This window comes from Coregonus clupeaformis, chromosome 12 (assembly GCF_020615455.1).
Source record: "Coregonus clupeaformis isolate EN_2021a chromosome 12, ASM2061545v1, whole genome shotgun sequence".
Classification (NCBI taxonomy): domain Eukaryota; kingdom Metazoa; phylum Chordata; class Actinopteri; order Salmoniformes; family Salmonidae; genus Coregonus; species Coregonus clupeaformis.
The window spans coordinates 46,529,659-46,634,225 of NC_059203.1; the positions used below are offsets into that span (position 1 = coordinate 46,529,659).

Below are 104,567 nucleotides of genomic sequence, written 5' to 3' on the forward strand. Positions count from 1 at the left end.
GCATGTTATCATCTTTGCAGTTTAGATTGTAAATAGTGTTAACTCAGTTAATTATGCTCTGTTAATGTAAACATTCAGTTACATTGTCATTCTGTCCTTCATTCAAGAAAATCCTTTTTGCTGGGAACCAAATTATTCACACACAGTCTACTCTAGTAATCCTTAAATATTTTTAAGTACTTGATGGTTAAATGCTTTGTCCAGCACACTCAGAAAATCCTACAATGGAGTCCTAATTTGTGGGATTCTTTATTAAAAGACACTTGATGCAAATTCTTGTTGGATACCAGGATCAACTATGCTGGACTTTGTCATGTCCTTAGTGGTGGCTGTTCAGGCTTATCTGGTTTGGCTGTTAGGAACATCTTATCCAGAGTATTAATGTTCATTGGGTTCTTAAATAAATCCCAGGTTACACAAACCACCTTGTCATTATTTTATAACTGCATGTTAGATTTTTATGAGACTGAGAACAAACAACCATTTAAAACAATGTATTTCTTGTGAGAAAATATTGTTTTAGACAGATTGTAGATCTTGTGGTACAATTCAAATTACAAGATCCAGAAGTCCTCTGTACCACCTAATACACCGCCTAGTAGGCTGGTGCACTTTCATGCCGAAACTACAGGGTTTTGTGCCAACTGACCACTAGGGAACATAATCTGATATCTCAATAAGTATTGTCACTGATACAAATAGCTACAGAGCTTCATACATAAATCTTTTTCCATATTTATTTTTAAATAACACTTTCAAATTGTCACACGATATAAATTACAATCTAATATTTAGAATTTTTGCATTCCTTAAATTACTTAGTGTATTATAAACACATACATTTACATATATACAGAATGTGCATATGCTTCTACACATGCACATAACCAAGTTATTTATATCACATTTTTCATACCTATGGCTTCAGAGCTCATATATTCTATAAACCTTTAACTAACAGATTGTGCTTTTCAAGTCATTGGAGGGTTTGCAAATAATATTTTGCCAAGTTATTGACCTTGTTAAAAAAGTGGTTGCAGTGACCGCTGACATGACTGGTGAAACAGCATCTCCATTGTCCTGACTAGACATTCAAAAGTCCTCATGTTCCATCAGATAGCTACAACAAGCACACCATTTTCATTTCATATAAAAAAGAAAAAAAATAGCCTCACAATGTGTAAAAATATGTATAAGCATGGTATTTCAATGACAAATACAATCTGAATATGCTTTGAATCTAGCAAATCCCTTAAGGATAAATATACAATGTATTTATTTGATGTCTTGATTCACTTGGCCTAAAACAACCTTCATAATATTACTAGACTCATTGCAAAGTCATTAAAAACTAATCACAATGAATAATCACATTTTATCATGTCTTTTAGGAACTCCTCTCACATTTCCCAAATGATAATGTTCACCCTAAGAGGTGAGAGTCAACCAGACCATCATTTAGGTATATCAAACCACTCAAATTCCATGTCCACCTTCTGGTGAATGACTGAAGCTAGGGTCGTTATTTTCTCACCCAAGCTCTTTGTTATTGGTCTGATCCCTCCTAACCATACAGATTGTGGTGGATTTGCAGACTGACAAAATCCTTCATATGAAATTGGAGGGGTTGAAACTGAGGTTCCCCTTGACGTGGTTCATAACGTGGTTCAGGTGTATCATGGCACGGTCGTATGCCGTGTGTACAGACTTGCGGACGCTGGGCTTCTTGCCCTCCATCAGGCGCAGTTTGTCCACCGTGTCATCCATCCCCATTGGCAGCAACTTGTCCCGTGGCAGCCATTGCCTGAAAGGCAGCAAGAGGGTTCAACAGAAAGACAAAAACATACAATAGGAGGGGAGAAAAAGTGTACCCAAAAGCGCTTTAGACCAGCTTTATTTTCCCGGATAGTCACCTGTTAAAGTGTCCTAGGGTAAGGAATGTTTTTGGGATACAATAGGAGGAATCAAAACACACATCAACTATCCAGTAAGTACCTTAGATAATTCATGTGAATTATCATTCAGCAGAACGCTCATCTTTACTTTCTTACCAGGTCCTTTTGGTGTCAAAGAACAGCACGAGGTAGTGCCTCTCCCCTGTCGCTTTCTGCCTCCGCTCCCCCAGTTTGAGCACGTCCCCAGGAGGCACGGGGATGGGGATGCCGTTGTGAAGAAGCCCTTCCTGAGGCATGTCAGGGTCAACAACCTGGGGAAATCCATTGGTAGTTTATGTATCCTGTTACTCTCTGTGCTACAACGACTGGTAAAGTCAAATTCAACTACATCTAAAAGAAGGTAACTTGTCAACCATTACATGTGCCAACCCAAAAACTCTTGAAAATCAAGCCAAGCCTCTATTGCAGTGCCTTCTGAAAGTGTTCACACCCCTTGACTTTTTCCACATTTTGTTGTGTGACAAAGTAGGATTAAAATGTATTTAATTGTCATATTTTGACAACGATCTACACAAAATACTCTAATGTCAGAGTGGAAGAAAAATGTACAGTGTCTGTTGGAAGCAGACCAGGTTTTCCACTAGGACTTTGCCTGTTCTTAGTTCTATTCCTTTTATTTTTATCCTAAAAAAACTCCCTTGTCCTTGCTGATGACAAGCATATCCATAACAAGATGGAGCCACCACCATGCTTGGAGCCACCACCATGCTTGAAAATATGGAGAGTGGAACTCATTGATGTGTTGTGTTGGATTTGCCCCAAACATAATGCTTTCTATTCAGGACAAAAGGTTAATGTCTTTGCCACATTTCTGGCAGTATTACTTCAGTGCCTTATTGCAAACAGGATGTTTTGGAAGATTTTTATTCTGTATTCTGTCCTTTTCACTCCGTCAGTTAGGTTAGTATTGTGGAGTAACTACAATCTTTGAGCCATCCTCAGTTTTCCGATCACAGACATTTAATAACTCTGTAACTGCTTTAAAATCACCATGGTGAAATCACTGAGCGTTTTCCTTCCTCTCCGTCAATTGAATTCAGAAGGACGCCTGTATCTTTGTAGTGACTGGGTGTATTGATACACCATCCAAAGTGTAATTAATAACTTCACCATGCTCAAAGGGATATTCAATGTCTACTTTTTTTTTTTTTACCCATCTACCAATAGGTGCCCTTCTTCGCGAGCCGTTGAAAAAACCTCCCTGGTCTTTGTAGTTTAATCTGTGCTTCAAATTCACTGCTTGAGAGAACTAAAATGTAAATGTAAACTTACAGATAATTGTAATGTGGGGGGTACAGAGACGGGGTAGTCATTCAAAAATCCTGTTAAAACACCATTATTGCACAAAGTGAGTCCATGCAACTTCGGAATGTATTCAGGCCCCTTGACTTTTTCCACATTCTGTTGAGTTACAGCCTTATTAAAATGGATTAAATATTATTTATTTCTCAGCCATCTACACACAATAACCCATAATGACAAAGCGAAAACAATTTTTTTGAAATTTCTGCAAATGTATTAAAAATAAAAAACATAAATACCTTATTCATATAAGTATTCAGACCCTTTGCTATGAGACAGTGACAGTGAATGTCAGAGCAAAAACCAAGCCATGAGGTCGAGGGAATTGTCCAAAGAGCTCCGAGACAGGATTGTGTCGAGGCACAGATCTGGGGAAGGGTACCAAAACATTTCTCCAGCATTGAAGGTCCCCAAGAACACAGTGGCCTCCATCATTCTTAAATGGAAGAAGTTTGGAACGACCAAGAATCTTCATAGAGCTGGCCGCCCTGCCAAACTGAGCAATCGGGGGAGAAGGGCCTTGGTCAGGGAGGTGATCAAGAACCCGATGATCACTCTGACAGAGCTCCAGAGTTCCTCTGTGGAGATGGGAGAACCTTCCAGAAGGACAACCATCTCTGCAGCACTCCACCAATCAGACCTTTATGGCCACCCCTCATTAAAAAGGTACATGACAGCCCGCTTGGAGTTTGCCAAAAGGCACCTAAAGACTCTCAGACCATGAGAAACAAGATTCTCTGGTCTGATGAAACCAAGATTGAACTCTTTGGCCTGAATGACAAGCGTAACTTCTGGAGGTAACATGGCACCATCCGTACGGTGAAGCATGGTGGTGGCAGCATCATGCTGTGGGGATGTGTTTCAGCGGCAGGGACTGAGAGACTAGTAAGGATCGAGGAAAAGATTAACAGCGCAAAGTACAGAGAGATCCTTAATGAAAACCTGCTCCAGAGCGCTCAGGACCTCAGACTGGGGTGAAGGTTCACCTTCCAACAGGACAACGACCCTAAGCACACAGCCAAGACAACACAGGAGTGGCTTCGGGACAAGTCTCTGAAGGTCCTTGAGTGGCCCAGCCAGAGCCCGAACTTGAGAGGATCTGCAGAGAAGAACAGGAGAAACTCCCCAAATACAGGTGTGCCAAGCTTGTAGCGTCATACCCAAGAAGACTCGAGGCTGTAATCGCTGCCAAATGTGCTTCAACCAAGTATTGAGTAAAGGGTCTGAATACTTATGTAAAATGTGATAGTTTTTTATTTTTTATAAATTTGCAAACATTTAGAGAAAATTGTTTTTGCTTTGTCATTATGAGGTAGTGTGTGTAGATTGATGAGGGAAAAAACTATTTAATCCATTTTAGAATAAGCCTGTAACGTAACAAAATGTCGAAAAAGTATTGTTAAGCACATTTTTACTCCTTTAATTATTTAGGCTTGCCTTAACAAAGGGGTTGAATACGGCAGGTAGCTTAGTGGTTAAGAGCGTTGTGCCAGTAACCGAAAGGTCGCTGGTTCTAATCCCCGAGCCGACTAGGTGAAAAATCTGTCGATGTGCCCTTGAGCAAGGCACTTAACCCTAATTGCTCCTGTAAGTCGCTCTGGATAAGAGCGTCTGCTAAATGACTAAAATGTAAAATGTTATTGACTCAAGACATGTCAGCTTTTCATTTTTTATTAATTTGTAAAAAATTCTCTAAACATAATTCCACTTTGACATTATGGGATATTGTGTGTAGATCAGTGACATTAAATGTAAATGTAATACATTATTAATTGAGTCTGTAACACAACAATATGTGGAAAAAGTCAAGAGGTGTGAATACTTCTGAAGGCACTGTATGTACATGCAATGAATGAGTGACAGAACTCATGTTCTCTCACCATTGCTGGGTATGATGGATATCCACGACACTTAGCCCAGACCAGGTCCAGTGGTGTGAGCTCTGTCTCACTATCAAAGGGCAAAAGCATACTCCTCCCTGAGGACAAAGACGTGGGATGTTTAACTCAAATTGAAATGGAACAATTATTTTATATAATGAATTCTATAATTTTATAGAATTTTCTCAAATGTAGTCAGGTCCAAAATTATTGGCATCCTTGATAAAGATGAGCAAAAAAGACTAAAATAAATAATACAAATACAATTTTTGGAAAATGATATTATTTTATACTAATAATACGATTGCTCAGAGAAAGAGATTTTGTTTAACAAGTAATACAATTTTTTTTTTTTTTAAGATAGGGGTCAAAATTGGCACCCGTTTTCAATACTCTGCAAAACTCCCCTTGCGAGGTCTTTCATACAGAATCATTCCAAATCCTTGATCCTTTTTATTTCTACTCCTGAGTGGCGCAGTGGTCTAAGGCACTGCATCGCAGTGCTAACTGTGCTACTAGAGATCCTGGTTCGAATCCAGGCTCTGTCGCAGCCGGCCGCGACCGGGAGACTCATGGGCGGCGCACAATTGGCCCAGCGTCGTCCAGGGTAGGGGAGGGAATGGCCGGCAGGGATGTAGCTCAGTTGATAGAGCATGGCGTTTGCAACGCCAGGGTTGTGGGTTCGTTTCCCATGGGGGGCCAGTATAAAAATAAAAAAAATGTATTCACTAACTGTAAGTCGCTCTGGATAAGAGCGTCTGCTAAATGACTAAAATGTAAATGTAAATGTAATTTTGTGGTCAATTGGCCATTTCTTTGTGGAATTTGATGTGTACTAGGGGTTATTGTCTTGCTGGAAGGTCCACTTGCTGCTAAGTTTTAGCCTCCTGGCAGAGGCAACAAGGTTTTTTCTGGCAACCCTTCCAAAGAGCCTATTGATATGGAAGTGGCGTCTAATGCTAGATTTGGCGACCAAGTATATTTCTCCAACTGTGGCCCTTGCACGTTTCTTTGCCTCGCGAACCATCTTCCACACTGCGCGGGTACAAGATACATACATGTCCAATATCAGGCAAGTTTATCACTGTTCCAGTGGTTTTAAACTTCTTAAAGTAGAACTGCACTTCCTGATTTGGCCTCGTTTTTCATCAATGCTCATTATGAAATGCCAGTGGCCATTACTGAAAGCGATCGAGAATTGTCTTCGGGTTGTGGTTTCATGTGGGTGTTTCTTGGGTGTGCCTTTGCCATTCAATCACAACAAACATGGGCTAATTCAGTTATATGTGTGGGCTAAAGTAGAGAGGAAGAGGCGAATAGAAAGTAAAGCCGGCGCTGACCTTGTGTTTAGTCAAGCTGACAGCAGCTAGTTAGCATAGCTTGGGGGATAGCTAGCATTGGCTGTAATACCTTTCCTGGCCATCTGATTGTTGAACAACTTTTACGGAAGCCCATTTTCACTAGTGTAGCTATTTCCTGATCAATATGTGCATTAGAGCTTTAGAGATCCAACCCGAGCCCGACAGGCCCCAACATTATGCATCGGGTTAGGGCCGGGTAAGTGCTGTTTTTTTTCATCAATAACTTGGGTACGGGCAAGGCATCACTAAATTGATCAAATAACAATTTGAAGCTGAGCCATTTGCTCGTGCTCTGACTAAGATCATAACACGGTGTCAGAAGTATATAAGACAGGAGAGATGGAGAGATGTTCCTTGAGTTTTGTCAGAGTTTAGAATGACGATAAGTAGCTACAGCTAACTACTCTCTCATCTCTTCATTGAGCAGAGCAGCCCAAGCAAAAAAATTGCTATGGATACTCAGACTCTGAGCACCATGAGCAGAGCGCATTGCACGCAGGGAGCGAGTGACAGACAGCGAGGAGCAGCTAATGGATTTACTTACGGAGGAAGTTATTTCTGATTTCGGGCTTAAATTTGGCAGAAGTAATCGGGCCTGGGTAGGGTAGGGCCTAAACGTTGCGGGCATGGTTGGGCATGAGCATTGCACATCAACCTACTGCCAAAGATACACGTGTTGTCTGGAGAATTTGTTTTGCATGGCCTGGTGCCTGCTCATTTTCGACCATTCAATTGGTCTGCCTAAAATGAGGTCTCCACCCGCCCAGGGCACCGGGCCATGCAAAGCGAACTCGCCTAGACTTTCCCAGAAAACACGGTGCCGCCACCGTCTTTATAGGCAAAAGGGGCATGAATTGTTGACATAATTGTAATCCAAACCAAACCCTCAACTAAATCATGATGCAGTCACTTACCAAACTCAGTTTTGGACGAGACCAACATTATGACCAAAATTATCCTATTTAAACATTGTACTCAATTTTGAAACTATAATAAATGTTTTTGACTCATATAGATCAAACATAGGCCATTTTCAAAAGGAGAAGTTGGTTGTCAAGGGCAGGTATGATTGTTTTTTTGCAATTTTTTTGTAACCATTGCCTGATTTATGAAGGCCAACCAACATGGTGATGGTTGTACATGCGTGTTACCTCATTTTTATAACCCAGTGAAACAGGAAGCCATGGAAGGCCACAATACAGTTCCTTAAATTGAGATTAAATAAACAAAAGTAGAATGTTAATGCATTTTTAATTTTGTTTGTTTTTATTTATAACACTCTTTAGTGGTGGCAATCATTTTGAACCCTATCTTTTTGAGAGAAAAAAAAATATTATTTGTTAACCTCTTTCTCTGAGCAATTGTATTAGTATAAAATAATATAATAATTTAAAAAATTGAGCATACAATATAGTTTGGTATTTGTATTCTTTATTTTATACAGTCTTTTTTGCTCATCTTTATCAAGGGTGCCAATAATCTTTGACCCGACTGTATATTGTATACATCCATATTCATGAAATTATAGCTATTATGTCTGCCCTAAGGTATGTGGTGCCTGGACACACTCACCTGAGCCTCCATTCTGCCTCTCGGGGACTTTAGCCAGAGCTGGTTTACCACGGCTGCGTTTGGGTAGCAGGGGGGCACTACATCCATAGACAGAACAAAGGGAAGATCCATGTTATTTCTGAATATATTCCACCTTGAAAATCAGAACACATTTCAGATGTATCAGGTGTTTAGAGGGATTCTCACCTGTGTTTTTGGTCATTGGATGGTAGGTCTGAGGAGTCATCTTTGTGCTTTCCTAGCCCATTTGTCAAGCCTAGTAGAATACACATTCTGTTAATTGATATCTTCGTCATTATCTACCCTCTCTTCCCTTATGCAACTCATAAATAAAGGGTAAATAATTGTTTTCCTTTATAACAAGTAATAACTTGTTAATACAATCACATAGAGCTTGAATGAAATGACAGAGCAAATGTAAATTAAATGTTTTGTACCGTCCTCTTTGACGAGGTGGAGGGGCTTTTCTCCCTCGCTGTCAGAGCTGGACCCTCTGGACCTCAGGTTGTGGGATGACGGTGAGGAGTGTGTGGGCGGAGGGGCGGGGTTGGAGAGGGTGGTCACACTGGGAGGTTTTGGAATGGTGGGGGTATGGTCCAAGCCATTGGTTTTACCCTCAGTGGTCCCTCCGTTCTGTAACTGAGCCGCCTTGTTCTTTGCGAGTCTTGCTCCATTTTTAGCTTTCTTGAACAGAACGGATGTACGACGGCCAACTCCAACCAAAGGACAGGCGTTATTGGGAGGACTGGGAGTCTCCAAAGGAGAGACCTCTTGAGAAGCCTCCTCCTGTTTGCACGGTGTCGGTGTCTCCCCAACTTCAGCATCATCATCACTCCGCCCGTTGCCCCCACTACGGGAGGATCTCTGGCGCTTGTAGGAGCGCCCTGGTGACCTTCGCCCTGTGGTCACTAGGCCCAGAAAGGGTGGTTCAGGTGGGGCATCGCCTGGCAGGGGGGATGACACTGGGCATGAAGGCTCTAGTGTTGGTGGAGAGTCAGCTACAAGAAGGAAACATGCATTTATCACTTTGTTAAAGCTCAGACACACCGGTAGGATTGTCAAATGTTTGCCTGCCGACAGTACTTAGCACCTCTGAACAGTGTCGGCTGTCAATCTCTTTTGTGTTCACACAGCAAAGTCATTACATTTACATTTTAGTCATTTAGCAGATCCTCTTATCCAGAGCGACTTACAGTTAGTGAGTGCATACATATTTATTTACTTTCATACATTGGAAGTCATCAGCCACTCAGCCTTGTTAAAATACTCCAAACCAGAAGGTGACAGTAGCGTTGCTTGGCAATGCATATCCGTGTTTATTGCTTATGGTCTAGATTCCAAGCCATCTCTGCTAATGTTGCTATTTTGTAGAAAGCCCTTGTTGATACTAGCCAGATGGCCACAGCTAGATAACTACCTAGCAAGATGACGAATAAATAATTTAATTCTCTCTCCATAATCCCATGCTGCCAGTGTCAGCCCATAGTCAATGTTTAGTTAGCTAGCTAACGTTAGAATATTCACTAGCACAGCATAGCTAGCTAGATAAGGACACTGCACTAACTCGGCAGCTAACACAGGCAGCTGTTTCATGTAAAATAGCTAATCAATTGTGATTTAACTATAATGTCAATACTAGGTGCAGTGGTTAACTAGCTTGGAGGAAGTATTTAGTGTTGTGTGCATTGTGTCTGTGCACTTAGCTAGCTACCATCCCATGGCCTATATTGCATATGAAGTGTGTATGGAGAAATGACCTAATTTATCATTATATATATTTTTGCCTCCCCCCACGTGGGAGTTTGTGCTCTCTGATTGGCTCAAAATGGTTGGCCACTGACGAGCATTGCTATTCTACAAGTAGAATCGGTAGGTTCGTCGCTACCGGATCCGCACGCAGCAGGTACCGCTTTTTTTCTAGCAAGAGAACGAATGGCCTCCCGCTGTGATAAGTACCTATTGGCAGTCTATCGGCAGTGAGATTCTCTGTGTGTTTCATGCTTTAGGGCAGAGGTTCCCATACTTTTCACTCAGGCCCCACTTCCAGCATTGGGGAACATCCCGCAACCCCCTGCGCGCTCGCGCCACATCTATTTCTGTGGGCACAAGCACTGTTCATGACACAAACTGTTCACACCCCTCTTGTTGGCGAAGACAAAATGTTGCAGGTTTAAAGCTTATTTCCTGCAATTCTACACATTTTGTCATGGGGTGCAGAGAAAATGTTGCCATTTTAAAGCAAATGTTCTTGCAATTCTATAAATTTTTCCATGTCTAATGTTTATTCATGTGATATTTGAGTGACTAAAACATTACAACAAAATCTATGTGCTAAAAAACGTTAGCTGACTTGGGCTAGTTGATCTGGACATTTGACAAGTTATAACTGACTGACATGACAAGAGTAACTGATGATGTACTACCCAATTTAGAAATTGCACCTTGGGGGGAGACCCCCGCGCCCCCCCAGCCTAGCAGGCGCGCACCACAGTTTGGGAACCCTTGCTTTAGGGTAATAAAATCAGAATTGCACAACAACAAATCAATAATTAGACTAACACATTCATTCTAGAAAGATTAGTAGAGTTGGAAAGCAATAATGAAAGTAAATCCCTTCTCTTACCTGTCTCCGGGGTAGAGGCTGATGTTAAAGGACCGTTCTCCACATTGCCTTTCTCTCCCTTTTCTTCTTCCCCCTCTTCCTCGACTTCGACTTCTTCTTCTTTCCCGTTGAGCGACTGTGAGCGCTGCTGCTTGTGCCTGACCGTGTTGATCTCTCTGCGCAACAGCCGGATGCGTTTGGTTCTCCCGCCACTGGAGTGCATGGACGTCACCATGTCCAACTTATCCAGCAGGACCTTCAGCTGCTCCTCTGTGGATAGGTGGAGCCTGTTGTCTGGGTCCAGGAGAGAGTCCACTGTAGAGAAAGGAAGGAAAAGAGACAGAGGATAAAGAAGAGGGTTATGATTGTGAAGCTTTTTTCTCTGAACGCCATTCCACGACCAACCCAACCCGTGAGCTATGCTCACCGTCCTCCCAGGTGCATTGGTAGAAGCCGTGCATGTTGGGAAAGTCTGGGAGGTGCATGCCCGTGCTGGGATCCAACCCGATGCTCTGGGCCTGTCTGTGGGCATGGCGGAGGACGGCCCCTCCCACCTCCCGCAGGTGCAGGGCAGCTCGGTGGAACGCAGTCTCCTTTGAGTTGTACCTCAGGCAGTTGGACACCATGAGGTTGAAGTCGCCCTCCAGGTCTGCAATGGAGCAGTAAGCATGGGCCTCCAGTTTGGCACGCATGCTGGACAAGTCCATGGGCTTGGAGATGAACTCCAGATAGTCCGGGACCTTCAATTAAAAACATACAAATTAACAAACTATTCAAGAAAGAAGCAGGTGAGAAAAGCATTGCTAGAGGCTGAATTGTAAAGCAATGCAAAAAAATACAAATTTATCTAACTCTACTAACCTCTGCTAGATTCACAGGCTGAGAGAAGATCTGTGCCGTGTCCTTCTCCTGAAGCTGGTCCAGGGTGGAACGCAGCAGTATTAACGCAGGGGTCAACTTCAGCTCCAGAGCAGCCTGATGAAGTTTCATCTGGAGGGAGAATGAAAGAGGGAGGGGGAGAGAAAGAGGGAATATGAAAGGGTGCAGAGTAATTTAAGGAAAGCAATAAGACAGATACAGTGATTGTAGAAATGCATTATTTTCATACGTTATATGCAAATGGTAACTCATGATTATGTAAAATAATAATAATAATAATCATCATGGCCTCTCCCAACTGACACAGTACCTGCTCTCTCTTTAGTCTCTCTCTCTTGCGGATGAGTTCCACCAGAAGTCGGGCTCTCTCCAGGTCCTGCCGCAACTTCTGCCAGTACCGTAGCTCCTCCCTCGCCGCAGTAAGCTTCTCATCAGGCTCCCTCTGAACACATGCACACACACAATTTACATTTCACTATCAACATGAGCTCTATAATTGACATTAAGTCTTTCCCTCCCCGTGTTTTCCTGACCTGCTCAGCAGTCTTGTGAGCCTGCAGATGCGAGTGCAGGCGCCGGATGAGAGGCATGCCATTTCGGGACTGACGTTTCAGCAGCCAGTAGTTGTGAAGCCTCTGCATGAACTGGTTCTTCCTCTGGACAGCAACCCCAATGCAAATCTTGTTCAGCCTGTTTATGACATTGCAATAACTGTTATTCATATTCTGGCATCCTCCCACTGTATAGATAGTGTATTAATAGTTAGTATAAGGCAGCTGTACTGTTCCATTAAACATATTAGGCTATAGAAATGTGCTCTCTAAACTGAAGAATACTCAAAGCAAATATACCGGTAGTAAGAAGACAAAGAGAATAATGCTACTGGGAGTGGTGGGTCAGTAGAGGGGTGTGGGAGGTCTGACCTGTGAGAAGGGATCTGAGGCACCAGCAGCACAGGCACAGCAGCGCGGCGGGTCGTCTGACCCTTCTTCTTCTTCTGGCCCTTGGGAGTCTTTTTACTGGGCAGTGCTGGGGGGCTCTGAGTGTATGACCTTTGACCTCTGTTCCCCCTTCCTCCCACCAGCCTCCCCTCCACATCAGCTGACCCATCTCGCCTTGAGCCGACCGGGGAGTGATTCTCACAGAAGGCCGTTTTCTTTACAGAGAAGGTGGTTCCGTTGACCCCAGTCTCTCGAACCGGGTCAATCTTCATGAAGAGGCCAGCCTTCTGGGCACAGGTGACATGGAAGGCCCGGTAGCAGTTGGCCTTGTGGCACTGGATGGACGCGCCCCAGCCTTTCTGCTTGCACAGGTGGCAGGTGAGCTTCCAGCGGGCTGGGGGGATGTTGTTCACCCCCTCTACGGGCTCCAGGAACACTGTGTTGGCAAAGCACACCTCTGGGATCCATATGGCACAGACTACATGGGCCCAGCGTCCATCACTAGTCTGTTTGAAGGCACCTCCCCGGTTGGGGCAGAGCACACAGTCCACGGGGCGCGAGGGGGACTGCAGACAGCAGCGGCACAGCCACTGGCCCTCAGGGATGTACGGCACGCCGTAACACTCCTGGTGGACGGCAAGGTTGCAGATGTCACAGAACAGGATGACGTTGCTGTTGAGACACTCGTCGTCCAGGCACACGCAGCAGAAGGCGTCCTCGTCGATGGCACTCTGGGACAGGGCCTGGCTCCGTGACTCCAGGATGGACTCCCTCTCCAGACGGTCGATCAGCAGCTCAAAGGTGTCTGGGGAGATGGAGGCGTGGCCATCAGACACCCTCTTCTGGTTGACCATCTCCAGCCAGGCCAGGTCCTCCTCGTCCATGTCGTACTCTGCCTCACAGTCCTGCTCCTCTCCTGACTTCTCTATAAACCGGTAGTAGGCCGCAGGGAGGGGAGGTGCGTCTGAAGGACACAGGGAGTCAAGCACGCGGAAGGTGGGCTCAGGGAGAGGGCTTTGGTGAGAAGGGTGCTGGGAGGGATTGGTTTGGCTTTGCATGTGCTGCTGACTGCCAGAACGTCGGCTCAGGTGAGATGAGGTTTTGCTTTCCCTCCTGCGGCCCTTTGGGTTGGGAGGTTTACGCCCTGGTCTGGCTCTGCTCTGGGTCTGTTCGCTGTTCTCTTTGTTACTGTTGCACTCAACAATGTCCTGAGCCATCATCTCATCCTCTGTGATGACTGGCAGAGGGTCAGTGATGTTGATCCTGTGAAGCCTTCCATCCAGGTCCACCTCCACCATCTTCTGGGCCTGAGCATAGGTCAAAGTCTCTCTAGATGGAGATAGTTGCAGTCTATAGGGGGAAGGCGGCCGCGGCTGAACACTGGAGACCCTGCCCCTTCCCCTTCCCCGGCCCCTGCCCATCTCAAGGCCAACTTCTCCTGCACTGCATCCCCTCCTCCGCAGCCTCCTCATGGGGGCTTGCACTAGTTTCCTTGAATGGAGAGGGTGAGGACGGAGTTATGCAAAAGAAGGACAAAAAAAACAAATCTGTTGTTAAATTCTGAATTGCACAGTAAGTCAAGAGGAACTAATTAGAAGGTAGCCTACATTTGAAATGTCATGAATGATGATTACATAGCAAATTAGGATAGAGAGACTATAACTTAAATGTATCTGCGATAAGGAAAACAACACACCAGAGTAGATTTCAAACAGTTAAACACCAATTTATCAACATACAGTAGCTAATGCACTCGCCAGTGCCAGCCTGCTGCAAGTTTGTGCAAGAGAGACTCACAGGAACATACGTGTGCATTACATTTTCTGGACAAAATAGGGAAATTCCACGTTCCGGATCTGTACTATACAGATATACATAATTATGGATATGAATGTCATTCTATTCATGGTGATGCATCTTAAATAGGTACACAAAGGTAGAAATAAATAAATCTCAGTATGAAAATGTATGCACTTACTAACTGTAAGTCGCTCTGGATAAGAGCGTCTGCTAAATGACTAAAATGTAAAATGTAAATATGCAATATCCTCATTTGCATATTTGGGTATTATTCTACACATTGGCTCCTATTTTAATGAGCTCCACCATCAAACAAGACCAAATTTGGTTGGTCCAGACCAAATCTGAACCAATCATAGACCAATCTATGTTTCACAAGTTTGGACATCATAGTACAGCACAGAAAAGTACAGTAGAGTATAGTCAAGTAGAGTTTAGTTCAGTACCGTACAGGAGAGTTCAGTACAGTAGAGTTCATTACAGTAGAGTTCAGTACAGTACAGTACCGTACAGTAGAGTTCAGTACAGTACAGTTCAGTAGAGTACCATACAGTACAGTACAGTTCAGTAGAGTACCATACAGTACAGTACAGTAGAGTTCAGTAGAGTACCATACAGTACAGTAGAGTTCAGTAGAGTACCATACAGTACAGTACAGTAGAGTTCAGTAGAGTACCATACAGTACAGTACAGTTCAGTAGAGTACCATACAGTACAGTACAGTAGAGTTCAGTACAGTAGAGTTCAGTAGAGTACCATACAGTACAGTACAGTTCAGTAGAGTACCATACAGTACAGTACAGTAGAGTTCAGTAGAGTACCATACAGTAGAGTTCAGTAGAGTACCATACAGTACAGTACAGTTCAGTAGAGTACCATACAGTACAGTACAGTAGAGTTCAGTAGAGTACCATACAGTAGAGTTCAGTAGAGTACCATACAGTACAGTAGAGTTCAGTAGAGTACCATACAGTAGAGTTCAGTAGAGTTCCGTACAGTAAAGTATAGTTCAGTACAATACATTATAGTGTAACCTACTCATGCTTGTGTGCTCTACTATGTACTGTACAGAACTCTACTCCACTCGATTCTACTGTGCAGTACAGGACTGTACTCTTCTTTTCTTTACTGTACTGTGCTCTACTATACTGTACTGTCCAAACTTGTGAAAACTAGACGTCTATGTTTGGACCAAATCTGAACCAATCATTGACGTCTATGTTTGGGCCAAATCAAGGCCGGTCCAGATGTCTGTGGACGTTGAAATCAAGGCAGGTCCAAACCGGACCAAAAAAAACGTCTGTGGACATTGAAATCAAGTTCAGGGCGGATTGACCAAATTTCAACTACTTTTTAACGTCCATGGACATCCGGTGGCAGTCGGTGCTCAGTGGGTGAGAGGGCTGGTTACAGTAAAATGGAAAGAAGGGGCTAATGGGGTAGGTGTCAGTAAAAGTAATGTATGTGAATGAGTGAGTGGGTGGTTGTCCAGACTTTTCACACTCTTGCTTTGACCACCAGAAGACAGAAACAGAAAGAAAACAGTTATCAGCTGAACATAACAGTACGCCAGTGGAAGGGAGGACAGTAGCAGGTCACCCAACTGTGTTGTGTGACAACTATGATTTCCCATAGTTCTGTTAACGATTTTTGGGGAAATTCTGTTACCGATTTAGTAATAGAATTTAGAGTTTAAATCACTTACTAATTCATAAGCAAAATTGGGATCAGTAAAAACACTAACTAACTGATTGGTTACTTCTGTGAATGTTCTTTATCCTCCGTCCTCATGAGAAATTATCTTAAAGATATGTGGGTTTTTGGAAATGTAATTTCAAGGCATTGTTTCTTCAATTTACAGAAGGCAAAAAAATTTATCCTAATCTAAATATAACTGTTGATATTAGTTGGCAAGGGTCTTTACTTCAACATTATTGTGTTTTGATGCATTTCTAATACCTTTTAAGACTTTTTCTGGCAGATGTTTTCTAAGAAATCAAATGCTTTCATTATTCCATTATTATTTTTTGGATTGAAAATGGTTGAACAATGTAGTGCCTTCAGAAAGTATTAATACCCCTTGACTTATTCCACATTTTGTTGTGTTACAGCCTGAATTAAAAAAATGGATTAAATATACACTGCTCAAAAAAATAAAGGGAACACTTAAACAACACAATGTAACACCAAGTCAATCACACTTCTGTGAAATCAAACTGTCCACTTAGGAAGCAACACTGATTGACAATAAATTTCACATGCTGTTGTGCAAATGGAATAGACAACAGGTGGAAATTATAGGCAATTAGCAAGACACCCCCAATAAAGGAGTGGTTCTGCAGGTGGTGACCACAGACCACTTCTCAGTTCCTATGCTTCCTGGCTGATGTTTTGGTCACTTTTGAATGCTGGCGGTGCTTTCACTCTAGTGGTAGCATGAGACGGAGTCTACAACCCACACAAGTGGCTCAGGTAGTGCAGCTCATCCAGGATGGCACATCAATGCGAGCTGTGGCAAGAAGGTTTGCCGTGTCTGTCAGCGTAGTGTCCAGAGCATGGAGGCGCTACCAGGAGACAGGCCAGTACATCAGGAGACGTGGAGGAGGCCGTAGGAGGGCAACAACCCAGCAGCAGGACCGCTACCTCCGCCTTTGTGCAAGGAGGAGCAGGAGGAGCACTGCCAGAGCCCTGCAAAATGACCTCCAGCAGGCCACAAATGTACATGTGTCTGCTCAAACGGTCAGAAACAGACTCCATGAGGGTGGTATGAGGGCCCAACGTCCACAGGTGGGGGTTGTGCTTACAGCCCAACACCGTGCAGGACGTTTGGCATTTGCCAGAGAACACCAAGATTGGCAAATTTGCCACTGGCGCCCTGTGCTCTTCACAGATGAAAGCAGGTTCACACTGAGCACGTGACAGACGTGACAGAGTCTGGAGACGCCGTGGAGAACGTTCTGCTGCCTGCAACATCCTCCAGCATGACCGGTTTGGCGGTGGGTCAGTCATGGTGTGGGGTGGCATTCCTTTGGGGGGCCGCACAGCCCTCCATGTGCTCGCCAGAGGTAGCCTGACTGCCATTAGGTACCGAGATGAGATCCTCAGACCCCTTGTGAGACCATATGCTGGTGCGGTTGGCCCTGGGTTCCTCCTAATGCAAGACAATGCTAGACCTCATGTGGCTGAAGTGTGTCAGCAGTTCCTGCAAGAGGAAGGCATTGATGCTATGGACTGGCCCGCCCGTTCCCCAGACCTGAATCCAATTGAGCACATCTGGGACATCATGTCTCGCTCCATCCACCAACGCCACGTTGCACCACAGACTGTCCAGGAGTTGGCGGATGCTTTAGTCCAGGTCTGGGAGGAGATCCCTCAGGAGACCATACGCCACCTCATCAGGAGCATGCCCAGGCGTTGTAGGGAGGTCATAAAGGCACGTGGAGGCCACAAACACTACTGAGCCTCATTTTGACTTGTTTTAAGGACATTACATCAAAGTTGGATCAGCCTGTAGTGTGGTTTTCCACTTTAATTTTGAGTGTGACTCCAAATCCAGACCTCCATGGGTTGATAAATTTGATTTCCATTGATAATTTTTGTGTGATTTTGTTGTCAGCACATTCAACTATGTAAAGAAAAAAGTATTAAATAAGATTATTTCATTCATTCAGATCTAGGATGTTTTATTTTAGTGTTCCCTTTATTTTTTTGAGCAGTGTAATTTCTCACCAATCTACACACAATACCCCATAATGACAAAATGAAAACTTCAAATTTATTGAAAATGAAATATACTGAACAAAAATATAAAACGCAACATGCAACAATTTCAACGATTTTAGTGAGTTACAGTTCATAAGGAAATCAGTCAATTGAAATACATTCATTAGGCCCTAATACAGTTGAAGTCAGAAGTTTACATACACTTTAGCCAAATACATTTAACCTCAGTTTTTCACAATTCCTGACATTTAATCCTGGTAAAAATTCCATGTTTTAGGTCAGTTAGGATCAACACTTTATTTTAAGAATGTGAAATGTCAGAATAATAGTAGAGAGAATTATATAATTCAGCTTTTATTTCTTTCATCACATTCCCAGTGGGTCAAACATTTATATACACTCAATTAGTATTTGGTAGCATTGTCTTTAAATTGTTTAACTTGGGTCAAACGTTTCAGGTAGCCTTCCACAAGCTTCCCACAATAAGTTGGGTGAATTTTGGCCCATTCCTCCTGACAGAGCTGGTGTAACTGAGTCAGGTTTGTAGGCCTCCTTGCTCGCACACGCTTTTTCAGTTCTGCCCACACATTTTCTATAGGGTTGAGGTCAGGGCTTTGTGATGGCCACTCCAATACCTTGACTTTGTTGTCCTTAAGCCATTTTTCCACAACTTTGGAAGTATGCTTGGGGTCATTGTCCATTTGGAAGACCCATTTGCGACCAAGCTTTAACTTCCTGACTGTTGTCTTGAGATGTTGCTTCAATATATCCACATAATTTTCTCCTTCCTCGTGATGCCATCTATTTTGTGAAGTGCACCAGTCCCTCCTGCAGCAAAGCACCCGCACAGCATGATGCTGCCACCCCCGTGCTTCACGGTTGGGATGGTGTTCTTCGGCTTGCAAGCTACCCCCTTTTTCCTCCAAACATAACAATTGTCATTATGGCCAAACAGTTCTATTTTTGTTTCATCAGACCAGAGGAGATTTCTCAAAAAAGTACGATCTTTGTCCCCATGTGCAGTTGCAAACCGTAGTCTGGCTTTTCTATGGCGGTTTTGGAGCAGTGGTTTCTTCCTTGCTGAGTGGCTTTTCAGGTTATGTCGATATAGGACTCGTTTTACTGTGGATATACAGTGGGGAGAACAAGTATTTGATACACTGCCGATTTTGCAGGTTTTCCTACTTACAAAGCATGTAGAGGTCTGTAATTTTTATCATAGGTACACTTAGACTGTGAGAGACGGAATGTAAAACAAAAATCCAGAAAATCACATTGTATGATTTTTAAGTAATTAATTTGCATTTTATTGCATGACATAAGTATTTGATCACCTACCAACCAGTAAGAATTCCGTCTCTCACAGACCTGTTAGTTTTTCTTTAAGAAGCCCTCCTGTTCTCCACTCATTACCTGTATTAACTGCACCTGTTTGAACTCGTTACCTGTATAAAAGACACCTGTCCACACACTCAATCAAACAGACTCCAACCTCTCCACAATGGCCAAGACCAGAGAGCTGTGTAAGGACATCAGGGATAAAATTGTAGACCTGCACAAGGCTGGGATGGGCTACAGGACAATAGGCAAGCAGCTTGGTCAGAAGGCAACAACTGTTGGCGCAATTATTCGAAAATGGAAGAAGTTCAAGATGACGGCCAATCACCCTAGGTCTGGGGCTCCATGCAAGATCTCACCTCGTGGGGCATCAATGATCATGAGGAAGGTGAGGGATCAGCCCAGAACTACACGGCAGGACCTGGTCAATGATCTGAAGAGAGTTGGGACCACAGTCTCAAAGAAAACCATTAGTAACACACTACGCCGTCATGGATTAAAATCCTGCAGCGCACGCAAGGTCCCCTTGCTCAAGCCAGCGCATGTCCAGGCCCGTCTGAAGTTTGCCAATGACCATCTGGATGATCCAGAGAGGAATGGGAGAAGGTCATGTGGTCTGATGAGACAAAAATAGAGCTTTTTGGTCTAAACTCCACTCGCCGTGTTTGCAGGAAGAAGAAGGATGAGTACAACCCCAAGAACACCATCCCAACCGTGAAGCATGGAGGTGGAAACATCATTCTTTGGGGATGCTTTTCTGCAAAGGGGACAGGACGACTGCACCGTATTGAGGGGAGGATGGATGGGGCCATGTATCGCGAGATCTTGGCCAACAACCTCCTTCCCTCAGTAAGAGCATTGAAGATGGGTCGTGGCTGGGTCTTCCAGCATGACAACGACCCGAAACACACAGCCAGGGCAACTAAGGAGTGGCTCCGTAAGAAGCATCTCAAGGTCCTGGAGTGGCCTAGCCAGTCTCAGACCTGAACCCAATAGAAAATCTTTGGAGGGAGCTGAAAGTCCGTGATCGCCCAGCGACAGCCCCCGAAACCTGAAGGATCTGGAGAAGGTCTGTATGGAGGAGTGGGCCAAAATCCCTGCTGCAGTGTGTGCAAACCTGGTCAAGACCTACAGGAAACGTATGATCTCTGTAATTGTAAACAAAGGTTTCTGTACCAAATATTAAGTTCTGCTTTTCTGATGTATCAAATACTTATGTCATGCAATAAAATGAAAATTAATTACTTAAAAATCATACAATGTGATTTTCTGGATTTTTGTTTTAGATTCCGTCTCTCACAGTTGAAGTGTACCTATGATAAAAATTACAGACCTCTACATGCTTTGTAAGTCGGAAAACCTGCAAAATCGGCAGTGTATCAAATACTTGTTCTCCCCACTGTAGATAATTTTGTACCCGTTTCCTACAGCATCTTCACAAGGTCCTTTGCTGTTGTTCTGGGATTGATTTGCACTTTTCGCACCAAAGTACGTTCATCTCTAGGAGACAGAACGCGTCTCCTTCCTGAGCGGTATGACGGCTGCGTGGTCCCATGGTGTTTATACTTGCGTACTATTGTTTGTACAGATGAACGTGGTACCTTCAGGCGTTTGGAAATTGCTCCCAAGGATGAACCAGACTTGATTTTCCCATGATGTCAAGCAAAGAGGCACTGAGTTTGAAGGTAGGCCTTGAAATACATCCATAGGTACACCTCCAATTGACTCAAATGATGTCAATTAGCCAGAAGCTTCTAAAGCCATGACATCATTTTCTGGAATTTTCCAAGCTGTTTAAAGGCACAGTCAACTTAATGTATGTAAACTTCTGACCCACTGGAATTGTGATACAGTGAATTATAAGTGAAATAATCTGTCTGTAAGCAATTGTTGTAAAAGTTACTGGTGTCATGCACAAAGTAGATGTCCTAACCGACTTGCCAAAACTATAGTTTGTTAACAAGAAATTTGTGCAGTGGTTGAAAAACAAGTTTTAATGACTCCAACCTAAGTGTATGTAAACTTCCGACTTCAACTGTATTTGGATTTCACGTCTGGGCAGGGGCGCAGCCATGGAAGGGCCTGGAGAGCCAGGCCTAGCCAATCAGAATGAGTTTTTCCCCACAAAAGGGCGTTATTACAGACATAAATACTGCTCAGTTTCATCAACTGTCCTGGTGGCTGGTCTCAGACGATCCCGCAGGTGAAGAAGCCGGATGTGGAGGTCCTGGGCTGGCTACACGTGGTCTGCGGTTGTGAGGCCGGTTGGGCGTACGGCCAAATTCTCTAAAACGACAATGGAGGCGACTTATGGCTGAGAAATAAACATTAAATTCACTGGCAACAACTCTAGCGGACATTCCTGCAGTCAGCATGCCAATTGCACGCTCCCTCAAAACCTGAGACATCTGTGGCATTGTGTTGTGTGACAAAACTGCACATTTTTAGAGTGGCCTTTTATTGTCCACAGCACAAGGTGCACCTGTGTAATGATCATGCTGTTTAATCAGCTTCTCGATATGCCACACACGTCAGGTGGATGGATTATCTTGGCAAAGGAGAAATGCTCACTAAAAGGGATGTAAACAAATGTGTGCACAAAATTGGAGGGAAATAAGCTTTTTGTGCATACGGAACATTTCTGGGATATTTTACTTCAGCTCATGAAACCAACACTTTACACATTGCGTTTATATTTTCATTCAGTGTACAAAAATATTTAATTTACATAAGTACTCACGCCCCTGAGTCAATACTTTGTAGAAGCACCTTTGACAACGATTACACCTGTGAGGCTTTCTGGGTAAGTCTAAGAGATTTCCACATCTGGATTGTGCAACATTTGTCCATTATTCTTTTCAAAATTCTTCAAGCTCTGTCAAATTGGTTATTGATCATTGCTAGACAACCATTTTCAGGTCTTGCCATAGATTTAAGTAGATTTAAGTCAAACCTGTAACTTGGCACACTCACAGTCTTCTTGTTAAGCAACTCCAGTGTAGATTTGGCCTTGTGTTTTAGGTTATTGTCCTGCTGAAAGGTGAATTCATCTCCCAGTGTCTGGTGGAAAGCAGACTGAACCAGGTTTTCCTCTAGGATTTTGCCTGTGCTTATTAGTTCCATTCCGTTTCTTTCTTTATCCTGAAAAACTCCACAGTCCTTAACGTTTACAAGCATACCCATAACATGATGTAGCCACCACTATGCTTGAAAATATGGAGAGTGGTACTCAGTAATGTGTTGTATTTGATTTGCCCCAAAACATTACACTGTATTCAGCACAAAAAGTAAATTGCTTTGCCACATTATTTGCAGTATTACTTTGGTGCCTTGTTGCAAACAGGATGCATGTTTTGGAATATTTGTATTCTGTACATCCTTCTTTTCACTCTGTCAGTTAGGTTAGTATTGTGGAGTAAATACAATGTTGTTGATCCATCAGTTTTCTGAGCCATTAAACTCTAACTGTTTTAAAGTCACCATTCGCCTTATGGTGAAATCCTGAGTGGCATCCTTCCTCTCCGGCAGCTGAGTTAGGAAGGACGCCTGGATCTTTGTAGTGACTGGGTGTATTGATACACCACCCAAAGTGTAATTAATACCTTCACCATGCTCAAAGGGATATTCAATGTCTGCTTTTTTATTTTTACCCATCTACCAATAGGTGCCCTCCTTTGCGAGGCATTGGATTCACTGCTAGACTGAGGGACCTTACAGATAATTGAATGTGTGGGGTACAGAGATGAGGTAGTCATTCAAAAAATAATGTTAAACTCTATTAGTGAGTCCATGCAACTTATTATGTGACTTGTTAAGCACATTTTTACTCCTTCACTTATTTAGGCTTGCCATAACAAAGGGGTTGAATACTTTTTGATTCAAGACATTTCAGCTTTTCATTTTTTATTAATTTGTTTAAAAAAAAAAACGAAAAACATAATTCCACTTTTACATTATGGGGTATTGTGTTTAGCCCAGTCACAAAACATCTACAATTCAGGCTGTAACAACAAAATGTGGAAAAAGTCAAGGGGTGTGAATACTTTCTGAAGGCACTGTATATATGCCTTAAATTCTTTAAAAAATATGGACTCTTAGCTTTCATTTGACATGCCCCTATGAACTTCACATGTTCGTGCTCCTGGGACCTTTTACACGGAAATGACCAATAGCCACACAGCTGAAGAGACATTGGACCTACTTATTTTACTACTGATCTGCAATCTTAAACAAATTATCACATTGTGTTTTTCTGATATGAGATTAATCTAAAAGCAATTTGGTAGCTATTACAGTCACTGAGGTTTTATTACGGTACTAGTTTCTCTAAACTGCACAAATAACATTACACCCTAGTTGCATCTCGGCATCCAATCACTGCTCGAGAACATTCCACACATCTATTTGTAACCAATCAACTGCTCGTTTCTTCTATTTTTCGCTCTACATAGTTGGGTTGCGGGGCTCTAAAACCAAACCGACTGTCAGCCATTTTATCCATACAACAACATTTGTGGTCACTATTATTGTGAAATGATTAGCAACCTATAAAAGTGGCAACAACATAACCGTGTCACTATAGCTGGGTTAACACTGTGCACAATTACAAGTATCATGTCGGGCTGCCGCAATAAAACGTTGGCTAACGTTTTAACTAGCTAACGTTACTATTTGATAGTTAGCTTGTACAGGGCACATTTAGCTCGACATGACGAGCGCCATATCTTATGAAGCAAAAACAAACAAGTCAGCCAAAATGTCGGAAGTGTTTACCTTGTTTAACGTGATCCTATGATATGCGCGGGCCAGAAAAAGATAACGTTACCTAGCTAATGTTGAAATACGACCGAAACGGACATGCTATGCCAACATTGCTAGCCGGTAATTTCAGGGGCGACAGCGTCATCTTCAGCACTTCAGTCCTCCATGGTGACTTCGGACATATGCACATACTCGACCTGCTTACATATCTGTGATTTAGACGTTTTCAACTTCAAATAACTACACTAAATGGTACAGAAAATAATGTAAGAAGTGTCAGGTTGGTGTAGCTAGCTAGCTACCTTGGGATGTAGCTAGATATTCAGTCAAGATGGCTTGAAAAATACGCCCCTTGGAGAAAAAAAAACTAGCACAGCCTATTTTTGCCGCGTACACTGAGCGCATTCGATTATGATTGGCCAACACAGAAAACCCATTGCATCGAGTTGTAAAGGGAGAACACAGTATCGCAAAGCGTTGAGAAAAACTACCCGACCTCTCTTTTGCGCGCCTTGCCTTCATTATCGACGGACAACAGTATTTGACACCTGTTATGTTCAGTGCAGTCCACACACAGTGCTGCTTAGAAGTTGTATTCCTTTTGATATATACAGTTGAAGTCGGAAGTTTACATACACTTAGGTTGGAGTCATTAAAACTTGTTTTTCAACCACTCCACAATTTTCTTGTTAACAAACTATAGTTTTGGTAAGTTTGGTAAATCTACTTTGTGCATGACACAAGTCATTTTTCCAACAATTGTTTACAGACAGATTATTTCACTTATAATTCACTGTATCCGAATTCAAGTGGGTCAGAAGTTTACATACACTAAGTGGACTGTGCCTTTAAACAGCTTGGAAAATTCCAGAAAATGATGTCATGGCTTTAGAAGCTTCTAATAGGCTAATTGACATAATTTGAGTCAATTGGAGGTGTACCTGTGGATGTATTTCAAGGCCTACCTTCAAACTCAGTGCCTCTTTGCTTGACATCATGGGAAAATCAAAAGAAATCAGCCAAGACCTCAGAAAATTTTTTGTAGACCTCCACAAGTCTGGTTCATCCTTGGGAGCAATTTCCAAACGCCTGAAGGTACTACGTTCATCTGTACACACAATAGTACGCAAGTATAAACTCCATGGGACCACGCAGCCGTCATACCGCTCAGGACGGAGACACGTTCTGTCTCCTAGAGATGAACGTACTTTGGTGCGAAAAGTGCAAATCAATCCCAGAACAACAGCAAAGGATCTTGTGAAGATGTTGGAGGAAACAGGTACAAAAGTATCTATATCCACAGTAAAACAAGTCCTATATCGACATAACCTGAAAGGCTGCTCAGCAAGGAAGAAGCCACTGCTCCAAAACCGGCATAAAAAAGCCAGACTACGGTTTGCAACTGCACATGGGGACAAAGATCATACTTTTTGGAGAAATGTCCTCTGGTCTGATGAAACAAAAATAGAACTGTTTGGCCATAATGACCATCGTTATGTTTGGAGGAAAAAGGGGGCTGCTTGCAAGCCGAAGAACACCATCCCAACCGTGAAGTATGGGGGTGGCAGCATCATGCTGTGGGGGTGCTTTGCTGCAGGAGGGACTGGTGCACTTCACAAAATAGATGGCATCATGAGGAAGGAAAATTATGTGGATATATTGAAGCAACATCTCAAGACATCAGTCAGGAAGTTAAAGCTTGGTCGCACATGGGTCTTCCAAATGGACAATGACCCCAAGCATACTTCCAAGGTTGTGGCAAAATGGCTTAAGGACAACAAAGTCAAGGTATTGGAGTGGCCATCACAAAGCCCTGACCTCCTATAGAAAATGTGTGGGCAGAACTGAAAAAGCGTGTGTGAGCAAGGAGGCCTACAAACCTGACTCAGTTACACCAGCTCTGTCAGGAGGAATGGGCCAAAATTCACCCAACTTATTGTTGGAAGCTTGTGGAAGGCTACCCGAAACCTTAGACCCAAGTTAAACAATTTAAAGACAATGCTACCAAATACTAATTGAGTGTATGTAAACTTCTGACCCACTGGGAATGTGATGAAAGAAATAAAATCTGAAATAAATCACTCTCTCTACTATTATTCTGACATTTCACATTCTTAAAATAAAGTGGGGATCCTAACTGACCTAAGACAGGGAATTCTTACTAGGATTAAATGTCAGAAATTGTGAAAAACTGAGTTTAAATGTATTTGGCTAAGGTGTATGTTAACTTCATACTTCAACTGTATGGTTAAATAGGTGAACAAGGTGCACAATGTAGGCTATGCCTATTTCTAGGCTATTTCTGCATAGTTTCTCAACTTGTCACAATATATTCCATATATATATAAATAGATATAGATTTCATAAAGGGGGGAATATCTGCAGGCAAGAGTTTGAAATGTAAGAATAAAAGCGACATGCAACTGAACCAGCCAGCTCCCTACACTGTTTATACTATAAACATTCCCACCCCCTTTCGTTTGTCAACTTAACAAAAAAAAACATGCGCCCATTCCCACCACCAAATAAAATATATCTAAATACGAGTTATGAGATAGTAAGGTAAAATATGAGATTGTAAGTCATTATAATGAGATAGTAAGTCATAATTATAAAATATGTAAATCATAATGATGAGATAGTAAGTCATAATTATGAGATAGCAAGTCTGGATCATGGACATTGAATAGTCCTGCAGGTCCAATCCCGTTAAAGTGGCAATCTTGGAGTCAAACAATAGCAAGGCAACTCCCCGCAACCTTATTTGGTAAACAGCTGAGGAATGGGGCAGGAGAAATGTAACCACTTTCAAACAAATAGATGCAATGACGCTCACATATGGATGCAAGGACTGACCATCCATGAGATCAAAATGATAGTTTTAACCATGTTTTGAAGCTATACTGTGTGTGTTTACAATTACATTGTTTACGAACAATGGAGTAAATCAAGCTTATATTTGGGGTTCTGATTGATGGACCGTTGCTCATGAGGCCTTTCTAAGTTACATTCTTCAAGAATCAATGGCTATATATTAAAGTCCAAAAATTGATGTACCAATCCCAGATTGCCGCTTTAATGGATTGAATTGAATTAATGAATTAATTCAATCTGATGTCAACCAGATGTCATCAAACAGGCATCAACTCAAATCAACAAAACTATCCAATCCTCTCTCTCTCTCTCTCTCTCTCTCTCTCTCTCTCTCTCTCTCTCTCTCTCACACACACACACACTCACACACACACACACACAATGTGTGATTGACTATAGGATATACAGTGCCTACGGAAAGTATTCAGACCCCTTGACTTTTCCACATTTTGTTACGTTACAGCCTTATTCTGATTTTTTTATATATTTTTTTATCCTCAGCAATCTACACATAATACCCCATAATGACAAAGTGAAAACAGGTTTTAGAATAATAAAAAAAGAAATACCTCATTTACAAGTATTCAGACTCTTTGCTATGAGACTCGAAATTGAGCTCAAGTGCATCCTGTTTCCTTGATCATCCTTGAGATGTTTCTACAACTTGATGGGAGTCCACCTGTGATAAATTCAATTGATTGGACATTATTTAGAAAGGCACACACCTGTCTATATAAGGCCCAACAGTTGACAGTGCATGTCAGAGCAAAAACCAAGCCATGAGGTTGAAGGAATTGTCCGTAGAGCTCCGAGACAGGACTGTGTCGAGGCACAGATCTGGGGAAGGGTACCAAAACATTTCTGCAGCATTGAAGGTCCCCAAGAACACAGTGGCCTCCATCATTCTTAAATGGAAGAAGTTTCTAACCACCAAGACTCTTCTTAGAGCTGGCCACCCAGCCAAACTGAGCAATCGGGGGAGAAGGGCCTTGGTCAGGGAGGTGACCAAGAACCCGATGGTCACTCTGACAGAGCTCTAGAGTTCCTCTGTGGAGATGGGAGAACCTTCCAGAAGGACAACCATCTCTGCAGCACTTCATCAATCAGGCCTTTATGGTAGAGTGGCCAGATGGGAGCCACTCCTCAGTAAAAGGCACATGACAGCCCGCTTGGAGTTTGCCAAAAGGCACCTAAAGACTCTCAGACCATGAGAAACAAGATTCTCTGGTCTGATGAAACCAAGATTGAACTCTTTGGCCTGAATGCCAAGTGTCACGTCTGGAGGAAACCTGTCACCATCCCTACGGTGAAGCATGGTGGTGGCAGCATCTTGCTGTGGGGATGTTTTTCAGCGGTAGGGACTGGGAGACTAGTCGAGGCAAAGATGAACGGAGCAAAGTACAGAGAGATCCTTGATGAAAACCTTCTCCAGAGCGCTCGGGACCTCAGACTGGGGCGAAGGTTCACCTTCCAACAGGACAATTACCCTAAGCCCACAGCCAAGACAACGCAGGAGTGGCTTCAGGACAATTCTCTGAATGTCCTTGAGTGGCCCAGCCAGAGGCCGGACTTGAACCCGGTCTAACATCTCTGGAGAGACCTGAAAATAGCTGTGCAGCAACGCTCCCCATCCAACCTGACAGAGCTTGAGTGGATCTGCAGAGAAGAATGGGAGAAACTCCCCAAATACAGGTGTGCCAAGCTTGTAGTGTCATACCCAAGAAGACTCGAGGCTGTAATCGCTGCCAAAGGTGCTTCAACAAAGTACTGAGTAAAGGGTCTGAATACTTATGTAAATATGATATTTCAGTTTTGTGTTTTTAATAAATGTGAGAATATTTTTTAAACCTGTATTTGCTTTGTCATTATGGGGTATTGTGTGTAGATTGATGAGGAAAAAAATTCAATTTTATCAATTTTAGAATAAGGCTGTAACTTTCCAAATGCACTGTACATAAGGTTATCCTTGTAAATTGAGGAGGGCCTGATGCAAAGTTCACATTGGATTCATGTGATAGACATCACCTAAACGTATCTTATAATGACTTACTATCTCATAATTTTGACTTACTATCTCATAATTATGACTTACTATCTGATAACTTATAGTCAGATTTACTTTTTTTGGTGTCAGGAATGAACTTCCATACTATACTCACCAGCTGGTCTAAAGCCTAGAGCCTTGCTCTGTAAGAAGGTGTAAATCTGAGGTTAACTTCAAACCAGCAAGCAATTGAGCAGATAACATTGGTTATATGATTTCCAATTGTCCAGAATGTTCTAAATTAAAACAGCCTGTAATACAGGCTTGAATATGGGTAATCCTGTTTTTGAATCTTCCAAACATATTGTTAAGTGGCACAGTCACGGGGGACAAACTCATTCTCCACCCACAAAAAGTCCATTGGCTGTTTTAGCAGCTCTGTTGTGTTGGGATGAATATTTCTCATCATCATTTGCCCTAGTTCATCAGGATCAGTCTATAGCTGGAAGCCTCAACACAGCCGACTCACTTTACAGCTAACAATCTTGTCAGGTATGGAGATCTCTTTCATTTGTGTATTGTCATAGATGTAATATATCCATGCTTCATATCTACGGCATTTTTAGTTCGCTGTTCAATTTGAGTACTACGTTTGTTTTTTTGTTCTCTGAATGTAATAGTTTGTGAAATCACGTTGATACTACTACATCATTAGGATCCGAGGTGAAACCATGAGGGTGCTGTTGGGTGTCATCATGTGCACCGTGGTGCTTCCACTGTCCCTAAGGATCTGTGCTGCGGGTAATACGCTGTTTAATGTACATCTCACTGTGCTTAGAAACCCAGTTAGTGCTTTGTCTGTTTGTCTGTCACTAAAACAAGCAAAACTGTGTAAAACAGGAATCTTGACGTGCATGTGATTCACCAGAACCTGGTCCCGATGCTGTTATTGTCAAGCCAAACAATCTGGCCTCAAAGCAATGCTCAATCATTAATGACCACTAATGAGGTCGAGAATAAAATAGAGGATTTGTTTGGTATGACAATAAGTGACTAGAAGTTGGCATCAGGGGCAGACATAGCAATTTGGGGGCCCATTTCAAATTCTGTTGAGGGGCCCCCTAACACCCAAAGGAGACATTTCCCCCATACATTTACTCCTTGATTATTATTATTATTATCCCACAATTGAAATGTTTATGCATAGGCCTTATAAATCTGTTGAATTAGTGACTAACTGACATTTGTGTAAATCAGTCAGTGGGCAGCTGACGTACCATTTCATTTGAAACCTATGAAACATAGCTAAGTCCACCTCTGATTGGCATGATAACAGAAACAGACCGTCACTCAGGCTAGATTCACGAGAAAACATGAGAAAATGTAAAAAGACTGTAACCGGTCGATGCACTTGTGTGGTGGCAGTGTGGCAGTGTATATGCTTATTTTGGTGCCAGACTCCTCATGTTCTCTCTGCTTGACCTGGTAGAGTTTCTTAGGGCTTGACGAGTTATCAATGAGGAGACTGTCAGCTGGGCATGGCATCAAAGAGAGGGGCCGCATCCTGTCTGGCATACACACATCACTCTGATAGAAAAAGAAGCGAGCCAGCTGACACGCTCACAAAAATGGTCATAAATCAATTCAATGCAACAAACAAGGAGCCTTGTGTTTAAGTGTAGCCTAAAAGTGACAGGGCCCATGAAGAGCTTGTATGGGTGTCACATTTTGAATAGGAGGAGCTGATGTGTGTCAGGATCGCCCTATGGTATTGAGGGAGCCCTGAGGCCTTAGCCTGAATCAAGGCTTTTGATACTCTTTGACTGCCCTCCCACCCCACAGTGCCATGGCTTTGTGATTGCTTGAAATAACTCACAAACTGGATTATGGCTGTAAATAGATCTTGGGGGTTTTGAACACTGTCAAGAGGGAAAGGAGAGTGGCCAGCTCTCTGGGATGCCGGAAACCAGTTGTGATGACTAAGAAGGCATCAATGCACCCCCAACTGGCAAGTGTCTTCACTGACATTTTTAACCTCTCCCTGACCGAGTCTGTAATACCTACATGTTTCAAGCAGACCACCATAGTCCCTGTGCCCAAGAAAGCAAAGGTAACCTGCCTAAATGACTACCGCCCCGTAGCACGCACATCGGTAGCCATGAAGTGCTTTGAAAGGCTGGTCATGGCTCACATCAAACCATCATCCCGGAAACCCTAGACCCACTCTAATTTGCATACCGCACCAACAGATCCACAGATAACGCAATCTCAATCGCAATCCACACTGCCCTTCCCCACCTGGACAAAAGGAACACCTATGTGAGAATGCTGTTCATTGACTACAGCTCAGCGTTCAACACCATAGTGCCTACAAAGCTCATCACTGAGATAAGGACCCTGGGACTAAACACCTCCCTCTGCAACTGGATCCTGGACTTCCTGACGGGCCGACCCCAGGTGGTAAGGGTAGGCAACAACACATCTGCCACGCTGATCCTCAACACTGGGGCACCTCAGGGGTGAGTGCTTAGTCCCCTTCTGTACTCTCTGTTCACCCACGACTGCGTGGCCAAGCATGACTCCAACACCTGATCACCGGCTCCTTAACAGCTTCTACCCCTAAGCCATAAGAGTGCTGAACAATTAATGAAATGGCCACCCAGACTATTCACATTGACAGCCCCCCCCACTCGCTGTTTATTATCTATGCATAGTCACTTTACCCCTACCTACATGTACAAATTACCTCGACTAACCTGTACCCCCGCACATTGACTCAGTACCGGTACCCCCTGTATATAGCCTCGTTATTGTTATTTTATTGTGTTACTTTTTATTTATTAAATATTTTCTTAACTCTATTTCTTGAACTGCATTGTTGGTTAAGGGCTTGTAAGTAAGCATTTTACGGTAAGGTCTACACCTGTTGTGTTCGGCGCATGTGACAAATACAATTTGATTTGATTTGATTTACCTCTCACTATCTGCAAAGGGGTCACTGACTCAGGGTATGAGGGCTAAAGATGGCCACAGCACAAAGAGCTCTTTGAATCCGCCTGCTGAATTTGTAAGGCACTCCAATTGCACTCCAAATGAAAGAAAAACATTTGTGACTCAGTGATGTTGAGCCAGTGGGACCAGAAAGACGCTTTGGCAATGCTTCAATGCCGATGAAGGTCTGCCGGTGCCCTTTCCTCTCTCTGTTTAGTGTGTCAGCATGTACGTTGTTGTCCTCGTGTATATGCCTTTATTCAGTTGAAATGACATATTGATGCATTGATGTACTTAGAAAGCACTCACAATGCTCCGCTGTTGGAGATGCTGTGAATCATAATTGATTTACCTAAGGATGTCATTGGCCATGTTCAAATGCAACTTCAATTAGTTTATCTTCCTCTTTGATTTGGATGTGGGTGAATCAAGATAACCTCTATATCTCACTAATATCTATATTCCTCTAGCAATGCGACCAGACTTGACAATCACTACAATAAAGGTAATTAAAGAGTGCATGTTTCTGTCACTCTACTTTATTCGCTGCAACCATTTTCTACTCAATTACAAACCATTTGCTGCTGTATAAATATGACTGATGATGATTCAGAAGTCGGAATGGTTCTTCTGTGCCTCATCCTTCAGCAAGATCCATACACCATATCCAAAGGCTCTCAGCTGGAAGGTTACTGCATGGACCTGCTGTCTGAGCTGGCAAAGAAACTGGACTTTAAATACAACGTGCACCTGGTGAAAGATGGGTCCTATGGCAGGCAAGATGAGAGTGGGGCCTGGAATGGGATGATTGGAGAGGTGGTGAGAAAGGTGAGGAAAGCTAACATTTTCATAGACAAGTGATTACAGTGCTGAACAACTGCTCACATGTCTGCTTAAGATGAATAATGTCCATTCTAATGTGACTATAACCATGTGGGAAGTTATTAATCCAGATAAAAAGCAAATGTAAAATATAAATATATATTCGTATCCCTGTAGGAGGCAGACCTGGCGATTGCTCCTCTGACCCTCACTGCTGCCCGGGAGAAGGCTGTGGGGATGACCAAACCCTTCATGGAGACAGGCATCAGTATTCTCCTGAGGAAAGACATCTCAGTAGAGGCTGGCTTCTTTGACTTCCTGATCCCCTTCTCAGTAGAGACCTGGGTGGGGATCCTCGCTGCATACCTGGGGACCGCTATCTCCATCTATGTAGTAGCCAGGTGAATTATGTTGTGATAAAGTTTCATCAGAAAATACATTTATCATGTACTAAGCCTGGAGGGAGCCTTTTACAAGTAGAATTGAAAGACTGTTAAACAAACCTTTTCAAACACAGACTCAGCCCATGTGAGTGGAGTCAACCCCAGACTGAGGAGAACAGCTTCACTGTCAGCCACAGTCTGTGGTACACCGCTGGAGCCCTCACTCTACAGGGTAACTAACAGGGATTTAACCAGGCATTTCAACCAATAGCTTACCCACACCAATACAACAACACGAGAGCTGTGTATGGTCTGTGTAGTTTGGTGTTCTGATTTGGTATTGTTTCTTCTTATTCTCAGGTGCCGGTCCACACCCCAAAGCATTATCAGGACGCATAATTTGCTGCAGCTGGTGGTTGTTTAGTCTGGTCCTGTTGGCCTGTTATTTCTCCAACCTCAGCACCTCTCAGGGCTCAGACTCCAATCAACTGATGGTGAAAGGGTTTGAGGACTTGGCCAACCAGCAAGGGATTGAGTATGGGACCCTGTCTGGCTCCTCCACACTTGCTTTCTTCAAGGTGAGGCCAGTGCACCCTGCCACACCCCATTCCCTCCTATCCCCCTCTTTTTCCCTTCGCTCTTTGCCCTCAAATGATTAGGCTCACGTGTCAGTGTCTCAGTTCTGTCAGTTCTCTCAGCAGCATACTGACTTTCTCTTCCTCTCTGTCCATGGTTTTCTTTTCCAACGTGTAGAACTCTAATAACCCAACCTACCGCAGGATCTATGAGCACATGGAGAGAGCCAAGAGTTTTGTGTCATCAATGGATGAGGGTGTTCGCCGGGCAAAGGAGGGCAACTTTGCCTTCATTGGAGAGTCTGTGTTACTGGACTTGGTGGTGGCTCGTCACTGTGAGCTGGTCCGTGTTCATGAGGTCATCGGCATGAGAGGGTACAGCATCGCAGGCACCCTGGGTGAGCCACAAATCTAGGGAGTGAGATGTCATATGGCAACACATATTGACTGAAACCTCTGAACTGTATTTATACGTGATAATGTTCTTACACTCGCCACATTCATGCGACACAAATACTTTCTCTAACAAGCCAGCTGATGTGCAAATGGTACTGTTTGTGTCATCCAGGCTCTCCCATGCTGAAGAATCTCAGTGTGGCCATCCTGGAGCTGAGTGAGGCAGGGGAGTTGGCTTACCTGCGCAGTAAATGGTGGGCCAGCAGTTGCATGGCAGACCCAGCCAAGGTTTCCCCTCTGCAGCCCCACAGCCTGAAGGGCATGTTCCTGGTGCTGGCCCTGGGCCTGGGGCTGGGGGTGCTGCTGGCTGTCCTGGAGCTCACCGCCAAGTCCCGGAGCAATGCTGCGGAGCAGAGGGTGAGCGACACATACGCACGCACTCACACAGTCTAACACTTAGACTTTCACTGCTGGTTTAATTAAGAGTGGTGGATTGTCTGGTCAAGATTGCTCTACATATCGCTCCAATTTGCTCCCCACAGAAATCATATTGCACAGTGTTGTCTGATGAACTGAGTCAGCGCTTGAGGACCACCACCACCAACAAGAAGAGAAACCAGGAAACTGCAGACAAAGACAAAGCATGAGTAGAAATGATAGTAGAGACACTATTATATATGGCCTAACAAAGCAAATGTCACTATGCAGGTCTTGACATGAGTTTGGTTCTAGATACGTTTTTGAACCACAAAGAAACACTGTGTATCAGAAATGCTTACAGACTATTTCCAGGCTGTTATATGATATTTGTTAATTAACAGAGTAATAAATAACATACTAAAGAGGTGGAGTAAATTAACAATACTACAGTATTATGTTTAAGATATTTTATTGAGAAAAACAACATGTATATTTACTGTTACAAATTATTTCATGTGTACTGATTTAGAAAGATTTAAGAGCGGTGCAAAAATAGAAATTAAACATGAAGGTCCAAGTCAAGTCATCTGTAAATTATGAAAAATAATCAGTTTCAAAGAGTTTACATTTCAGTACTTTTGATCAGCACAAATACTGAGAGCAATATATTACTGTTATTAATTAAATTATGCAGTTATTCATTTTAAAGTAGATTAGACATTTACATATTATTGATACTAAGAATATTTAACTGTTTTTGTACAATTGGCAGCACACATTTTGCACATTCCTTTCAAAACTATAAAACCGTAAGTTCACTTAAATAAATGTTTTTGTTATTATAGAACTCAACACATAAAAAAGCATTATGTAATAGAATGATGTTGATGTAAAAGTTAGAGCACATCTTTCAATAAAACCAGTCTAATAATGAATGTATGTTCCATTCTGAACGATTCACTTTGGTATTACGTTCTATTTACAATAAATGCACCATGATGCAAAATCACAATACCCACATCAACAAAAAAAATAGTGATTACCTTATACTAATAAACTTGTTCGGTCTCAAATGTGGAGATGACATAATTTGTACATACATCTAGATACATACAAGGTAATGAGATATGTTTACAAGTGTATTTCCTACTCCCATGCTTATTCCAATTGGCTGCTCACTGCTGTGGTCCTTGTAGTGTCTGATTACTATAGCGTAGAGTAATCTGGAAATAAAACACAGCAAACTAAATTGTCATTATTATAATTCCAGGGTCATCAATCAACAAAATATTTTGTAATGTCGATGATCTGAGCATACAGGTACACATACTTTGTGACTCAAAAAACAATGCGTCTTTAACATTGGCATGCTCTCTAGCTGGGATATAATAATATAATAATATATCGTATAATAAGAGTCACTTTTACCGTGAAAAAAGAGTGGGGATTTACAGCGGATCTCCTTCATCTTCTGGTCAAAGAGGGCATTCATCTCTCTCTGCAGGGTGCCCACTTCCCTCTGCCCACCGACTGGCACGCGCGAGGGCAGGAGCTCCAGACTCAGACTGTCTATACTGCCACCACTGCTGGAGTCACTGTCAGACAGGTAGAGGCCGTTGGGTATGGGCTTGTGGCCATAGCTGCAATGGTTCTGGGGGGGAGGAGGGGAAGGAGTCTGAGGCTGCCAGTGCACAGCAGCCCTGCGGTTAACTACCGGGGTGATGGGGGAGGCATGCTGCTTTCGTGGAACACTGCGAGAGCGGGCCTTTGTCCGTGACGTGTTGGAGGGGAGTTGGCTGGCTGGGGTCTCCAGGGTCCGTCTAACTCTGACAGGGGAGGATGGTGGGTGTCGGATCCGGAGAATGACCCCAGGATCAGGCTGGGGCTGGGCCTGGGCCTGGGCCAGGGCCTGGGGTAGGGACTGGGGCTGGGCCTGGGGATGGAGCTGGGGTTGGGGCTGATTCAGATGTTCTGATACAGTTTGGGGTGCAGGCTTACTGTTAAGCTTTGTCAGTGGTTCTCCTGCTATGTCCTCAATCTCAGGTGGGTCTGGCCACTCAGGCTCAAATGACTGACCTGGGTTGTCCTTGCCCGGCCAGTGTGCATGGAAAGACTGAACCTGGTCTTCCAGATCTGGCCAGGCTGCCTGAAACGACTGCATTTGGCTCTCTGGTTCTGGACTCTGTGGCTGAGACGACTGAAACACATCCTCCAGGTCTGGGCTTGTTGCTGTGATGCACGGGATGGATGCCCCAGAGTTGGAGATGGTGGAGGACATGCGGACGAGGATGCCCTTCCTTTTCCCCTCCTTCCTTTTCCCCTCCTTCTTTTTCTCCTCCTTTGGAGGAGCACCCTGGATTTCCTCCTCCAGAATTTGCACCCTGTGCGCTCGCTTCAGTGGTTCGCTCTGAGTCCCTCTATGGTAGTCTATGCCTGCAGGCGTCAGTAACATGCTGCCGTTCCCGCTGCTCTCCTGGGAGTAGGAGTCCAGGTCCTTGCGGTACCGCTGACGGACGTCCTCTGATGAGTAAGTGGAGAGGTGCATAGAGACCGTCTTTGGCTCCTTGCCTGACCCTTTCTTCGTAGCTTTTTTCAAAAAACCCTTTACAGCATTACTTGGCTTAACCTATGTGACAGAAAACAAGTGTTGAATTCAAGAGAAAGTGAGTTGTGAATTGACTCAATGTTAAAGAAAATCTAAACCTTACTCTTCAACTACAGCAATACAGGTAAAGCAAAACTTCAACTCAGTGCTTAGGCCTACCTTTCCTGTGATGTCATTTACAGCAACATGAACAAAGATGGAGGCCTCCTCCATGCCCTCAAGATAGACATGGCGATAACCTTACATTAAAAAAAAAAGATTATAAGGTAAAATCAACCAGTTATCACATGAATCCCAAAATCACATGCGTTTTGTTTTTACAGAGCAATCCATGATAATGGCACACTTGTTATGATGACGATCCAAATGTCTTCTCTCTGATGAAGAAGTAGAGACCTGGTTAATCCCTCCAGCTACCTTACCTGGCATCATGCTGACGAACGCTATGGTCCTCTGTCCAATGAAGTTTTGTCCTATCGGATCATGGTCCCACACCTGGAAACGCACCAGTGCAATCTGGGTCATATGTAGGGTGAAGACCAGGCTCTCCTCCCACATGGGGTTGAAGCCTACAATGGCACAGAGAAGGAAGACTATTAACTTCAATTGCATTTCCACAACCTTTCAGTGCTTTTCATTCAACCGAAGCTTAACAGAATATCAAAATGCGTAGTTGAATGAGCACCTTGTTAAAAAAAAAAAAGGAAACTAAATAGCTGAGGTCAATGCTCACCATTATCATCCACCACCCTTGTCTGCTGCTTACAGCAATCAATAGGCAGACCGATGATCTCCACCTCTACAAAAGGATCAATAATCTACAAAAACAACAAATAAGACACATTCACATACAACGCACAAGTGACAAGACAAATAGCCTTGTAGTCTCCTCACATAAAAGAGGCCAATTGAGGTTGTCTGATATGTCTCACCTCCCCTCTATCCCCCAGCATTGAGTCTTTAGGTTTTGGCAGCTGCTGCCCACTGATGATCTTCAGTACCAATTGAGTCTTCTTCTGTCCTGGCAGAGGGTCCTCCAGCGTATGGTTAAAGAAACCTGGGCAACACAGAGGGCAACATTCAGCCAGCAAACTCTTAGTCCGAGAAACAACTACTGTGCATTTATAGTGTTTAATTGTATAATCAGTTTGCTCATGTCTGCATTTTGGCTTCAACTACAGTTACCCTTGTTTTCTAATAGTACCCACCTTTATTCATGCACCTGGGCTTCAGTAAGTATCCACAGTTGCCATTGGTTGAGAACTTGGCTCTGTTCAGTTCAAGCATGCGGCCCTCTGTTTGGTAATTCAGTGCAACTGAAAAGATAAGACAAGATAAGAAATACATTTTAGAGTACGACCACTGTTCTGAATCAGACTGAAGTTGAGATATTTGCCTCTAGACTGTCTTGTTTTTCTCTATAAGCAAAGCAAAGCAAAGCACCCTTAAGGTATTGTATGAGCAGGGTCTCTTACCCATATGGCATCCTGCGTTCCAGAAGGGCTGTGGGTTGAAGTTGCTAGAGTCCACACGGTAGTTGGAGGGGTAAACACGTAGTAGCTGTCTCTGGTTGAATCGCACCAACTGAGCTGGCTTCAGAGCCATGATCTGGTTCACAATGCTCTCATTGAGGGAAGACACTTGCCAACTGGTCATATAAGCTGCCAACCAGAAAACACATAGGTTCAAACACACTGACAACCAAGAGGTAGAATGACTCCCATGCTGAAAGAACTTGTGATATTGTTGAATTAAGCAGAAATTACTTTGTTTGAACGTGGATACTACCTTGTGTTTCAATGTCATGGACCCGGACAGACTTGGTGTACTTGACGAGGTCAGACAGGGCTCGGGATAACCTCATCGTCTTCCCTTTCCTGTGGGTGAATAGGGGATGGGCAGAGATAAGTGGATGCATGGATCAATGTTTAAAAGTTCAAGTAAATGGTTTGATAACAGTATGTCATGTTTGAATGGCTTTACTTGTTGTGGTACACAATTTGTGTTTTGTCTCTCATGATGGGGTTCTCTTGGTCCGCATGGTCTAAATTAAGCATTAGCTTCTTTTTCTTCTTCTTTTTCCTCTAAATACAAGACATGAACAGTCAGCATTTAGTGCAACAAGGGTCTTCCAGATGGGGACATTTCTATTATAACCAGAGTATGGAAAGATGTTAGAGCAGTAGAACATGTCTCTCAAAGCAATACACTGCACTGTCAGGGAAATCACACAGAAAAGCTGATGCAGGCCTATGATGACAATGACTAGTTTCACACACTAGTGTTGGTAAAGGGGGTGGTGAAGGGAGTTTGTGATTTGCATTTGTGCTGGTGAGGTACAGTGAGGGAAAAAAGTATTTGATCCCCTGCTGATTTTGTACGTTTGCCCACTGACAAATAAATGATCAGTCTATAATTTTAATGGTAGGTTTATTTGAACAGTGAGAGACAGAATAACAACAAAAAAATCCAGAAAAACGCATGTCAAAAATGTTATAAATTGATTTGCATTTTAATGAGGGAAATAAGTATTTGACCCCCTCTCAATCAGAAAGATTTTTGGCTCCCAGGTGTCTTTTATACAGGTAACGAGCTGAGATTAGGAGCACACTCTTAAACAGAAGTAATCAATCAATCAGATTCCAAACTCTCCACCATGGCCAAGACCAAAGAGCTCTCCAAGGATGTCAGGGACAAGATTGTAGACCTACACAGGGCTGGAATGAGCTACAAGACCATCGCCAAGCAGCTTGGTGAGAAGGTGACAACAGTTGGTGCGATTATTCGCAAATGGAAGAAACACAAAATAACTGTCAATCTCCCTCGGCCTGGGGCTCCATGCAAGATCTCACCTCATGGAGTTGCAATGATCATGAGAACGGAGAGGAATCAGCCCAGAACTACACGGGAGGATCTTGTCAATGATCTCAAGGCAGCTGGGACCATAGTCACCAAGAAAACAATTGGTAACACACTACGCCGTGAAGGACTGAAATCATGCAGCGCCCGCAAGAAAGCACATATACAGGGCCGTCTGAAGTTTGCCAATGAACATCTGAATGATTCAGAGGAGAACCGGGTGAAAGTGTTGTGGTCAGATGAGACCAAAATCGAGCTCTTTGGCATCAACTCAACTCGCCGTGTTTGGAGGAGGAGGAATGCTGCCTATGACCCCAAGAACACCATCCCCACCGTCAAACATGGAGGTGGAAACATTATGCTTTGGGGGTGTTTTTCTGCTAAGGGGACAGGACAACTTCACCGCATCAAAGGGACGATGGACGGGGCCATGTACCGTCAAATCTTGGGTGTGAACCTCCTTCCCTCAGCCAGGGCATTGAAAATGGGTCGTGGATGGGTATTCCAGCATGACATTGACCCAAAACACACGGCCAAGGCAACAAAGGAGTGGGTCAAGAAGAAGCACATTAAGGTCCTGGAGTGGCCTAGCCAGTCTCCAGACCTTAATCTCATAGAAAATCTGTGGAGGGAGCTGAAGGTTCGAGTTGCCAAACGTAAGCCTCGAAACCTTATTGACTTGGAGAAGATCTGCAAAGAGGAGTGGAACAAAATCCCTCCTGAGATGTGTGCAATCCTGGTGGCCAACTACAAGAGACGTCTGACCTCTGTGATTGCCAACAAGGGCTTTGCCACCAAGTACTATGTTTTGCAGAGGGGTCAAATACTTATTTCCCTCATTAAAATGCAAATCAATTTATAACATTTTTGACATGCGTTTTTCTGGATTTTTTTGTTGTTATTCTGTCTCTCAATGTTCAAATAAACCTACCATTAAAATTATAGACTGATCATGTCTTTGTCAGTGGGCAAACGTACAAAATCAGCAGGGGATCAAATACTTTTTTCCCTCACTGTAAGACTAATTTGCATGGCGGAAGGAATGGTGAAGTGGAGCGATGTTCATTTGCATAAGCATGATTGGAAAGCGTGGTGAGGCGAAGACCGGGTTAGGACGTAGTATGAGAGAATAGGCTGACCTTGCGTCTGAAGCTGCCCATGATAGACCTGCGTTTCTTGGGTTTGGATTCATCTGCAGTGCCAGCAGCGTTCCCCTTAAATAGTCAAACATATTCAAGACTCTAGACTCCATGCATACACAATCAATCAGCCAACTAGCTATCTCACTGTCTGATGGAAATCCTAATGGCTTTGGCATCATCTTATGACAAAGCACCTGATAAAATCATGAGGTATGCTTTTCTTTGTTCTCTGAAGTCAGCAAAAAAGTACAGCAATCAGATATTTGTAACTAGGTAAACTGAAACACATGAAATTCACATAACATCCACTGTCAAACAGCCATGACTTGAAATAGTTTTCAGATATCCCCAAAGAATAAGGGCACTAGGCTTACAGGAATGAGACACTCATTGATGCCACACATTTGGGTATTATGCCACCTAGAGGGGCTTTAGGAACATGACAAATGACCTGGGATAGTTTTACTCATTGACACATTTATATTTTACCCTCAGTCTATTTTAGCTAAACGGTAGTAATGTCCTTACATCTGTGTTTATCTGGCTGTCATCTTCATCCTCCTCTTCCTCTTCCTCACTGTCTTCATCCGACACATCCCCCTCCTCTGCATCATCGTCAATGTTCGCTGGAAGCTTCTTTCCCTGAGGAATAACAACCAGTCTGTTTATTACATTAATATTTTCACAGAAGGTGTTCTGTAATGTTGTTTTATTTGGGTAAAGTTTTATGATTTGGAAATCGCCACTATGGAAATGACTGACTGCTACTATTGGTTGCACAGCACATTGATAAAGAAATATGGCTTTACCTTGACTAGAACTTTCCCTTTCAGGAGCTCTGGGGAGGGCAGCTTTCTGAATTCATTCACATTGACCGTAGACAGGTCCACCTTATCCTGGAGCACCTCCATCAGATACTCAGCCATCTTCTTCTGCTGGGGAACTGTGCAATGGTTCTCTATGGATAGGATCACTGGGTACCTGGGGATGTATGGCATAACATATTGGAATGTGTGTTGCCCATGAATGGTTTTCTATTGCTATCTATACCTGGGCAGGACATTGTGACAAAATAAAGGTACTCACTGATTCTTTGTGAAGGCATATTTGTTAATGGTTTCAATGACGTCTTTGAAGAGGATCTTGGACGTCAGGGTGTAGCCATGATGGACGATAGGTTCCCCGTCTGGTCCATCCCAGCAGTCCACTGAGAGACAGAGAAAGAGTGAGTGAGTGAGTGATGAGGATGGTAAGTACTGTTATACAACGGGTGGGTCTAATCCTGGATGCTGATTGGTTAAAACCGCATTCCAGCCGGTGTCTATTTAACTAATAAGGCCCGAGGGGGTGTGGTATATGGGCAATTTACCATGGCTAAGGGCTGTATCCAGGCACTTCGCGTTGCGTCGTGCGTACGAACAGCCCTTAGCCGTGGTATATTGGCCATACACCACAAACCCCCGAGGTGCCTTATTGCTATTAGAAACTGGCTAACAATGTAATTAGAGCAGTACAAATATATGTTTTGTCATACCCGTGGTATATGGTCTGTTATACAACGGTGGGTCTAATCCTGGATGCTAATTGGTTAAAACCACATTCCAGCCGGTGTCTATTCCACAAGTTACCACTAGCTAAACTATGACGTTGAAATGCCTATTTACTCTGTCCATTCTCACTGCGCAATCCACTGTCTCATCAGCCCAGCCAGGCAATTTATAAACTTGTTCTCCACTATAAAAAGCATTTAGACATTATCTCCCATTTCTTTTAGACTAGCATTTGATTTTCAACAGCGGAGATTTGTATAAACCTTGGTGTCTGTCTCTGACATTTGCAGCATTGTTTCAATATTGAAATTCGATCTCCAGCTGTCCCATTATAATGAACATGTCGGGAGTCGGGACGAGACAGACAGGCAGCTTTTCTCAGCCAGTTGAAATCATAAATCAGCTGGCATCAATTTTATGGATACAAAGAATGTCAATAGAAAACAGGTAAAATGAAACGAAATGCAGCTAGTTTGCTGTCATTCCATTTTCAGTTTTAAGTGATTGTGTTAGCTGTGTAGTTGGCTATCTCTTCTGAACAGTGGCCTGGCGAGAGAGCAAATGTTCTGTGCCAGGCGAAATCGCAAATCATTAGTTCATTGCTATGGATGTATCCCCCCCAAAATCACTAGAAAACAGCTTAAACCAACGTAAATTCAGCTACTTTGCTACTATTATGGCTACACTGTTTGACGTGACTGTGTTAGCCAAAGTTTGCTAGCTAGCGAGCAAGGGATAAGAACGTTGTGGTCCTCTGTAGCTCAACTGGTAGAGCACGGCGCTTGTAACGCCAAGGTAGTGGGTTCGATCCCCGGGACCACCCATACACAAAAATGTATGCACGCATGACTGTAAGTTGCTTTGGATAAAAGCGTCTGCTAAATGGCATATTATTATTATTATTATTTTATCATGGCAACGTAACATTTAGAACGAACGACTGGGTCGCGTCCATAGATTTAGAACAAAAAGACTTAACGACTAGGTCGCGTCTCTGACAACCGAACCGATAGAACGACCGACCAGCCGGCTTGGATAGCAACCCTAGATTTGTGTTGGGACTATATCTCATGGAAGGATGAAATAGTAAGATTAAATTCATCAAAACAACGTTTTTAATGAAAATATGTTAATCTATATTTGAATATGTTGGTAACCCGTTGTATAAAAGTGATAATGCCCTCGTCTCGGGCCTAACAACACCCGTGCCAACATATCCTCCAAACACCGGCTTGCTTCTTCTTCTTCTTCAGTGGGGTTTATCGGCGATTGGCATCCAACGTTATGGTGCATTACCGCAACCTACTGTACTGGAGTGTGGGCCAGAGACAGGGAGAAACAAAATCCTACCTGCCAGCCCCGTAACAAAATATTTGAGACTATATCTAATGATGTTCTACTCAACATACTCCTTAAAATAATGTCCAGTATCCCCTTCTCCCTCATACTAGATCTCAGCCTCTCTCTTTCCCTCTGATACTGCCCACACTGTAGCAATACATGCTCCACGGTCTGTTTCCTGACAATAATCACACTTTCCTGTTGGATGCTTTCCTATCACATTTAAGGTCTTCTTCAACCGGCTGTGTCCCACCCTTAATCTTGTAAAAATAGCCTCCTCTCTTCTGTCCCTTCCTGCGTCCTCCCCTCCCTGACTTTCCTCTGTACTTGAAATAAATGCCTTCCCTTATTATCTCTATTCCACTGCTCCTGCCATCTCTGCACCATCACTGGTGCACCATCCATTTCAGGCTTTTTGCCTTGCTCATTTTAACTACAACCTCAACATCCCCACTACTAAGTGCTTGTTTAGCCAGTCCATCAACTGCCTCATTCCCCTCCACCCCCACATGGGCTGGGACCTAAGTAAATCTTAACTGTATACCCATCTGTCTAACCCTGCCATGGGTTTGTAGCACCTCATAAAGCAGGTATTTTCTGCTACATGAGCTATAGAACTGGAGCCTCATCAACACTGCACATTAATCAGAGCAAATAACTACTCTGTCTGGCTTGACTTCCTCCACCCACTGCAAGGCCAACAGTATGGCCATCAGCTCCGCCGTATATACAGCCAGATGATCTGTAATACGTTTCCTGACTGCCACCCCACATTCCTGCACTACAAATGCTGACCCAGTACGTCCTGTCCTTGGATCTTTTGAACCATCCGTGTAAATGGCCACAAAATCCTGATACACAGTATCCAGACGTCTCTTAAACAAATCAGCAAACACCGGGTTCTCTGGCATTATCACTTAAGTATTTGTATTTGTATTTATTATGGATCCCCATTAGCTGCTGCCAAGGCAGAAGCTACTCTTCCTGGGGTCCAGCAAAATGAAGGCAGTTATACATTTTAAAAAAACATTACAATACATTCATAACAGATTTCACAGCACACTAAATGTGTGCCCTCAGGCCCCTACTCCACCACTACCACATATCTACAACACAAAATCCATGTGTACGTGTGTGTATAGAGCGTATGTTATCATGTGTGTGTATGCATGTGTCTGTGCCTATGTTTGTGTTGCTTCACAGTCCCAGCTGTTCCAAAAGGTGTATTTTTAACTGTTTTTTAAATCTGATTCTACTGCTTGCATCAGTTACCTGATGTGGAATAGAGTTCCATGTAGTCATGGCTCTATGTAGTACTGTGCACCTCCCATAGTCTGTTCTGGACTTGGGGACTGTGAAGAGACCTCTGGTGGCATGTCTTGTGGGGTATGAATGGGTGTCTGAGCTGTGTGCCAGTCGTTCAAACAGACAGCTCGGTGCTTTCAACATGTCAACACCTCTCACAAGCACAAGCAGTTATGAAGTCAATCTCTCCTCCACTTTGAGCCAGGAGAGATTTACATGCATATTATTAATGATTGCTCTCTGTGTACATCCAAGGGCCAGTAGCCGTGCTGCCCTGTTTTGAGCCAATTGCAATTTTCCTAAGTCCCTCTTTGTGGCACCTGACCACACGACTGAACAGTAGTCCAGGTGCGATAAAACTAAAGCCTGTAGGACCTGCCTTGTTGATAGTGCTGTTAAGAAGGTATAGCAGCGCTTTATTATGGACAGACTTCTCCCCATCTTAGCTACTGTTGTATCAATATGTTTTGACCATAACAGTTTACAATCCAGGGTTACTCCAAGCAGTTTAGTCACTTCAACTTGCTCAATCTCCACATTATTTATTACAGGATTTAATTGAGGTTTGGAGTTTAGTGAATGATTTGTTCCAAATACAATGCTTTTAGTTTTAGAAATATTTAGGACTAATTTATTCCTTGCCACCCACTCTGAAACTAACTGCAACTCTTTGTTAAGTGTTGCAGTCATTTCAGTCGTTGTAGTAGCTGACATGTATAGTGTTGAGTCATCCACATACATAGACACTCTGGCTTTACTCAAAGCCAGTGGCATGTCATTAGTAAAGATTGAAAAAAGTAATGGGCCTAGACAGCTGCCCTGGGGAATTCCTGATTCTACCTGGATTATGTTGGAGAGGCTTCCATTAAAGAACACCCTCTGTGTTCTGTTAGACAGGTGACTCTGTATCCACAATATAGCAGGTGGAGTGAAGCCATAACACATACGTTTTTCCAGCAGCAGACTATGATCGATAACGTCAAAAGCCACACTGAAGTCTAACAAAACAGCCCCCACAATCTTTTTATCATCAATTTCTCTCAGCCAATCATCAGTCATTTGTGTAAGTGATGTGCTTGTTGAATGTCCTTCTCTATAAGCATGCTGAAAGTTTGTTGTCAATTTCTTTACTGTAAAATAGCATTGTATCTGGTCAAACACCATTTTTTCCAATAGTTTACTAAGGGTTGGTAACAGGCTAATTGGTCGGCTATTTGAGCCAGTAAAGGGGGCTTTGCTATTCTTAGGTAGCGGAATTACATTTGCTTCCCTCCAAGCCTGGGGGCACACACATTCTAGTAGGCTTAAATTGAAAATATGGCAAATAGGAGTGCCAATATCGTCCACTATTATCCTCAATAATATTCCATCCAAGTTGTCAGACCCCAGTGGCAGGTCATTGTTGATAGACAACAATACTTTTATCACCTCTTCCACACTCACTTTACGGAATTCAAAATTACAACGTTTGTCTTTCATAATTTGGTCAGATATACTTGGATGTGTAGTGTCACAATTGTTGCTGGCATGTCATGCCTAAGATTGCTAATCTTGCCAATTAAAAAATAATTAAAGTAGTTGGCAATATCAGTTGGTTTTGTGATGAATGAGCCATCTGATTCAATGAATGATGGAGCTGAGTTTGCCTTTTTTCCCTAAATGTAATTTAAGGTGCTCCAAAGCTTTTTACTATCATTCTTTATGTCACTTATCTTTGTTTCATAGTGTACTTTCTTCTTCTTTTTATTCAGTTTAGTCACATGATTTCTCAATTTGCAATATGTTTGCCAATCGGTTGTGCAGCCAGACTTATTTGCCATCCCTCTCAACCATACAATTATGTAACAGTTTTTACAGTCTTTTTCTTAATGGGGGAATGCTTATTATTAGTAACTGAAATAAGCAATTTCATAATTGTGTCAAGTGCAGTGTCTGTTTGCTCCTCATTACACACCACGTACCAACATATATTCTTTACATCAACAACATAGGAATCACTACAAAACATATTGTATGACCTCTTATACACAATATTAGGCCCAGCCTTTGGAACTTTGATTTTCCTAGATATGGCTACTATATCCAATGGATTTGGATACTGTTTTCAAACAAATCTCTGCAGCATTAGTAAAGATATGATCAATACATGTTGATGATTTAATTCCTGTACTGTTTGTAACTACCCTGGTAGGTTGACTGATAACCTGAACCAGGTTGCAGGCACTGGTTACAGTTTGAGTACAGCATTGAGTACAGCAAGTAGGAGTACAGCATTGCAATGTTTTGGGTAGGGAGGCAGTTGAAGGGTCATTATAGTGTCTAAGCTTACCTTCCACACAGCGACAGCCAGCCTGGAGCACATAGGCATACATGTCTACCCTGGACTCAGACAGAAGCTGGTCCCCTGTCAGGTAGGTGTTGTGGGACGAGGCTATGAAGTAGTTACACAGGGGCTGGGTCATGTCCTGGTGCACATGATGGTGGTCTGGGTTAAAGATGTCTCCTGCAGGACTTCGCATGTAATTGGTGAAACCTGAGGGAAGAAATGGGATATGTGACTTTTCTGTAATTTACATACTGTTACTGTACTTGGAGATACACCATGTCTGTTCATGTGTCTTTGGCTATTTCTGTGGGCTGTGATTCTTAAATTACACGCGCTTGTGTCATGAAAACTACTTTAATGTAAAATCCTTACCATCGATGCCCAGAACCATATTCTGTAGGTTTTGAGAACATGGCTCAAACTGGCTGACTATCTCCAGACAATATTCTCTGGTTACACCCGCCATCTACCAAACAGAAACATTGTGATGAAAAATGAGCAATAATGATTAAATAATTTTAAAAATACCGTTACATTCTGCTTTTAATTCAGTTTTACCTTCTGTTCATTTTCCATGAAATGGACCAGGTCATTTAGGTCCATGAACTCTTTGTTATTACTGTAGGAGAGCATGATGAGATAGAGGCCTCTGCGTGTAGACATCATCTTATAGAAGGTACAGAATTCTTCAAAAGCTAACGAACCCTGGTTGTCATCTGTGTCTGCTTTCTGAGGATGGAAAGAAAATATTTAGGGTTAGGGTTAAGGTTAGGGTGAGTGTTAACCACTTAGAAAAGAGGGTTCCTCAAGGGTTCTTTGGGAAGGGTGATGGTTCTATTTGAAACCATAATGACTCAAAGAACCCTTCGAACCCTTCAATGGTTCTTTGCAGTTCAGAAAATGGTTCTTTCCTCTTTTAGTGATAATTAAAATGTAGGGGCGGCAGCTCATTCAAACATTTTGTGGCGTGGTTTGCTCGCAGCTCTTTTTGTGCAGCAATGAGTGAGAGTGTCATTACAGTGTATCTAATCTGTTGTGTTATGCGATTACATGTTAAATATGACTATGGCCAGTGACGGTGTCTTGTGAAAGACTCACATATGGCCTTGCATCATTTGAGAACTGTTGTCTAAATCAAGGGTTTCTTAATTCTCTCCTCCGGGACCCGCAGCTGTTCCAGAGGTAGCACACCTGATTCAACTTGTCAATTAACACAATAATAAAACCTAAGGAGTTTAAAAAATATATAATATGGCTAACCAGACAAAATAATCCTGTATGCTTAGATGGGGAAAAGATTCATCTAAAATGATCTTGTTACAAATACAAAATACCCGACCGACCAAAAAATAAAATACAAAATACAAGATCTAGATAGATAAAATACAGGTATTTTAGGTATTTTGTATTTTGAAAATACAAAATACATTTGCAAGTAGACGCCTTAACTACAACAACATTCTCGGTAACGGGAATAAAAAAACTTTTGACTGTGATGTATACTGCTAAAAATTTATTTTTATAGAAAAGTATTTTGTATTTTTAAAATACAAATTACAGCTCTCGAAAGTATCTTGTTACAAAATACATTGGATTGTAGTTCAGGCCAGTGTAACAAAAATTACAAAATACTGAAAAGTAATTCAAAAGTAATTCAATACGTATTTCAAATACAACATAAATACTGCCCGTCTCTGCCTGTATGGTTCTTCAAAAGGTTATTTGTAGAACCTTTGAGATTAAGAAAGGGTTTTTATAGAATCATTCTCCACAAAGGATCTATAAAGAACCATTCAAAAGGGTTCTATACAGCACCAAAAAGGGTTGCAACGATAGCAGAACCCTTTTTGGTGCAATATCCATGGGTTACACCTCAGTCACTCTGTCATTGACATGGGTTACACCTCAGTCACTCTGTCGCATCGTTGCCATTGTTAGGAACGTTCTACAGATGCCGCAGCCATATTGGTGCCCAAAAGTCCAGTGATGCCCACTCATTCTGAACTGGGCCTAATGACTGTTTAGTCTAAATTACACTATAGTGGCCTGGAAATACGATGACATTACTAAAGTAGGCAAATATATAGTAGGAATCAACTTTGTCATGATTATCATGTTGTCAAATTTACTTTAGACAGAAGGCAAAGTTGTTATTAGCTAGCAAAGTTTGTCAAAAATAGCTAGCAATGCTAAAGTTAGCTTGCTAAAATTGTACTGCATCTAAAGTCAATCTGGTGACATCACAATAATGACAAAAGGATTTCCAACTACATTAAACCAAAAATATAAACGCAACATGCAACAATTTCAAAGATGTTACTGAGTTACAGTTCATGTAAGGAAATCAGTCAACTGAAATAAATTCATTAGGCCCTAATCTATGGATTTCACATGACTGGGAATACAGATATGCATCTGTTGGTCACAGATACCCCCCCAAAAAAGGTAGGGCCGTGGATCAGAAAACCGTATCAGTATCTGGTGTGACCACCATTTGCCTCATGCAGCGCGACACATCTCCTTCACATAGAGTTGATCAGGCTGTTGATTGTGGCTTGTGATATGTTGTCCCGCTCCTCTTCAATAGCACTGCGAAGTTGCTGTGCGCCGATTCAGAGCACCCCAAACATGTCTGGTGAGTATGCAGGCCATGGAAGAACTGGGACATTTTCAGCTTCCAGGAATTGTGTACAGATCCTTGCGACACGGGGCCATGCATTATCATTCTGAAATATGAGGTGATGGCGGCAGATGAATGGCACGACAATGGGCGTCAGGATCTCGTCACAGTATCTCTGTGCATTCAAATTGCCATTCATAAAATGCAATTGTGTTTGTTGTCCGTAGCTTATGCCTGCCCATACCATTACCACACCGGCAACAAGGGGCACTCTGTTTCAACGTTGACATCAGCAAACCGCTCGCCCCCACGACACCATACACGCTGTCTGACATCTTCCCAGTACAGTTGAAACCGGGATCCATCCGCAAAGAGCACAGCGTGCCTGAGACGGTTTCTGACAGTTAGTGCAGAAATTCTTGAGTTGTGCAAACCCACAGTTTCATCAGCTGTCCGGGTGGCCGGTCTCAGACGATCTTTCAGGTGAAGAAGCCGGATGTTGAGGTCCTGGGCTGCCATGGTCACACATGGTCTGTGGTTGTGAGGCTGGTTGGACGTACTGCCAATTTCTCTAAAACAACATTCGAGGCTGCTTATGGTAGAGGAATGAACATTCAATTATCTGGCAATAGCTCTTGTAGACATTCCTGCAGTCAGCATGCCAATTGCACACTCCCTCAAAACTTGAGACATCTGTGGCATTGTGTTTTGTGACAAAACTGTACATTTTAGAGTGGCCTTTTTTTGTCCCCAGCACAAAGAGCACCTGTGTAATGATCATGCCGTTTAATCAGCTTCTTGATATGTCACACCTGTCAGGTGGATGGATAATCTTGGGAAAGGAGAAATGCTCACTAACAGGGTGTAATCACCTTTGTGCACAAATTTGAGCGAAATAAGCATTTTGTGCGTATGGAAAATAACAGGATTTTATTTTTCAGCTCAGGAAACATGGGACCAACACTTTACATGTTGCGTTTATATTTTTGTTCTGTATAATTACTTGGCCCTTTAGGAATGTCATTGTATTTCCAAGCCACTGATAGATTGAGATAAATACACAGAACAAATCCTTCTTGCACAGCCACAAAACAAAACTGTGTTTGACATGAGGGGTTAAGAAAGATAGAAGACAGGTAATGCAATGTGAATTACTGGAGCATAGTGTGAACACATACAGCAGGCTAATACAACCATAGCCATCTGTTCTGTTCAACGGTGACCATATGGCCTGGTCTTCCTGTAGCGTGCTTCTCACGTACAGCGACCAACCTGCACTCTCTCAAGGTACGGCTAGGAAATCCTGAGACAAGACAACACATCCTAAGCTAGGATTGGAGATCAAGTTGTTAGGCCATGATCTTTGACCCCTAAAACCCCTCTGGAAGAGTCTTGTCACAGTGAAACCCTGTTGCTGGCTTCTAAAGCAGCCTAGGGTTAAGTCCTCTCACCTTTCAGACAGAACTATGGGATAGCTACAGTATATCTTCAGGCTCTGATCAGTCCCTACACCCAAACGAGGGCATTGCGTTCATCCACCTCTGGCCTGCTGGCTCCCCTACCTCTGCGGAAGCACAGTTCCCGCTCAGCCCAGTCAAAACTGTTCGCTGCTCTGGCACCCCAATGGTGGAACAAGCTCCCTCACGACGCCAGGACAGCGGAGTCACTCACCACCTTCCGGGGACATTTGAAACCCCACCTCTTTAAGGAATACCTGGGATAGGATAAAGTAATCCTTCTACCCCCCTTACCCCACCCCCACCCCCAAAAAAAAAAAAACATTGTAAAGTGGTTATCCCACTGGCTATAAGGTGAATGCACCAATTTGTGAGTCACTCTGGATAAGAGTGTCTGCTAAATGACGTAAATGTAAATGTAAATGTATATACAACACTATACATTGTGTGCCAAACCATGTAAGGACACCTGAAATGCAAGCTCTTGCGAACTAGTTCATAATTGATGCTGGGTTTTGTTTTATATATGTTTACCCACATGATACATATAATGACCTTCTGTAAAACTACTTTTAAAAGATGACCATTTCTTGTTATTGTATTCTAGGATGTAATGAGAAACATTGAGATACAAGAACATCAACCTGCACTCCAGATCTAGGAACGTCTGAATATGATCTTACCTTAAACATCTCTCTGACTTTCTGCCTGGGCAGGTTCACGTTGAGTTTGTGGAGTAACTGAAGAACCTCTCCCAGGCTCAAATTACCATCCCCATTTTTGTCTGCCTCTGAGAAGGTCTGCTGTAACCATGTGGAATAAGAGTTAAGGATGAGACACGGAGACCAGTGACCAATGACATTTCTTTTAGTGTGTATCAAAATACATCCTATGTGACAAGACATCACTGGAATTGCGTGTATTGCTACACATAATTTTACACAAACGTTGGAAAGTATCATATCCTAATTGAATCAAATGCCCACAGGCTGATGATATTCAGGTCCTATTCTATCAGTCAAATGGATGTATTCTATGCTCTTATAGGATAGTCTATGTTCTATCTTCATAAATCGGTTAAAAGGACCCTATGAGTGATATGCTCCATAGCGACAGAGTAAAGGATATTGGTCCCTTTTGCGTTGTCTCTTTGCCAGACTGTCCTCGTCACTGATGCCAGCCATGAGGTATTTCAGGCCAGTAATCCAGGTCCGGGCCTCATCTCCGTTAGTGGAGACCAGGTCAAGAGACTCCACGTGGTCACCATGGTAAATACTGAAGCAGCAGTTGGGGTCGAAGCAACTGTCTGCATAGCGCTGGAAGATCTCAGACTTCTTGCCCTCACACACCTCGTGGATGGAGTCAATGGTTACTGGAGAGAATCAACATGAAAACGAATAAGAATGTATTCTAGCAGTCAATCAGCTGTAATAACCAGTTAATTTTTCAGAAATCTCATAGCTATTTCACATGAGTTATAAGGTGGTAATACACACATGCAGTGTGCACATTTGTACATTATGTTCAAATATCTAATGGAATAGGGCTGGTAAACTGTTGAATGTAGACCAAGTAAAAATGTAAGAGTATTCCTCATGGTACCAGTATAAAACCCTGTCTGAAACATTCCTTGTCTGACTCACTTTTAGCCTTATCGTGCTTCCTGGAGGGCCTCCAGCGGATGCAGGACTTGTGTTCATCCAGGTAGAAGAACCTGACCAGCCCCTTCTTCTTCCCTTTCAGTTTGGTCATCTGGGTGCCAGTCTGCATGGTGCACATACACCTCTCCACTGCAGACAGGCCACAGGGAGGGAGGAAGGCACACACACACTGGGTCATCAGATGGCCTCTGTACTCATACGGTACAGGGCATCCTGACCATGTACTGTTCTTGTGTGCCCTAAAACTGTAGCATTTGGGCCCATATAGAGTAAGTAAGTAGCCTTGCACGAGCCTTGGCTTGTGCGAGCCGGAATGGCTCATAGGAGTCGGAGATTATATCCTGTTTCTGTAGCGTGAGGCAGCTTGATGTACAAGTACACCCCCTGTATAGAACGCTAGTCCATTTGGGCCCATTTATTAATTGTTTACTGGGACAACAAAGACACATCCTAGTGCAGGGTTCTTCAATTCCGCTCCTGGAGGGCTGAAACACTTCTGTTTTTTATTTCTACCTGGTAGTTAATTGCACTCACCTGGTGTCCCAGGTCTGAATTAGCCCCTGATTAGAAGGAGAGGATGAAAAACAGAGGTGTTTCGGCCCTCCAGGACCGGAATTGAAGAACCCTGTCCTAGTGCATTGCAAGACTTGTCATGAGCATGTGTAGCCTCATATGTCCTACAGTACTGAATTATCTTTCAATCAACAGGTGACATTACAAATGTTATTTCACAACACTGGGGAAGCCCCCCATATAATCCCTTTCAGATTAATTGAGGAGAATAGCATGGTTCAAGCAGAGATTTACCAACTAGCAGTTGATTATTAGATTAGCTGACAACATAGATAAATACTTAATCCTTGCAATATCTGTAGTGTAGAATATTACGCTCTTATACTGACTAATTGATAGTGCATACTGTAGGCCTATCTACAGTTGACTCTGTCTTTCTAATTGAGCTGGCTCCCATTCTCTTAGGACCCCCTGTCCCATGACATGTTTGAATGGCATGTATGTTTGTATGGTATTTTTGAGCATGACAGTAAGAGCAGGTAACCTTCTTCGGTAATCTGGAGTAGAGAGAGGGACACGTGATGCCCACTAGTCTGCATCACTCAGTCTAATCTCTAGGGATTGTGTGGAGTCCATATACCCATCATCTACTCATGTTACCTGCGTACATGTTACCGGAATTTTCACTCTCTTATGGTGGGAAAGGTTTAGGAGGCAATTGCAGGTGTTATAAAATATGCTACCTTATTTCGTACATTTTGTTCAAATTTAGTGGCTAATGATTTACAGCTGTGTATCCTCCCCAAATAATAAGTAATTAAATAATTTGAGGGAAGACAAAATATATGTCAAATATCATATCTCCATCAGTCGCTTACCATATTGACCCAGTCTCCATTTGGGTTGTGCTACAATGCTTCCACCAATCCAGAAGAACTCCTCTGCCAGTCTGGAGATGGAGGTTTTCTGCCACAGCTTTGGGGATGTCATGATGGATGGGGTGGGGGACCTGCTGGAGGACCTGCCGAAGGGGGAGGAGGCCCTTCTCTCTGGGCTCAGAGAGGACAGAGAGGGTGAGAACAGTCCAGGAGACAAGGAAGCAATGGATGGAGAGGCACTCTTTACTAGAGACGAGGTAGCCATCACTGGGGTAGAGGTGAGGCTCAGTCTTGGAGATATCGCTGCCATCGGTGGGGTGGTGGTGAGACTCAGTCTTGGAGATGGAGCTGCCATTGGTGGGGTGTCGATGGGGTTTAGTCCTGGAGATAAATTGACATTTAGTCCTGGAGATAGCGGTGCCATGGCTGAGTTGACGTTCATTCCTGCACCGCTCATTTAGCTACACACCTGCCTCCCGCTCATGTCCTCTACCCAGTGTCTGTCACCCTCACACAGCCTTCCTCTCTCCAGTTGGACTGTGGTTCAAACCAAAACTAATATCCTGAAGACAAATCAAACTCCCTACCATAATCCAGGAAGTATATCCATTTTCAGATTTTTATTTTATCACGCAGAGTTAAAAACCTTGTCATGTTCCACCACCTCAGTTTGTATGTGTGTCTCCAGAAGAACTAGCCATAGGACAGGGAGTGAAAGCCCCTGATTACTCCCATTCATTTCCATTCTTCACCAAACATTCCAAAGCAGAGGTCCCAGTGTGGCAGACACTGTACACACAAGTGTGTTTTGCACTGTGGCAGCAGGAGGAGAAGTGTGCAACACGTGTCAACCACTAAATCTTCCTCAAGCTGTAATCCTGGGTTAAGGGAGGACAGCCTTCGCAGAGGGATTTTCACGCAAAATGTAAGCTCTTAAAGAAAGGGAAAGAGGTGGGATGGGAAAGGGATGTTCGCTCAGTAGCACAAAAGGGAAGTCCCATCAAGTAGATGAATGCAGAGTATCCAAGACACTCCCAGATAGGAATGGGATGTTAGTATTTGTTGCGTGACTCTGAGTGTAGGCTGCAGTCAAACAAATTAGATTAGCTCTCCCCTTCTCAGCAGACTGTGGGCACTTCCTTCATTAGACAATTACCCTCTTTGCAATCAGCATGTAATAACACTAACATGAAAAGTGATCTGCACACTTTTGTGAGTTAGCTCTGCTGTGTATTTTTGGTGTCTGTATTATGAAAAACACACTTGCCTATCAGAGATAACGAAGTATTTAATTTAATTAACAGGTGCAATCGTCAGTATAATGGTAAAAAGTATTGACTCGGCAGGACTAAGGAGGAGGGTATTATGTTCTGCACACTGATTGGCTTATGTTTGTTTTTCTATGTGTGTTTTTGTCTGAGCATCAAAGAAGTTACAAATTGTGCCTTTGAATTATCTCTGTTTCTTAGATATGAATACATAATGTTGGACTATAAATTGTGCCATCCTGTATTTCACTTATACTTCTACTGCTAAAATGTTTATGCCATTTACTTTATGATTGTATTCTTATCTTTTCGTATTTATTATTGTTGTTGCTTTGTCGAGAAGGAACCTGCAAGTAAGCATTTAGCTGGAAGATGTATACCATGCGTATCCCGTACAATGCATTCAGAAAGTATTCATACCCCTTAACTTTTTCCACATTTTGTTGTGTTACAGCCTGAATTTAAAATGGATTAAATTTAGATTTTTTTTCACTGACCTACACACAATACCCCATAATGTCAAAGTGGAATTATGTTTTTAGAAATGTTTACAAATTAAGAAAAAATGTATTGAGTCAATAAGTATTCAATCCGTTTGTTATGGCAAGCCTAAATAAGTTCAGGAGTAAAAATGTGCTTAACAAGTCACATAATAAGTTGCATGGACTCACTCTGTGTGCAATAATAGTGTTTAACATGACTTTTGAATGACTACCTCATTTCTGTACCCCACACATACAATTATCTTTAAGGTCCCTCAGTCTAGCAGTGAATTTGAAACACAGATTCAACCACAAAAGACCAGGGAGGTTTTCCAATGCTTTGCAAAGAAGGGCACCTACTGGTAGATGGGCAAAAATTAAAAAGGCAGACATTGAATATCCCTTTGAGCATGGTGAAGTTATCAAGTACATTTTGGATGGTGTATCAATACACCCAGTCACTACAAAGATACAGGCGTCCTTCCTAACTCAGTTGCCAGAGAGGAAGTAAAACTGTTCAGAGATTTCACCATGAGGCCAATGGTGACTTTACAACAGTTACAGAGTTTAATGGCTGTGATAGGAGAAAACTGTGGATGGATCAACATTGTAGTTACTACACAATACTAACCTAATTGACAGAGGGAAAAGAAGGAAGTCTGTACAGAATAAACATATTCCAAAACATGCATCCTGTTTGCAACAAGCCACTAAAGTAATAAAATATGTGGCCAAAGCAATTAACTTTTTGTCCTGAATACAAAGTGTTATGTTTGGGGCAAATCCAATACAGCACATTATTGAGTACCACTCTCCATATTTTCAAGCATAGTGGTGGCTGCATCATGTTATGGGTATGCTTGTAATTGTTAAGGACTGGGGAGTTTTTCAGGATACAAAATAAACGGAATGGAGCTAAGCACTGGCAATATCCTAGAGGAAAACCTAGTTCAGTCTGTTTTCCACCAAACACTGGGAGATGAATTCACCTTTCAGCAGGAGGACAATAACCTTAAACACAAGGCCAAATCTACACTGAAGTTGCTTACCAAGAAGACAGTGAATGTTCCTGAGCGGCCAAGTTACAGTTTTGACTTAAATCTGCTTGAAAATCTATGGCAAGACTTGAAAATGGTTGTCTAGCAATGATCAACAACCAATTTGACAGAGCTTGAAGAATTTTGAAATGAATCATGGGCAAGTTTTGTGCAATCCATGTGTGCAAAGCTCTTAGAGACTTACCCAGAAAGACTCACAGCTGTAATCGCTGCCAAAGGTGATTCTAACATGTATTGATTCAGGGGTGTGAATACTTATGTCAATGAGATATTTCTCTATTTCGTTTTCAAAAAACATGTTTTCACTTTGTTATTATGGAGTATTGTGTGTAGATGGTTGAGAATATATCCCTGTGAATTCAGGCTGTAAAACAACAATGTGGAATAAGTCAAGGGATATTAATACTTTCTGAAGGCACTAATACAACTAATACAACTTGAAACTTGATAATGGTGTTACACTTTGTGTAACTCATTGACTGTAATAAAACATAAAACACCCTCATGAATATGGTTGATTTGATTTTAATGGGTAACACAGTTTTTCCAAAGAAAAAATAAACATTGAAACAAGCGGCAAAAACAAACCTCACTTCCAAACCAAAACTACATTAAAGAGCATAAACACAATGTATATTGCTAGTACATTGTACCCAACAGGTATTCAGTGGGAGATAATACAAGTAACTGATACATAAAACATAAAAGTATTTTATTCTACAATACATAAGATGGCACCTAGGAAATAATATTCTAATAGGAGCTTTAGCATTGTCTGATAAGTTGGATAAAGCAGTTGATGGTGAGATATCGTCTTCAGGTAAAATTATTGGTCTGGGTTTTGGTAGACACCTTACAATACATCAAATAAGATAACCATAATCCATTCTATTAAATGCCCATTGATTTCAGATGATATCGAAGGAAACAATAATGAAACTATAATATCAACATTTCAAATATAGAGTTTCTATTGGTTTCAAGTAAGAGCCAAAATAATATTCATATGCAATTTAAGTGTGAAGCAAGCAAACGTATTGACAAATATCTTATTTACAATATCATCCTTAAACATTGTATTTACATAAGAGGTCATTGAATGAAAGTGTTGTTCAATTCTATGTTCATGTTCATTTGTGAGTTGAAAAACATGAGGGAGTTAAATGCACAACGCAATTTTCTTTTTAAAAAGTGCAATTCCTTTCGTAAAGTACAAAAATATATATCCATATTTTGTATATATATGTAGAACTGTTGTTCATTGAAACTGCACATGTTGCTTTTTCAAAGAGCCCTAAAACCAGTAACAAGAAATTAATGTTTATAGTTGACAAGCAGCAAATTATTTCGGAATATAAATTATTTTACAGTACTGAAATACCTCAATTCACCAAAGAGAAAGCTATATCAAAGGTGTTTAATGTGGGTAACATTAGATTTACGGGGCAGAACTCCATTCTAGCATGGGCAAGCACATTTAAACATTTGTCACATGGTTTGGTTTCATACACAATATACTGTATCTCAAAAAACAATTTTCAAAAAGACTAATTAAGTTGTGTAAGGAATAAGAATGGTAAAAAGTAGCACTTTCATAAAAGATTTAAGATGAGAACAAAAGGTGGGTGGAACTGATTCCAGGCCACATAATCCCCAATACTTCAGGCTTTAAATACAAGAACACAAATACACACGGTAGAGAAGCTGGCACATACATGTATATGTTCGAATGTGAATGTGTAAATATGTATGTATGTGAGCGTTGCCTGTAGGATAGCAGTATTGATGATGCAACATTTCCTGTACATCCTCAAAAAAAAGAAGAAAACATTTGATTTAAGCAAACTGATTGATTGAAAAAAGTAAATAGTGGTATACTGGTGTCCATTGTTTCCAGTGGCTTTGTAATACCTTAAAGTGTACCGAGATTCTGTGGCACTAGCAAGAGTTACATCTGCTACTGTCATTTCATGAAAACAATCACTTCTCTTTTCCCTATATATTCAAGTAACACTATGTAGCTATATTTGTACATTTTAAATAGCTTATACCAAAATAAAATCCTTGAACAGCTTCAGGGATCTGACTGAGGGCTCTAAAGTCACTTGTGAGGTGTCTTCAATTGAGTTTTTCTCTTCTGTAGGCTGTACAACATGCGTATTCATGCGTCTATCCAGTTCATCTTATGAAGTTCATATATTATTATAATAATGTATATTTCTATCATATCAGTAACCAGAATATTTATTTTTCATTCTATGAAAACCTCTTGCCTTCGCTCCTACAAACATCTTTCATTTGGTGAATTTCGTTTCCTTAACAAGAGGCGCAGTGCAGTCTGTATCCACCCTCTTGCATTACGTCTCCAACTACACACTGTCTACTGCATGCATCTTTAGGATCCATTTGGAAGTTGTGTCTGTCTGTGTGTCTCTGGGTTAGTGTGTTGGGGTGTCATGGGGGTGTCCTGTGGGCCTCCCAGCTGAGCCTGCAGGTCCTTGACCACCCTCTCCAGGCTCTGCCGCGCCTCCCTCTCCTGCTGCAGCTCCTCTCTCAGCTGCTCTCGGTCCGCATCCGCCTGCTGCAGCTGAACCTGCAGCTCCTCAATCTGAAAAGGAACATACACATCAGTCAGGAAGCACATACAGTGACTCAACTGTTCTTCATTTTGTATGTGTGTGTGTGATTCTTTCTGTGTGATAACCTATGTATGCAGGCTATATTATAAGGATCTTGGTCTTACTTGTGTGGAGTACTTGGCTCGCAGGCGTTCAGCCTCACAGCCTTTGTCGCAGACTCGTATTTGTCTCTCTCTCTCCAGCTCTCTTTTCAGATGGCCACGGGACTCGTCCGCCTCCCTCATCTTCCTGTCCCACTCCATGCGCAGGCGTTCTATCTCTTTCCTCAGGTTGCGCTTGGCCTCGATGGCCTCTCGAAGACGGCCCTTCTTGGACACCCTCACAAAATCCAGCTCCTGTGGGTGAAAAAAATTGTTAATAATCTGTTGTGTCCTAAAGATTGTGTCATAAAAAACACATTGTACACATAAAGAAACAGATTACATTTTTGTGCCAAAAGGCGGCCATTTTGGATCTTGAGTGGGAGGTTTACCTGCTGAAGACCGCGTTTGGCCTGCAGCGCTGCCCCCAGTTTCTCCTCCTGCTTCACTCTCATCTTAACAATCTCCTGCAGGAACTTCTCCCTGGCATCCTTGGAGTCCAAACCGCCATACAGGGTCTGTCTCAGTGTGTCCAGCTCTGGGCATGGAGGTGCCCCTGGTAATACCAGCCGGACTGGGCCCTCCAGGGGCCTCATGGTGGTCTGGGGGGTCAGGGTCCAGGACACACTGGAGCAGGCAGAGGGAGGGGATGCCAAGGAGGGGACCGATGGTGGGTCTGAAAGACAGAAAAATAAAACAGTATGTTCATAGGGTGAAGCCTAAAAAAGTATTGGAACAGCAGTGACATCTACTGCTGAGTAAAATCCTGTGAATTGAGACAGCTCTGTGTGCTCTGTGCTGCACAGACCAGCCACTAGATGGCACCCCCTCACAGGGATCAGGCAAACTAACCATAGCCTACTTCTTGCTGCCATATAAGCTCGGGTTAGGTTGGCTGTCCTTGAGTGTTGGGAGTAATCTTTGTCCTAGTGTCCTATTTCTCTTACAGAATGTCTGAACAACAGTGTGTCATACTCACAGTCATCACAGTCATCCACCTCAATCTCCCCGTCAGTCTCCATGTCCTCCACACCGTTGGCTGTGTTGCTGTTGATATGGACAGGTCTGGGCCCAGGCTGTGAGTCTCCACACTGTGGGGCTGGTCTGGAGCTGATGTGCTGGTCTCCCCTGCCTGGAGCCTGGCTGTGGCCCACTGTGGCCTGCTCCTCTCTCTGGTAGGTCAACGGAGCTGGGGCAGACGTGTCCACGTTTTTGTGGTTTGATCTGTTATGACAAGAAAATACAAGTTACCTCATTTAGTTCAACAATATATAGTAAGACATCATAGCAACGGATGAAAATGTGGTTATTGGTCATTGTTATATTATAATTCCTTAGGAATGTTACCTCAATGGGTTAAAGACTGACAATCCTTTACTGTGGTGTGGTGAAATTGATGAGTGAAACTATGACAGCATGACAGTCTCTGACTCACATCTCATTGTGACTGGTAAACTTCTGCTTCTCAGCAGATGGACTTCTGGGGGACCAGGGGCGGAAGGCTGATGGCCTCTGTTTCAGCTGGACCGGTTTCAGATCCTAGAAAGAGATAGAATTCATACATTATAATACAGTTATGAAACAGGGAATTCGAAAAACATCCCTGGAAAGGTACAGTGTAATCATATTGCATAAGGTAGACTGGTTTGTAAAGAGACTATTGTCAACGTAATTAACTGACTGAATTACAGGGCTCATATGTATAAGGTAACACAGTCATTTAGACAATGACTCTCTGTATAGGATTGCCCTGATCCTTAACCTTACAGCAAATCACATTAATCACAATCAATAGAGAACATGAGCTACAAACCTTGTTCCCTGACTTTGATCGAGATTGTAGCCAATCGGGTTGCTTCTCTTTGTCAGCTGATGGAGAGTGTACTTTCTCCAGTTTGAACTTCTTGGCTGGAACTGGGCTGTGAGACTATAGGTAGAAGAGAAAGATATATACGAAAGAGACTATTAATGATCAACATCTGAATCTACTGGAGTAGTCTGTAACACACTTATATTCCATAGATCATTTAAATATTTTTACACAACATCCCCTTCAGAGGTGTTTGATACCGTAATTGGAATCATCCAACTAGAGGTGAATGTCAGAGAAACAACCATGTGTCCAAATACTGTCATCCATCTAAAATCAGCTAGTGGCCCTAATCCAGTGTGTGAGGGCAGTATAGTGTGGGGGACAGTAGACGTTTCTATGAGAGTGAGGTCTGGCTGTGAGCTGGGGGCTCTGTTTGTGTGCGTCTAGGCTCTGGGGCTGGGGACGAGAGGCGCCATCAGGTGCAGTGGAGCTACTCTCTGTTCTGTGTGGGAGAGAGGGCTGAGAGAGCAGAGAGTAGTGGTTCTGGAATCTGATGGACAACTGGAGTGAAACGTTCTGCCGGTGCTGCTGCGCCTCAGCACGGATCGTGGACTCACGCAATGTTTCCCGATTCGCTCTGTTGAGCAAGATTACATTAACATCTTTATGCATTTGAGTCATTTAGCAGATTCTTATCCAGAGCGAGTGCATACATTTTCAGATTAAGACATGACTAGCTAACCTAACATCTCATTTTCTCTCTCTGTCTCTCACTGAGCAATTGAGACTCACACATAGTGGAAGGTTTGGCCATGTAAAAGTGGTCCAGGAAGTGGCGGTGTTATGTGTGTGTGCAGCTCTCCAGGCTTCGGTAGTGAGACGGAGTAATCTAGCCCCTGCCCTCAGGTCTGCACTTGTCAGGATGAGGATATGTTTACCTAGGCAGTGAGAGAGGCCTGCCCGGACCTGTGAGTTATCATACCGCTATGACATTCTCCCTCAAAGAATCCACAATGAATCCTCTTTTCAATGGATGATTCAACTGAAATCATTACTGAATATACTGTGGATGTATCATTTACATTTTTGCCATTTCGCAGACACTCTTATTCAGAGCGACTTAGAGGAGCAATTAGGATGAAGTGCCTTGCTCAAGGGCACGTCGACAGATTTCTCACTTATTCAGCTCGGGCATTTGAACCAGTGACCTTTCGGTTACTGGCCCAACACTCTTAAACGCTAGGCTACCTGCCACCCCATAAAAATAACACAAAAGTATATACTACACAGGCGTTTGGTACTGACTGACAGCTTTGGTGTAAATGAATCCTGTCCCACAGTTCTGATGAGCTTAGAAGCAGTGTGTGGTTCTGGCAATGTAACCCAAGGGGAGGGTGTCAGTCAGGCAGGTCTCACACTGCATTGCCTGCCTCAGTCTACTGTACGATGGCGCTCAGACTAAAACATGCTACACAACCCTGTCATTTCTGCTGTGCCTCTGGCCCATAAAGCTATAATCATACAGCAGTTGTGTTATCACAAGGCATAGGGCATGACTGTGGTTGTCTGGACACTCATCTCATGTCTCCCTCCCTGACTCACACATCTGTCTCCTCTCTAAGTGTCTAACCACACACACACTGAGGCAGCAGACACTGAGGTTAGTGCTCAGGGACATTTACCCAGACCTCCAGCTGACCACGATGACTCGACCCCTCACCTGCCTCACTCAAGGCCAGTGTTTTTCTAAAAAGCGGAGAGTGGTCAAAACCGGAGTCTGTAATTACTGCCATTGCTGTTGTTTTCCCAACAAAGTCTGTCTGTCTGGTACTATTCCTACCCTGAGGTTTGCAGCTCCAGGAAAACGTTGAGCCCTAGACATAACAGAGTTAGAAAACAGACCCTCCCAGACACCACAAGGGACCTGCTGGCTAAATCTGACATTGATCTCACATGAGAGGAGCCACACAGGCTTTACTCAGCACCACATCACAGCCATAACAAGGCCACACAGACACAGCGTCAGAGACATAACACTCTCCTCATACATCCTCCTGGCCTGGCTGCACACCACATGCCATGACTACATTACCCTCACCGGACTCCTCAATGCAATCCTGGCCTAAACTACCCAACATGGCCCCTCTTAGGATGGAGTGAGTGAAGGGAGAGAGAGAAGGAGAGAAATAAGGAGGGAGAGAAAAGGGAGGGGGAGACTTCCTCGCAGGAGTTTGCTTTGGCCAGGGCCCCTGTGGGAACGGAGTGGTGAGTGCGAGGGAGGGGACGGGCTGGGAGGGGGGGAGTGGGACCACAGAGGAAGCACTGAGCTGGAGGAATGTATACTTGATGGCCAAGTACAGCCTCCTCTTAAAGAGTCCATTCAAGCAATGTCCTTTTCAACTGTAGGACATTTCTTTGAGGAGCCATAATGGGGGGACCATTTCAAAGTAAACCTGTAGGCTAAACAGGGGCTAACAGTGCCCAGGGCAAAGCAGACATGCTTTGTCTGGAAATGACGGTCATTTAATAGTGTGGTAATACAGTGATAAGCTCATGCTGAGCAAATATCCACATGGCAAATCCTCCTAACAGCGCTTTAACTGTCAACACAACATAACCATCATGTATTCCAAGTGGACTATCTGACCGTTAGAATAGTTAGAATGGTATTTCGCCAATAGATGCCAATTGGAGCGTGATAGAAGATGGAAATGTTGTTTTACTTAATTTGACATGGATCTAATAATAAGCAATGACTGATTGACTGAGTGTATTGATCCAACTACAGGCCCAATCAACAAATTATTTTAGCTTGGAAGTATTATGGTAAAATGCAAACTGCTGGGTGAGAACTGCAAAATGCTATGGCAACTCTAATATACAGTGCATTCGGAAAGCATTCAGACCCCTTGACTTTGTCCACATTTTGTTATGTTACAGCCTTATTCTAAAATGGATTAAATTGTTAAATAACTGAAATATCACATTTACATAAGTATTCAGACCCTTTACTCAGTACTTTGTTGAAACACCTTTGGCAGCGATTACAGCATCGAGTCTTCTTGGGTATGACGCTACAAGCTTGGCACACCTGTATTTGTTTCTCCCATTCTTCTCTGCAGATCCTCTCAAGCTCTGTCAGGTTGAATGGGAGCGTCACTGCACAGCTATTTTCAGGTCTCTCCAGAGATGTTCGATCGGGTTCAAGTCCGGGCTCTGGATGGGCCACTCAAAGACATTCAGAGACTTGTCCCGAAGCCACTCCTGCGTTGTCTTGGCTGTGTGCTTAGGGTCATTGTCCTGTTGGAAGGTGAACCTTCGCCCTAGTCTGAGGTCCTGAGCGCTCTGGAGCAGGTTTTCATTAAGGATCTCTCTGTACTTTGCTCCGTTCATCTTTCCCTCCATCCTGACTAGTCTCCCAGTCCCTGCCGCTGAAAAACATCCCCACAGCATGATGCTGCCACCACCATGCTTCACCACAGGGATGGTGCCAGGTTTCCTACAGACGTGATGCTTGGAATTCAGGCCAAAGAGTTCAATCTTGGTTTCATCAGTCCAAAGAATCTTGTTTCTCATAGTCTGAGAGTCCTTTAGGTGCCTTTTGGCAAACTCCAAGTGGGCTGTCATGTGCCTTTTACTGAAGAGTGGCTTCCGTCTGGCCACTCTACAATAAAGACCTGATTGGTGGAGTGCTGCAGAGATGGTTGTCCTTCTGGAAGGTTCTCCCATCTCCACAGAGGAACTCTGGCGCTCTGTCACAGTGACCATCAGGTTCTTGGTCACCTCCCTGACCAATTGCTCAGTTTGGCTGGGCGGCCAGCTCTAGGAAGAGTCTTGGGGAACTTCAATGCTGCAGAAATGTTTTGTTACCCTTCTCCAGATCTGTGCCTCGACACAATCCTGTCTCGGAGCTCTATGGCCAATTCCTTTGACCTCATGGCTTGGTTTTTGCTCTGACACGCACTGTCAACTGTGGGACCTTATATAGACATGTGTATACCTTTCCAAATCATGTCCAATCAATTGAATTGATTGGTGGACTCCAATCAAGTTGTAGAAACATCTCAAGGATGATCAATGGAAACAGGATGCACCTCAAAAGGGTCTGAATACTAAATACATGTGCAAAACATTATAAAAACCTGTTTTCGTTTTGTCATTATGGGGTATTGTGTTATTTTAGAATAAGGCTGGAATGTAATAAAATGTGGAAAAGGTCAAGGGGTCTGAAAACTTTCTGAATGCACTGTATATCTAGGTTAAATTTAAAGTACAATGTGGGTACGATCAATTTAATTTAATCAGTCCCAGCTGCTCGTTGTTTGAATGTTTCATGTCTGTCACGCTATTGGCTGTGAAAGCAGTGATAAAACTTCTAATCCTTTAGCATTTGCTGATGCACAAACTAAAATCTCAAATGGAATTATCTAAAAACAAAACACAGGAGTGCACTCAGTCAGGCCAAAAATAGTTTCCCCAGCTGAACTTCCCCGGGCTTCCGTCACACAATACCACAGCATGCTGCATGATCGCATTGCATTAAATACACAGCAACAAGACACAACAGTTTCGCATTTCAGACTCCTTTCCCCTACTAAACCCCTCACTGTAATCCCTAGATCTGAGTGTGCTTAGAAGGGCTCTGTCTCGCTCAAGGGCACACCAACTGGCAGAGCTCACCCGGGAAACAGCCTTAGTGGGACGTATGAGAGTGGGCAGAAGCAGAGATCTGTATATAATAACCAGATGCTCCACCCTAACAATGGGAGTCGTTGTCCCAAAGGCGGGAAGGCAGGCGACAAGCTTGGGTCCTAAATAAACCCATAGAAACGCATTGGGTTTATTTTCCTCTGTAGCTCAGCTGGTAGAGCACGGCGCTTGTAACGCCAAGGTAGTGGGTTCGATCCCCGGGACCACCCATACACAAAAATGTATGCACGCATGACTGTAAGTCGCTTTGGATAAAAGCGTCTGCTAAATGGCATATTATTATTATTATTATTATTCAACAGATTTTGGCGAGAGTGAAACCTCTCGCGTCGCCCCTTCCTCTCTGGCAGAGAGGTCTGAGCCAGGGCTGGGGTGGGTTGGGGTGTGAGGGGGAAGCCTATAGGTCTATAGGCCTCTTTTCAGTGCTCATGGTATGTCCGTGTAGGAAGGACGGTCCCATGATTTAGCTTAAGCCTGGTGGTCACCTCCTAAATGACAGCTGGGCTGGGTTTAGCTGATTGGTGTCAGACGTACATGTGCATGCACCATGCCTAAATACAATGCACAATGCTACCAAACTTCTGAGTGTCTAGACTTCAGAATCCTCCCTTATCATTCAGCGCTGTCTAGGCTACTTCCCTTTCTAATTCACATTGTCTGAGCTAAAGTGGGGCAGCAAAGCAACCTTGATTGGATTGTCCTAATTGTCTTTGGGATTGAGACTCAGATAGGTCTGAGCTGAAGACTGGACAGACTGAGACCTGGTCTGTTCATTACATATGGCTACTCTCCTGGGGTCCACACAAAACATGAAACATGACAAAATACAGAACATGAATAGACAAGAACAGCTCAAGGACTGAACTACACAAATGTTAAAACAACAGAACCAAAATAGGTCCTACTGACACAACACTGAGAGAAATAGAGACCCATTACTCTAGGCCTACATCCAAATACATTCATAAATAACATTTCCATGTAGAGCAGGAGTGAGCCGGACAACAGTGGACTCCTCTAATGTCCCAGGCAGGCAACAGACAGCGTAACTAGGAGGAAGCAAATCCAATACAGGTCAAATATAGCAACCAAAACAACATCACATGTCTGTACCCGCTTTCTCATTATGTCTAAAACAGCTGGTCTCCTAGATAGAACAGAGGAGGGGGATTTCACTAAAGGAAGCGGGCTGGTTAGTTATTCCAAGAGCTGTAGGCCTTATCCAAACATGGCTAAAAATGACATGACAAAGATATCCCCACAGATGACATGTTATTAGTATGAGCATGTTTGGTATGGTTCTGAGTCCCAGATATCTTTGGACATGAAACGTGTTCCGTGAGTGGTGTATATTTAGACAGACATAGTGTCAAATTCACAGAATGCCTGTCGGAGCAGCCCATATGGACTGTGTCTGTCGCATTGGAAAATTAAACAGTGCATTATTGGTTTTATGTGCTAGAACATACAGTACTGTGCTTGTGTGCAATTGAGATACCACACACACACACACACACACACACACACACACACACACACACACACGCCCACACACACACACACACACACACACACACGCCCACACACACACACACACACACACACATACACACGCCCACACACATGCATTTATGCTTCTATTCACATTTAGCACACTTATAATGCAGGAACAGCTGCAGTGCTAACCAGGAAGCCAAAGGGGATGATGGTTGGTTAACAAGAGGAAGAAAGATGACCAACCCTTTATAACATTCCTTTATAATACGGCATTAAGGCTCTCATAGGGCAAAATGCACACTGTCAATGTAAACCTACTGAAAATGATGCATTGATGTTAGGATTCAGTTAGGATTCAACCCATTCTACACACAAACGACAATTTCTTAAAGAGCTACCGGCACGTTTATACCTACTTTGCAGATGATTGTAATATCAGTCCAATATATCAAATTGTATTTTATGCATATGATTCACAGTCCGGATTAGTGAGCTCTTCTACCTATGACAATAATGCACATTCAGTCAGAGCAATATCTTTTCCATTGATGAGAATAATTCCACCCAGTTCCAGTGAGAAACTAGGCTAAATAATGCACACAAAGAACCCATCATCCCCCCCATCCCCTAACGTGTCCTGCCTGAGAACCTGCATTTCCACAGATTAGTCAATCTGGCCATTCAACATGAAAGACTGTCTGCTCTTCTGTAGTAGCAGTAAGGACACAGCCACCATCAAGAGACAGTAAATCCAGTGTTGGACTGCCTGAGTTTTAATCCCACAGATTAGTACTAATACCAAGGCAAAGAAGGCCGAAACACGATTAAAAACGCATATTCTGACCAATGGGTAAAATAAATACTCCTCTAAGAAAACCAATGGTCCAAACCTAATTTCTCTATCATAATCCGTTCAAAGGTTATTGGAGTTTTTACCCTTGCAGGATGTCCAAAATTAGGGTGAATAATTCAATGGAGGCCAGAGAAAAATCTGGTCAAAAATCTGGAAAATAGCATTTAGTCAGCTAGGCTGGAGGCTGTGCGAGGATTAAGATTAAGGCTAACTGACCGTTGAACTCGTCATCTTTCTTCTCGAATCCGGAGGACATAAAACATGACATGTAGTATTTTCATATTTTAGAATACCCTTTTCATATTAATGCGAAATCCATTTTCTTTTTTGAAGATTTCTCACAAAAACAAGCGTATCTCTGTGAAATGTGAATGGAGCACTGAGCGTACCGGCAGCTTTTTATTTTCAAATCCTTTTACGTTTAATTCAGTTCGTGTCATGTTAATTTCTCTTTTTGCGCACCGTGGAAACAGACTACCACCACAACATGCGAGCTCGGTGCTTATTATCAGATGTAATAGGTTACGAAACCAAACTTTTTGGATATAATGTTAATGATATGTTAGAGAAAGACCCCACTGAACGATTCAGAACATGAATAATGATATTTGTCTTGGTAAACTGTATTTAAAACATAAGGAAGAGAAATATCATCACCAAAGCGCATTTTCACCCACTCTGGGCAGAGTGGGTGGACACCCTACTGAATAACCTCTCCGCAACCCAAATAGTTACAGCTAGAATACACAGACCATTATATCACACACCAGGTACCAGGCAATTCCATTAGGAAGTTAGAACTCTCCCAAACAGAGCAGCTACACCATCTATACACTACAGTACAGTGTTTCAAGTGGAGGGCTGGATGATTGATGATAGGGAGACTGCTACTTAGTGAAATGGGGATTGGCCCTCTGTTGTCTGAGTGATTGACAGGCCAAATGGACAGGCACAGAGTTAAGTGTGATAATGACACCCCTGTCTGACATCATCTGGCTGTTGGACTGAGGTGCTGGGTTTTGCACTCACTCAAAATGAACTAAACCTCACTCTGACAACAATGAAAAGGGATGGAGACGTTATGTTGTGAGTGTCGAGTATGCCTCCTTTTTTCTTACATTTTTCTTGCAGAATTTTTCAGCACTCTTGTGTCAAGTCCCCACTATGTGAATGTTATGTGAGGAGAAAGAGTCAACATGGGAAGCAACCTGCTTCCCAGAATCCATTGTGTCTGAAAGAGTCTGAAGGATTGCTTGTGCCATACCCTCAGTCTCTATTTATCCTGCCATAATCTGGCTGTCTCCCCACCCAGCCGCCCATCGATCAGTCTAGAAAGTAGACTCCAGAGCACTCTGCACAGATAGGTCCTGCAACTGGCCAACTGACTGCTGGTGCCATCTATTCGATTTTTCTTGCACACATGTCCAAAACGTTCTATGCCATTTTATAGTAAATCATCATTGTTACTGTCATCTAGCAAGTAGCTGCAATTCATCAAATGCCTGGATTAGAAATGGCCAAGAAATGAAATCAACAAAATACAAATAGCCAACAGTGGTGAAACATGAGCTAGAGAAGGTAGAGAGAACAGTACTTGGGCAGCTGACCTGAGGTTAGTCCTGAGCTGGTAAACTGAGCCCCATGACCACATGGTCCCTGGCAGGCCAATGGGGAGCTGGGCAGGTGGCAGGTTTATTTGGGAGGAGGAAAAAGAGGATGAATGCCAGGGAGAGGTTAAGAGGTACGAGGGGGCGGGACAGGCCGGGGGATGGGGTTGAGGGGGTCATAAAAACTGTGTAAGAGGGTGGGGTGAAGTTAGGGTCACTGCTCAGGGTCCCATATGATGTAATTTCACTGACCCAGTGTCTGCACTGGGAACTGGGCTTGAGGTAATTGGCTGAACCAAGGTGATAAATCCTATAGAAATGTATAGACGACATTCCGGCTATTCTGTCCCAGTGCAGGCTCCCCAACGGGTCCAAATACATTATATGCACTCAAGTGATGCTGGAAAAAAATTGATAGTTACATATCGGGATATTATTTATGACGATATATCGTATCGTTTTGACAATATCGCAATATTATTTTTGCGCTAGTTGGCTGTACCTGCACCAAAACTCCAGTATTTTTCCTTCATAGCTTGTTCTCCATCTTTTTAAATAAAGAGCCAATTTGTTTTCAGCACTTTTATTACCATGACTGATCAAAACTTGTTTTCTCATCGAATCGCAATAAAATCACATTATTAAATCACAATACATATAGAATCGTGATAATCGCAATACATATCGTATCAGCCAGAAGTATCATAATAATATACTTTCGTGAGGTCCCTGGCAATTCCCTGCCCTAATGCACTCCAATGAGTTCTTAGTCTCTGATATTGTGGCTTTAGAAGACGGGGCTGTATTTGTGTGATTGGAGATAGAAATGTGAGGGGGACTTGGAAAACAGGATCGGAATTGCTTTATTATTTTGTGCTTTGAGTACAACCTCTTAACCTCTTAATCATTGTTCGAAGAAAACAAACAAAAGTGTGGAAGGGGTGCTAATGGCTCCATGCAGAATGACAGGAAACATTCTAAATGTGAAGGTCTCCACTTAGAGGACTAAGGAGCCTCAGCATGTGGCTGTGAGGCTGAGGGGAAATTAAGAGTGCCAGGAAAAAAATACTACTCCAAAATCACTGGGTTTATGTGTGTGTGTGTGCTACCAAGTAACTGCTGACCAATTTTCCAAAATATATTAAGGTTTCTAGTCTGTGTATGTCCTTCTCATTTATGCTCGACTTGCAGGTTGACTTAAATGTAACAGGGTGAACACAGTGCTGCTTTGTGTGTACAGTAACATTCGAAAGAGATCAAATAGCATTTCACTTGTTTCCACTTGCTCAAGGAAATAGGGATAAAAACCACCCACAACATCCGTTCCTCAGATGGCACATTCCATACTTACACATTTGGCTTGTCTCCCTCCTCCCCCCGTTAACAGGAAGGCAAGATCTGCTTACAAGAAATTTGGGTGAGAGGGACTGGTCTCGGAGCCTCCATAAAATAAATACGAGTGTTCTAAAATGGAATGCTAGGGGAAGGGGTGGGGGTGGGGGGGGGGGGGGGTTGGACGGACCACAGCATCGCTCAATTCATAGTAATGCTCTGTCTGCTTCATGACCCTGAAAATACTTGGAAATGTCTTTTTCCTGGATCATTTTATTACACTCTTCGGAATCTGGGGCCAGTGTTTTTCTCCATAGCAACCACAAAACAGTGGAGCACAGCTAAGCTCTGACTTAACAAACAGAACTTTACAAAATACCCATTTCAATGCCAGGGTTTTCCCCAAGCAGAGCAGCAAGCACTCCCAGACCCTGAATGAAGACAGTTTTAAAACAGGGACTGTATGATTGCAGAAACCATGAATCGAGACACATGTTGAAATAAACACATGCACATGTGTGCACTCGTACGTACTGTATAGGAGATGGGGGGGGTAAATGTCATCATATTTTTCCTGTGAGCCTCAGGTGCGTGATGTGATGTGGTGCGGTCTGTATTCAATCTGTATACCTGTATTGAGGCCAACAGCACTGAACAGTAGGTTGGGGAGGGTCGGGGCAGGAGGCAGCAGCTGGTCACTACAGCTGACCCTAGGGAACCCGGTCACTCAGACAGGCTAGCTGGAGCTTAGAGCTGCCCGGAGAACAGACAGACAGGCCAGTACAGTCGTTATATAAATGTCTCCTGTCTCTCTCAGCTCAGCTCTGAGCCGTAAGGACACTGGCGTTTTGTGGCCTAATGCTGCCTGCGACCCAGCAAGGGGATTACAGGCAACCAGCCAGGCAGGCACAGGCCTGAGGAGAGGCCACGGTGTAAGTATGTAATCGCTCCACGGCCTCCCCGGGTCCTGGCCCCAAACTCTCTCCCAGCAAATCCACTCTGACCTGGTGGCTGAGCTCTGACCAGTGATCATAGACGGCTGCCAAGAGCCTGCAGACTCTATCACTACACAGCTACTAGAGCTCTCACTGGTGTTAAGTACAAGGTAGAGGAAGAGAGACTGCTAGGTTTATTCTGTCTGTGATTTCTAAAAACACCCAGTATACAATCTAGACCATTTATTGGATAGAAAAATGATCTATATATTTTTTACTGCAAATTGAAATCTACCTTTCCGAAATCTCTTAAGCCTTGCAAAAGTATTCATCCCCCTTGGCGTTTTTCCTATTTTGTTGCATTACAACCTGTAATTTAAATTGATTTTTATTTGGATTTCATGTAATGGACATACACAAAATAGTCCAAATTGGTGAAGTGAAATGAAAAAAATACCTTGTTTCAAAAAATGAAATAACGGAAAAGTGGTGCGTGCATATGTATTCACCCCCTTTGCTATGAAGCCCCTAAATAGGATCTAGTGCAACCAATTACCTTCAGAAGTCACATAATTAGTTAAATAAAGTCCACCTGTGTCAAATCTAAGTGTCACATGATCTGTCACAAGATATCAGTATATATACACCTGTTCTGAAAGGCCCCAGAGTCTGCAACACCACTAAGCAAGGGGCACCACCAAGCAAGCGGCACCATGAAGACCAAGGAGCTCTCCAAACAGGACAGGGACAAAGTTGTGGAGAAGTACAGATCAGGGTTGGGTTATAAAAATATATCAGAAACTTTAAACATCTCTGGGAGCACCATTAAATCCATTATAAAAAAAATTGAAAGAATATGGCACCACAACAAACCTGCCAAGAGAGGGCCACCCACCAAACCTCACGGACCAGGCAAGGAGGGCATTAATCAGAGAGGCAACCAAGAGACCAAAGATAACCCTGAAGGAGCTGCAAAGCTCCACAGTGGAGATTGGAGTATCTGTCCATAGGACTACTTTAAGCCGTACACTGCACAGAGCTGGGCTTTACGGAAGAGTGGCCAGAAAAAAGCCATCGCTTAAAGAAAAAAATAAGCAAACACGTTTGGTGTTCGCCAAAAGGCATGTGGGAGACTCCCCAAACATATGGAAGAAGGTACTCTGGTCAGATGAGACTAAAATTGAGCTTTTTGGCCATCAAGGAAAACGCTGTGTCTGGCGCAAACCTAACACCCCAAGAACACCATCCCCACAGTGAAGCATGGTGATGGCAACATCATGCTGTGGGGATGTTTTTCATCGGCAGGGACTGGTAAACTGGTCAGAATTGAAGGAATGATGGATGGCGCTAAATACAGGGAAATTCTTGAGGGAAACCTGTTTCAGTCTTCCAGAGATTTGAGACTGGGAAGGAGGTTCACCTTCCAGCAGGACAATGACCCTAAGCATACTGCTAAAGCAACACTCGAGTGGTTTAAGGGGAAACATTTAAATGTCTTGGAATGGCCTAGTCAATGCCCAGACCTCAATCCAATTGAGAATCTGTGGTACGACTTAAAGATTGCTGTACACCAGCGGAACCCATCCAAACTTGAAGGAGCTGGAGCTGGAGCAGTTTTGCCTTAAAAAATTGGCAAAAATCCCAGTGGCTAGATGTGCCAAGCTTATAGCGATATACCCCAAGAGACTTGCAGCTGTAATTGCTGCAAAAGGTGGCTCTACAAAGTATTGACTTTGGGGGGGGTGAATAGTTATGCACGCTCAAGTTTTCTGTTTTTTTGTCTTATTTCTTGTTTGTTTCACAATAGAAAATATTTTGCATCTTCAAAGTGGTAAGTATGTTGTGTAAATGAAATGATACAAACCCCCAAAAAATCAATTTTAATTCCAGGTTGTAAGGCAACAAAATAGGAAAAATGCCAAGGCGGGTGAATACTTTCGCAAGCCACTGTATGCCCTGTATAGGAGGCGTTTTTGAAAACTGCTGTAAAGGACTGGAGAGTTTCTGTGCTGTCAGCCATGAATCATACTCATCATTTAGCAAGCCAGCCAGCCAGCAGAGGATTTAATGCGCTGAATGCTGATTGAAGAGCAGTCAGCCTCCGTGTTCTTCTTGTCTTGACTGGTTAAGGCTGTTCCCTATGACAACAGGACAGGTCTACTACACTGTAACCCAAGACTGTAGTATGCTGGGCTGGGATTTTCAGCTGCTGCCTGGGCTGTAGGAGCAGCTGTGAGGCAGTTCATCTGTGTGTAGTGTGGGTCACTCACATAGTATCAAACAAAATTATACTTTATTTGTTGCATGTAAGGCTATTGCGAAAGGGCATGGTAAGCTTTCTCTTTCTTTCTGTCTGTCTGTCTATGTCTGTCTCTCTAGTAGCGAGCAGAGAGGAGTATACCACAGGGAGGGGAGGCCCAGCACAGGAACTCAATAATAACTTTCAGCAGTCTAGCCAGAAGGCTGGAGGCCCAGACTGTGGCTGTTCCCTCTTGCTCCTCTCCCTCCTTCCGCTGGACCCCACGCTCCTCCCTTCCACCCCCCTCCTCCTGGCCTGTGTCTGCTCCACAGGACTGATGCATTCTGCAGACAGGCCAGCGCTCTTAAAGAGACACAGGCCACATTTTTCTCCCCTGAATCACTGCAGTGGATGCAACCACTAACTCAGAGCAGAGACCATTATTTCCAGCCTCTCACTAGAGGATCTTTTCTTTTCTTTTCTCTCAATCTTTTTCTTGGAACTCAAGAGATCTCAACATCGACACAAAAAGTGAGGGAGAAACAGACTGAAATATGTTAAGAGGCTCTCAGTGAATCTCAGGCAGAATTATTTCACTGCAGCAGTTTGTGAGGGACCCTTTGATGCTTTTCTTTAAAAAGCAGAAGGGCTTGTCGAGTGCAATCACCAGTCTTGGCCATGTATTTGATGCCATTATTATGATAATCATTAGATACAATCCAATAAACCTCATCAGACGGACCTCAAAGAGCAACTGCTGCCACCCTGGCGTTGGCTATAAGAGATAGATCTGCCCTCTCATGAATAAACACAGATTACATTACTGCTGCCGGCTATACAGGAAGAGCAGAATGTATATCTTATTAAATGCAGTTACAGTCCACCAGACAAAGTTGCAGTCTGCATTAGATGACTTCTCGGGTCCAAAAAGTTGGACCCGGACCCGAAGACAATCATACCCGGACCCGAACGGACCTGATAATTTTTTTTAAAGGGGGACCCAGACACGAACGGACCCAAGAACAATCAGACCCGAACCCGAATGAAACCAATGACATCCAGACCTAAACCAGACCCGATTGTACCCGAGTTGCTCTTCTGGTTAACGAATAGGTCTTTATATGTTGGCTAGGCCTTCTATAAGTCAACAAATTCACCTTATTAGCGTAAAATAAATATGCTCTAGGCTATGCCGAGCCGTGGTCAGGTCCATTCGGGTCCACTCGTGTCTATCAGCTATAGTTACATAGACCTGATGACAATCAAACAGGACCCAACCCGGACCCGAGGGAAATGTTTGACCCTGCTCGGGTCCCAGGTCGGGTCTCGGATATTCGGGTTCGGGTGGACCCGTGAAGACCTCTACTACGCATCCAAAGTGATGTGGTGAAGGTCTGGTCACCACAGACCTGCCAGGAAATGCATCACTGCAGTACAGACAGGAGACACACCCCACTCATCAAACACACCCTATGCCTCAAATAGGTATGGTAGAACTTAGGTTTGAATGAGTTAAAAAAGAAACAAATCAGTTTTATAAGCCACCTGTGTAAACCAGAGCACTACATGTGTTGTATAAACAGTGCGACTCCGTGGAGTGTTGTACAGTGGCTTGCGAAAGTATTCACCCCCCTTGGCATTTTTCCTATTTTGTTGCCCTACAACCTGGAATTAAAATTGATTTTGTGAGCGACCCACACTACACACAATAGATGAACTGCCTCACAGCTGCTCCTACAGCCCAGGCAGCAGCTGAAAATCCCAGCCCAGCATACTACAGTCTTGGCTTACAGTGTAGTAGACCTGTCCTGTTGTCATAGGGAACAGCCTTAACCAGTCAAGACAAGAAGAACACGGAGGCTGACTGCTCTTCAATCAGCATTCAGCGCATTAAATCCTCTGCTGGCTGGCTGGCTTGCTAAATGATGAGTATGATTCATGGCTGACAGCACAGAAACACTCCGGTCCTTTACAGCAGTTTTCAAAAACGCCTCCTATACAGGGCATACAGTGGCTTGCGAAAGTATTCACCCACCTTGGCATTTTTCCTATATTGTTGCCTTACAACCTGGAATTAAAACGGATTTTTTGGGGGTTTGTATAATTTCATTTACACAACATGCCTACCACTTTGAAGATGCAAAATATTGTTTATTGTGAAACAAACAAGAAATAAGACAAAAAAAACAGAAAACTTGAGCGTGCATAACTATTCACCCCCCCCAAAGTCAATACTTTGTAGAGCCACTGTTTGCAGCAATTACAGCTGCAAGTCTCTTGGGGTATGTCGCTATAAGCTTGGCACATCTAGCCACTGGGATTTTTGCCAATTTTTCAAGGCAAAACTGCTCCAGCTCCTTCAAGTTGGATGGGTTCCGCTGGTGTACAGCAATCTTTAAGTCATACCACAGATTCTCAATTGGATTGAGGTCTGGGCTTTGACTAGGCCATTCCAAGACATTTAAATGTTTCCCCTTAAACCACTCAAGTGTTGCTTTAGCAGTATGCTTAGGGTCATTGTCCTGCTGGAAGGTGAACCTCCTTCCCAGTCTCAAATCTCTGGAAGACTGAAACAGGTTTCCCTCAAGAATTTCTCTGTATTTAGTGCCATCCATCATTCCTTCAATTCTGACCAGTTTCCCAGTCCCTGCCTATGAAAAACATCACCACAGCATGATGCTGCCACCACCATGCTTCACTGTGGGGATGGTGTTCTCGGGGTGATGAGAGGTGTTAGGTTTGGGCCAGACATAGCGTTTTCCTTGATGGCCAAAAAGCTCAATTTTAGTCTCATCTGACCAGAGTACCTTCTTCCATATGTTTGGGGAGTCTCCCACATGCCTTTTGGTGAACACCAAACGTGTTTGCTTATTTTTTTCTTTAAGCAATGAATTTTTTCTGGCCACTCTTCCGTAAAGCCCAACTCTGTGGAGTGTACGGCTTAAAGTGGTCCTATGGACAGATACTCCAATCGCTGTAGAGCTTTGCAGCTCCTTCAGGGTTATCTTTGGTCTCTTTGTTGCCTCTCTGATTAATGCCCTCCTTGCCTGGTCTGTGAGTTTTGGTGGGTGGCCCTCTCTTGGCAGGTTTGTTGTGGTGCCATATTCTTTAAATTTTTTAATAATGGATTTAATGGTGCTCTATTTATTTGTTAGAATTTTTTGAAACAAGTTTTATTTTTAATTTCACTTCACCAATTTCGACTATTTTGTGTATTACATGAAATCCAAATAAAAATCCATTTAAATTACAGGTTGTAATGCAATAAAATAGGAAAAACGCCAAGGGGGATGAATAATTTTGCAAGGCACTGTATGTAGAGCTGTAAACGATCAAACATTTAATGGGGTTGAGTGATACAGAAACCTACAAAGGTGTGCCTGCCAAACACACTTTCATTATTTTGCTGTCAGCACTTTTTATTTCTGGATAATGCAAACTGTGTGGGAAGCCAAGGGTCTGGAAACTCAACACATGACTGACAACCTGCCTACTAACTAATTCAAATAACATCAATGTCAATTTTCCTGTGAGGTGGACTTTCTGGAAGACATACACTACCGTTCAAAAGTTTGGGGTCACTTAGAAATGTCCTTGTTTTCGAAAGAAAAGCAATTTCCGGGATGCTGACCTTCTAGGCAGAGTTGCAAAGAAAAAGCCATATCTCAGACTGGCCAATAAAAAGAAAAGATTAAGATGGGCAGTCTGAGATATGGCTTTTTCTTTGCAACTCTGCCTAGATGGTCAGCATCCTGGAGTCGCCTCTTCACTGTTGACGTTGAGATTGGTGTTTTGCGGGTACTATTTAATGAAGCTGCCAGTTGAGGACCTGTGAGGCGTCTGTTTCTCAAACTAGACACTCTAATGTATTTGTCCTCTTGCTCAGTTGTGCACCGGGGCCTCCCACTCCTCTTTCTATTCTGGTTAGAGCCAGTTTGCGCTGTTCTGTGTAGTGAGTAGTACACAGCGTTGTACGAGATCTTCAGTTGCTTGGCAATTTCTCGCATGGAATAGCCTTCATTTCTCAGAACAAGAATAGACTGACAAGTTTCAGAAGAAAGTTATTTGTTTCTGCCCATTTTGAGCCTGTAATCGAACCCAAAATTGCTGACGCTCCAGATACTCAACTAGTCTCAAGAAGGCCAGTTTTATTGCTTCTTTAATCAGCACAACAGTTTCAGCTGTGCTAACATAATTGCAAAAGGGTTTTCTAATGATCAATTAGCCTTTTAAAATGATAAACATGGATTAGCAAACACAACTTGCCATTGGAAAACAGGACTGATGGTTGATGATAATGGGCCTATGTACGCCTATGTAGATATTCCATTAAAAATCAGCCATTTCCAGCTACAATAGCCATTTACAACATTAACAATGTCTACACTGTATTTCTGATCAATTTTATGTTATTTTAATGGACAAAAAAAACGATTTTCTTTCGAAAGCAAGGACATTTCTAAGTGACCCCAAACTTTTGAATGGTAGCGTAAATCTGGAAATACAGGAAACCTCATCACCATCACCTTTTTTACTAGAACAGCAGAAAGAACCAACATCCTGATATGAACTGAATATGTTGTGCTTCGATATAAGCCACATGTCTTGGCAAGGGCCAAGGGGTAAACACATCTGATTTCGACTTCAGGCTCTTAAAGCAGGAAAAGAGACATTCAGGAGCACATAACTGAGAATCTCAAGAGTGCCCTCATCTCAGAAAAATATCCATGAGAGAATCTCACTAACCCGTTTTCACGTTCAACAATGCTGTGATTTCATCTCAGTCTGATGTTTAAAGAAAACAGCTGGACTTCTATTAGATTGTCTCTATGATAAAGATGACTAGACCAGGAGGCCATAGTCTGTTGAAACAAAGCTGTCCGTTCATTACCCAATGGAGTACAGAGAGCTTTGCGAAGGTGACACATACCCAAACAACACTAAGCCATTGACTCACCAGTGTTTACGGATCCACATAATTCTGCACCATCTGTGATACTCAGGGCTGGTGCTCTGCCTGATTTAACAAGCTAATAGCAACAGCACAATGACAAACAACACACATAGCTAAAACCTTAAGCACTACAGCACTAATAAAACAAAGTCTCTCAGGTAGAACAACATTTGGCTAAAACATTGACAGCAACAACGAAAGACTCTCCTCTCATTGACATTTACACTCCAACTGACTGCAGAACCAGTTGCCACCTCCCTTCACCTTTCCACAAGGAATTTAGGAAAGGAATAGAAAAAAGGCAATGAACTTCTGACCTGTCATACAGACTATGGAGGAAGCTCTGAAGCTTGGGGGCAACTAGAGTCCACCATCCACTCTGTCTCTCTTCCCCTCCATGTCTCACCCTGCCGTCCTATAAAACCTGCTCCCCATTTTATGGCTGCCAGATGGTAGGGAGGCCTTCTTGCCTCTGGACTTGCCTCTCCAGTCTAGTAAAACCAGTTGACCTCGGCAACATAAAAACAGGCATTTATGAAAAGGGCTTGGAACAAAACACACAAACATCCTGCCGCTGAAACAATCAACGCCATTTAGTCTCCCAGAAAGAGGCACAGAGGTGAAAATCTGCCTCTCACACATAAACACTGACGGTATATGTTTTCCACCAGATGTAGAGGCTACACCCAGGTACGGCTTTATATGTGAGAGGTTTTATTTGCGTGCCTTGGGTGAGAATACAAGTCCTTGGCAGGCTCTAAAGTTCTCCCTGAGAAACAGAGAAACAAAACAAACGCGGTAGTCTATATTCAGGTTGGAGCTGAAATCCAACAGTCCAGCTCATAGTTCACTACATTCTGTTCCAGTGCTGAGATCACCTCTCTAACAAACACACTTCATTCCCATCCACGAGATCCACCTGGGCTAGAGGGATTTAAATGAGCACTCTGGATGAAATGTAGCACATTTCAGCTCTCTTAACACTGTTTTATAAGCAGGTCATTTGGTAAAGTAAAGTTTTGGTCAAACGTTTTACAAAATTGAATTAAAAATGGCAAACAACTATAGAGGAAGTCGACTAAACCATTCCAACGTTTCTGCAACTACCTCCCCCTAACAAGCAAGGTTTGAAATATGTTCTTGTGGCTTTGAGTCAGTGACTCTTATCACCAAGTGAAATTTTAAATTGCATGATACAACTGAATTCCCATCCCAGGTTAGAGTGTTCAATTTAGTGTAGTATGAGAGGGTTAAAAGGGCACAGATGCCTCTATATAAAAAGGCAGGTTCAATCAATGGCTTCCTTTTACTGCTAATCAATTGAAGTGATTATCTGCTCTTCCAATAACAACTGCTTTCCCCCTCCTCACCTCAGATGCCCCTCCTTCTCTCTCCTTTATTTGTTCTAGCAGTTGCAAACTAACATTTATGTCCTGCAATTCAACCTGACCTCCAGGCAACCCATGGTCCTGCCCCTGCCATGGCTGCCTAAGCCATTAGAGCTAGATGTGACTTCAGGCTATTAGTGTGATAAAAGTTTACTGTCTCTCCAGCCACTCTACAAGGCTGCTGTTAAAACGCCTGCTGGATTCTCAACTAGTCTATGGGACCGCTCTCTCACACTACTAGCCCAAAGACAGCCAGATATATAGTTTGTTGGGGTGGCATTTGGTCAAGACACACATACTTTAAATGAGTACAATTGTGGTCATTTCAAAACAAAAGATTATGCTGATTGCACTTAAACTGTTATTATAATTTTTTTATTTGCATTGGGGTCACAAACGCTCAAGTACCTCCTATTAAATGAAAAATAACAAAAATAATAAAAGAAAAGTGGTAAAAACACAAACATAACACAAATGGCTGTGGCTCTAGTCTAGCGTGAGTTTGACTGTATCTTGGCGTTGCTGTGTATGTATAAAGGGGGACTGGGGTGGGGGTATGTGCTGTGGTGCTGTGTTTCTCTTGTACTGTCTGAGTTGTGGGCAGCCAGACTATATAACTGCAACCTCAGCACTTCTCTCCATATTCTCCAGTTTCAAGCCAAGCGAGAGAACAAAGGCAGTGAGCTAAACGGCTGCAGAGGGAATGTGGACAGACAGACAGACAGACAGACAGAACGCCAGCGAGACAGACAGAACGCCAGAGAGACAGACAGAGGCATATAGAAGAGAAGTGCCTTCACTTCTCTTGCCTTCAATAACGAGCGCTGCCTGGTACAGTCAGTCTATGACAGAGTCCTCCTCGCTGTCGGACAACGGAAATAAAACCCATGCATCCGTTTTCCAGTAAGACTTCAGTTCTGCTCTGGCTGCTGGAGCTCACTGCTTACCATTTTTCAACAAGATAAAAGGAAACCATAGCATACCGGGAATTGTCACAGACACATTTTTTGATACTGCAAATGACCTTGAACATAATTATATTGGTACTAAAACATTCACTCGAGACTTATCTTTTTCATAATAATTTAGAAAACGTACATTGAAAGTCTCTAATTGTGCTGTTTGAGACTTGCCTTAGTTAGAAAGGCTGTTTTGGGCAGCTGTTGGTAGATTTAATATGTGCTTGTGTCCGTGCTGGTCTATGCCAGCCCTGCCCCATCAAGGCCCAACCCAGTACATCATGTGTTTCCACTTTACCGATAGGGTGGAAATGACCTCAGCGCTGTAAAAGATGACAGGGGCGCTAGCACTGCTCACCAGATGTGAGGAGAAAGAGAGAGGAGGAAGGAGAGAGAAAACCATTCGCCTGAAGAATTTACTGCAAACCCCTGAGGAGCCCTGTGATTGAGGGTTCAAGTCCAGTTCCAGAGGTTTCTGGTCTATCTCAGCAGCACTCAGCCACAGGGAAGACAGCCTGCTAGCCTGCTGAGGTACACACACACACTCACTCACACAGATACACACACACACACACTTACTCACAGACACACAACCAAAAATCCCACTGTCACTCCATCCGCACTCCACTGCACCTGCCAGACACACAAAAGCCACTTCCTCCCACTGTGTCCGGCCAAGGTCCTTTATCCCATTTATTGCAGCCTGCACCACAACAAAAGAAGAGAAATTAGGGAGCTGGGCTGATGATAGGGTGACTAATCCCATTGGAGAGACTCATTCTATCAACAGCCTGTACAGTTAAGCAGCTGAATGGCTTGAATTAAATATGGACATGCAGAGATGGGAGTCTTGGTGGAGATGGGCCCCAACAAGGCCCTGTCATAGCTCTGGAATAATCCATACATTCCATTTGGGACACAGACTGACCTACTCTATTGTTGTCTCTGTCATGGGTATTTTCACTACTGTAACTGTATATCATTGTATTAACATTTTCCCCAACCTTTATCAGTGAAATCTGAACGTTCCTTAACATAAAGGTAACCTATCTCTCACTTAATCCCTATTCCATCTGCTTATTCACTTTCTCCCTCTCAGGAGATCTTCATTCATCTTCTCCATTGCCAAATGGCACATTACATCCAGAATGGTCAGGTCACTGCACCTTCAATAGCAGTTGGATACTCTGTCTCTTCTCCTCACTACGCAGCAGATTAAGCTGTTGGTTCCAAAAGGAGAGGTGATTACCCAGTTTATATGATGATCATCTGAAAAGCAGCTTGGGGTTTTTTAAAATGATGTTTAAGTTAACCTCTCCCCTGACACTGTCCCATTCCCTGCCTTAAGACACTGGGCTTATAAGAGACTCCACACTGGGCATATAATAGACTCCTCATTATGGGATAAAGGGCAAGCCTGAATCCAAGCTCTATTTCAGGCTGAGCCAGTCTGTGTCTCCCTGCCGTGCCTGGCCAGGCCCAGTGACCTGCTTGAAATAAAGCCAGCCATACGCCCGTCAACGCCACCGGCTCACACAGCCCCACTGGGCAGACCAGACAGAGGAGGGCAGCTCCAGCTAAGGGCCCCACCCTGGTAGGGCCACCGCCTCATCTCAGGCCCCTGCAGAGGGAGGAAGCTCTCTCTCGCTCTCTCTGAGCCTATAGTATCCCCCATCTGTGCGCCTATCTCTCTAACTGCGAGCGCCGCCATGCCAGGGAGGGAGCGAGGGAGTGTGTGGGGGGATTAAAGGAGAGAGACAGAGCACTGCTCCGGTGAGTAATCGGAAATGGCATGTCTTCAACGACACATCATGGCTTTTGAATAAGGGCACTTCCTGTGAGAGACAGTAGAAACAAAAGAGAGAGAAAGGTCCGACTGAGCAGATGCTTTAAGGGTAAAGGGCACAGTAACGGGGGTGACCATGACGGACCCAAAGGGCCTGTAATACTGAATAAACGAGTCTACCTCAGACCAGTACAGACCAGTAGAATAGAGACAGCTGTGCTAAATTCATTTGATATGGGGAGCCTGCCTGCCTGCCGACAGCACTGCGCTGCCCCGGCACTGTAACTGACCATAGACAATAGCCGCTCTGCGGATCCCAAAGCTGTGGCCCAGACAAAACTAGCACAGGGGGAGATACTAGATAGCCTAGCCATGTTGTGAGGTGGTTAATAGGACTGGTTTTCTATTAGTTTGCTGGCAGGGTGGATGAGCAAAGACACCACAGTATAAGATATCAAAAGCACTGCCTTCAAGGCAGAGCAGATACACAAGATGGTAGCCTGTCCTGGTAGGATATAACAGAGTAGAAAGGGAGAGAAAAGGAGTATCCCACTCCTTCATTCAGCTAGCGGGGAGATGGAGGCAGGCTACTGGGTCATCCTGACATCACCATCACCCTTTCTCTTCATTTGCAGAGGGACAGGCAGGACGATGGTGTTGGGCTCTCATCCCTCCTAAGTGAAACACTCACTGCTCACCGGCCTGTGTAGTCCAGACTGAGAAGCTTTGCGGGATAGGGTAGAGAAGGTGCTTTCTATGTTCTCTAGGGTAAAAGAGGAGTTGTGGGGAGGAGGAGGAGTTCTGTGCTGTAGGGAGAAGGAGAAGGTGGGAGGTCTGTGTAAGGAGGTTCACTGTATGTGTTGTAGGAGGAGGATGTGTGTATTCTATAGGGAAGAGGAAGATGTCTCTGTGGTGCAGGGTGGAGGAGGGTAGCCTACAGTCTCTCTGCTCTGCTGTGAGTAAGTCTATGTGGGGAGGTCTGCCTGCATGCCTGTCTGACTGTTTGTGCTGTGCTCTGCAGCTCAGCTCTGGCAAACTTTTCTCAGCCCACCAGCCAGAGAGAGAGAGTATGAAGTTCTTATTTAGCACAGGAAGAGCAGCTCTGCTTAGCAACCACATCGGCCCTCCAATCAGAGGCCTACTGTATGGAGGAGACACCAGCCTGTGTGTGTGTGTGTGTGTGTTCTGTGAGAACTCTGAATGCTGCACTCAGTTATAAAACAACATTTCACGCAAACCAGGCTTTCTAACTTAGTGATTTCTGCTATAACGTTGGCTGCTACCAGATGCATTCCTCTCCGTCACGGTCTGTTTGAATTCTGAACCGAACACACAGTGAGATCAACGTTAATCTGTGTCAATTAATCCTAAAATAAATTATGTATATCCTGGAGAGCAGTGGTAAATCCTTAAAACATTCACTACTTTTGCTTTCAGAATCCAATTACTGTAGCGTAGCCTACAATTGACACCAGCTATAACTGGAATGATTGCATGATTCGTGAGCTATTATCCATCAAACCAGAGGCATGTACAAGATTTGGAACAAATGCTGTCTGAACATTGTGCAATCTGTTTGGTTTAGCTGCGTGAGCTAATCCTCCTGATAGCTTTGGAGGTGGTTGGTGGGTGGAGTGTAGGCGAGAGCAGAACGCCGATTTGTCATATGGCACCAGCAGGCCCTGCCTTTGCTCTGTTCTGACTGGAGCTACATTAGCACAGCTCCTATGTGGTCGGACAGATCCAAAACGCAGACCAGTACTGCGGGTCAGCTCAAAGTCAGGCAAACCAAGATGGATATAATAAGTGAAAAATGTATTCTGCTGTCTGTGGCTTCAAAAAATGTAATCACTTTGAATCATCCTAATATGACTAAGCCTGTGTGTGTCGCTGCAGCAAGCCAGTGCGGAAGACATGTTCTTATATTTCTGATTCCTGTTCTCTAATAAGCAAATAAGCAAAATTCCAGACAGAGTTAGCAGCAGTAACTATTACAGAACATGTTAGTGGATCAGGGACAGACAGGAGGGAAGTGGAACGGTACAGTTTCCCCAAAACCCATCCAGGCATCTGTTCTCAGCATGACTACAGTCACAGTTACTGTTAATCTACTCCTCCTCTACACCTCCTCCATACCTTCTCTTCCACCCTAATCTCCTTCTTCTCTGACTGACTAGCACACCACCTTTAGAGAACTTACACTGCATTAAAAAACCCTGTCTCATCTATTTTTCATAGTATATGAAAAGTGGGAATAATGCTGTGAGCTCTGCTTGTCGCTATAGTTTCAGGTTAGTGTGCATGCTTTTGCAGCAGACTGACCAGTCAGTGGCGACTGGCTGCCCAACATGGAACAGGATGCCATTGGCACAGACAGACACAGCAAAGCGCTCAGTCATAGGTTCTCTTTCAATTATTCGTTTAGACATCTCACGTGTGGGGTTCGCTAAAGACCGCCTACTCTCGGAAGTACCTATCAAAAGCGTCTGTTGGAGACAGACAGGTAGAATGGCGAATGAGGTGAGCCCCTCACCTACCTTAAAAGGAGCACTCTCCCGCCCTCTGGTTATTCTCGCTTCTCTTCCTCACGAAGAGCATTTATCTAGATCTTCTAGATCCCTGTTTTCCTGCTTAACTGCTCACAAGTGAACCGAGATGGATATCGCAGGTCTTCCGACCCTGTCGAGAGGTTGAGTACTAACCGGAAAGGTTTTTGTTTCGTGTAGAAGTTCCTTTTCTACTTATCAGTCTCCGTTGGTAGTTAGCGTCACGGCTAGCTATTGAGACTCAGTTAGCCCACTCTGCAAGGCTAACTTGGATAGCTCGCTGAGAGGCAAGCTAACCTCACTAGCATACCCTACCTGCAACACGGTAGCATTGATAGCTCCCGTCTCTCGTCTAGTTTAACCTACATTTGCCCGTTGTGTTAACTAGACCGACCGTCCCAGCCTTCACAACGCCGTTGGTCACGAGAGCACTCTATCTGAAGGCTAACTCTGCCCCCACGCGGTTTCCGTCAGCTAGCACTGAGCTAGCCACGGAACACCTTCAACACGAGCTGCTAGCTAGCTAACGCCCCACTAGCCTCATGGCTATAGTGTTATATGGTGCTCATTATGGCTAGCTGTTAGCCGCAAGGCTTCTAACTAGCTAGCTTAGTACGCCGTTTACATAAGCAACTATTTTCTAGATACCAGCCGCAAGGTACTAGCTAGCTTGCGCCGTCTACAAGTTGTTCTTATGACACAGGCGTTGCTCTGTCCCCCTAGCAAGCCTTGTTCCTGACAATAGCCACTGCTATTCCATCCCAAGACAAGCCTAGCACTCAAATTCCATGATTGCGGAGAAAGATTTCCACCCTCTATGCATCAATTGCTTGGGTAAGGAACATGCCCAAGAGATCTTCAAGGACCCTGAGTCCTGTGAGCACTGCAGACTGCTGACGAGGGCAGGTCTGATGAGAGGAGGCTTAAACATGCTTTTATCTCGATAGCCCCTCTTGCCTTCGAGCCAACAGCAACAGCTGAGGTTCAGCTCTCTGCCACCAAGCCCAGTTGGGGCGAGGTCATGGATAGCCTCGACTCCCTCGCCTCATTGTCTGATGACGTAGTATCAGGGGAAGGTGAGTTAGGGGATATCCTCGAGATAGTCCGCATCTCCTGCGCTGATGACCCCATTCTCCCGCCCTCTCAGGCCCGCAGACCTAACGGCCCTGAGAGCAGTGGATGTGCCCCTCCTCCAGTGGAGTTTGGGCTCCTTCATGTCGGCAATGAGAGCCCCTTCTCCTGTAGGGGCTCATGGCCTGTTAAGGGATCTATACGATGGGAAGAGACTCCCGTCCCATACCCGATAAGGGAACTGCTCCCCACAGTACCAGCTTGCCCCAGGGAAGTGTTTGTTGCAAGGGGTACCCTAAGCCTGGCTTACCACCTCAAAAGTGGACCTCATTGATGCCCCAGTGACACCCAAGGAGTTGTTCGGGCCCACTGTCGCCGCCATGCGGCAGAAGTGTGACATGCGCAAAAAGAAGGTGAGGCCTTCAACTTCTGCCTGCGCCGCAGACCCGGGCCCCATGGCAGCCTGTTGGTTACTGCATCTCACCCCAGTCTTACAGCTGGGAAGGAGCAACAAGCTGGCCTTGGGGGACAGAGGTCCCCAGCGACACAGCAGTCTGCCAAAACACAGGCTCCTGAACCAACCAAACTTGTAGAGAAGCAGTCTTACGCTGCAGCCGCAGCAAGGATCCACCCCTCTAACCCTCCTAAGGGAGGTAAGAAGGGTCGGCCAGCCTAGGGCGGAGCCCTGGCAGGGTCTACGGCTCTCTGCCCTACCCCTCTGTCTTCGGGTTTAACAGTTTCTACTCCTTCCCTTCTCTGAGTTTCGCAGAAGTGGGAAGGCAGGGCTGCATAAAGTTCAAAACCCTATTCTCTGTGCAGCAGCTCACTTGTGTGACCGTTCTCACATGAGAAAATGGAGGAGACTCACTTTGCTCTCCTGTTCTATGGGAGGACAGGTTTCCAGGGCTCACTGGGAAACCCCCTTAGCCCTTTTTAAGATTCTGAGGGGCGTTTTTTCTCTCTACGCTCTTACATAAAAAGGTGCTTCCACAGAGGGTTCTACATGGAACTCAAAATAGTTCTACCTGGAACACCTTTTTTTAAAGAGTGTAAATGGCAGAGACCACTTGGCTCTGTTATGGAGAACTCTCTCCGTTGACCTAGAGATCAGTCAGAGCCCCAGACAGGCGTCAGAGCCCCAGACAGCTATCTGCTACTCCCCAATCCACAAAGTCTCGGCTTTTCATCATCCCGTTTTTTTTAGAAGGGCTAGAAGGGCCTTCTCCTACAGAGGAGTTTACCTCTTGAGGACTGTTTCATTAAACTGAGATTGTGTACGCCTTGAATTGGGCATCACCTCACTTTGTTATGAGTTTTTGTTGGTTATTCAAAAATAATAATTGGAAGATAACTTAAGGTTACTTGCGTAACCCCGGTTCTCTGATATTATGAGTGAGATATCTCACCGCATTCCCCTGCTCGCAAGAGCGTGAGGAAGAGAAGCATGCTCCTTTTAAAGGGAGGTGAGGGTCTTACCTCATTCGCCACTCTACCTGTCTGTCTCCAACCTTTTACCCACGCACAACCCAAATAAACAAGACATTAAGTAAGGGGAATAGCTGCTCTTCACAGCCTCTGAAAGGCAGGGCTCTGGAACAAAGGAGGGGGCATGTCTTTAGCACCCATCACAGAACTCCAGCTAACGCCCTTTTAACATGGGGTCAGCCCCTGGAGAATAGAGGGCAAGACCCCGGTGAGCTCCTCACACCCCACTTTCTGACACACTGCCCCCCACTCGCCTTCAATCACAGAAGATATGACATGATGCACTTCTCTGGGGAGCTGGTGGTCAGTGGGCCATATTTTCAAAAAAGGATTTAGAGAAGAGGCAAATTAACAGAGCTCCAAACAATGAATTCTACCAACACTCTGGACTGGATGTATTATCCACTGAATTATGTGTCTGTTTAGGGACTAGGCTATGGTTTAGGTTGGACTGGAGGCAGGGTTGGAGATACTGAGTCTGGGTCTGACTTGGCTATTCCGTTTAGGGGAGGTGCTGGTCAGTGAGGAGGTGTGTCGGGTCAGTGGTGGTCAGATGGGGCTGACCAGGGGCCGGGCCAGGGGCTGGGGGGATGCACCATGTGTGCTCTCAGGGCTTTCCAGAGGTCAGCAGACAGATGGGAATGGAAATGAGCTGGCAGTGAGCTCATTTTAAACTTCCAGCCCAGCTGATCCAGGCATAACACATAACCCACTTACACGCACATACTGCACACACACTCATATTAACCCCCTCACACACACATGAATACACCGGTCCCCGATTCAAATGTTTAAGATGAGAGTGCATTGGTCCGCGGGAGCCCAAACCGATCCAAATGAAGCATGCATTGGTAAAAAAATTAAAATTCAAGGGCCTCCCGAGTGGCGCAGCGGTCTAAGGCATTGCAGTGCTTGAGGCGTCACTACAGACCCAGGTTCGATCCCAGGCTGTGTTACAGCCGGCCGTGACTGGGAGACTCATGAGGTGGCGCACAATTGGCCCAGGGTTAGGGGAGGGTTTGGCCGGCAGGGATGTCCTTGTCCCATTGTGCTCTAGCGACTCCTTGTGGCGGACCGGGTGCCTGCAAGCTGACTTCAGTCGCCAGTTGTACGGTGTTTCCTCTGACACATTGGTGTGGCTGGCTTCTGGGTTATGCGAGCAGTGTGTCAAGAAGCAGTTCAGGTTCGTGTTTTGGAGGATGCATGGCTCTCGACCTTCGCCTCTCCCGAGTCCGTACGGGAGTTGCAGCGATGGGACAAGACTGTAACTACCAATTGGTAAAAAAAAGTAATAATCATAAACGATTCAAGCGTTACAAATCGCCGGTTCACTACTGTTTTTTCCCTCATATTTCCTTTTCTGCCTTATTCCAAAAAAATACCTCTTATCTGTTGTGACTGAAATGATGTGTCCTCTCCTTCAGCCTATCAAACTTTTATACATGTAACTGCATATGACATTGATCTACATGTCAGATAACTGTGTGCACAGTGCGGGAGAAGCAGCTGCTTGTGCCAACGAGACCTACCCTTTTCCTGTTCTAATATTCGTAGGCTATATCTGCGCGGCACCTTCAGATGTTTGTAAAATGGCTTTCACAACATTAAATGATAGGCTTTATTAATTGAGGGACAACCAATGTAATTTGCTGGGTCATTGTTACCAAATGCGCTGTAGAAAATTTAGTTTTACAGGCAGAGCTTTGTAGGCTACCGGAATGGACAAAACTCACATCTTGCTGATTGCACATCTAACTGCTGATTGGGGCTTTTGGATTGCCAGGTTCACCATATGAAATATTTTTGGTAGTTCTGGTTTAAACAGTCAGTGCATTTAGTAATTTTTACATGAATAGGGTAAAGTTGTAATTTCATAACAAGGACAGCAATCATTTTTGCAAGCCTCACAGGTTGGAACGGGAGAAGAGAGCAGCTCTCCTCCATAAAGTTCCAAACGGTTAAAACCATTCGCTTTTGGGACAGGGGTGAAATCCAAAATGGTGTTATATTAATTGGCTATGTATGTCATAGCTAATTTCTAACGATAAATATTGACATATTACTAGCTCAAAACATTTTAATCTCCTATATGACAAGTGAATCAGTGGGTGATGAGGATTTCAGATAAAGTGACCATGCAAAAACATAAATTGCCCCCCCTAATCTGATAATGGTAAATGCTCAGTCTGCCCTATGGCTCAGCCCATACACTACATCATTCATTCACACACACACACACACACACACACACACACACACACACACACACACACACACACACACACACACACACACACACACACACACAGGGCCACTCAGCTCAGAGAAGTCAGTTCAGACAGATCCAGCTCAGCTGCACTAATCAAATGGAATCACACCGAATCGTTTCAAACTAAAAGTATCGTTCCTGTATCGTATCGGAGTCCATGTATCTAGATGCGTATCGAATCGTGCTTGTTAGGAGAGACGCACATCCCTAGTAAACAAAGACACGCTCATACACACATCACCAAACAGACACACTGTCTCGCTAGCCATGAGCTGCACACACCCACACAAAAGCACACAGATACAACACACAGCGTTCCTCTCCACCAAGTGACTACTCAGTAGATTGGTTTGGTCCCAGGTTTGAGGCTAATTTGATGTGAGCAGAAAAATGGGATGAGAAATGGCATAAATTGGCCTCACATGAAGAGGTTTAATTTGATTAAGTAAGGACTACATGGGTCTCCAGAGTCCACTTCCTCTCTCCACTCAGTCACAAGATGAATGCTATTGCCCTTACCTCTTAAACATATACTGAGAAATATTGGAAAATGATAGGGAAGAAAATCATGATTTTTGTAATTCCTCACAAAACCCTACTTTATGTACTTTTCTTACCAAACAGAAGAACAGGCAGAATTATATTTTGTATATTGACAATATTTGGTGTATCATATAGGTTTATATTGTATTCTGGTATACTAACTCTCATTATTTGGTGTATCATATAGGTTAATATTGTATTCTGGTGTACTAACACTCATTATTTGGTGTATCATATAGGTTTATATTGTATTCTGGTGTACTAACTCTCATTACTTATTTCCTGTATGATGGAGACTGGTGGACTATGTTTTTGTTTTGTTTGCATGGTTGGTAATGTAGTTGGGAATAACGTTTGTTATTTGTATTTATTTATTTGCTGTGTCTCTCTGTCCTTTATCAGACAGCCATCTGGCCAGTGGACTGGACACAAGGACATCTGATTGAATGCTGTGAATACAGTGGGGGTGGGTGGGGTCACTCTCTGTGGATAGAGGTCAGGTGTCACGGCCCTTTGACAACACATGTCAAGGCCCTGCCCCACTGGGCCCGCATCTTCTCAATCAGCGCCTACAGCCTCTTCTCTTCCAATCTGCCCCCAGCTGTACACTAGGCAACGGCTTAATGACCAAATGCAGGATTTGATTCAAAACAGACACAATGGTCCTCTGGTGTCATGCCCCTCTGATCCCTATCTGCTTTGTACCCGAACAATGTTATTCAACTAAATATAATGCCGTCTTTAGCTATGTAGAAACCCTGTTCAATTTTCCACAATACTTGAATGAAATAATTTGATTAAATATTATCTCACTATACTTTATTTTTAGTCAAAGAAAATACTCAAAAATAGCAAAAAGGTGATTCTCAACTGAGCCTAGTTTACAGAGCTACATGTACAGTAGTGTAACTGAAGGCCAAGACAGACAGACAGACAGACAGACACAGACAGACAGTGGATCCTGGACTGATTGATAAAAAAAACGACATTAGTGTTGGTCTGAGGCAGGTTAATAATATTGAGTTCTTGTTTCATCACTAGCACAGAGGCTGCTGCTGCCTATTGAAATCACTGGCCACATTAAGAAATGGAACACTAGTCACTTTAATAATGTTTACATATCTTGCACTACTCATCTCATATGTATATACTGCATTCTATTCTATAATAGTCTACTGTATCTTAGTCCATGCCGCTCTGTCATTGCTTGTCCATATACGGGCTCCCGAGTGGCGCAGTGGTCAAAGGGACTGCATCTCAGTGCTTGAGGTGTCACTACAGACCCCCTGGTTCGATTCCAGGCTGTATCACAACCGGCCGTGATTGGGAGTCCAATAGGGCGGTGCACAATTTGACCGGTGTAGGCCGTCATTGTAAATAAGAATTTGTTCTTAACTGACTTGCCTAGTTAAATAAAGGGATATTTTTCTTAAATGTCCTTAATAGTTTTGTGTGTATTGGGTATATGTTGGGAAATTGTTAGATATTACTTGTTAGATATTACTGCACTGTCGGAGCTAGAAGCACAAGCATTTCGCTACACCCGCAATAACATCTGCTAAACCCGTGTATGTGACAAATAACATTTGATTTGATTTGATTATTGTAAAAATGTACCTGGTCAATGACCACCCGTAGGTGATCGTTGAGAGCCCAACAATACAGGAAATGCTGAGGTCTTGTATAGCAGACCTAAAAATGCTTAGTCCTGGCTGGTTCCACCCCTCCCGGTAGATCAGGGCATCATAAGCTACCTTGTGTTCATACAAACAAGTGATAACGTTACTCCTTTCTGCTGATAAAATTGTCTATCGCTACACCCGCTATAACATCTGCTAAACACGCGTATGTGACAATGTAAATAAATTTTGATTTGATTTGATTTGATTTGGGTAAGCGAGCCAAGGCTGGCTGCTGGCCGCTGTCCGGCCTCTCACCAGCTTCCCGTCAGAGTGATGTATGGGAGCTCTGGTGTGCTGTTCCCTAAGGACTAGGCCTGACTGTCTGCTAACTGGGACACTACTGACAGTGAACCATGGCAGGCAGGCAGACAGACACACACACATACACCACTCCCCCACCCCACCCCACGCCCCCTGATGATGCCTGCCTGCCTCAGCTCTGTCTGTATATATTTCATTAGACACTCAAAGGCTGTCAGCAGAGACCTCAAAGCTTTGGAAAATATGAAACACACTGACCATATATCATGACATGATGACTACAGTTGGGAGACCAGCTATAAGCCACAGGTGGTGGAGTTTTTGCCTCAGACAAATTTTTTTTATTTAGTTCCGAGACTGTGGTCTAGTTTTGTTTGTCCATTTCTTAAGTCGAAATGACACAGATTAGGTTCATTTATTATTAAATGGGCATTTCCTGTGAAATTTCGGGAACTTTAGAGGGAACAATGTTACTGGGTCTCAAAATATCAATTTTACAAGCAACTTGTAAATTAAGAATTTATGGAGAAAAAGAATGGAGGAAAACGTACACATGGAATCTGCAATGCAATGTAGTTTGTTAGGAACTAACTCAGGGTATTTTTGATTGGAGCCATAACAGAAGGGATGAGTATAGTGGATCTCTCTTTTCTCAACAACAAAAGGTCCTTACATCTCTTTGTAGCTAATCATTAATTAAATAATACATTGCAAACTGTCTCTGAGATACCTTGTCTGAACAGCCACCATCCCAATTGAACTGCATCAATATTCAACCAAGGCTCTCTTGGTCGAGGAAGACCTCCATTCATTTATAACTGCACAATAAAAATGCCACAATTTCGTGAGTAGCACTGATAGTGAAATTGAAAGTCACTGGGAGGGAGATTTACGAGAAATGGCCAGTCTCCTGTTCAGAGTGGAGTTGTTACACCATGGTGATACATAGTGTCCAGTCATTAGCAGAGTCCCACTCAACAGCTGCTGTGAGCTGAGGGAAACAGCCACCATGTCTCCCCGTCCCTTTGTCCACTCCAAACGTCTGTGACCCTCGCGTGGAGCCAGGCAGAGGCAGAACAGACCGAAGGCAAGTGGTCACCCTGAAAACCTTCCACCACCACTCCCCACTCAATGTGCCACACACACACACACACACACACACACACACACACACACACACACACACACACCACAGGGGGCTGGTGACACAGAATGAATGGAAAGGTATCTAACACCACAAAAACATGGTTTTCACATGTTTGATACCATTCCATTCACTCTATACCAGCCATTATGAAGAGCCCGTCCTGCTATATCTCCACCCACCAGTCTCCTCTGACACACACACTATGCTGTTCAACACAGCCCTTTCTCACACACATCTTGATAACCCAAAGCTCATTAAAATCTTATAACCTAACCCCAAAAATGGATTCCCCAGCCCCCCTCCCCACTTGGAGTAATAAAATATATAATTGAGGCTCCATTTGTCATATGAAGATGCCCTTGAGCTACCCTGGGGGGTTCTCGACCGGTTAACTCCCCCAAGGGGAGTGGATTGGAGGGCCACTCAGGGGTGTGATAGTTTGAGGTTCTGTTGTTTTTAATGTTCCATTTTAAAACAAATCTTTTAAATGTGAATGTGAATTTAAACCAATATACCTGCATGTGCAAAAAGACAGACAGGAAAAAATGGGAAATAAATAATGTGTGTGTGTGTGTGTGTATATATATATATATATATATATATATATATATATGTGTGTGTGTGTGGGGGGGTGTGGGGGGGTGGGTGTATGTCCAATAGAACAGGGCCATTATTTAAATCATGGAAACACTGCCAATAACGAATGAATAATAACACAGGTTATTAGGTTATTACAATCAAATGAAATTTCAGTCATCAAATACGTTTAGGCACTTTTACACACACTTTAATAAACTTGATCAGACTTACCCTGCATGATTTGTTTGAGAACTTGTTCACGTTGTCAAATGTGCCTTTGATTTCATTCAGGTGCTGCTCCAGGAGAGCCTTCTCTTCTTTCCCTGTATAGTCCGGGTCCAGGAGAACATAGGCCCGCCAGTTAGCTGAGTCGAACCCCCAGTGAACTGTCCGGTTCTCTAGTCTTTTGTGACTATGGACCACAAACTTGTGAGTGGGGTACATGAGTCTGCAGTCCATGCATTGGATACAGGCAGCATTGGGACTGGTATACAGTTCTGGGACAAATAACCCCTTACACCTACCAAAACATTCGTGGTATACTTTGAAGCTTTTTTCCGTCCTCTCCAACTCTAGGGAGCCAGACAGCTCCTTGTTGCTGTGAGGAGGGTAGGAACCACCGTAAACAAGGGCATTGCAGAGGCGCTCAGCATCCGTCTGGGTGATCAGTCCGCATGATGGGGCAGAGAAGGGTAGGATGCCCACTACTTTGAGGATCTCCAGCTGGTCCGCCGTGCACCGGGAGCAGTAGATGTGCAGGTCGTCGCACACCGAGTTGATCTGCTGAAGCGAGAAATCTCGCAGGACACTGTTGAGAATCTGCGGCAGACACAGCCGTTTTTCGCCGCCTACCACGAAACACGAAATTGGCTCGCGCTCCAGGACAGTTTCTGACCTTTCGGTGGTGTGGTCGGATGGAATGAACAACGGCCCCGACATAACTGGTGGTGTCTGGACAGGCATGGCAAGCATCAGTTCAGTTGTCTTTCCATCTTTGTTGAACAGAATTTCCTGGTGCCACCGAGCGGAGAAAGCCGCCGGTCCACCAAGAGAGCTCATGGAACTCAAATGAAACTGCTTCAGAGTTTGCTGAAGTCCGGGATGAGGCTGAAAGCTTGATGGAGCCTCCATGTTTTTGCCACTATAGAGAAGTGAGTTCAAACGTAGGCGACCTATTTTAATCAGATGTCTTCAAAATCCAGCAAAAGACTCAGTAAATCCACTGCGGCGCATTTCCATGTCACTAGAGAAGGTTACCACCGGGGCGATATCCATTTAAAAAGGAGGATAAGACACTATTGAGTTCAAATACCCTGAAACAAATTATTCCAGTCCACAGATACGTAAAGTAAATCTTTCGGACCACTCACAAAAAGAGCGTCAAAATGAAACAAATGTTATCTTCTCCACTGCAGTCTAGTCCGCACGATGTGATCCTCAAATATGGCTAGTCTGCGCAGTCTGGCGCTCTCGCTCGAATGTGTGAAGTGAGTTAGCTGTACCCTCTCTCTCGCTCTCTCTCTCTCGCTCTCTCTCTCTCTCGCTCTCTCTCTCTCTCGCTCTCTCTCTCTCTCTCTCTCTCTCTCTCTCTCTCTCGCTCTCTCTCTCTCTCTCTCTCTCTCTCTCTCTCTCTCTCTCTCTCTCTCTCTCTCTCTCTCTCTCGCTCTCTCTCTCTCTCTCGCTCTCTCTCTCTCTCGCTCTCTCTCTCTCTCGCTCTCTCTCTCTCTCGCTCTCTCTCTCTCTCTGTTTGTTTGTGTCTGGTTCAGTCATTGAATCCCGGCCAGGAATGTGACTGACTCGCCGGGCTGGCTGTTCCCTCAAAGAGTTGTTCCTCCCCCTGCTACCATGGCAGCTGCAGCAGCAGCCACAAAAACATAGTAGCCTAGAGCATACAGTTTAGAAAATCTATGATCCCTCTGAAAGCCTCTGAAATGGACTGGAGAGGAAGGGTGGAGTCTGACCACAATGGGAAAAATACATTCATCTAATTTGTAACTACCAAAACTAGATCCACGGAGCCTTTATAACGCTGTGCTGATGAGACAAGGCTGCAACAATGCATGTAACACTTTTATTGATTCCAAATGGCAGTGGATTAATTCATAAATCCAGGCCTATAACAATAACTTTATTAGGCCAATGAGTAGCCTAAACAGATCCCTTTCCTCTGCAGTGCTAAACAAAGAATACATTTAGTTATCAAACCCTAATTCCCAACATAATACTTCACACGAAATAAATTCAAAAATGGCCTACATTTTAGTGTTTTTACAAATGTAAATAGTCACATTAGGCAACATTATTTCAATTGGGTAATTTAGTAGCTTACAGAGACCTGCAATTACAACATATCGTAGCCGGTAACACTTAAAAATAACTTTCCTGAATATGTCTTTATGAATGCTTAGAAATGTTTATAATATGCCATTTAGCAGACGCTTTTAACCAAAGCGACTTACAGTCATGCGTGCATACGTTTTTTTTGTGTATGGGTGGTCCCGGGGATCGAACCCACTACACTGGCGTTACAAGCGCCGTGCTCTACCAGCTGAGCTACAGAAGACCACCATTTATAAAGGTTTTTTAAATTACTATATATGTTCAATGCTTATGCTGAATCGTAATTCTTATAGGCTGATGCTTAGGCCTATACATGCTTATAAATGTTAATAGGCCTACATGTTTACAAATAATGAAATTCTTATTTATTAATTTCATGAAAGTAATTATAAAGTGTTACCCAAATATTTATATGGTCAGCTGTCAAAAGTGTTTAATAGTCTGCTATTTAATAGGCAAAACGACATAACAGAATATATTGAATATTACATTATTAATTTGCAGTTATAGCCATGAAAAGTAGGACATCATGGTTTGGAAAAAAAGTATGTAATATTGTTGACAGAGCATCAAGTTAGTGTGTACTATACAGTTGAAGTCGGAAGTTTACATACATCTTAGCCAAATACATTTAAACTCAGTTTTTCACAATTCCTGACATTTCATCTTAGTAAAAATTCCCTGTTTTAGGTCAGTTAGGATTACCACTTTATTTTAAGAATAATAGTAGAGATAATTATTTATTTCATATTTTATTTATTTTATCCAGTCCCCCCAGTGGGTCAGAAGTTTACATACACTCAATTAGTATTTGGTAGCATTGCCTTAAAATTGTTTAACTTGGGTTAAACATTTTGGGTAGCCTTCCACAAGCTTCCCACAATAAATTGGGTGAATTTTGGCCCATTCCTCCTGACAGAGCTGGTGTAACTGAGTCAGGTTTGTAGGCCTCCTTGCTCGCACACGCTTTTTCAGTTCAGCCCACACATTTTCTATAGGATAGAGGTCAGGGCTTTGTAATGGCCACTCCAATACCTTGACTTTGTTGTCCTTAAGCCATTTTGCCACAACCTTGGAAGTATGCTTGGGGTCATTGTCCATTTGGAAGACCCATTTGCGACCAAGCTTTAACTTCCTGACTGAGGTCTTGAGATGTTGCTTCAATACATCCACATAATTCCAAACATAACGATGGTCATTATGGCCAAACAGTTCTATTTTTGTTTCATCAGACCAGAGGACATTTCTCCAAAAAGTACGATCTTTGTCCCCATGTGCAGTTGCAAACCGTAGTCTTGCTTTTTTATGCCGGTTTTGGAGCAGTGGCTTCTTCCTTGCTGAGCGGCCTTTCAGGTTATGTCGATATAGGACTCGTTTTACTGTGGATATAGATACTGTTTCCTCCAGCATCTTCACAAGGTCCTTTGCTGTTGTTCTGGGATTGATTTGCACTTTTCGCATCAAAGTATGTTCATCTCTAGGAGACAGAACGCGTCTCCTTCCTGAGCGGTATGACGGCTGCGTGGTCCCATGGTGTTTATACTTGCGTACTATTGTTTGTACAGATGAACGTGGTACCTTCAGGCATTTGGAAATTGCTCCCAAGGATGAACCAGACTTGTGGAGGTCTACAATTTTTTTTCTGAGGTCTTGGCTGATTTCTTTGGATTTTCCCATGATGTCAAGCAAAGAGGCACTGAGTTTGAAGGTAGGCCTGGAAATACATCCAAGGGTACACCTCCAATTGACTCAAATGATGTCAATTAGCCTATCAGAAGCTTCTAAAGCCATGACATCATTTTCTGGAATTTTCCAAGCTGTTTAAAGGCACACTTCTGACCCACTGGAATTGTGATACAGTGAATTCTAAGTGAAATAATCTGTCTGTAAACAATTGTTGGAAAAATTACTTGTGTCATGCACAAAGTAGATGTCCTAACCGACTTGCCAAAACTATAGTTTGTTAACAAGACATTTGTGGAGTGGATGAAAAACGACTTTTAATGACTCCAACAAAGGTGTATGTAAACTTCCGACTTCAACTGTATATAGGCTTATGTAGCAGTCTTACGTTCTACTAAAGGCAAGGTTAATGTGAACCCCTACAAATCAGTAGGAAGCTACGATGAGCGTCAAATGCTAAACTCGTTGGCGTAGAAAATATCTCTTTCACTTCAGATAAGATTTGCATTACCAGGGCCATGTTCAGTAGCCAAACGTTGTTGAACGTTGCAGATAGAAATTCCACGATGTGATTCCTTATTATACATGTTTGTTCCTCATAGCATATTTATATCTGACCGTTCCAAAAACGCAACGTTTTTTTTCCTTTGTGACTTTCTCTATACAGGCTATATCCAGGGCCCAGAGTTCTCTCTGGTCTGGTTACATGGTCAGGAATAAACTACCAGCCCTTCACTTTCCATTGACTCATTTTGAGGCGGTTTTGTACCACTAGAGGGTGCTAAGATATCAGTTAATAAGAGATGGAAAAGTAGGACACCAAAATAATTGTATGGCAATATAAAAAATGACACGACAGGAGGCCAAAGAACATTCTAGGTGACATATTGTTTGTTTACACATGCAACATATGAATTAATGTGAGATGTTCGAGCTTCAAATATTTAATGTTCAGTGTAAGATTGTTGATCCATCTCTGATCCATACATGACGAAGCAAACAATTCAGTTATTCAACTTTATTTACATTTACATTTTAGTCATTTAGCAGACGCTCTTATCCAGAGCGACTTACACTGGCCCCCCGTGGGAATCGAACCCACAACCCTGGCGTTGCAAACGCCATGCTCTATCAATTGAGCTACATCCCTGCCGGCCATTCCCTCCCCTACCCTGGACGACGCTGGGCCAATTGTGCGCCGCCCATGAGTCTCCCGGTCGCGGCCGGCTGCGATAGAGCCTGGATTTGAACCAGGATCTTTAGTGGCACAGCTAGCACTGCGATGCAGTGCCTTAGACCACTGCGCCACTCAGGAGCTATTTCTCATAAATCCAAAAATAATCAGTGTATGTGACAATAAAATTGTAAATAAAAAAATAAAAAATTACAAAGCAAATGATATTTGTAAGTAGAGACATTGATATGTAACTTTTTTTTTTTTTTACAGACATATAGACAATTACCCCAATACCTGTCATTGCTTATCTTCAATTAGTGTCAAGACAGAAAAAAGCACAAACCACTTATACAGACCAAATCAAATCAAATCAAATCAAATTGTATTGGTCACATGCGCCGAATACAACAGGTGCAGACATTACAGTGAAATGCTTACTTACAGCCCTTAACCAACAGCGCATTTATTTTAAACAAAAAAAGTAAAAATAAAACAACAACAACAAAAGTGTTGAGAAAAAAAAGAGCAGAAGTAAAATAAAGTGACAGTAGGGAGGCTATATATACAGGGGGGTACCGTTGCAGAGTCAATGTGCGGGGGCACCGGCTAGTTGAGGTAGTTGAGGTAATATGTACATGTGGGTAGAGTTAAAGTGACTATGCATAAATACTTAACAGAGTAGCAGCAGCGTAAAAAGGATGGGGTGGGGGGGCAGTGAAAATAGTCCGGGTAGCCATGATTAGCTGTTCAGGAGTCTTATGGCTTGGGGGTAGAAGCTGTTGAGAAGTCTTTTGGACCTAGAGGTAGTTGTCCCTGGGAGGGGTGCGTCACTTGAGTGGGTTGAGTTACTGACGTGATCTTCCTGTCTGGGTTGGCGCCCCCCCCTTGGTTTGTGCTGTGGTGGAGACCTCTGTGGGCTATACTCGGCCTTGTCTCAGGATTGTAAGTTGGTGGTTGGGGATATCCCTCTAGTGGTGCGGGGGCTGTGCTTTGGCGGAGTGGGTGGGGTTATATCCTTCCTGTTTGGCCCTGTCCGGGGTTTCTTCGGATGGGGCCACAGTGTCTCCGGACCGCTCCTGTCTCAGCCTCCAGTATTTATGCTGCAGTAGTTTATGTGTCGGGGGCTGGGGTTAGTTGGTTATACCTGGAGTACTTCTCCTGTCTTATCCAGTGTCCTGTGTGAATTTAAGTATGCTCTCTCTAATTCTCTCGTTCTCTCTTTCTCTCTGAGAACCTGAGCCCTAGGACCATACGTCAGGACTACCGGGCATGATGACACCTTGCTGTCCCCAGTCCGCCTGGCCTTGCTGCTATTCCAGTTTCAACTGTTCTGCCTGCGGCTACGAAACCCCTACCTGTCCCAGACCTGCTGTTTTCAACTCTAAATGATCGGCTATGAAAAGCCAACTGAGAGACCTGAGCCCTAGGACCATACGTCGGGACTACCGGCCGTGGTGACTCCTTGCTGTCCCCAGTCCGCCTGGCCTTGCTGCTATTCCAGTTTAAACTGTTCTGCCTGCGGTTATGGAACCCCTACCTGTCCCAGACCTGCTGTTTTAAACTCTAATGATCGGCTATGAAAAGCCAACTGAGATTTATTCCTGATTATTATTTGACCATGCTTGTCACTTATGAACATTTTTGAACATCTTGGCATGGTTCTGTTATAATCTCCACCCGGCACAGCCAGAAGAGGACTGGCCACCCCTCATAGCCTGGTTCCTCTCTAGGTTTCTTCCTAGGTTTTGCCTTTCTAGGGAGTTTTTCCTAGCCACCGTGCTTCTACACCTGCATTATTAGCTGTTTGGGGTTTTAGGCTGGGTTTCTGTACAGCACTTCGAGATATTAGCTGATGTAAGAAGGGCTATATAAAATAAAATTGATTGATTGATTGATTGACCTAGACTTGGCACTCCGGTACCGCTTGCCGTGCGGTAGCAGAGAGAACAGTCTATGACTAGGGTGGCTGGAGTCTTTGACAATTTTGAGGGCCTTCCTCTGACACCGCCTGGTATAGAGGTCCTGGATGGCAGGAAGCTTTGCCCCAGTGATGTACTGGGCCGTACGCACTACCCTCTGTAGTGCCTTGCGGTCGGAGGCCAAGCAGTTGACATACCAGGCGGTGATGCAACCAGTCAGGATGCTCTCGATGGTGCAGCTGTAGAATTTTTTGAGGATCTGAGGACCCATGCCAAATCTTTTTAGTCTCCTGAGGGGGAATAGGCTTTGTCGTGCCCTCTTCACGACTGTCTTGGTGTGTTTGGACCATGATAGTTCGTTGGTGATGTGGACACCAAGGAACTTGAAGCTCTCAACCTGTTCCACTACAGCCCCGTCGATGAGAATGGGGGCGTGCTCAGTCCTCTTTTTTTTTCCTGTAGTCCACAATCATCTCCTTTGTCTTGGTCACGTTGAGGGAGAGGTTGTTGTCCTGGCACCACACGGCCAGATCTCTGACCTCCTCCCTATAGGCTGTCTCATCGTTGTCGGTGATCAGGCCTACCACTGTTGTGTCGTCGGCAAACTTAATGATGGTGTTGGAGTCGTGCCTGGCCATGCAGTCATGGGTGAACAGAGAGTACAGGAGGGGACTGAGCACGCACCCCTGAGGGGCCCCCGTGTTGAGGATCAGTGTGGCAGATGTGTTGTTACCTACCCTTACCACCTGGGGGCGGCCCGTCAGGAAGTCCAGGATCCAGTTGCAGAGGGAGGTGTTTAGTCCCAGGATCCTTAGCTTAGTGATGAGCTTAGAGGGCACTATGGTGTTGAATGCTGAGCTGTAGTCAATGAATAGCATTCTCACGTAGGTGTTCCTCTTGTCCAGGTGGGAAAGGGCAGTGTGGAGTGCAATAGAGATTGCGTCATCTGTGGATCTGTATGCAAATTGGAGTGGGTCTAGGGTTTCTGGGATAATGCTGTTGATGTGAGCCATGACCAGCCTTTCAAAGCACTTCATGGCTACAGACGTCAGTGCTACGGGTCGGTAGTCATTTAGGCAGGTTATCTTAGAGTCCTTGGGCACGGGGACTATGGTGGTCTGCTTGAAACATGTTGGTATTACAGACTCAGTCAGGGACATGTTGAAAATGTCAGTGAAGACACTTGCCAGTTGGTCAGCACATGCTCGGAGTACACGTCCTGGTAATCCGTCTGGCCCTGCGGCCTTGTGAATGTTGACCTGCTTAAAAGTCTTACTCACATCGGCTACGGAGAGCGTGATCACATAGTCATCCGGAACAGCTGGTGCTCTCATGCATGCTTCAGTGTTGCTTGCCTCGAAGCGAGCATAGAAGTGTTGTATGGTCCAGAGGTCATTCATACAATGCTATTGATTTAGTTTGATTCACTACACTAGGTACATACAGTAT

The 104,567-nt window shown here is 43.6% G+C and overlaps 4 protein-coding genes across 5 annotated transcripts; 1 reads left to right on the forward strand and 3 right to left on the reverse strand.

The window, feature by feature from the left end:
- Positions 1-723: 723 nt before the first annotated feature.
- brpf3a (bromodomain and PHD finger containing, 3a) lies at positions 724-24,439 on the reverse strand. The gene is made up of 13 exons (XM_041892785.2): positions 24,127-24,439; positions 12,475-13,983; positions 12,085-12,241; positions 11,862-11,993; positions 11,534-11,662; positions 11,100-11,412; positions 10,694-10,987; positions 8,508-9,068; positions 8,257-8,326; positions 8,071-8,147; positions 5,138-5,235; positions 2,052-2,206; positions 724-1,804 (listed from the first exon to the last, which is right to left on the reverse strand). The coding sequence occupies exons 2-13, from the start codon at positions 13,962-13,964 to the stop codon at positions 1,609-1,611; spliced, it is 3,672 nt and encodes a 1,223-aa protein (XP_041748719.2). The 5' UTR covers positions 13,965-13,983; positions 24,127-24,439; the 3' UTR covers positions 724-1,608.
- Positions 24,440-29,414: 4,975 nt separating this feature from the next.
- LOC121578423 (glutamate receptor U1) lies at positions 29,415-35,494 on the forward strand. 2 transcript variants are annotated; one of them, XM_041892789.2, is made up of 10 exons: positions 29,415-29,524; positions 29,688-29,773; positions 32,434-32,468; positions 32,612-32,791; positions 32,963-33,186; positions 33,303-33,400; positions 33,529-33,746; positions 33,922-34,141; positions 34,312-34,556; positions 34,682-35,494. In XM_041892789.2, the coding sequence occupies exons 2-10, from the start codon at positions 29,704-29,706 to the stop codon at positions 34,784-34,786; spliced, it is 1,395 nt and encodes a 464-aa protein (XP_041748723.2). In that variant the 5' UTR covers positions 29,415-29,524; positions 29,688-29,703; the 3' UTR covers positions 34,787-35,494. The 2 variants fall into 2 exon arrangements, with proteins under 2 accessions (XP_041748723.2, XP_041748724.2); XM_041892790.2 differs by having other exon boundaries at positions 29,447-29,524; positions 29,653-29,773.
- plch2b (phospholipase C, eta 2b) lies at positions 35,265-55,598 on the reverse strand. The gene is made up of 21 exons (XM_041892788.2): positions 54,817-55,598; positions 53,408-53,554; positions 52,893-53,136; positions 52,448-52,577; positions 48,246-48,416; positions 48,060-48,153; positions 47,691-47,894; positions 42,252-42,372; positions 41,975-42,146; positions 41,694-41,807; positions 41,163-41,237; positions 39,148-39,248; positions 38,953-39,041; positions 38,640-38,825; positions 38,373-38,480; positions 38,097-38,221; positions 37,898-37,982; positions 37,587-37,733; positions 37,324-37,403; positions 35,988-37,185; positions 35,265-35,782 (listed from the first exon to the last, which is right to left on the reverse strand). Exons 1-21 carry the CDS (start codon positions 55,271-55,273, stop codon positions 35,766-35,768), a joined length of 4,065 nt encoding a protein of 1,354 aa, XP_041748722.2. The 5' UTR covers positions 55,274-55,598; the 3' UTR covers positions 35,265-35,765.
- Positions 55,599-58,133: 2,535 nt separating this feature from the next.
- skib (v-ski avian sarcoma viral oncogene homolog b) lies at positions 58,134-97,511 on the reverse strand. Its single transcript, XM_041892791.2, has 7 exons — positions 96,231-97,511; positions 62,157-62,270; positions 61,779-61,882; positions 61,323-61,567; positions 60,736-61,019; positions 60,368-60,598; positions 58,134-60,232 (listed from the first exon to the last, which is right to left on the reverse strand). The coding sequence occupies exons 1-7, from the start codon at positions 97,128-97,130 to the stop codon at positions 60,020-60,022; spliced, it is 2,091 nt and encodes a 696-aa protein (XP_041748725.1). The 5' UTR covers positions 97,131-97,511; the 3' UTR covers positions 58,134-60,019.
- Positions 97,512-104,567: the final 7,056 nt, after the last annotated feature.

Bases quoted from the DNA above. Each gene is read 5' to 3' on its own strand.
- LOC121578423 (XM_041892789.2), top strand. From the start codon at position 29,704: ATGAGGGTGCTGTTGGGTGTCATCATGTGCACCGTGGTGCTTCCACTG. The intron at 32,469-32,611 runs GTAATTAAAGAG...CTCATCCTTCAG, and splicing joins TGACAATCACTACAATAAAG to CAAGATCCATACACCATATC. The intron at 34,142-34,311 runs GTGAGCCACAAA...TGTGTCATCCAG, and splicing joins CAGCATCGCAGGCACCCTGG to GCTCTCCCATGCTGAAGAAT.
- plch2b (XM_041892788.2), bottom strand. From the start codon at position 55,273: ATGAGCGGTGCAGGAATGAACGTCAACTCAGCCATGGCACCGCTATCT. The intron at 41,238-41,693 runs GTAAGGACATTA...TGACTATTTAAG, and splicing joins ACAGCCAGATAAACACAGAT to GGGAACGCTGCTGGCACTGC. The intron at 38,826-38,952 runs GTAGTATCCACG...TCTGGTTGGCAG, and splicing joins CCATGACATTGAAACACAAG to CTTATATGACCAGTTGGCAA.
- skib (XM_041892791.2), bottom strand. From the start codon at position 97,130: ATGGAGGCTCCATCAAGCTTTCAGCCTCATCCCGGACTTCAGCAAACT. The intron at 62,271-96,230 runs GTAAGTCTGATC...TTCTACCTATAG, and splicing joins TCTCAAACAAATCATGCAGG to TCTCACAGCCCAGTTCCAGC. The intron at 60,233-60,367 runs GTAAGACCAAGA...GTTCCTTTTCAG, and splicing joins GAGCCAAGTACTCCACACAA to ATTGAGGAGCTGCAGGTTCA.
- brpf3a (XM_041892785.2), bottom strand. From the start codon at position 13,964: ATGAGGAGGCTGCGGAGGAGGGGATGCAGTGCAGGAGAAGTTGGCCTT. The intron at 11,413-11,533 runs GTTAGTAGAGTT...TTTTAATTGAAG, and splicing joins AGCCTGTGAATCTAGCAGAG to GTCCCGGACTATCTGGAGTT. The intron at 5,236-8,070 runs GTGAGTGTGTCC...CTTTGTCCTCAG, and splicing joins GAGGCAGAATGGAGGCTCAG to GGAGGAGTATGCTTTTGCCC.